This window comes from Drosophila montana, unplaced genomic scaffold (genome assembly GCF_035044405.1).
Source record: "Drosophila montana isolate Dmon_TW-CO22-7 unplaced genomic scaffold, ASM3504440v1 contig_3841_1, whole genome shotgun sequence".
Classification (NCBI taxonomy): Eukaryota; Metazoa; Arthropoda; class Insecta; order Diptera; family Drosophilidae; genus Drosophila; species Drosophila montana.
In genome coordinates this window covers 2,217-146,395 of record NW_026998713.1, presented here as the reverse complement: position 1 = coordinate 146,395, position 144,179 = coordinate 2,217, and the positions used below count along the sequence as shown (strand labels likewise).

Genomic DNA, 144,179 nt, shown 5'->3' with positions numbered 1-144,179 from the left:
TTGCTCAAGATATCTTAAAAAACAACAATATTTTCCATACAACAATTTAATTTTCGACCGATCGTTCCTATGGCAGCTATAAGATATAGTGGTCAGATCTTGATAGTATTTTGCATATATATGAGGAGCATGATAAAACTAATAAATGCCGAGTTTGGTCTGATATCGTGAGAAACAAAAAAATTTTCCATACAACAACTTAATTTTCGACCGATCGTTCCTATGGCAGCTATATGATATACGGGTCCGATCTTAATAGGATTTTCATATATATGAGGTGCATAGTAAAACTAATAAATGCCGAGCTTGATCAAGATATCTTGATTAACAAAAATATTTTTTTACAAGAACCTACTTTTCCATCGATCGTTCCTATGGCAGCTATATGATATAGTGGCCCGATCAAGCTGGTTTTGACATATGTACTGCGTGCAACAAAATGAGGCACTTTTGCAAAGTTTCATAAAGATAGCTTTAAAACTAAGAGACTAGTTCGCATAGAAACTGACAGACGGACTGCCGGACATGGCTATATCGACTCGGCTGTTGATACTGATCATCAATATACTTATTTACTTTATGGGGTCGGATATGTCTCCTTCTATGAGTTACACATTTCACGACAAAATTATAATACAAGTGTATAAAAAAAATTGTTCCCTTGGAAGGGTTCGACCTCGCAACTAAGCGCACCACTTGCCGCCACCTCTCCTCAAGAGCCACACCAACACAGAAAACAATCCAATCGCAAATGCAATGCTGTTGATAGTATTCAAAGCAGACGCGCATGAATGTGTGTATGTACATGTATGTAGATAGAAATTCTTGAAATTTGCGCTAGCTGCTGCTAACACGTGCGCATATAACTTTCGTGTTTGTTAACCGATCTTAATGAAATTTTCGACAGAACATCTTATTGTAGGTATAAAATGAAAGATACTTGATATATATATATACTATTCTAGAAGCTACATGTCAAGTTTGGTGACTCTAGCACATATTATTTACCGAAATTGTTCAAAAAACGATCTGAGCAGGGACTAGGAGGACCTACAGCTAAAATTTCAAGTCTCAAGCTCTTATAAGTTCTGAGATCCTTGCGTTCATACATACGGACAGACGGAGGGACGGACAGACAGACGGACATGGCTAAATCGACTCGGCTATTGATGCTGATCAAGAATATATATACTTAATGGGGTCGAAGATGCTTCCTTCTGCCTGTTACATACATTTGCACAAATACATTATACCCTCTTTTTCCATTTTCAATGGGTTCAGGGTATAATAAACAAACCATAATTGGTTTTAATAAAATATATAAAAATAAATATTAATAAGTTATAAAATTAACAAAATAACTAATTTTAATTATAAAACGAGAAAGAAGGGCTATCTTCGGCACGCCGAAGTTTTAATATCCTTGCAGACCAATCCTTTTCATAATGCTCATGGTGCTTTGTCCGTATCTAAGAAGCACAGGGAGAATAGATAATGCCGAGAATGGTTAAAATATCTTAATAAACAAAAAAGTTTTCCATACAACAACTAATTTTCGACCGATCGTTCCTATCGCAGCTATATGATATAGTAGTCCGATTTCAATAAGATTTTGCATACTTGGAGGGAGCATTGTAAAGCTAATAGATGCCGAGTTTGGTCAAGATATCTTGATAAACAACAAACGTTTCCAATTAATAACTTAATCTTCGACCGATCGTTCCTATTGCAGCTATATGATAAAGTGGTCCGATCTTAATAGGATTTTGCATATATATGAGGAGTATAGTAAAACTAATAAATGCCAAGTTTGGTCAAGATATCTTGAAAAACAAAAATGTTTTCATATAAGAACCTACTTTTCGACCGATCGTTCCTATGGCAGCTATATGATATAGTAACCCGATGTTGATAGGATTTTTATATATATGAGGAGCGTAGTAAAAATATTAAATGCTGAGTCTGGTCAAGAAATCTTGAAAAACAAAAACTTTTCGATACAACAACTTAATTTTCGACCGATCGTTCCTATGGCAGCTATATGCTAAAGTGGTCCGATCTTAATAGGATTTTGCATATATATGAGGAGTATAGTAAAACTTATAAATACCAAGCTGCATTTGTCGTGAAAAGAAGAGGGTTCAGGGTATCACCTAGTCGGGAGCTCCCGACTAGAACCTCATACTTGTTTGTATATTATTTTGATGTCTTAATTTGAAGTCAGATTTGTGTTGAGTTAGTCTTGTTTTTAGCTTGGATTTTGTTGTGCCGATGTACACGCTGTTGCAAATGTTGTTATTATCCCCGCCACATGGTATTTGTAAATGACATTACTTTTGTCCATCATTGGTATTTTCGCCTTTCGATTATTAAAGAATTTTGTAACGTATTTGTGGGCTTGTGGGTTACTTTTATTTCTTGTCTGTTATAGCAGTCTGAGTTTATGAGTCGTTCCGATAATAGTGGTACATATGGTAGAGATTTGTATATTTTTGAAAATTCTGTTGGCTCTTGTGTTCTGATATGTTGTCTTTTAAATAATGTTCTAATTATATTCTCGGAGAAGTCATTTATGGTTAATAGTTTTTTAATTTCGTGTTCAATTTCTTTAATATTGCTTTAATATTGCGTCCGATATGTTTTTCCTTCTTCTCATACAGCTTAATGCTGTATTTATAATCAAACTTTTTGGGTAGTTAGAGTTGAAGTTAAGTATTCGTCCAGAGGCTATGGGTTCCATATACCACTTAATTTTGAGTGAGTTATCCAGTCTGTTTACCAAAGTGTCTAAGAATGGTAGCTTCCCGTCTTGTTTTAGTTCCACTGTGAGTTTGATGTGTTTGTGAAACGACATTAATTCTTTTGGAATGTTAGGTACTTTTGTTTTGTCCGTAACAGCAAAAAGGTCGTCTACATATTTTGTCAGAACTTTTGGTTTTGTTATCAATTTATCAGTAATATTGTCGAAAAGTTCTTCCATTATTATGTCAGCTATTACTGGAGAGGCCGGTGATCCTATTGGCATTGCTTTTAATTGTATGTATATTCTGTCTTCATATTTATAATACCTGATTCTTTGAATACAGAATTTAACTACTATATCCATAAACAATTGTTTAGGTGTAGTTGTGTGCTCCTCTATTTTGGTCCATTTTCGTGTTATTGTGTCCAGTACCAATTCTATTGGTATGCTGGGAAACAGGGATACTACGTCAAAAGATACTAATATTTCGTCTTCCCCGATAGTGGCGTTGTTTACTCTGCCTTTGAACTCTAACGAATTCTTAATGTAATATTTGGAGTCCGTTGTCAAGCTTCTTAATATTATACCCTGAAACCATTAAATATGGGTAAAAAGGGTATAATGTTTTTGTGCAAATGTATGTAACAGGCAGAAGGAAGCATCTCCGACCCCATAAAGTATATATATTCTTGATCAGCATCAATAGCTGAATCGATCTAGCCATGTCCGTGTGTCCGTCCGTCCGTATAACGCAAGGATATTAGAACCTATACGAGCTAGAGACTTTAAATTTTAGCCGTAGGTCCTCCTAGAACCCGCGCAGATCGAGTTTTTCCGATATTCGATAACTTGCCCCGTTTCCAAGTAATCGATAAAAATCCATATCGAAATCCTGTTTTTTGAACAATTTTGATAAATAATATAAACTAGAGTCACCAAACTTGACATGTAGCTTCTAGAATAGTATATATATATCAAGTATCTTTCATTTTATACCTATCGCCACCTCCCCGCTACCACCAGAAAGCTATAAATCAAGTTAATTATCCAGCTTGTATTGCCCATCAATGTAAGCCACAATTTATATGCAATTGACTTTTTGAGAATACACAAATATGCAAAATTTTATTTACATCGGACAGTAGTCCGATAGTAGTAGTAGTCAGCTATCATATAGCTGCTATAGGAACGATCGGTCGAAAATTATGTTGTTGTATGGAAAACTATTTTGTTTTTCAAGAAAAGGGCCACATTCTCCTCCATCGATCGGTGATTTTATTAGAAAATTGTGTATTCTAACTAGGCTTTTAGCATTTAATTTTTATAATGTATGTATAATGTATTGAATAATTAGGAAGACATTCGTTTTGTTGACCATTAATAAAATAAAATTAAAAAAAGAAATCTTAATCATACTCGGTATTAACTATGTGCTTCTTAGATACGGTCAAATCACTATTAGGCGTGCCGAAGATAGCCTTTCTTTCTCGTTTTAATTGTTTACGTAATTGTTTTAATTTTATTTAATGTATCTTAATGTTAATAGTTTTTTGTTTTTGCGTAAGTGCCCTGAAGACGGTTGCCGAAGTGCAGCCGAAATATATTGGTTAAATTCAAACAAATAGCGTTTTTCATTTTGTCTTGAATAAAGAAATAAAAAAAAAATAAAACAACCCCGGACCTCGAGCCAGCCAAACAAACAATTATAACATGGAAAGGTCGCCAAATACATCAGTTTTTAAACTTATTTATTTTTTATAAAAATGTAATTTATAGCTTATCGCATAAAATATTAAAATTATAAATTATTAAATTAAAAAATTTTTAAAATAAATTTATAATTTTTAAATTAAATTTATTTCTGGGAAAACTAGATACCTTTAAAAACGAATAACATTTCATTTCTAATATGATATTAAAAATAATTTTATTACATTAACTTTTATATTATATTAAGACTTTTAAAATCGAGAAAAATATATTTAAATATTTTTTATTTAATTAACGCTGATACACAAGGTACAATAAATTAAATTTTCTTTTATTATAAAAATTTTTCAAAATATTTCAATTTTCTTTTACAATACTACTAAACTATTATTAAAATTATTTTTTCGATAAACTATATTAAAGTTTTTTTTAAACCCTTGCAGAGGGTATTATAATTTTGTCGTGAAATGTGTAACGCATAGAAAAAGACATCTCCGACCCCATAAAGTATATATATCCATGATCAGTATCAACAGCCGAGTCGATATAGCCATGTCCGTCTGTCCGGCTGACCGTCAGTCCGTCTGCCTATTTCTATGCGAACTAAAGCTATCTTTATGAAACTTTGCAGAAGTGCCTCTTTCTGTTGCACGCAGTACATATGTCAAAACTATCGGACCACTATATCATATAGCTGCCATAGGAACAATCGGTCTAAAAATTAAGTTGTATGGATTTTTTTTTGTTTTTCAAGATATCTTGACCTTGCTATTTATTAGTTTTACTAAGCTCCTTATATTTAAGCAAAATCCTACCAACATCGCACCATATAGCTGCCAAAGGAACGATCGGTCGAAAATTAAGTTGTATGGAAAATGATGTTGTATTTAAAGGTATGTTGACCAAACTCGGCATTTATTAATTTTACTACGCTCCCTCCATTTATGCAAAATCTTTTTGACATCGGTCTAGTACATCATATATCTGCCATAAGAACGATCGGTCGAAAATTAGTTTTGGTATGGAAAACTTTTTGTTTTTCAAGATATCTTAACCATTCTCGGCATTACCTATTCTCCCTGTGCTTCTTAGATACGGGCAAAGCATCATGAGCATTATGAAAAGGTTGGTCGGCAAGGGTATCAAATCGCTCATATTTTTATTTAAAACTAATAAAATTAATAAATAAAATCGAATCAATTTATATTAATTTGCGCAAAAATCTTTTCAATGTTAATAAAATGCTTTACTAAATAAGCTTTAAATTGTCATTCTAGATACACTTTCCAGTACATCTACTATGTTACGACTTATCTTACCTTAATAATTAGAGCGACGGGCGATGTGTATATATTTTAGAGCTAAAATCAAATTATGTCTCTTAATAATTTTACTACCTAATCCACCTTCAAAAATATTTTCATAATTTTATACCTTTAAATAAATTTTTTGTAACCCATTATTACTTAAATATAAGCTACATCTTGATCTAATAAAAATTTTAATAAAAATTATTGTATATTATTAATCTTATAAAATATTCTGATAACGACGGTAAATAAATTGATTACAAATTTAAGTAAGGTCCATCAAGGATTATAGATCACAAAACAGGTTCCTCTGGATAGAATTAAATATTGCCACATTTTTTCATTTTCAAGAACTTATCTATTACTTTTTAAGTATTAATATTTATATTTAAAAAAAAAGAGTATCTAATCCTAGTTTTTAATTTAGATTTTCAAGCTTTAATTATTTATTGTATAAAAATTTGAAATTTATAATTTTACTTAATATATTTAGTTATTTTTAATGTTAACCAATTTAACTTTCACTAAAAAATTCAATTGTATCATTGGTACAACCGCGACCGCTGGCACCAATTTAATCTATACTTTTTATACCCTTGCAGAGGGTATTATAATTTTGTCGTGAAATGTGTAACGCATAGAAGGAGACATCTCCGACCCCATAAAGTATATATATTCTTGATCAGTATCAACAGCCGAGTTGATATAGCCATGTCCGTCTGTCCGTCTGTCCGTCTGTCTGTTTCTATGCGAACTAGTCTCTCAGTTTTAAAGCTATCTTTATGAAACTTTGCAGAAGTCCCTCTTTCTGTTGCACGCAGCAACCAGCTGGATCGGACCACTATATCATATAGCTGCCATAGGAACGATCGGTCGAAAAGTAGGTTCTTGTATGAAAAACATTTTTGTTTATAAAGTTATCTTTACTAAACTTGGTATTTATTAGTTTTACTACGTTCCCCATATATATGCAAAATCCTATTAAGATCGGACAACTATATCATATAGCTGCCATAGGAACGATCGGTCGAAAATTAAGTTTTTGTATGGAAAATTTTTATGTTTTTCAAGATATCTTGACCAAACTCGGTACTTATTAGTTTTACTTAGCTCCCCATATATATGCAAAATTCTATTCAGATCGGGCAGCCATATCATATAGCTGCCATAGGAACAATCGGTCGAAAATTAAGTTTTTGTATGGAAAATTTTTATGTTTTTCAAGATATCTTGACCAAACTCGGTACTTATTAGTTTTACTACGCTCCCCATATATATGCAAAATCCTATTAAGATCGGACAACTATATCATATAGCTGCCATAGGAAAGATCGGTCGAAAATTAAGTTTTTGTATGGAAAATTTTTATGTGTTTCAAGATATCTTGATCAAACTCGGTATTTATTAGTTTTACTACGCTCCCCATATATATGCAAAATCCTATTAAGATCGGACAACTATATCATATAGCTGCCATAGGAACGATCGGTCGAAAATTATGCTGTTGTATGGAATTTTTGTTTGTTTTTCAAGATATCTTGACCAAACTCGGCATTTATTAGTTTTACTATGCTCCCTCCACTTATGCAAAATCTTATTCACATCGGACAACTATATCATATAGCTGCTATAGGAACGATCGGTCGAAAATTAAGTTTTTGTATGGAAAATTTTTATGTTTTTCAAGATATCTTGACCAAACTCGGTACTTATTAGTTTTACTAAGCTCCCCATATATATGCAAAATTCTATTCAGATCGGGCAACTATATCATATAGCTGCCATAGGAACAATCGGTCGAAAATTAAGTTTTTGTATGGAACATTTTTATGTTTTTCAAGATATCTTGACCAAACTCGGTACTTATTAGTTTTACTAAGCTCCCCATATATATGCAAAATTCTATTCAGATCGGGCAACTATATCATATAGCTGCCATAGGAACAATCGGTCGAAAATTAAGTTTTTGTGTGGAAAATTTTTATGTTTTTCAAGATATCTTGACCAAACTCGGTACTTATTAGTTTTACTACGCTCCATATATATGGAGAGGGCGAAGGATTCAAGCAGTATGGGGTGGATCATCAGGGCACTGATGCACCAGGCTGGCTATGGTCCGGAGCGAGAATAAGCGAGAATATACGACGACGCAGCCCCAGAGTATAAATTGTATGTGCGGAGACAAGAATCATACAATTAGCGGTCGAGTATGAGGGTATAAAACAGCAGGGTCAACAGTATACCCCGGATTCACGATCTCGATTAGGTAATAGCATGAGCACGTATCTAGGCGAGGGGCAAGGACGGGCGACAACAGGCTTAAACAACCCATTCAGGGTAGCTTCATCGCCAGTATTACCGGTGCCAAGGGAAGAGCCCGTTAACCGAATAATCGGCCAAGAAACCGGGGGAACAGCCAGGAGACGCCCGATATGTTTTCGATGCGGGCAAGAGGGGCATTTTAGGAGAGACTGTCCCAACCCGCAGGTAGTCTTTTGTGCGCAATGCGGAACCAGGGGGGTGAGCAGCCAGGAATGCTGTAGACGACCGGCTCAGGGAAACGGACAGAGGCACCATCCGGACCGGGAGCGGATGGAAAGCGATGTCAGCGGAGCCCGGAGGCAGTAGATGTTTTGCGAGTCGAGGGGGGTCGTGTCGTCGCGACGATCAAGATCGGTGAAGAGGACTACGCGGTGACAATCGACACCGGCGCCACTCGATAGTTCATCAGTAGTGCCTGCGCGGCAAAGGTAGCGAAGGACGTGGAAATTAGGGAAGTACAAACGAGGATACGGCTGGCGGACGGGTCAAGATTAGATGTCGCGCGGATGCTGCACGCGGGATTAAGTTTATCGGGGCGTACAATAAGCGTGCCGCTACTAATCATGACGCCGATGCTAGACCAAGTGATCCTAGATATGGACTTTCTGCGAGCGATAGGTACGACGATTCGTTGCGGGGACAGCGAGATGACGCTAGGGACGCCGGAGAGACGGGAAATTAGATAAGGGGCGACTGGCTGCCCTGTGGAGCCGATCCCGGAGGCAAGGTTAGGGATTCGGCAGGGGGTGGCAGTCCGTCCCGCGGAGAGAATCCCGGAGGCACGATCGAATGATCGAGGTATGTCCAGGGTGCCAGTGAAGGTGCGGTCGGACGATAAAGAGGTGTCCAGGGTGCCAGTGAAGGTGCGGTCGGACGATAAAGAGGTGTCCAGGGTGCCAGTGAAGGCGCGGTCGGATGATAGAGGTAAGTCCAGGGTGCCAGCGGAGGTACGGTCGGACAGCGAGGTGTCTAGAGCGCCAGGAAAGGATCAGAAGCAGAACCGTAAAGAGGACCCGACAGGGCGTAGGGAAAAAGGGCAGATGACTACGGAAGTCAGCAGAGGTGTGGATTCGGGAGCCACGGGTAGAACAGCACCTAAGAGCGTGAAGCTGGGGAGGGTAAATGGTTCCAACGGGCAGGAGAATCAACCTCACGCCTCGGAAGAAATCGTTCTAGCGGGAAAACTAGTCGCAGGGGAAAATACGGCCGCGGGAGCTAGTCACGAGGCTAGCAGAGGTGAAGGGTCTGGAGAGGGGAGTCCCAACGGGGAGGACTGGCCGGCAGATCTGGAGCCGAGTCTGCGGGAGCTTCTACAGATGGAATTGGCGCGATTCGAGGGGTTGAAAGGCGTGTCCCACATAGCTAGCCATCGGATCGTAATGAAGGACAACGAGCCCATCAAACAGAGGTACTACCCGAGGAACCCAGCGATGCAACAAGTCATCGACAGGCAAGTGGAGGAATTGCTCCGGACGGGAGCCATCGAGCCGTCCCGAAGCCCTTACAGTGCGCCGATCGTGCTGGTGAAAAAGAAGACAGGGGAATGGCGAATGTGCATTGACTATAGGCAGCTCAATGCACATTCGATCCTGGACGCACACCCAGCACCAGAAAACTAGTCGCAGGGGAAAATACGGCCGCGGGAGCTAGTCACGAGGCTTGCAGTGGTGATGGGTCTGGAGAGGGGAGTCCCAACGGGGAGAACTGGCCGGCAGATCTGGAGCCGAGTCTGCGGGAGATTCTACAGACGGAATTGGCGCGTTTCGAGGGGTTGAAAGGCGTGTCCCACATAGCTAGCCATCGGATCGTAATGAAGGACAACGAGCCCATCAAGCAGAGGTACTACCCGAGGAACCCAGCGATGCAACAAGTCATCGACAGGCAAGTGGAGGAATTGCTCCGGACGGGAGCCGTCGAGCCGTCCCGAAGCCCTTACAGTGCGCCGATCGTGCTGGTGAAAAAGAAGACAGGGGAATGGCGAATGTGCATTGACTAAAGGCAGCTCAATGCACATTCGATCCCGGACGCACACCCAGTACCCCGGATAAACCACATTTTAGAGCGCCTACGGCACGCGCGCTACATATCGACGCTGGATCTAAAGCATAGATACTGGCAGATCCCCATGGAGGAAGGGAGCAGGCATTATACCGCGTTCACAGTTCCAGGACGGGGAAGGTGATGCCCTTTGGTCTGCACTCGGCCTGCTATATTTAGGACACGTAGTGAGCGGCGAAGGAATACGGACGGACCCCTCAAAGGTGCTCGCGATCTAGAGGCTGACGGCCCCATCGAGCTGCAAGGAGCTGCGTCAGTGCCTTGGGATGGCATCGTGGTATCGACGCTTCGTCTCCAATTTTGCGTCGGTGGTGCAGCCGATGACCGCTCTCTTGAAGAAGGGAAAGGTATGGTCGTGGGGCGTGGAACAGCAGGATGCGCTGGAGCAACTCAAGGAGCGACTCACAACCGCGCCGATCCTCGCTTGCCCGGATTTCAGCAAGAAATTCGTGCTGCAAACGGATGCGAGCGATTACGGTCTCGGCGCCGTCCTGACACAGACCATCGACGAGGAGGAGCGGGTTAATCCGTAAGTTGAGATGTTACTTGGAGGGGTCCAGGTTCGACGTCATTTCCGACCACATGGCACTTAAATGGCTCAACTCCATAGAGAGTCCATCTGGAAGGATAGCTGGATGGGCCTTAGAGTTGCAGCAGTTCCAGTTCGACGTGCAGTACCGACGGGGGAAGTTGAACGTGGTGGCCGACGCACTGTCCCGGCAGCCCCTGGAGGCATGTCGTCAGGCCGTGGAGGAGCAGCACCCATGTGGATGGACCGCGTGTATGCTGGAGAGACTCGCCAAGGACCCCGCAAAGTATCCGGACTATGCTGTCGAGAACGGCCAACTCTATCGCCACCTGGGACACAGAGCCGACGACGAGGACTACGTGCCATGGAAATTGTGCATCGCCAGTAACCAGAGGCAGAGAGTCCTGCAGGAGTGCCACAATGCCCCGACGGCAGGGCATCAAGGGGTGAGGAAGACGATATCCCGACTAGCACAGAGGTACTACTGGCCAGGGATGTTTCGGGACGCCGCACGACATGTGAGGTGTTGCGAAGTGTGTCAGAAGTTAAAGGTGGAACAGGTGAGACCGGCAGGACGAATGCTGACGCGCCAGGTGACGGAACCATGGGGCTGCTACCACGCTCGAAGCACGGCAACACCATGTTGCTTGCAACACGATGCGTTTAGCAAGTGGGTGGAACTGGTCCCTTTGAGGCGAGCGACGGCGGAACATTTACAGAGGGCGTTCCAAGAACGGATACTTTGCCGATTCGGAGTCCCCCGAAAATTTGTGTGCGACAACGGAGTGCAGTTTACAAGCCGAACATTCAAGGCCTTCTTGACTTCGATCGGCGTAGAGGTACAACACACGGCGCCATACTGCCCCCAGGAGAACCCTACCGAGCGGACGAACCGGACGGTCAAGACGATGATCGCCCAGTTCATCGAAGGAAACCAGAGCTCGTGGGACGAGGTCCTACCTGAGATAGCTTTGGCGGTGAATACAAGTGTGGCGGACTCGACCGGATTTTCTCCCGCTTTCTTGGTACAGGGTCGCGAACCTCGTCTCCCAGCCGCTTTATACGACGAGGTTACGCCTGGGCCCGCCACTGTTCAGCAAACGCCAGGAGAAAGGGCCCAGCGTCTGAGGGAGGTGTTCGACATCGTCCGTCATAACTTGCAGCGTGCTTCCCAGGACCAGGGAAGACATTACAATCTGCGACGACGGGAATGGCGGACAAAAGTGGACGAGCAGGTGTGGCTACGCCAACACCAGTTGTCAAAGGCTGCCGACGGATTCGCGGCAAAACTAGCGCCGAAGTTCGACGGCCCTTTCGGGTCGTGAAGTTCGTGTCGCCCAATATCGTGCGTTTGGCGCGCGATGGCGAACGGAAGAGGCGTGTAGCGAACATTGCCCTGCTGAAGGCCTATCATGGACCACCTGAAAATGACTACAACGAGGCCGAAGGGTCAGGTGACGACTGACCAGGCGAAAGATAGTTTAAGAGAGAAAATTTGTAATGACCCGTAGGTTTAACTAGCTATAAGATAAGTCGTGATAAGCTGCACCAGAGGGTGGTATTAGGATAATAGACAGGCCGTGGTTGACGTTAAGGGGGGGAGAACGAAATGTAAGAGGCTTCCGCGCATACGCCGAAACCGTTTTTGCGTACGCGACGGTAACGCTTCGTTCAGGGTGACCATCACCGATGCCCACAAGGTGATAATCACCCGCCGTCAACAAAGGGGGGGGGGGGGGGGTGTAACGCGGAGTCACAATGAGGCCCGCGTCCGAAGATATAAACATAATCATAGGTTAAGAGGACAGGAATATGAAGAAATCAAATGTCACAACCATATGCTAAGAATAATAATAATAATATTGTAACCATAGGTTAAGAGTAAAAGATGAAGTCAGTTATCGGTTAAGAGTATGCTTACTAAATTAAGAGAGTCCGACTGCAAGCACAATCGAATCACTTGCAACTCTGTTGATATTATTAGGAGTAAAAGAGAGCCAAGCTTAGAGAGAGGATTTTCGCCGCAGGGCAAAAAGGGCGAAAAGAGGGTCGTGAGCTGCTGCCGCCGATCAGCAACTTGACTTTGGAACCGGCAAGCGTGAGTATCGGACGTGCATACGTGACGAAGGACAGAGTTTAGGGACCGCGAGTTAGCTGCCAGGTTAGGTAGGAACAGCATAGAATTGACGGTGCAGCAAGGCTAGGAAAGTTAATAAACAAATAAAACGGCAGTGAACGTACATAGAATAAAACAGTGTTTGCGTTGTCTGTGTAGAAATTGTGCATTTGTAGGCTTTCGTTTTGCAGAGGAGCGATCCCAGCAGCACCCATCACGCAGGCCGACTCTAACCTAACCGCAGCGGAGCGATCCCGGCGGCTTCCCTTTTTCCCTAACAGAATTAGTAACCACTCTGTGGCGGAGTCATCCCTACGGCTCCATACCCCCCTTTTCAGCTTCGCGTCTCGGCAAACTACAAATTTCTTGTAGAGTGGACCTGGGTAAGACTGATTCATCACCCCGGCCAAGAAGCTATTTTACAACTTAAATTAATCATTAACGAAGCATGTCCAGACACGTGGTGGAAGTTTAAGTCTTTATGTTAGCAACGCCGCAGCTGCGTGTTAAGTGGACGTAATGATTGAAACGGGTCTAATAAGTGTGAAAGGGCTAAGTAATTGAAATAGAAACTTAATCCGAAATATTGTTTATGTTTTAAATAAGAATTGCTTTGAGGGCTGGGTGATAACTCCTCCCTTTCTTAAAAAGAATCGTCCCCGATTCTTAATGATTTCTTTTTAAAGATTCAATTTGATCGTTTAATTGATTTAATATGTTAAGCTCTGTTTCTGGGGTTTGAGTTTAATGGTAAATTTGATTACTTGACGATTTTAATTTTAATATTTTGAGGGATTTAAGTTTATTAAAGGGCAACGTTTAAGAAGCTTTATCATAATAAAACTAAATATTAGTACAAATAAAAAAAAGTTATTTTTGAATGATTACTTTCTAATTTCAAAACAATTTTTGATAATATATTTTCTAATTGAAGTTCAGTTTTATTAGTGAGTTGATACTCACTAACTAAGTAGTTTGTGAATTTATTGTGTTTTACATAATTAAGGATTTTTACTTTTACATTGGTGTAGGTAATGTTGTTTTTGGTTACTATGGTTTTAAAAGTAACAAGATAAATGTCTGCAAGCCAGGGTTCGTTAACACAATTTTTGCCTGACACTAAAATAGCGCCGTCTGTTATAATTTCTATTGGTTTATTTTTTTCAGATATTTTTATACAACTTGTAAATTTTTTATTAAGGAGGTTTACAAAACAATTTGTGTCAAAATTAATGTGAGCGAAACTATTATAAATTTCTCTTTTAAAATTTTCGATGAGATAAAACGTGCTATTACAATTTGCAATTTTGTCGTTTACAAAAATTTACCATCTGTCGGGGATATGGCTTTAGCGTGGTATAACTTACAATTATAATTAATAGTAGGGTATTTTATAAAAACTATGATGAAGCCTTGAGATATGTCTAATAGATCGATTAGAGTAATATTTAGTTATTCGTGATTGAATATATTTAGCATGTCTTGTTTATTTAAAATTTTTGGGTTTAATATTCTGGTTTTGGAAACTGTGGTGGTATCCAGCAGATTCTGTAGGTCAAGTGACAAAAACTAAAGTCGATATTTTTTCAAAAGTAATTCCTGATTAAGTTTAATATCTCTTAAAAGATTTGTGATTTTAGTGACTTCTTTGAAAATTGCAGAATTGATTTGATTTTGCTTATTATTGTTTTGAACAAGTTCACTGATTTTAGTTTGAATAGTTATCATGTCATCATGGTCTGGTGTTCCTGTGATCCATTTAAAAATGGTACCTAGTTCGTTGATACTACGTTTGGCAATTTTGTTAGGTGTAAGTTGAGAAAGGAGTGTTTTGATTAAATTCAATTCCATGGTTACTTCCCAATCAATGGTATTGTTTTCGTTTTTAAAGAATTCTAATTCTTTTTCAAAAATATCGTTATAAAAACTTAGATTCGCAACGTGAAAAACCTCTCCGTATGCTTCGTAAAAAAAAAGATTATCTGTATCCTCAAGTAGGACATAGTCATCATTTGAATAATTAATAATATCTGAACCGCAAAACGGCAATAAAACAGATAAAATATATAAAATGTGCATTCTAAAAATACATAAAAGTCATAAAATAGGTTAGAATTTGATATTATCTTAATGAAAAATACGATCCCTATTGTTTATTTTAACTTTATTTCCTAAGTCTTCTTTAACTACTTGTTTTTTGAATCTAGGTTGTAATTTGTTTCGTTCGCCATGTTTTTTCTCATAAATTATTTCACGTACTTGGTAATTTTTTGGTGACCTCTTTTCGTTATGATATTCTAACATTTTTACTTGGGATGATTTTAGTTTATCTGACAAGTTTTTGTTGGGTTGGTTTTTGTTGGGTTGTTGATTGAATTGTATTGTTATATTCTTTAACTGACTTCGGAATGATCCATTATATTGTATTCTTCTTGAATACAACGAGAAATTTCGATTATTGTTGAATGAACACTTTCTACTTGACCGTTGCTTAAACTGTGTCTGGGATCTGCGTAATAAATCGTTGTACCTGACCGAGACATTGATTTAAATTGTGCTGATGAAAACGTAGGTTCGTTGTCCATCATTATGGATTTAACAAAAGGAAAAGTTTGGATAAGTTCCAACACTTTGTTTGCAATATCTGATTTGTTATTGATTTCCTTTATAACTAAAAATTTAGAATATGCGTGTATGCACGTCATGAATGTTAATTTTTGAGCATAAAAGATGTCAATATGTAATTGTTCACCTTCTCTTTCCGGAATAGGAGCTTTGGAAAAAGGAATTTGCTTCGGGTTTCTGTTATATTTGTTTTTGTTACAAATTTCGCAATAGCGTATGTGTTGCTTAAGAGTTTTGTATAATGTTGGCCAATAATAGTACTTAATAATTTGCTTAAGATTTTCATTCAAAACCTCTATGTGCACGAGCATGTGTTTCTTCTATTATAATTTCTTGGTCGTTTTCAATGTCTAGGACAAACTTTCTTGTAAATAAAAATTTATTGGTAAAAGTGTTTTTAGTGTGTTTTGAATTTCATATAGGTCTTCAAGACTGCAATAAATTCCTGTAGTTACGTTTGGTTGAAGAAATTCTTTAAGTATGACTATTAGGTTTTGTACTGTGTCGTATTCTATAATATGTCTTGTTTTGTTGAATACTTCATATTTTTCGTAAATTGTTATGTTGTTTTTGGAGACAAGTAATTGTTGTTTAAATTGTTTCAATGGTTTGTGAGTTTCTTCAAGTACGTTTTTATAACTACTGTCGGCTGAATGGATAGTTTCATTGTCGGACGACGGAAACGAGATTATCTTCATTGAAAATGTGATTGATCATTACCCTTGATAACGCGTCAGCGAAGACGTCTATAAAAGCATGCCATCTTTTCATTTTTGAATTAGGATATCGTGCAGAAAGTGCTTGATGGTCTGATTGGATTTCTATATTTTTAACACCATACAGGTAATTACTAAGGTGCCCATACTATGGCGTATAGTTCCCTTTCGCTTGGGGCGTAATTTCTTTCTGCTTTATTTAAGGTTTTTGAAACAAAGTTGATTGGTTTGTTTTCCTGTGAAAGGATGGCGCCTATGGCGATGTCGGAAGCGTCCGTGGTGAGAACGAACTTTTTTGTATAGTCTGGTTGAGTTAGTTCAATTTTTGCAATTAAGTGTGATTTTAGATTTTCAAAAGCAGAGATAGCTTCTTCGTCCAAAAATATTTCTGTTTTTTTAGACATATGTTTTGAAACCATACCATTATGTCCCTGTAACAGTTTAATAAGTGGTTTTGCTATAGCCGCGTAGTCTTTTACAAACTTTCTGTAATAGCCTGTTATCCAAGAAAATCTCGAAATTCCCTTAAATTATCCGGAGGTGGGTATTTCATAATCGATTCTATTTTTTTAGGGTCGGTTTAAATAATATTATATGATACAATGTATCATAAAAATTCTATTTCTTTTCTAAAGAATTTTGATTTTTCCAAAGAAATTTTTGATGTTTCCTATTTAAAGATCTCAATGATTTCTTGTAAGTCATCAAAATGTTGTATCGGATTATCTGAAAAACTATAATATCGTCCATATAAATGTGACAAGTTTTTCCGATTTTTTCACGCAATATATTGTCCATTGCTCTCTGAAATATACTTGGTGCGTTCGCAAGCGCAAATGGCAAGCGAAGGAATTCGTATTTTCCATTGTTAATGGAAAAAGCTGTTTTTCTATGTCTTCTTCTTTCATGAGAATCTGATGAAATCCAGTTTCTAGATCGATTGTTGAAAAGAGTTGCGCTTCGCCTAGGTTAGACAAGATGACTGAAGGATCGGGCATTGGCTACCTATCGGGGATTGTATCGTTATTTAGTTTTTTGAAATCAATTACTAATCGTTTTTTTTTGTGTTCCATCTTCATTAAAACCCCTTTTTCCTACTACTAATGCCGTGGCATTATAAGGACTTCTACTGGGCCTTTTTATATTTTCATTTAAAATCCTATTTATTTCCTGACTAAAAAAATTGTTAGCTGAATGAGGATATGGATATTGTTTACTATAAATCATTATTATCTCTCCTCTAATATCTGTTCTAAAAGGGAGACATGTTTGAATCTGAGAATGCTTAGTTTCTATTTGTTGAGCGACTTGTTGCTCAAGGATATTCAAATCATCCATTTCATTAATGGAATGATTTATTTTGCATAAAGAAGAACTTGTCGTAGAGAATACCGAGGTTAGCGTCAACTTTAATTTTTCTGATTCGGGGGTTATCAGCGTCACTTAAAGACGATGATTCTGTATCGGATACATTAAATAAGGAAAATGATTGACATTTTCCGTTTTGAAAGTCCAAATAAGAGGCAACGTTATAGTCTTCGTTAGAACTATTTAAATTGCCAACCGTTTCTTGTACATATCTTACGCAATTAATTTTTTCCGTTTTGTTATTATGAATTAGAGTTCCATTTGATAAGTCGATTACTGCTTTAATATCCTTCAGTAGATTATAGCTGCGTCTAGATTTTGCGTTATAATACTGTACCCGTTTACAGTTTTTATTCTTTTTTTTATACCCTGAACCCATTAAAAATGGGTGAACAGAGTATATTGTTTATGTGCAAATGTATGCAACAGGCAGAAGGAAGCATCTCCGACCCCATAAAGTATATATATTCTTGATCAGCATCAATAGCCGAGTCGATCTAGCCACGTCCGTCTGTCTGTCTGTCTGTCCGTCCGTCCGTATGTATGAACGCAAGGATATCAGAACCTAGAGCTAGGGACTTGAAATTTTAGCTGTAGGTCCTCCTAATACCCGCGCAGATCGAGTTTGTTTCCGATATTAGATACCTGGCCCCGTTTCCAAGTAATCGATAAAAATCGATATAGAAATCCTATTTTTTGAGCAATTTCGGCAAATAATATGAGCTAAGTCACCAAACTTGACATGTAGCTTCTAGAATACTATATATATATATATCAAGTATATTTCATTTTTTACCTATCGCCACCTCCCCGCTACCACCAGTTAATTATCCAACTTATATTGCCCATCAATTTAAGCATTAATTTATATGCAATTGAATTTTTGAGAATACACAAATATTCTTTATTCTATTCTACAATAAGATGTACTGTCGAAAATTTCATTAAGATCGGTTAAGAAACACAAAAGTTATGTGCGCACGTGTTAGCAGCATAGCTGCTGCGCAAATTCCAAGAATTTCTGTATACATGTACACACACACACACATTCATGCGTGTTTGCTTTGAATTCTATCAACAGTATTGCAATTGCGATTGTATTGTTTTCTGTGCTGCTAATTTAATTGGTTTCTTATTAAAGTTCAATTATTGGTGCGGCCCTTGAGTAGAGGCAGCGGTAAGTGGTGCGGTTAGTTGCGAGCTCGAACCCTGCCAAGGGAACAATTTTTTTTTTTTTTTTCATTTTTCTTTATTACTACTAAATCAAACGAGCGCGTAGCGCGAGCTGCATTTGGTGTTGGAAGAAGAGGGTTCAGGGTATCCCCTAGTCGGGAGCTCCCGACTAGATCCTCTTACTTGTTATAACTAATTCTTCTGCATCATCATATATACCCTCTTTTATGTAACATGCGGTAGCACCGGTGTTAATATTTTTAATTTTTTATTTATTGTTTTGTCTATTCTAAAAATGAAAGGGAGTTCTCCCCCTCTTCCTCTAAAAAATGGTCTTCCTCAAGGTTTTTAATACGCATGAGCTTGTTAGGTTGCTGAACCAAAGGGGATACGGATAAGGTGTATTTTGTAGTTGTATGGATTTGTCTACATCCATGGGCTCCGGTGGATGTTGAGGAGTCTAGTTGCTTTGCGCAAAATTTTGGTTTTGTGGAACTTGATTGAACCTTAAGTGATTGTCAAACCTTTTATTAGTTTGGTTTGGGGTTTCAGCTCTCTTTTGCTGATTTTTTTGCCCTGGGTTTGGATTGTTACATTGTTGGGTGTTGGTAAAGTGATTGTAAGCGAAGTTTGGTAATTCGCTTCGAGTTCCTGAGCTTTTGCCAAAGCATTAGGCAAATTCTCTGGTTTAAGGGAAAACAAAACTTCTGATAAAGAGCCGTTGAGGCCTGTGATAAAAATTCTTAAGGCGTTGTCCCTATTCTTCTTATTCATTTCAGTGATGATGCTGGCTTTATCGCCATATGTCATAATCGGTTTGTTTATCAAAAGGGTTAATTTTTTATTAACTAAATTGTAGTACACGGGAACAGTTAGGTTACCCTGTCATAAAATACTCAATTCCAGTTCTATTATGTAGATTGGCCGTCTATTACTGTAGGCGAAATCCAATCTTGCAAGTATAGCTTCAAAGTTAAGAACTGTACCGTGATTGGTCAAGGTATCATTAGCTTTACCTGTTATTTTGTTTCTTACGATTGTTAAAACTCCTATATACTTTCTGCTTCCTTCTTTATACATACGCATGGCGCAGCAAGCTGCTTCGCGCCAGCTAACATATGCATTAAAACTGCCCGAGAATTCTGGTATAGATTTGATGACATCGAATGATTCATCGCAACGAATTAAGTCATTAATTTCAGTTATTTTAAATTCTTGTTCATTGTTGGCGGAGAGAGTAATTTGCAGTTTCAATTCTGCAATTTGCCCTTGAAGTGCTCTAGTCTGAGTCGCTATCAACTGAGCTGCCAAATCAGCTGTCAAGTTATTGTTAGCCATTTTTAAATTTTGAAAACCTTCAATTAAACTTTCTAATTGATTATCCAGTTTTTAACAATTATTATTCAGACGAAGGCTCTGTTATATAAAATTTACTTCTTTTTACTACAATTTAAGTTTGTTTATAGAATAAAAATAAAAATTATTCTGATGGCTCACGTAGAAATTCTTTTTTTATCGGTGATTATGAAGTCGTCCAAGTCTTCCTTCGTTCCTTCTGGTTTTAGGGTCAAGACTTCCTTCCTTCCTTCTGGGTTTAGGTTTTTCTTTTTACATTTTTCTCATTTGGAGATCTCAGGTTGATGAATTTTTCATAATCGGTCACAACGAAATGTTTTTATTGTGGGAGGCTAGAAGCTTCCAATTTACTTGAATCCAAAATTAGAACTAAAGTACAATTATGAACTTATGCTGCAAGTCAGCTATGTTTATGATAAAGCTTATTTTCTTAAAGCTCAAAAGCTCGCGGTGATCTTATGTTGCAAGTCAGCTATGTTTATGCTAAAGCTTCTTTCCTTAAAGTTCAAAAGCTCGCGAGGGCGGCTTCCGTAAGCTAAAAGCTTGGAGTTATGTTTACATTAGGAATTGCGCACGAGAAGCTGGGTCTTTAGCTTACGTTTAGGAAATGCGCATGAGAATCTGAATCTTTAGTTTACGTTATGAATTGCGCATGAGAATCTAGATATTTACGTTAAGTGGTTGCGGTGTTATGTTTATGTTAGAGCCGAGAGTCTGGATCTTTATGTTAGCAAAGCCGCAGCTGCGCGTTAAGTGGACGTAATGATTGAAACGGGTTTAATAAGTTTGAAAGGGCTAAGTAATTGGAATAGGAACTTATTCCGAAATATTGTTTATGTTTTAAATAAGAATTGCTTTGCGGGCTGGATGATAATTTGTATATTGTCTGGATTGTAATGGATTCCTTATAAACATAATAGCTTCCTTGACAAGTTCTGTCATGTTCTTAATTCGTGGGTTCATCTTATTATACCCTGAACCCATTGAAAATAGTTAAAAAGGGTATAATGCATTTGTGCAAATGTATGTAACAGGCAGAAGGAAGCATCTCCGACCCCATATATTCCTGATCAGCATCAACAGTCCGTCTGTCTGTCCGTCCGTCCGCAGGGATCTCAGAACCTATAAGAGCTAAAGAATTGAAATTTTTGCTGTAGGTCCTCCTAGTCAATGCGCAGATAGAGTTTGTTTTTGCTATTCGATAACTTGTAACCCGTTGCCAAGTAATCGATAAAAGTCGATATCGAAATGCTGTTTTTTAGGCAATTTCGGCAAATAATTTTAGCTAGAGTCACCAAACTTGACATGTAGCTTCTAGAATAGTATATATATATCTTTCATTTTATACCTATCGCTACCTCGCCGCTACCACCACAAAAATAAATCAAGTAAATAAACCAATTTACATATTTACCAGTATAGGCCACAATTTAAATGCAATTGTCATTTTGAGAATGCACAAACATTTAAATTTTTATTTTTCTATATTACTACTAAAGCAAACGAGCGCGTAGCGCGATCTGCATTTGGTGTTGGAAGAAGTGGGTTCAGGGTATCCCCTACTCGGGAGCTCCCGACTAGAACCTCTTACTTGTTCTTATTGGTTTTTTGGTTGTAAATAGTTCCTTATTTATATAAACTAGTTTGCTTCCGCTATGCAGCATTTCAAAAAATGGGTCCATGTCGTAAAACACACTGTCTCTACCTCGCCCATTGGATCTAGATAAATTGCTGAGGAGCAATTCATTTTTTCTATTTTTCTTCTCCTTCCCTTTACAGGGTTGTGTTTGATACTTGGCAGAACAGCCTGAGTATCATCATTATCATTAATACTAACTTTGAGATTTCAAGTCTCTAAGAGCTTCTTCTGTATGCCTGTATGTCAATAAGCGGGCACACTTTGGTAACTGGTCTTGTGGAAAATCCATCCTGTAATTTTACCTTTACTACTCTGATGTTATTGTCTTTTCCCTATGTACTTCTTCTACTTGGCCCAAGGGCTATCTTGCTGGATGACAGTTTTCTTCTTTCATTATTATTATTTGTTCCTTTTGCAAAACCCATTAAAAATGGGAAAAAAGGGTAGAATGTATTTGTGCAAATGTATGTAACAGGCAGAAGGAAGCATCTCCGAACATTATTCTTGATCAGCATCAATAGCCGAGTCGATCTAGCCATGTCCGTCTATCTGTTCGTCCGTAAGTATGAACGCAAGGATCTCAGAACCTATAAGAGCTAGCGACTTGAAATTTTAGCTGTAGGTCCTCCTAGTGCCCGCGCAGACCGAGATTCCGAGTCCGATATTCGATAACTTCCCACATTTCGAAGTAATCGATAAAAATCGATCTAGAAATCCAGTTTTTTGAGCAATTTTGGTAAATAATGAGAGCAAGAGTCACCAAACTTGACATGCAGCTTCTAGAATAGTATATATATATTAAGTATATTTCTTTTTTTAGCTATCACAACCTTCCTGTTACTTCCACATAGCTATATATCAAGTTAAATCACAAATTTGTCTCGCCCACCAACATAATTTAAATGCAATTGACTTTTTGATAATACACGAATATTATCTAGTACAATATGATGTATTGTAGGAAGAAAACATGTCTTGGCTAGCCTCGAGTTTGGGGCAGCAAGCGCAATTGCAAGAATTTCAATATCCTTTTTTGAATTCTATCAACAGCATTAAAATTGCGATTGTATTGTTTTCTGTGTTGCTATTATAATTGGTTTTTTTTTTTTCATTAAGACTTATTTATTGGTGTGGCTGTAGGTGTGGTTGTAATGCGGTCTGCCTACTAGGGAAACAGTTCTTTTTTATTTTTAATTTATTTTTATTACTACTAAAGCAAACGAGCGCATAGCGCGAGCTGCATTTGGTGTTGGTAGAAGAGGGTTCAGGGTATCTCCTAGTCGGGAACTCCCGACTAGAACCTCAAACTTGTTTCCACTTACTTCGTTGTTGTAGGGTATACAAATAATCTTCTTTCCATTTTGACCAAAACTCTTTCTTCATTCTTTGAATCGCTTTTCATCTATATACGTTGCCTTTTCTATTCTGTGTTGCTGATTCTATACAGTCTAAGGTTGGTCTTCCAATTAGAAAATGACCTGGTGTCAACACTTCGTTATCGTCAACGTCTTCTCCGTATGTGTGCAAGGGTCGTGAATATAATACTACTTCAATTTGACACAATATTGTTGATATTTCTTCGTATGTTCGTATGTTACTCTTTTTAGGTGATATTTCACTGACTTGACTTCGGTCTCCCTAATACCTCTGAAGTGAGGTCTTGCCGGCGGGATAAAATGCAACTAGATTTTTTCATTTTCTAGTATAGGGGCAATCTTATCGTTTCTTTGGATTGCTTTTAGGAAACCTTGATCTGACTTCCTTGACCCACCTACTAAATTAGTTCCATTGTCGGAGTTTATGTGTAATGCGCACATATCCGCGTCTTGCTACAAATCTTCTTAGTGCTGCTGAAAACGCATCTGATGTTAAATCACTAACTACTTCTAGGTGAATTGCTTTTGTAACCATGCATACGAATAGTGCTATATACCCTTTATATGTTTTCTGTCCCCGAGTTTTTGAGCATCTGATGTTATATGGTCCTGCATAGTCTACTCCTGTATCTAAGAACGGGAAGGATTCCGTTATCCTATATTTCGGGAGATTTCCCATTATTTGTTCTACTGTGTGTTGCCTGTACATCTAACACACTCTTTCAGATATTTCTTTAAGGAGTTTCTTAATCCGACTATCCAGTATTTTCTTTGGATATGATTAGATCATTAGGTTATTTCCTCCATGTAACGTCTCCTTATGTGGCTTTCTTATTATTAGAGAAGCCATGTGACTTTTGTCTAAAATAATTGAATATTTAACATTTAAATTTTGAAGTCTACCTCCGACTCTTAATATCCCATTTTGATCTTAAAATGGGCTTAAACCATTGAATTTTTTTTATTTTTTTTTAATTTTATTTTTTTTTTTATGTAAGCACTTTTTGTCTGTGATGAATTTATTTGTTTGTTCTTGCTTAAGTAACATTATATTTGCTTTTCTAAGTTCCTTAACTGTTAGATGGGATGGAAACGCTTCTTTTGTGATTTTGATTGCAATAAATCTTATTATATGACCTACTATTCTTTCTAATTTTTGTAAGCAGGATTACTTTTGCATTAAATTTGGTATAATGCTACTTCCGAAGTTTAATAATATTGTATTGATTGTTAACATATCTTCGGCCGTCTGTTCTTTTGGCCCATTTTCTTTAGGTTTTGATAGCCATTCGGGCTTAATTGTTTAATTTACTTGGACAAATTCCACTTGAGACTACATCCGCTGGATTATCGTCTGATTTTACATGACCCCAATTTATATTTCTATATTTTATCTATTCAGTTCATTTGCCCACATACTACCCACCCAACTCCACCAACATCGCCCACCCATCTGCAGGGAAACGCGGCAATAATATAGACAAGATAAACAATAGATACAGAAAATAGAAAACCGAAACAAGTTTTTAAATTGTAAAAACATGGCGAAATAACAAAAGACATCAAATGGTGCATAAGGACTCTTTTTCCTTACAAACCATTTATTAAATAAAAAATAAACAAAAAAAAGTTATTTTTCTTATGATTTTTTTCATCTTTGTACTATTTTTTATCCACGCTAATGTAATTGTAGATTGACTCCACGCATATTGCGTTTGTTATTGACTCATTTACTCTTTTAATTATTTTGCTAACAGATGTGCTGCCCATAATTCTAATTTCGGTACGGTTTTTGTATTTTTTATTGAGTTTACCTTACTTTTGCTGGCATTTATCGTGGCTGAATTACCTATTTTAACCACATTTACCACTGCTGTGTATGCTTTCTCTGATGCATCCGCGAATCCATACAGCTGTACTTCAAGCTTCATGCTTGTCTGTAACCATCTTGGGATTCTTATGTCTTCTAATAATGTTAATTTTTTTCTTAGTTTGTCAACCCAATCCTTATTATTTATCAACCATAATTTTTGCATGAATATTTTCCTACAACTGTAACCGGGGATAGCGAATCTAATGGAACATAAATCTTTGCAAGCGTGTATATAATTTGACTTTTGTTTATGTTTCCTGAGCCCTCACAATTGACCTTAATTTTGAATTCGTCTTTCAAAGGTTCCCTGTGTAGTCCCAATATTTTAATAGGCTCATTTTCTTCAATAGCTATTACTTTATTTTCCTCAGTATTTTTTACATTTTCTATAACCTCTGGTTTATTTACAATCCATTGACTTAAATTAAAACCAACTTCCGCTAGCTCCAAAGAAATTTCTTTTATTTTCTTTTGGCAGTCTTGTATGGAGTCTGCTTCTGACATCAGATCATCCATTAAAAAGTCATTTCTGATTGTTTCCCCAATGGTTTGACTTTTACAATCATTTGCTATCTCCACCAGCACTCTTGTTGCTAAGTATGGGGCAGACGCGGTACCGTATGTACCGTTGTGAATTCGTAGTTTTTAATCTGTTGAATTGTTGATCCTTTATGTCAACATTAAACTGCCGATACATTTTTTCGATACACGCAGAGACGGCAAACTGACACTTGCTCCATTTTAAAACTACGTCGAATATATATATTTTTGGACCAGAACCCAGAGGTCCCACCCACATTATATCACTTAAACTTTTGTTGTTCGTGGTTTTTGGGGATGCATTGAAAACTACTCTTAACTTTGGTGTGAGACTAGAGTCTCTTAACACTGCCTGATGCGGTAGATAATACTTCCCATTTTCGTTAGACTCGACTTAGGTCCATATACTCTTTTAAGAAATTGGTGTATCTTTGCTTCAGCTGTTTATTTCTTTTGAATTTTTTTCTAAGTTTAGCAACCGTGCCATCGCTTGTGGTCTTGATTCTCCTAACTCTTTTTCTTCCTTAATCGGAATGGTAACTGTATACCTTCCATCTGATTCTTTTCTTTTTGTATCAATAAAATTTTGCTCGCAGATTTTTGTTTCTGCATCTTCTGTATCCTCATCCTATATCCCAAAATCTCTCCAAGTCATTAACCTCAATGGATATCGCGACTATTTTTTTCATTCCTTCTGATTTCGTGTACCCAGACACTATCCACCCGAGTTCTGTGTTCTGGCAGAGAAGCCCGTCGATTTTTACTACTCACATTTTTTTAAATGTGAGTATACAGGTCAGTTCCGGTAACAATATATACTCTACCTAGTTTGTTAAGTTGCGGATCAGCTAATCTATAGCTTTTCCATTTATTTTTATTAATATTTATTGATTTTATTGGTAGCGCTTTCATCAGTTTTGGGAACACTTTTGCATCTACTGTAAGCGGCTCCTTATTAGGGTCTATAGTACTCACACATACTTTAACCTACTATTTTGATACACTAGACTCTGTTAAGGATACTCCAATAATTTTTGTGCTTGCCCTCCATCTAGGTTATTTTAGTATCTGAACTGATACAGATATAAATGTAGTTTGCGACCCACTATCAAATAATGCCTGCAATTTATCGTATTCCCCAGTAGCTGACTTAACTTGACAATTGCTGTGGCTAATAGCGCTTGCCTTTCAGCCACGCATGTGTTCACTTTTTCTCTTCTTTCAAAATGAAACATTGTGTGGTGGGATTTGTTGCATTTTGCACATAAAATTTCACTCGTGCACCTCATGGTACTTGAATATTTTAAGCGGTTTTTCTCTTTCTACTGGGCCTATGTATTTAAATTTAAGGATAACGCACATTGCCCTGCTACCTTGCGAACTGGGCAATTTTTCGAAAAGTCCTTATTGACTTTCGGTTTTCTCTCCTCGTCCTTCAATAAGCATAGAGCACTCAACCTTTGCTCTGAATACTCTATTACGTCGGACAATTTTTGAACTTCTTTTGTTCTTTTCACATGATTATCATATGGTTGCAAAGTTTCTCTATTAAACTTGTGAATAATCATGTGTGCAAAAATTGCATCAACGTCTTCTGATAACACCGTTTCTAATTTTATTAAATGTATTGATTCATTAAGTGAAGCAATATTTTATAGTTAAAGGTATTCAACTAGAGTTTGAACTCGTTCCCCTCTCAACCGAGTGAGCTACTCGATATCGCCTCATACATTACCACTTTAATAACCTTTGCCGTTTCTCAAAAAAAGAACTGAAATAAATAGTGGCACATACATTAAAACGAGCATAGCATTAAAACGATCGCAGTTGCATCTCTATAAATAAAATTCAAGTAAGTAAGCGTAAAAAGTATATTCGGTAGTGTCCGATTAGGAGATTCATTCGTAGTGGAAAACTCGTTTTTTTCAATTTTGGAAAACGGAAAGAGGTATCAAAGAATTAAAATACATGTCAAATTTTATAATGTTATTTCTTAAAACCATACATTATGAATTTCGATCGATTGGTTGGAAACGGAGGAAGTTATCGATTATTTGAAAAATTCATCTTTCACGGAACTAGAAGATCAAATTTTCGAAATTTGAAGCCTATAGGTTTTATAGTTTCTGAGATGGACGCGATCGCACAGACGAACATAACTGGATTGACCCAGCTCATCGCCCTGATCAAGAATAAATATAGTCTATGGAGTCAGAGCTGCTACCATCAACCAGTTACATGCATAGCAAACTCTTTTTTAAATATCTTTATATATATGTCGAAGAATGTATGTATGTACCGAAGGGAGAAATAAGTAGTAATTGTAATAAGAGTAATAAGAATAAAGAAGAGAAGAACAACAGTTATTGTAGTCTTGTGTGGTGAATTCGAATCACTGAGAGTCGGTGAGAGAGAGAGAGAGCGACTCTTACTCTCCCTAGCTGAGTGTGGCCCGTGCATAGTGTTGTTGGGGTGCGTGCAGTTCTTTGTCAGCTGATTCGTTTAAGGACACAAAAAAAGCGTTGCAAGAAGGAAAAGCGGTTACCGCTGTTTTTCGTTGGTAATCGTTGCGTTGCGAGGCAAAGAATTGATGTACACAGACGAAAGTAAATGGTCTGGGCGAACGGACGTGATTGCGCAATGCGAAAATTAGAAAAGAGGAACAAATGACAAATGCTGGCGTGAAATGTTTGAACAACAAAATATAAATTTCATGGAGTTTTTGCGTCGCCGTGGCTTTCTCAGATATTCAATTCAAGGAGTTATTTGCCCAAAGATTTGTGGGCGTAGAAACGATCACGGCTACTTTCATGAAACTGCTAAGCGGGCGGTCAAGGAGTGGAGAATGCATGTCAGCGTATGGTAGCAGACTCGTCACTTCGTTAATGACAAAGATGAAAAATATGGATCTGGAGGAAATAGCCCTATCGGTTGCTCTCGCGCATGCTTCACAAATAGACAACAGGCTGAAGAAGTTAGTATGTACAACAAATATCAAGTCAAGAAGCGAGTTGCAGCGTGCACTATGGGTCCCGAAAAAAAGAAGCAGAAGTTCTCACACATCACTTGTCCCTATTGCGGAAGGGAAGGGCATAAAATTGCTGACTGCCGTCAGAAAAAAGATCGTGAGTTCAAATCATCAGGCGTCGGACAGTCTGGAGGCTCTTGGATGCGACCAAAAGCAAAAGTCGAATGTAACTTGCTATAAGTGTGGAAAGGTCGGACATATTTCTATTGTGTGCCCTTCGACTGCTCAGAACACAGTGAAGCGTGTGGAAATGTGCTCGGTAATGGAATAAATGGAATAAACATTCATGATTTTGTCTTGGAAATACTATTTCATGTAGTTATGGACAAATATTTGAAATATGATGTAATGATGGGCAGCGAAATTTTAAGTCAAGGTTATGGAGTGAACATAGACCAACAAAAGTTTAGCAATTATAAGGTAAAACTGATTAATGTTGTAACTGAATCAAAAACTTTTGAAGATTGTGTTAACGAAAATGACGAATTATATAGAACTGACAGCGTCCGTTTAATAAATGTTTTGAAACCATACATGAAGCATTTCATCCATGGGGTACCAAAAAGTCGCGTTAATACTGGCCAGTTGGAAGTTCGTCTAATTGATCCAAACAAAACAGTACAAAGACGCCCATAGAGGCTAAGCATTGATGAAAAGGAAACTGCTAGTTGTAAGATAAATGAATTGTTGGCGGCAAACGTTAATCAGCCTAGCTGTTCACCATTTGCGAGTCCGATTTTGTTGGTCAGAAAGAAAAATTAAACCAATCGCCTATGTGTTGATTATATAGAATTAAATGCCAATACAGTCTCCGAAAGGTATCCACTGCTTCTAATTTCTGACCAAATTGCCAGACTGCGTAGGGCGAGGTATTTCTCTTGTCTGGACATGGCTAGTGGATTCTACCAAAGACGAATTCACCCAGAATCTATCGAACGTACAGCGTTTGTTACACCAGAGGGGCAGTCCGAGTTCTTGTCAATGCCATTTGGCCTAAAGAACGCTCTGTCAGTGCTTCAGGGTCCCCTTGCGTACTCATATGTTGTTGTTTACATAGACGATGTATTCATTATCGCCGAAACCAAGGATGAGGCAATTTCAAGATTGCAAAAAGTAATTGAAACCCTAATTAAAGCTGGATTTTCATTTAATTTCGAGAAATGTACATTTCTAAAGTCAAAAATAGAATATTTGGGGTAAGAAGTAGAGTCGGGTGAACTTAGACCTAATCTACGAAAAATTCAGGCATTAGTCGGATTGCCACCACCGCAAACAATAACACAGCTGAGGCAATTCATAGGTCTGGCATCCTACTTTAGACAGTTCGTGCCAAAGTTTTCTGAAACGTTGAAGCCTCTGTACTGCCTTACGTCTAAAGATAATAATAGCTTTGATTGGAAAGAAAGCCATGAAGTGGTGAGACAGAAGATAATTTTTGCGCTGACTCATAGTCCGGCATTAACAATTTTTGATCCACAATATCCAGTAGAGCTACACACAGATGCAAGCTCAGTCGGTTATGGTGCGATACTCTTGCATAAAATAAAAGACAAAAACCATGTAATTGAGTATTACAGCAAATGCACAACCCCAGCTGAGTCGAGGTATAATTTATATCTTTTGGAAATTTTGGCAGTTGTCAACGCAGTAAAATTTTTCAACATTATTTAAAGGGTATTAAATTTACAGTGTTCACAGACTGTAACTCCTTAAAGGCAAGTCAACAAAAGATCGAGTTGGATGACAAGGTAAATCGATGGTGGTTGTACTTGCAGTCTTTTGAGTTTGATATTGTGTATAGGTAGGGAAAATGCATGGCGCACGTAGATTTCTTTTCTCGAAACCTAATTTCAGAGAAGCCCCAGCTCGTAAATAAAACCAATGAAAAATAAGTAAACTTAACTGAACTTGGTGACACCTGGCTTATAACTGAACAACAACGAGATCCCGAAATATCAGCTTTAATATTTAAATTACAAAACAACGAAATTAACGAAAATATTGCAAATACATATGAAATGAGAATAGGCTTGCTTTATCGTAAAATTCAACGAAATGGTAGAACCCGATGGTTACCAGTAGTTCAGAGGGCATATAGATGGGCCCGAAAAGACCCTCGATAAGGTGGATAGTTTCTATTGGTTTCAAGGTAACCGTCATACACTGAAAATAGATACCGAAAATTGTATAGAATCAGTTAAAGCAGTTATATCTCTGTTCGGTGTGCCAACCCGTATTATAGCTGATCAGGGCCAATGTTTTGTGGGGTCTGGATTTAACGAATTTTGTTCTGCACATAATATTGAATCGCATTTGATCGCCACAGGAACTAGTCGCGCGAATGGGCAGGTTGAGCGTGTGATGTGCACACTCAAAAGTTTGCTAACAGCTGTAGAGACAGGTCAACGTTCATGGCAAGAGGCATTAAAAGAGGTTCAATTGATGAACATTTATTAGATCTAAGAGCACAAGCTAAAAATAACATGATAACGAATGCGCATTATGACAAAGAAAGAAGCGAATAAAACAAAGCAAAAAGGGTGGTGATTATGTTCTGCTCAAGTGTGGAGAGAGGATTCAAACCAAATTAGATCCTAAATTTAAAGGACCGTTTGTAATAACGGAACTATTGGATGGAGATCGATATGGTTTGAAGTCATTAAACAGTAAACGCACTTTTAAATGCTCACATGAATGTTTGAGAGCGTTACCGGTCGAGACAGATTCTGCAAAAATGGATTAAGGTATGATGATCTATGGCGTTGAAACAGACGCAAACGGTAGTAAGAGTGAGTAAATATTGTGGCATTGAAATAAACGCATAAGCTTGTTTTATCGAGAGTACAAAGTGAACCATCATGAGAGAAGCCATTCTGAGAAACATATTCATCCATTTTACATTTTTTGGCTAAACTTAAATTTCGAGCGCTGTTTGTGAAACAGAAACTTGAGCAGTGCATGTCAACGTGACTTGCTAAATTCATACACGAGGTCGTGTAAGCGTCAGGATTGGCCATGTCAAAGAATGTATGTATGTACCGAAGGGAGAAATAAGTAGTAATTGTAATAAGAATAAAAAGAATAAAGAAGAGAAGAACAACAGTTATCGTAGTCTTGTGTGGTGAATTCGAATCACTGAGAGTCGGTGAGAGAAAGAGAGAAATAAGTAGTAATTGTAATAAGAATAAAGAAGAGAAGAACAACAGTTATCGTAGTCTTGTGTGGTGAATTTAAATCACTGAGAGTCAGTGAGAGAGAGAGAGAGAGAGCGTCTCTTACTCTCCCACGCTGAGTGTGGCCCGTACATAGTGTTGTTGGTGTGCGTGCAGTTCTTTGTCAGCTGATTCGTTTAAGGACACAAAAAAAGCGTTGCAAGAAGGAAAAGCGGTTACCGCTGGTTTTCTTTGCGTTGCAAGAAGCAAAAAAGGTTACCGCTGGTTTTCGTTGGTAATCGTTGCGTTGCAAGGCAAAGAATTGATGTACACAGACGAAAGTAAATGGTCTGGGCGAACGGACGAGATTGCGCAATGCGAAAATTAGAAAAGAGGAACAAATGCCACCAACAAAGATGCCGGGACACGCTGTTCGAGGTGAAAATCCAATGGATTCACCGGTCAATCCGACATATATATTCGTAAGAGAAATTTTGCGTCTACCGCTCTTGAATGGAAAACGTGAGTGGATGAACGAAAGTTATTTTTCGGCTTCAAGATTCTATCCACATTATTTCATAGACTTCATATTTTCAAATATAGATGTAAAAATTGTAAAATATAAAATTAGACCATGTAGTAAATATTAGCATGTACGATTCTACTGTGATATAGCATTAAGTGTCCCACTGTAAATATAACTGTAATCACATCGAAAGCTTCGCTCACATTCGAAACATTCGATAATCTTACTCTCGCTCTGGCACTAGCTTAAGAAAAATGAGATCGATGTTGCAATCAAAAGATCTGCGATGACATTCTAAAAGGGACGCGCACAAGAAACGGTTGCATTTCATTTGCATCAGGCCCTTCCTACAAATTCAGAAGTGGTAACAGAATTAAACCTACAAAATCGTTCGAATAAATTAAAACATATCAATATTAGTAATCAAATAACTCGATTACGATCGATCACGTGTGAATATTGGCAATCTAAGCCTGTCCGACCTAAAAATGTGATGCGAAAAACTGGGTTTGCCAGCTACAGGCACCAAAGCTGCTTTATTGGTTCAGCTGAATGCTGCATTACCGTCAACAAGTGCTCCAAACCTCCATTTGGACATGCTAGACTCCAACGAAGAACTGATCGATTGGTGTAAACTAAGCACCAATAACAACGGCAACGGTTCTTGCGGCGCTCAGACAGGCAACAACAACAACAGCTCTTGCGACGAAGAGGCGGCCAGCAAAAACGGCTCCTCCATTTCGGCAGAAATTGGCGGCAATGACGTCAGGAACAGCGGAATAGGAAATGAGGAAATGGAATGGAGGAAATGGTGGGAACGCTCAATATAACATTGAAGTTGCCAATGTTGAGCCAAACATTGATAGTGGCAACACTGTTAATGAAAACGTAAGCAATGCACCTAACAGAAATGTTTAGAAACAAACTTACGAAGAAATGGGCGTCTGATGTGGAAAGTGATGAGTGCTAAAACATTAATCTGCGTAACCACGTCTGGACTAGACCTTAATTATGAGAAAGAATTTGTTTCAGAATATAATGGTGAAACAACATTGGTGCTAGTGAAAAATATTCGAAATGTTTTCCAAGTGTCTGATGACGTCATGCGTATACTAATATGTGCTCGCCTCAAGGGTAAAGCAAACATTTGGCTGCTGTCTCGTCCAACACCTATCTCTGGAAACATCGATAACATTTGGATGCAGTTAAGGATCATCTTTGGCACCATAGAGAACGTCCTTGAAAAACGCTGCAAATTTGAAAGCCGAAAATGGAAACTTGCTGAAAAATTTGCAGTGTATTATTTTGATTGAGTAACCCTGGCAAACAAACTGAAAATGGGAATCGACGAAATGGTACAATACTTGATTGATGCAATATTCGGTACGCAGCTAAAAAATCAGGCTAAATTACAGCGCTTTACTGCGCCATCCGAAGTTCTGGATGCCTTCCAAGACATTGATCAGCCGCGAGCTCAACTTGGGAAGCCCCAAATAAAAAATATGCTGACGACAACGCGTGGAACCCCGGAACAGAAAGTCAACAAGTGTTTCAATTGTCATAGACATAGACAATTGGACATCTGTCGGCAGACTGTAGACTTTGCTTGTGGCAAACTTGGACATCTGACTAAAGAGTGCTCACTATACAAAAAGAACAAGGCGACCGACGAATTTGTACGATATTAGATGTAAGTTTTCTTGATAAAAATAATATTCAGGTTACATCCTCCATAGAGTGCCTAATAGATTCTGGTAGACCAATCACCTTATTAAGAGAATCAACTGTTCCAAAAGTAGTTAAAGCAAATAATGACAATTTAAATTTATTTTATTATGGAATAAATGGAAGTAAATTAAATATAATTGGAAAAGTATGTTGTGTAATCAAAACTTTAAATAAACATGTAAAAGTTGAATTGTTGTGAACGATGAATCTACAAGGAAGAGATTTTCTATTTCTAAGTAATTTGAAAATAATTGAAGTCGCAGAAGTTATAATCAAAAACGTTAAGCCAACGGTAATGCATAAAGAAAGGTACAACGAAAATAAAAAAATTAAGATATGATTAAAAAAACAGTAGAGAACAAAGTAGTGGAAAAAGTAGAGAATTGGGTAGTGAAAAAAGTAGAGAAGAAAGGAGTGGAAAAAGCAGAATGCAATACAGTAAACATAAAAAAGAACGAAGTGGATAAAAAGGAACAACGAGCAACGAACAATTTGAAAAACCAATGGCAATAAACGTGATATGCACAGACAAAGAAAGATACAAAGTAGGAAATGAAATATGTCAAAATAGTTTGAAAAGGAGGAAACCTGAGAGATCTGCGGAGCCCAAATTAAAACAATCAATGAAAATTACTATTGAAAAAGAAAACCGTTATGCAGAAAATATAGAAGTACAGAAAGTACTAGACGAAAACCTAACTCGAGGATACATACCAAGTGAGTCAGAGTATGTATCACCTATTGTTTTTGTAAAAAATAAAACAGGAGAGCTGTAGACTATCGTCTTCTTAACAAGGTAACAGTGAAAGATAATTACCCAATTCCACTGATAGATGATCAACTAAAAATATTAGCGAATAAAAAATTGGTTTTAAAGTTAGATTTAAAAAATGGTTTTTACCATGATTTTATGGACAAAGAATCGGTAAAGTACACATCATTTACTACCCCGCTAGGACAATTTGAATATCTTAGAATGCCATTTGCATTGACGAATGCACCGTGAACGTTTCAAAGATATATTATCAAAATATTTGCAGAAATGGTGAGGACAGGAAAAGTTGTGATTATGATTGCTACAAAAGATTTAAATGTGCATTTAGAAATGCTCAGAGGTTTTTAAACGTGTAGTGGACAACAAATTTTAACTTAGACTCGATAAGTGTGAATTTTTGCAGTCTTCAGTTGATTATTTAGGTTCTACTGTCACTGGAAATGGCATAAAAGCTAATGAAGCTGGATCAGAAGCAATTCGATCTATTCCCATACCTACAAAAGTCCATGAAGTTCAATGTTTTATCGTCCTATGCTCACACTTTAGGAGATTTATGCAAGATTTTTCACTAATTGCAAAGCCATTGTATGATCTAACAAAGAAAGACAAAAAGTTCGAGCTTAAAGAAGTTTAACTACTAGATGCTTTCAATGCACCAAAAAATAAGTTAATAGAAGCACCAATATATGACCCTAGAGATAAAACGGAATTACAATGCGATGCAAGTTCACTAGGCTACGGGGCGATTCTGTTACAAAGGAAGAAGGATGTTTTCTACTTTTCAAAACGAACAACAGAAGTAGAGTCAAGATACCATAGCTTCGAATTAGGGTATTTCATCGCAATCATAAATGCACTCAAAAGATTTTGAGAATTGAAATACTTTAATATCTTAAAGTATGCCAAGGAAAAGATGAAAAAATAATAAAGTTTAAAGAAATATTTACAGAACAAGAAAGTGAACACTATAAAATGCGCAATGGTGTAAAATTTAAAAAGAAGAACGATATACTAGTATTTTGTGTTGCCGAATCTATGGAAGAAAATGTTTTATATAAATACCATGACGAAATGGGTCATGTAGGAGTTGACAAAGTAACTGATCTGATTAATAAACGCTATTGGTTTCCCAATAAAAGGAAAAATGTAGAAGCTCAAGAAAAAAACTGTCTTAAGTGTATAGCCTTTTCTAACAAGTCCGGTAAAACTGAAGGTTTCCTACATTCCATACCAAAGGAAACTAACCCTTTTGAAATAAATCGCATTGATCACTATGGCCCAGTCAATAGCAAAAACTCGAAAAAGAAACATATACTAATAAACGCATGCACTACAGTCTTTAGCTTATATCACTAACCAAATAACATATAGACTGGATAAACCGTACTTTTGTTGGTGACATTCGTTTTTTTTGCGGCTGGTCCAAACTCGCCTTCGTTTTTGTTCGGGTTCGAGACATGCCCGCATGCTCTCACAGCAAGAGAGTAAGAATACATATGGCCTGTGTCGTGGAACGGCAACGCTGTCTTTTTACTCGCTCACTCTACAAAAAACTGCTTTGGCTTACTCTCATCCATATGATTTGTGCGATAGAACGGCATCGCTGTTTTTTATCTCGCTCCCACTACAGGAAACTGCTTTGGCTTACTCTCAGGGCTCTTTCAATTTGTCTATGTACCGTTTAAATGTTTGTGTGTGTATGTGCCCGCACAAGCAAAAATGCCCACAAATTCAATTTTTCTCAAAAGTCGGTGGCATTTCTTCCCTTTCGAGGGGACGAGTAATATGAAATAATGAAAGGTTTTGCCCCGTCGATGCGAAATTCTTTCATTTTAGCTCGTTCTTGTTCGAAAGGGTACCTAAGCGTTGGCATGTGTGCATTCAAAAGTTTTTGGACTTGCTATTCACGCATACTTGCATATTTTGTATATGAATAGAAGCATTTATGCGCATGTGTGCCTGTTGGTCCCTGCCTGCCTGTCCGATGCAAATTTGACAATATTTTTGGATATCTGATTTTCGAGCTCTGCGCACACACACAGAGACACAAATGTGTGTGAATGAGCTGATCATGGGCGCAAAATTTAAAAATATCATTTTTGGCCCGCGGTTGTCGCGCACCCTTTTTTTTATGATTTTGGGTTTGAATTGATGAATGAATGTTGACCCCTGCAGCAGCCCGTTGGGTGGAAAGGGTAAACTTTTGGAAAGCACCTGTACCTGCATATGTAGGTCAAGTGACTGATAACTTAACTAATTTTAGGAAGATTGTGTAAAAACTAAAATCTTTAAGATATTCGCATATACCAAATACAAAAAAGGAGCATTTATATATTTATAGTATAATTAATTTTATTGTCTAAAAATATTTAGCTTCTTCATATATGAATTTGATCTTCAGGTAATGAGGGGTCAACATTCATTCATCAATTCAAACCCAAAATCATAAAAAAAAGGGTGCGCGACAACCGCGGGCCAAAAATAATATTTTTAAATTTGGCGCCCATGATCAGCCCATTCACACACATTTGTGTCTCTGTGTGTGTGCGCAGAGCTCGAAATTCAGATATCCAAAAATATTGTCAAATTTGCATCGGACACGCAGGCAGGGACCAACAGGCACACATGCGCATAAATGCTTCTATTCATATACAAAATACGCAAGTATGCGTGAATAGCAAGTCCAATAATTTTTAAATGCACACATGCCAACGCTTAGGTACCCTTTCGAAGAAGAACGAGCTAAAATGAAAGAATTTCGCATCGGCGGGGCAAAACCTTTCATTATTTCATATTACTCGTCCCCTCAAAAGGGAAGAAATGCCACCGACTTTTGAGAAAAATTGAATTTGTGGGCATTTTTGCTTGTGCGGGCACATACATACACAAACATTTAAACGGTACATAGACAAATTGAAAGAGCACTGAGAGTAAGCCAAAGCAGTTTCTTGTAGTGGGAGCGAGATAAAAAACAGCGATGCCGTTCTATCGCACAAATCATATGGATGAGAGTAAGCCAAAGCAGTTTCTTGTAGAGTGAGCGAGTAAAAAGACAGCGTTGCCGTTCCACGACACAGGCCATATGTATTCTTACTCTCTTGCTGTGAGAGCATGCGGGCAAGTCTCGAACCCGAACAAAAACGAAGGCGAGTTTGGACCAGCCGCAAAAAAAGCGAATGTCACCAACAAAAGTACGGTTTGTCCAGTCTATATGTTATTTGGTTAGTGCTTATATGCTACAAAAACAACTAGTTCAAAAGAAGCAATTGAAGAATTAAAAGATTATTTCAAAGCATATAGTAGGCCAAAAAATAGAGGAAAATAACATTTGCCATACAAAATTAGCCGCAGCCTCACCACAAGCCAATGGACAAGTGGAAAGAGTGAACAGAGATCTAGGCCCAACGATGGCAAAACTAATAAATGTAGAGAATAGTGAACCATGGCATAAGGTGTTAGACAAAGTAGAACACTCCATGAATAACACAAAGAATCGAAGTATCAATGAGTACCCCGGCGTTATGTTTATTGTATGGTTAGTGGTACTATAGATCCTAATAAGGAGCCTCTTACAGTAGATGCAAAAGTGTTCCCAAAACTGATGAAAGCGCTACCAATAAAATCAATAAATATTGATAAAACTAAATAGAAAAGCTTTTGATTAGCTGATCCGCAACTTAACAAACTAGGTAGAGTATATAAAGCTATCAGCACTGACCTGTTTACTCACATTTAAAACAAATGTGAGTAGTAAAAATCGACGGGCTTCTCGGCCAAAACACAGAATTCGGGTGGATAGTGTCTGGGTACACGAAATCAGAAGAAAAGGAAAAAATAGTAGCGTCAGAAACAGAAATCTGCGAGAAAAATTTTATTGGAACAACAAGAAAAGAATCGGATGGAAGGAATACAGTTACCATTCCGTTTAAGGAAGAAAAAGAGTTAGGAGAATCAAGACCACAAGCGATGGAACGGTTGCTAAACTTAAATAAAAAATTCAAAGGAAACAGACAGCTGAAGCAAAGTTACAGCAATTTCTTAAAAGAGTATATGGACCTAGGACATATGGTCGAGTCCAACGAAAATGGGAAGAATTATCTACCGATCAGGCAGCACTTTAAGAGACTCTAGTCTCACAACAAAGTTGAGTGTATAGTTCGATGCATCCGCAAAAACCAAGTTCAAATGATATAATGTGAATGAGACCTCTGGGTTCTAGTCTAAAAAGATATTTTCGACGTCGTGTTAAAATGGCGCAAGTGATAGTTTGCCGTCTCTGCAGATATGATTGGAATCCCAACCTTAGATAGTATAGAATCAGAACCATAGAATATAAAAGGCAACGTAGATAGATGAAAACTGATTCAAGAATGAAGAAAGAGTTTTGGTCAAAATGGAAAGAAGCTTATTTGTATACCCTACAACAACGAAGTAAGTGGAAACTAGTAAGAGGTTCTAGTCGGGAGTTCCCGAGTTATGGGATACCCTGAACCCTCTTCTTCCGACTCCAAAATGTAGCTCGCGCTATGCGCTCGTTTGCTTAAGTAGTAATACAAATACATTTAAAATAAAAAAAAATTGTTTCCTCAGCAGGCTTCGAGCTTGCAACAGACCGCATTGCTTTCCGCCGCAGTAGAGGCGGCGAAAAAAAATTGTTTTCACGGTAGGTTTCGAGCTCGCAACAGACCGAACTACTTGCCGCCGCCTACACTTAACAGCCACACCAATAAATAAGTCTTTATGAGAAAAAAAAGAATTAAATTAAGTAGCAGTGCAGAAAACAAAACAATCGCAATTGCAATGCTGTTGATAGAATTCAAAGAAGAATATAGAAATTCTTGCAATTTGCGCTTGCTGCCCCAAACTTGAGGCTAGCCAAAACATGTTTTCTTTCTACAATACATCTTATTGTACTAGAGAATATGCGTCTATTATCAAAAGTTCAATTGTATTTATATTGTGGCATACATTGGTGGGCGGCATAAATTGGTTAATTTACTAGATTTATAGCCATGTGGAAGTAGAGGGGAGTTGGTCATAGCTAAAAAAAAAATTTACTTGATATATATATACTATTTTAGAAGCTACATGTCAAGTTTGGTGACTCTAGCTCTCATTATTTACCAAAATTACTCAAAAAACAGGAGTTCTATATCAATTTTTATCGATTACTTTGAAATGAGGCGAGTTATCGAATATCGGAAACAATCTCGGTCTGCGCGGGCACTAGGAGGACCTACAGCTAAAATTTCAATCTCTTGCTCTTATAGGTTCTGAGATCCTTGCGTTCTTACGGACGGACAGACGGACGGACAGATAGACGGACATGGCTATTGATGCTGATCAAGAATATATATACTTTATGGGGTCGGAGATGCTTCCTTCTGCCTGTTACATACATTTGCACAAATACATTCTACCCTTTTTTCCCATTTTTAATGGGTTTTGCAAAAGGAACAAATAATAATAATGAAAGAAGAAAACTGTCATCCAGCAAGATAGCCCTTGGGCCAAGTAGAAGAAGTACATAGGGAAAAGACAATAAAATCAGCGTAGTAAAGGTAAAATTACAGGATGGATTTTCCACAAGACCAGTTACCAAAGTGTGCCCGCTTATTGACATACAGGCACATGAAAATGAACAGGAAAATAATAAGGATGGAAGGAGAAGCTCTAAAAGACTTAAAATCTCAAAGTTAGTATTAATGATATTGACGATACTCAGGCTGTTCTGCCAAGGATTAAACACAACCCCGTTAAGGAAAGGAGAAAGAAACTCGGCAATAGAAAAAATGAATAGCTCCTCAGCAATATATCTAGATCCAATGGGCTAGGTAGAGATAGTATTATCCTCTTGGGATCTGGTTATATTTTACGACATGGACCCATATTTTGAGATGCCGCATAGAGGTAGCAAACTAGTACAAAAACTGAGAGTTACCTGTGATAAACTCCATGGGTTTGGGTATGAATGCAATTTAATACTCAATAACACGAAAAGACAAGTTGCGGAATTAGAAGAAAATAACGAACTATTTACAACCAAGAAACCAATAAGAAAAATGCGCTCCGTACATTTATGCAAATTCTTATTTACATCGGACCACTATATCATATAGCTGCCATAGGAACGATCGGTCGAAAAGTAGGTTCTGGCATGGAAAACTTTTTTGTTTTTCAAGAGATCTTAACCATACTCGGCATTAACTATTTTCCCTTCGCTTCTTAGATACGAGCAAACCACTATAGCATTAAGAAAAGGTTGGATCTGCAGGGGTATTAAATCTTCGGCATGCCGAGGTTATCGCTTCTTTTTCGTTAAAAATTATTTCCAACCCGATTGGATGGTAAACAATTGGCGGGGAACATTGTCAAAGCCTTTGAGAGGGAACTATAGTAATTTTGGGCTTCCTAACTTAAATGGTTTGGGCTATGCGTTGATCATCAATCAGTCGGTCAGTTAGTCAGGACAGTTATATATATAGAGAAGTAAGTAGTTTATAATACTAATTTAATTTTTAATCTAATATTAGTCTATGAACCGGAAAGAAATTGCATACAATTTTCTGCCGAGCCAACCTGCGGTTCGTTGTAAGGACCAATAATCTTGTTTGCAAACTTTGTGCCGGATATTTATTGTGTGGCCTTGATTGCACGCAAATCGTTCAGCTGACATTCGTATCGTCCTCAGCGTGTCTTGTCAAAGTAAATTTCGTAGATCTTTTGTGCTTTCTGAATGTGTGCTCTGGCATGCTGTCGCATTTGGTAGCGTTCACTTTGTAGATATCGTATTAGCTAATCTGACAGAATTTTCAGTAATTATACCTCAGCTTCTTTACGCATATTACATCAAATAGATCCTAAAGTGGTGAAAATTTGTAATGTGTATGTGTACTATCTTGATGGCTCGGCTCTATGACTCTTTATATTTGTCCATTTCACTTTCAAACGCCAGAAGTGTTCTAAATGTTTTCAATTTTGAGCTTTTTGCAGAATTTTTCAAACAATTTGACGTAAAAGCTGTTCTTCTGTCGCTTCCTATAATTGTGACCTAGCCTTTTAATCAATTTAGAACCTCATCTCATGACTTTGTTGGAAATTTCCACACAAATTTAGAGAATTTATTAAAAACGGCAAATATGTATTTAAAGTTCTTACATGTGGTATCTAGCGAGCACAAATAATAGGGTTGTACAATGTTGAGAGGTTTGTTTCCTTTGAAAATGCATTTTTTTTGCGCGAATCCCAATGCAATGTACTGCATCCCACCTACCGCCCAACCGACCGAGGAGCGCAGTCATGTTACGTACAACACGAGTCGCAGAGTAAAAAAACGAATACAAACTCTGACTATATGCTAAGAAGATCTGCTCGCTAAATAGTTTAGAATAGATGACTTTATACGAGGAAGAGAAAACTCTGAGGAGAATACTCTATAATGCTTCTTATAATCATCACAGAACACCCTGAATGGTTCATGCATGGCATAGTTAGATGAATTGAAGCGATAAAGGTATATCATTACATGTTAGTCTAGAAAGGACAGAGAAGTTTTGTTGGCTAGTCAACCCAGAAGAGTCGATTTAACCCGTAATTAACTAATGAAAAAAATATACCACCAAGGATAGATCTACGATTAATTAAAAAAGGAAGATTAATAATCAGAAGTCAACTGGAGTATGATGGTAACCGCACACGAGAATCCCAGTTTAAACAACGAGGAGCAAACAACAAAAATTATTTCTGTTTGACTTGGTGAATTAAATTTTTTGACGACCAGACACATGAGGCATACTCTGGAATAGATCATACCTGAGATATAATAAGGTTCAATCATCTTTGACCCTCGCTTGATGCAACCCAAACTCGCCTAGATCATTAACTTCACTACTGGTACTGTTACCACGCTCAAGCGGTAAGATACCATTTGAGGAAGGATTTGTCGTGGGTATGGCCAACGTTGGGCGTTCGTTATTAGCCGGCTACGTGGGTCAATGTGGGTAATGCGCACGCAGATTACTCGTAATTATTTTGTCCATTTCTTTACAATAATCTGCGTGGTCATGATGCATTTTTCATTATCGGCAGTGTAGATATCTTTTCTTGTTATGTTGTATTCGATATAATCGGCCGCGGCGATGTCGCCAGTATCAACTGGGCCGTTGATCCAGAGATGTAGCTGTGCATATGGGCAGCAACGGTGACCACTTTTGAGTATATGCGTGTGCCGAAATTCGACACCGATCATGTTGTTGCCCAAATATATAGCAAGGAGCTCGATTTTGTCAGCGTGTTGTGCGCAGACGCACCCAGTCAAGTTTCCGGACCCTCGAACAAAAACGTTAAAGAAAAGAAAATAATATTCCCGTGTTCGAAGCACATATAACATTTAATTTAAAAATCATTAAAATTCACGAGCAACCATAAAATTTGAACATGTATAGAAGCAACCAGGCAGTCGTACAAAACTCAAAAAAGGTAGAACCAGTACCGCACAAACACAAATAAAATATAAAAATATATTAAACGCAAAAACAAAAAAATTAAAAATACAAAAATTTACACGGCAAAACTTTAACCGCCAAAGAGGAAAAAACAAATCTAAACGGCCCAAAGAAAAGAATTTAAGGCGAACGAGGTCCACGCCGAAGGACGCCGAAGGATTAAATAATTTACTAACTGTAGAGGAATGGACCAAGAGCTATTGCCACGGCAAGTTACATAAAATCTCAATTATTCAACGCATGCACGAACGGTACTCACCTATACATATGTACACAAAATGTACCTTTTTTGCCCTTATCAACCCAAAGAGCACTTTAGGCAGAGTAAGGTAGAATAAACGATTCAACATATTTATTTCACCACTTATATAATATTTTTGACATACATGAGTATTTACTTATTTAAGAGGGTAGTTTGTTCCCCATTGGTGCAAATACAAAGATTAAACTTATATTTATTCGTTTTGTTCTGGTGGCCTTTGGCCACCTCTTCTGGCAGTGTTATTTTGCCCGTTTCAGTTTTGTGGTATACCCTGTATATGAAATGTTCTGTAAAGAGAAGTAAGAAATATTAATATTGTCAATAATTATAAGATGCAAAGAAAAATATCCGATAAATTGTCTGTTGACGGGGAGAGAAGGCCATGACTGCCGACACAGGCTGATGTAGGCCAACAAGTGGCCAAAATAAGAGAGGCGAGATGAGGTGCTCGTCTCAGGTAGGGCAGGTATGCCTGTTTCCGTAGCCGGGACTCGATCTGGAGGAGTCAAGTGGGTTAACAATGCCTTTTATTATATTATATTGGATTCTCACCTTTGTTGTTTTCAATTATTTGCTGTTCCAGCTGTTTATGTTGTTCATTCATTGGTAGTTCCACCTGTTAGATGTTGATCAATTTTGTAGTTCGTTTTGCTATAGTGTTGTGTAGTTCCGTTTGCTATAGATGTTCAAAGGTAGCTCGTTGATATCGATTGTGCCGACTGCGGGCCAGGGATAGAGAACCGATGAGCCAGCCGGGGCGAAGGGAAAAAGCAGTTCCGTAACAGTTTCAATAAAAAGTAATTACCTCGCATTTGGAACAGTTTTAATTTAACAGGCCAACTTGACAAGGCATCAATGTCGGCTGGTAAAAGATTACATGATGCCATATCTTTATATGCAAGGCACAACTTTACATAATCGAGGAAAGGTCATTAATGAAAAGAGTTAAGAGTAGCGTGCCAAGATGACTACCTAGGGAAACACCAGAAATCACCTGAATACGTTTACAAAACGAATTTCTGAAAATAACCTTTTGGGTTACTGAGGTCCAGTTTTAATAGTGACCGTTTTAAGTTTTAAGCAGTAAGGATCTACTTAAATGTAGATCACAAGAGGGATCACCTTCAGAGCATGGTGTGTATACCGGCCTGATTATGTTAAGGTCGCGGTATAGCTAACTTGAAAAATAATAGAATTTGAGATGCAAACTGATGGGGATAAGGCTGATTTTAATATACCCAGTGGAGCAGTAGGAAGTTTGAAAAAAAATTGCGAACAGACCGGCAATGGCTGGAACTTTATTCGCGTTCTCTTCAGCAAACTTAAATGAAGATGACAAAATGGATGTCTTACGTTTAAAGTTAACAAAGTTGTAAACGGTAATCCTTATAACATATGGAATTTTGCGTAGAAAAGGCTGACCTGGCAACTGCATAACGCACACTAGAGGCTTGAGCAACATAGGTGTGACAGTGCAGACACTATCAGCTGTGGCCTCTAAAAAAAGCTGGTAGTCCGGACTACAAGCCTTCTACCGGTCGCTGTTAATTTAATTGTTGCTGTCGCTCAGTAGGATACCACGACTGCAGAATATATAAATATATCAAAGCGCAAGCTGAAAAAAGGCGTAAGAGTGCGAAAGAGTAATTTGTTTATAGATTATCGCTTGCTCACGAAATCTTGCACAAGACAGGCGAAGTGCAGCTAAACATAAACAACAACAAGCAAAAATGCACAGAACACAAATTTAAGAAATGACAAAATTAAAATATTTTACTACCACAAGCATGCACTCGCGATAAAACAAAAATAAACCAAGATGGCGAACATATTGAATGATGATTTTTAATTAGAGATGTTAAAACGCCGATGTTTAAAATTGGAGAGCAAAACGGAGAGCATAAAAATCACGTCTGTTCGCTTCAAAAAGGAGAACATGGCATTTTAGGTATATTTTAACTTAAATGGCTTAAATATGGTCATTACTCAAATATTTTGGATAAAGCATCCAAATGATCATTTTGTGTTGCGCTGCCAAGATTCGGACATGAATCTCTGACGACACAGTTATTACCGGAAGGGACCTAAGCTATCAACGTGCTTTCAATTTGATGTCTGCTTGATTTTCATTAGCCACTCGATGAAATATCTTGGGACTTCTTTCCTCGTGCTTTCTTTTTGAATGCTATACAGTCTGTAATTAATTTGAATTCTGAACCCATCCTAATGATGTAGCCTGCTGCATTTACTTCTAAATAGTAGCTGTGCAACTTCTTTTCCAGCGGGGGTGTTATCTTGCTCCAGCCCACAACCTGATGCTATTTACCATTGGGTTGTTATAAAAGTGCTACCCAAAACAAAAGACAATATAAAAACTAAGATGAGTAACGCCATAAAACAAAATGCTATTATACAGCTTGATTTTTTGAAAATTTAGCACGAAAACGAAATCAGAATCTTTGCGCTCTCAGCCGAAAGAGCGAAAAGCTAACAAGTTCCCGACTAGGGGATACCCTGAACCCTCTTCTACCAACACCAAATGCAGCTCGAGCTACGCGCTCGTGTGTCTCAGCAGTAAATAAAATAAACCGCCTCTACCCAACAGCCACACCAATAATTGAATCATATTGAGAAAAAAACGGATTAAAATAGCAGCATAGAAAACAACTCAACCGCAATTGCAATTCTGTTGATAGAATTCAATAAAGACGCGCATGAATGTGTGTGTGTATATGTATACAAAAATTCTTGAAATTGCGCTTACTGCCCCAGACTCGTGGCCAGCCAAAACAAGTTTTCTTTAATAACTTCTGTGTTTCTTAAAAGATCTTATTGTGCTATAGAACATTTGTATGTTCTCAAATTGTAAAATGCATTAAAATTCTGGGTCAAATTGGTGGGCAAAATAAGTTGGTTTATTATCTCGATTTAAAGCTATTTGGTTGTAGCGGGAGGGGGCGATAGGTATAAAATTAAAGATACTTGATATATATACACTATTCTAGAAGCTACATGTCAAGTTTGGTGACTCTAGCTCTTATTATTTACCAAAATTGTTCAAAAAACAAGATTTCGATATCGATGTTTATCGATTACGTGGAAACGGGGCAAGTTATCGAATATCAAACAAACGATCTGCGCGGGTACTACAGCTAAAATTTCAAGTCTCTAGCTCTTATAGGTTCTGATATCCTTGCGTTCATACATACGGACGGACGGACGGACAGACAGATGTACATGGCTAGATCGACTCGGCTGTTGATGCTGATCAAGAATATATATACTTTATGGGGTCGGAGATGCTTCCTTCTGCCTGTTACATACATTTGCACACATATATTATACCCTCTTTACCCATTTTCAAAGGGTTCAGGTATAAATAGCAGCACTGAAAACCAACAATCGCAATTGCAATGCTGTTGATAGAATTCAAAGCAGACGCACAAAGCTTCCGCTGATACGTGCTCAACCAAAACATATATTTTTTGCTTTTCTTAACCGATCTTAATGAAGTTTTCGACAGTACATATTATGGTCCCATAGAATATTTGTGTATTCGCAAAATGTCTATTGCATTTAAATTGTGTCTCAAATTGGTGGGCAATACAAGTTAGATTATTAACTTGATTTATAGCTATTAGGTCATAGCGGGGAGGTGGTGATAGCTATAAAATGAAAGATACTTGATATATATATACTATTATAAAAGTTACATGTCCAGTTTGGTGACTATAGCTCTTATTATTTACCAAAATTGCTCAAAAAACAGAATTTCGATATCGATTTTTATCGATTACGTGGAAACGGGGCAAGTTATCGAATATCGGAAACAAAATCGATCTGCGCGGGCACTTGGAGGACCTACAGCTAAAATTTCAAGTCACTAGCTCTTATAGGTTCTGAGATCCTTGGGTTCATACGGACGCACGGACGGACAGACAGACGGACATGGCTAGATCCTCTATAAATTAAGTAAGTAAACCAATTTATGCTGCTCGCCAATATAAGGCACAATATAAATTAAATTGTCATTTTGAGAATACACGAATATTTTACAGTACAAGAAGATCTATTGCTAAAAATTTCATCAAGATCGGTTAAGAAACACGATAGAAAATGTGTTTTGGCTGCCCACGTGTTTGCGGCAGCAAATTGCTAGCTTTTCTGGATGTACACACATTGGTGTGGCTCTTGGGAAGAGACGGCGGCAAGTAGTGCGGTCTGTTGTGAGTTCGAACCCTACCGAGGAAAACATTCTTTATATTTTTGGCTGTTGTGGCTGCTGAGTAGAGGCGGCAGCAAATAATGCGGTCTGTTGCGAGTTCGAACCCTGTCAAGGGAACTTTTTTATTTTAAATTTGCATTTGGTGTTGGAATAAGAGGGTTCAGGGTATCCCCTAGCTCTCGACCAGAACCTCTTACTTGTTTTTTGTTTCACAAGATACATTTTAACAATTCCTTTTTTTTTTAATTATTTTTTTCTCGAGTTATATCGTACAACGTCATCGCTCGAATTAGCTAATTTACTCTATTTGTTTTTTTTTTGAACTCATTTATTTCTTAATTGGGGAAAAAAATAATAAATAATTTAATTTAAAGAAATTATTTAAATATCTTAAATAACCTCAGTACACAACATGCACATTTAGGCTAGATCATGGTCAGCGCTAGAAAACTAATAAAATTTCTTCCTTTACCAGCCAAAGCCAGAGCAGGGAATAACAACACATATATTCATATTTTGATGTAGTTATGCATGCATAATTCACACATACATACATAGGTGCTTGCACGCCATTGGCTGAGACAAGAACTTCTCTCGAGCATCCAAAAAGAAAAGTAAAATCAATCTACGTGTACTATTTTCTAACCATTGTTATTGCACAAGCTTCATTCTGTGATAAAATTATTTCACTTTTATATTTTCCTGTAAAATTTAGCATTAGTATCTAGGGTAATGTATCATTTAAAAAAAGCATGCATTTCATGGATAAAGCAAAAGTACTTTGCGTCGCTCGTAAGATCAAAACTTTTTCGCTCAATGTACTTAGAAAACGAAGCGACGCAAAGCACCATCGACCAGCTTTGCAAGGCAGGCTGGCGACTAACTTCGTTGCTCGTGTCTGATCGAACAGCAGTCGGCTGGCATGTCGTGAGAAGTCATAAAATCCAGATAGGTAGCAAGGCTAGAAATTTTGAGTCGCATTCAAATGTATAGGCGTTACTCATCTTAGTGTTTATATTGTCTTTGTCAAAACTGTCTTTGGATGGGTCAGCATGAAGTCAAATCCAACAATTTCGCTTAAAAATGTTCAAAAATAGTTCGTCTGTGAATCACTTTCGTCTATGCTGAGTCTGTAAGTGTAATTTTTCTTTTGTGCAAAGACCACTTAGCTTTCTACATTTGAACATGATGATCGTATTATACCCTGCTGCACCCACTCGTTAACTTGCTTTCGTCCAACTATAGCGCTGAGAATCGACTTGAGCTCTTTTGAAACATAATATCATTGTAGTTTGGTAAAATTGTTAATTTAATCGGGCAGTTTTCTCGGATTTCGAATGGCTTGTAACTTTCCATCATCTTTAAAAGTGCATTTTTGAGTTTCGGATTTATGTATATGCTATTTTATCATTTTGACTCACCACGTTGAACATCTTGCCTCTAATTGAATCTCAAATAATTATTTTATTCCCATTGATCAAGAATGTAGATACCTCCGAGCACGACGATTCCACACTGTCAAATATCGAAAAATTTAACCAATTAATTTCTAGCTTGTCTGATGAGGCATTAGAAACGGTAAAGGCATTTCAAATCATAGACTGCAATTATGAAAGAGCATTATCATGTTTAAAGGTTGTCTACGACAATAAATGCCTTATATTTTTTGACACGATTTCTCAAATCTATGGAACTCCTCACAAGACCAAACCTTCAGCCTCAAGTCGTAGAAGCCTCATAGATACCATATCGGTCTATTATTCGTCTCTGCAGTCTCTAGGCGATCACAAAGATATTGCATGTTAATTCACTTGGCAATGTCAAAAGTAGACCAAGAAATATAATCTCAATTCAAAGAACAGTTTGACTGTGTTAGTCTGCCATCTTAGACAGATTGCACTGCTAAATTGAATCGGAGATATCAACATTTAACTGCCAAAGACTCAAGTAGAAGCAAAACAAAACCAAGGCAAAGGCGATCAGAAGGCAGTTGCTAAATGCAGCTGTTGTTCAGGCACTGATCATAGTCTTGCAAATGGTCAATCGATTAACCTGTTTATCAACGCTTTGGGTTTGTGAAGCAATATAACTTGTTCATTAACTGTTTAAAACAGGGCCATGCAGTACAAAAGGTATGAGAGTGAGAATTTGCAATCACTACCCTCTAGTTCCGCCACAGCTGCTCCACAGGAACAGGCTTATGTAAGTCATCTTTTTAGTGCCTAACAAGTAATCTTAGCCACAGCTGTACTAAGGTTAATAGATAGATTTGGGCACTTCCAGCACGCAAGAGCACTTTTAAAATCTGGATCTCAAATTAACTTTATGTCAGAGGACTTTTCACAACTCTTACGTCAACGTCGTGAAGATGCGTCATTCAACATTGTCACTGTGGGAAAGTAGTTTCGAAGTTATTCACAGCCAAGTCTCGTGTGGTCCCGCTTAAAATAAAATCGATTCCACGATTGGAATTATGCGCTGCTCAACAACGCTGTTGGCAAACATTGTAGTCACAAGTCGCTTCTCTCTTTTAGGAATATGACGTGGAGAGCATTCATTTTTGGTCAGACTCTCAAGTCACTCTTTACTAGCTTAAAAGAGACCACGGTTGCCACAGCTGTACTAAGGTTAAAAGATAGATTTGGGCACTTCCAGCACGCAAGAGCACTTTAAAAATCTGGATCTGAAATTAACTTTATGTCAGAGGACTTAGCACAACTCTTACGTCTACGTTGTGAAGATGCGTCACTCAACATTGTCACTGTGGGAAAGTAGTTTCGAAATTATTCACAGCCAAGTCTCGTGCGGCCCCCTTAAAATAAAATCGATTCCACGACTGGAATTATGCGCTGCTCAACGACGCTGTTGGCAAACATTGTAGTCTCAAGTCGGTTCTCTCTTTTAAGAATATGAGGTGGAGAGCATTCATTTTTGGTCAGACTCTCAAGTCACTCTTTGCTAGCTTAAAAGAGACTCGTGGTTCATTAGCAATTTTCGTGGACAACAAAGTTGCAGACATACGAGAACTTTATGTTGGTGTTCGCTGGCGTTATATGCCGTCAGATGCAAATCCAGCTAAAATTGTTTCTAGGGGCACAGATGTGGACGATTTGGTTTGCTCTGGTTTAATAGTCTTGAATTTTTTTTACAAGTTACAATTTGAAATATCGCTGGAAATGCAATCATTTGAGAACAAGAAGTCAGTGTCAGTTCAATCTGTCGCGTTAGAGAAGTCTAATGAAATCTTGACGCTAATCTAAATTGGTGCGTATCATCGCATACATTAACCGTTTTCTTCAAGCGAAACGACTCGCCTTTCTATAAATTGTGCAAGGGGTGCAAATGTCTGAGCATGGTCAAGAATTGGTCCAATGACATGAAATTGTAGAAAATGAAACCAATCTCAAAATTATTCGCGTTAGTGGAAGATGGCTAAATGCATCCATCCCATATGATTCTAACTTTCCCATATTGTTGTCTTAAAAATCTAATTTTGTCGAGTTATTTATTCGAAACATTCACCTAAGGAATTACAATGGCTCGGTCAAAATTATGGTAGCTATTTAACGACAGCAAATCTGGCTTATTAATGCTCAAGCAGCATGCAATAAAATTGTTAAGGGATGCGGGCACTACTACCGGTACAATCCATATCTGCAATTTACCAGCTGGTCGACTGCGTGAAGCTCGCCCTTTCTTAGCTTGTGGCGTAGATTTCTGTGGCCGAGATTCGAGGGAGAGCCTCAATCAAATGTTATTTAGCCGTGTTTATTTGTTTGTTTTGCGTCTAAGGCGGTTCACCTGGAACTTGTTGCAGATCTTTCCACTGACTGTTTTCTCTCTGTATTCAAAAGGTTCATCGGCAGATGAGGTCTTCCTCAGAAGGTATACAGCGACAACGCCACCAACTTCGTGGGAGCTGCGAACGTCCTTATGGATCTCCAGGTACCATTCAACGGGGAGAAGCATCGAGTACAGGCATTCGCAGCCGAGCGAGTCGTCGAATGAATGTTCATTCCACCGAGGGCGCCCCATTTCGGAGGGCTGAAGGAGGCCACCGGGAAGAATCGTCTGGTACGAGGAGTTGGCAACGCCAGATTAACACTAGACGAGCTCAGCACGCACCTGGTAAAAGTCGAGGGTCTACTCAACTCGCGCCCTATTGCGTCCCCACGCAACGACCCAGGGAGGCCCTGACACCTGGCCACCTTCTAATTGGGCAGCCTCTTCCGATGCCGCTAAAATCCGGGCTAGACGAAGCCAACAGCAAGGCGAGCTTCACGTATTTGAAGCGGTCGCGAATGCTGTTGGCGCTCAAGCATCAGTTTTGGCGGTCTTGGTCCAGCGACCAGCTGATCACTCCGCAGCAGCGCACTCAATGGTCCAAGGACGTGTCCAACTTGGAAACAGGATGCCTCGGTTTGGTACACGAGGACAATACACCACCTCAAAAGTGGACCACCAATGGATAATAAATCAATTAAATATCTAAGAATACCACAAATGTCATCTTGCAAAATGGGTCACACAACCAGCACACCACACGTAAATAACAGAAGCTATTATTTTATCTGTTTGGTCAAATAACCAACAAATAAACAACAAGCCAAGAGCAGAAGACGACAATCATAATTACAGCCTAAGAGCAAATAATGTTTGCGCCCTCTTTGTAAGCTGCTGCCCACTCTCTTTATCGCAATCTAGGCCCAAGTAGTTCGAGTTGGCTGCCTAGAAACAATATAATATCTATATATAAAACTGTTTGTCCTGACCGACTGACTGACTGACTGACTGACTGACTGACTGACTGATTGGTGATCAACGCGCAGCCCAAACCGTAAGAGCTAGGAAGCTGAAATTTTCACTGTAGCTACCTTATGTGATGTAGGTGCACGTTATGACGGGGTTTCGGGAAATTCCACCCGCAAGTGTAGAAAAATCGTGAAAAACGTTTGTATGTAACTTTTTTGTTTACCATCCGATCGGCCTTATCAAACTTATTTTCAAAGATCTTTGCTCAAATTCATTTGAGGGGTGTTTCACACTTCTACATAAGAACTTAATAAATACGTATTTCAGCGATTTGGGAAATTCCACCCGCAACAGTGGTAAATTGGCGGAAAACGGTTGTATGAAAGTTTTTTGTTTACCATCCGATCGGACCCAAACTTATTTTCAAAGATCTTTGTTCAAATTCATTTAATGGGTGTTTCACACTTTTCGAAAAATCCGTTCCTCCTTGGTGGAAATGGAGGACAAAGATTTGGTGGGTGACGTTTCGCGCTCAAATTCATTTCCAGTGATCTATATGAAAAATCATTTGAGACGTGTTTCTAACTTTTCGCAGAATTCAAACTTCTTCGGGGGGAATGCGATTTAAAGATTTTTTGGGCGGCGTTTTAAGTTGTGTCCGATTTGCTTCAAACTTATTTTTAAAGCTCTTCATAAGAACTTAATAAGTACGTATTTCAGCGATTTGGAAAATTCCACCCGTAACAGTGGTAAATTGGCGGAAAAAGGTTGTATGAAAGTTTTTTGTTTACCATCCGATCTGCCCCAAATTCATATTTAAAGATCTATGTTTAAATTCATTTAAGGGGTGTTTCACACTTTTTGAAAAATCCATTCCTCCTTGGTGGAAATGGAGGTCAAAGATTTGGTGGGTGACGTTTCGCACTCAAATTCATTTCCAGTGATCTATATGAAAAATCATTTGAGACGTGTTTCACACTTTTCGCAGAATTCAAACTTCTTCGGGGGGGAATGCGATTTAAAGATTTTTTGGGTGAAGTTTTAAGTTGTGTCCGATTTGCTTCAAACTTATTTTCAAAGCTCTACATAAGAACTTAATAAATACGTATTTCAGCGATTTGGGAAATTCCACCCGCAACAGTGGTAAATTGGCGGAAAACGGTTGTATGAAAGTTTTTTGTTTACCATCCGATCGGACCCAAACTTATTTTCAAAGATCTTTGTTCAAATTCATTTAAGGGGTGTTTCACACTTTTCGAAAAATCCGTTCCTCCTTGGTGGAAATGGAGGTCAAAGATTTAGGGGGTGACGTTTCGCGCTCAAATTCATTTCCACAGATCTATAAGAAAAATCATTTCAGACGTGTTTCACACTTTTCGCAGAATCCAAACTTTTTCGGGTGGAATGCGATTTAAAGATTTTTTGTGCGAAGTTTTAAATTGTGTCCGATTTGCTTCAAACTTATTTTCAAAGCTCTACATAAGAATGAAATGAATACGTGTTTCAGCGATTTGGGAAATTCCACTCGCAACAGTGGTAAATTGGCGGAAAACGTTTGTATGAAAGTTATTCGATTACCGTCCGATCAGTTTCTAAATCATTTCAAATTTGTTTGAGAACATTGATTTTATAACATTCGTACCACGGGCAAGGCCGGGTTATACCCGCTAGTTAGTTATAATTATAAATTCAAATAAGTGCCCTGCGCGATAAAATAAAGACAATTGAAAGACAATTAAAGACAATTATAAAATTACCTATATGTCAGAGGACTTAGCCCAACTCTTACGTCTACGTCGTGAAGATGCGTCATTGAAAACTGTCACAGTGGGAACCACTGCATCGAGCATCAAACACAAAGTCCATTCGTCGGTTCAATCCTGTTTAAATTCTCAAGTTTGGCCACCATATTGCGCGTTGTTTTCGATGCGCCAAGCAAGACGTCAACGCCAATCTCACTAAACTATACTTTGACGGTAGGTCCAACTATTCAGAGGGAGGTTTATTTAACCCTTGCACGCTTGCGGTTGCATAAATATGCTTTGACAGCCGTCATCTCAAAAATCTATTGACAGCTCTAATTCGCTAAGGAGGATCGGAAGATTCTGTTGATTATGTGAGGGCAATATAAATCAGAAAGCTTACAGACATTGCAACTCATCACTGTGACTTATGGCACTGCTTCCTCTTTCTTTCTGACCATACGTTGCCTTATTGAATTAGCAGAACTTTACGCAGAATCTCACCCAATTGCTTCTCATGTTATTAAAAACGATTTTTATGTGGATGATATGCTAACAGGAACGAATAGTTAAGAGGAGCTCGAGATTATTCGCAAACAATTTAGAGCTGTTTTAAAACGTGGGGGTTTCAAGCCAAATGGGCCACAAGCCACAAAAGTTTGCTGAAAGGAAATAGTGATCGTTTGGCACCCGTTAAAACTCTTGGAATGAAGTGGAGTCCTAAAACTGATACATTCAATTATTCTCTGGATGATTCATAGAATTCGTTAAAGCCAACCAAGTGCAATATTCACTCAGTTGAAACTCACATGTTTGACCTTTTAGGATTGTTGTGTCCTTTGATTACTAGAGAAAAAACTTTGCTTCAAGGTTTGTGACGGATGAAGTTTGATTGGGTCGGAGCTATTCCCATAAGTCTACACACAACGTGGTTAAATTTAAACAAAACTTATTGGAATTACATACAATTTCCATTCCTCGGTATGTTTTCTAATCCAGATATAAGAACGTACAGTTTCATGGATTTGCGGATGCCTATAGCCATGCCTATATATTCATATTTGGTCATACTCTCAAGTCACTCTTTACTAGCTTAAAAGAGACTCGTGGTTCATTAGCAACTTTCGTGGACAACAGAGTTGCAGACATACAAGAACTTTCTGTTGGTGTTCGCTGGCGTTATATGCCGTCAGATGCAAATCCAGATAAAATTGTTTCTAGGGGCACAGATGTGGACGATTTGGTTTGCTCTGGTTTAATAGTCTTGAATTTTTTTTACAAGTTATAATTTGAAATATCGCTGGAAATGCAATCATTTGAGAACAAGAAGTCAGTGGCAGTTCAATCTGTCGCGTTAGAGAAGTCTAATGAAATCTTGAAGCTAATCTAAATTGGTGCGTATCATCGCATACATTAACCGTTTTCTTCAAGCGAAACGACTCGCCTTTCTATAAATTGTGCAAGGGGTGCAAATGTCTGAGCATGGTCACGAATTGGTCCAATGACATGAAATTGTAGAAAATGAAACCAATCTCAAAATCATTCGCGTTAGTGGAAGATGGCTAAATGCATCCATCCCATATGATTCTAACTTTCCCATATTGTTGTCTTAAAAATCTAATTTTGTCGAGTTATTTATTCGAAACATTCACCTAAGGAATTACAATGGCTCGGTCAAAATTATGGTAGCTTTTTAACGACAGCAAATCTGGCTTATTAATGCTCAAGCAGCATGCAATAAAATTGTTAAGGGATGCGGGCACTACTACCGGTACAATCCATATCTGCAATTTACCAGCTGGTCGACTGCGTGAAGCTCGCCCTTTCTTAGCTTGTGGCGTAGATTTCTGTGGCCGAGATTCAGGGAGAGCCTCAATCAAATGTTATTTAGCCGTGTTTATTTGTTTGTTTTGCGTCTAAGGCGGTTCACCTGGAACTTGTTGCAGATCTTTCCACTGACTGTTTTCTCTCTGTATTCAAAAGGTTCATCGGCAGATGAGGTCTTCCTCAGAAGGTATACAGCGACAACGCCACCAACTTCGTGGGAGCTGCGAACGTCCTTATGGATCTCCAGGTACCATTCAACGGGGAGAAGCATCGAGTACAGGCATTCGCAGCCGAGCGAGTCGTCGAATGAATGTTCATTCCACCGAGGGCGCCCCATTTCGGAGGGCTGAAGGAGGCCACACTAGATGAGCTCAGCACGCACCTGGTAAAAGTCGAGGGTCTACTCAACTCGCGCCCTATTGCTTCCCCACGCAACGACCCAGGGAGGCCCTGACTCCTGGCCACCTTCTAATTGGGCAGCCTCTTCTTCCGCTGCCGCTAAAATCCGGGCTAGACGAAGCCAACAGCAAGGCGAGCTTCGCGTACTTGAAGCGGTCGCGAATGCTGTTGGCGCTCAAGCATCAGTTTTGGCGGTCTTGGTCCAGCGACTATCTGTTCACTCTGCAGCAGCGCACACAATGGTCCAAGGACGTGCCCAACTTTGGTACTTACACGATGACAACAAACCATCTCAAAAATGGACCACAAATGGATAATAAATAAATTCAATATCTAAAATACCACAAATGTCATCTTGCAAAATGTGTCACACAGCCACAAGTAAATACAAAAGCTCTTAATTTATCTGTGTGGTCAAGTAACCAACAGAGACAACACCAACGGCTGTTTTCGAGCTGTAAGCTGCTGCTCACTCTCTTTCGTTGGCCCTTTACCTTCTGCATTGATGCCCGCTGCCCATCGCTCTGAGCGGCAGGCATTCTTTTTGAGTTCCACTTCGTTCGTTTTACATATCGTTATTTAGTTTTTAGTTTGATCGCAACCTAGGCCCAAGTTTTTCGAGTTGGCTGCCAAGTAACAATATTATTAATTATAGATTCTAATAAGTGCCCTGCGCGGCAAAATAAATACAATTGAACAATATATAAAGTTATTTGAATTTTGCTGCACTTAAGTAGTTAGAATTAATTAGTTGCAAAAAGGCTTCCAACTAAACATTTTGGATGCCCCGACGTGATTTTGTTCTTCCTTATTTACTTTTACTTTATGTGTACATTTACAAGCGCAAGTCTTTCTATAACTGCTAAACGCCTCAACATAAAATGTATTATTTTAAACAAGTGACTCTACAACAGATACTTGCGCATCTGTATACAGTTCTTTGTTATTCATAAGCGCTCGAACGAACACTTGTGCGCGCAGACTGGAAACATCAACTAATCAAGTGGCGGCTGGAACCCAGACTACTGACTTTATAATAAAGATTCAGAATTTAAGCGATCGACTCAATAGATTGTCCTCTGAACTTAATTGCGTGCGACTTCGTGATGTTGATGACTATGAGCTGCAAGATTACATAAGCATGGCATCTGACTTGCAGGCGAAATTTAAAACAATATATGACAGCTTGTTAGATGTGAGTCATGTCAGCATTAAAGTGGATCTTCAGTAAAGTTTTGATTCAACTATTAGGCGGCTACGGGTGTCCCTTCAACGCGAGCGCGGAAAGCAAAGCAAGGTACAGCAAATTCCGTATTGTTCCACTTTCAATTCAGCCGCAGCTGATAATTCGCGATCTACCTTTGTTGTTCCAAACCACTCTCGATTGTCTCAACTTAAATTGTCGGAGTTTAGTGGAGCCTACTCAGAATAGGCTGATTTTTCGAACATGTTCACTTCTTCAACTCCAACATCTACGGTCATGCCTCAAAGGAACAGTACTGGATACAGTCCACTTATTGGAAATGTCAAACGCTAATTATGCTGCAGCTTTTGAACTGCTTGATAAGCGTTATAATAAAAAGGGTCTTATTTTTCAGGCACATATCGCTGAGATTTTGGTTTTAAGAAAGGCAGATAAGGGTGCGACGACACAACTGCGTGAATTCTCAGATAAGGTCGACTCTCATCTACATGCACTAAAATAGATGGGCAGTGTGGAACAGATCCCCGGTTGCATCATAGTACACACGTTACTGCAAAAACTAGATAGCGCTACGCAAGCCAGCTGGGAGGATGAACAACAGTACTAGAAGACTAACAGTGACTAACAGTGGAACGAGTGTATGTGTATTTTCTGACATTCCAGGCCATTCGATTTACAAATTTTCCCAGTTTACAAATTTGTCTCCCTCGCTGCACCTTCACGAAGCCAAGATGCTTGCCATGTGCCTAAATTGTTTGCATAGGGGACATCAGTTGAGAGTCTGTGGGTCTAGCGCTTGCAGAGATTGTGGAAGCAAGCATCGTAGCCGGTTGCATCTTGGCAACCCAAGCAGCCAATTCGCTGCTTCTAGCTCACACAATGCTCAAGATACTCAAACTTCTTCCTCATCCTAAAACATCTTGGCGGCAACATTAGTGCCCTGCCGTGCGTTGCTCGACTCTGGGTCGCAGTTGCACATTTATACCTCTCGTCTACCTCTGTTAGCCTTTCCATCTTGAATTATTAATTCTCGACTATCACTTCCACTTCTTGGGTACAGTGCCATCTTCGCCTTACATTGAGCCTGATCTAAGACAACTTAACTTTAATCGGCTTAACTATTGACAGTGCGTCACATATCTCCAACAAGCATTTTGCGCCCGTTGGCGCAAAGAATATTTAACGCTTCTTCAACAGTGCACCAAATAGCGCACTTCTCTGCCAGGACTCTCCATTAACGATATCGTCCTTGTAAAGGACGAGAATTTACCGCGTCCGAAGTGGCGACTAGCTAGAGTGCTAGAGCTGATCTCGGAATCCGATGGGGTGACCAGAGTCGCTGAGCGACTATATATCGTTATATAGTTTTTAATTTGCAAAGTCTTGCAACTACTATTTAAGTGCACTGTTAATCGTTGCTCTTGTCGTTTGCTCATATTTAGCAGCGACAAACCTCTCCTGTCATCACTTTAAGCTTTAGCTGTTTTCGAGCTCTGGCACTGGTTGGAAGCGATAAAATAAAAGGGAGAGGAGTTTGCTTTTGTTTTCGTTGCAATATGACATCTTCAGCAGGAAATAACCTTGGTGAAACAGTGACAAATTTGATATTTTTTCCGTGAAATACCTCACGGATTTTACATTTACGGTTTAACGTTTGAGCTGTATGAGCATGTATGAACGATTCTGTTTAACAATGTTTATTAAATCAAAGACATTCGATTTTTGGTGTTCAACTACAATATTAATTCACTAATCAACTGCTTATCCACTGAATGACTTCATATACAAATTAAATATTAAGGGGCTGGTAGGTACCGATAAAATTTCTTATAAAATAAATTAGCCTTACTGCTTGAATTGGTGTCGTATATTGGCTAGCAGCATCCGTAACTTTTGTTGCCGTTCAATGTCCGCAAAAGTCGATTACGGTGCATCACTGCACTCAACCTTTGCGTGCTTGATTAGCGAACCGCTGTTGCTGGCTAGTCGTAATTACCTTCATGAAAGCCAAATTGTCTTATTGATCTCGAGTTGTCTGGCGTTTTTTGTAAAATCTTAAATCTGAGAGGCCTAGCAACATACCGAAAAGATAGTAGCGGGCAATCCAGATAATCTATTATATCCCGTTTCGCACATTCTCTATTCCCAGTATTTGTAAGTAACAGAGTTGACTTCGACTGGACAGCAGATTTGTTCACGTAACTCTTTAAGTTATGGTATAAAGAACCATTCAGCAAAACCGCTTTATCGAAGGTAAGTCGAAACATACCGTGACTCGTTCCTGGGCCGAGTGGTACAATGAGCTGCATTTTAAGGGCGTTAAGGGTACTTGATTAAAAAATGTTATTTAATAGAACCTTGAGTTGGGAAACTTCCATCAAGTCACTAATGGTTATGATCGTAGACCACTCACTGGTTATGTTTTGTTGGTCATTGAGTTCTAATATTGCTTAGTTTATAATCTTTGTGGGTGTTCCGAAATCAATGTTCTATTACTTGACAGCAATGTTTGGAATAAGTGCTCTGTATTTATATGGGGCTTTTTTTTTTTAATATTTTATAAAAACGTTTACTGCGTCTGTTAGTTTATTCAACTGTTCTTGTATTGTTTTTATATTAATGTTTATCGGTCTATTTTCAAAATCAATCAAGCATTTCTAATCCTTCAAAGTCATTAAAGATTTTTTCTTCTGGCGTGTCGATTGTGGTTATTTATTGTTGCAAGGGGCATTTTCATGTGTCTTATATCCGATTGGGGAAAATAATTCCTTAATTTTCCTGTTTGCTTGTCATTTTCGCGTACATTTTAAAGTCGGGTGCTTTAAATATCGAAATTCTTGCGTCAAGCTCTGGGGAGATGAATGGATTATGTCGATAAGTAATATTTCCTTTTTTTTTCCAAAATACAAATATATACTAAGATTATGTACCTGCTGAAAAGTTTAGAATAGATAACTTTATTAGAGGAAGAGAAGACTCCGATCAGAATACTATATAATGCTTGTTATAATCATCCTAGAGAACCATGAACGGTTCATGCAAGGCATAGTTATAATTACGTGTTTGTCTAGAAGGGATATAGAAGTTTAATTTTCTAATCAACGCAGAAGAGTCGATTACGCCCATAATTAACTTATGAATAAATATGACAGCAAACATAGATCTGCGATTAATTAAAGAAGAAATATTAATCATCAGAAGTCTACTGGCGTGTCCAGTTTAAACGAGGATCCCAGTTTAAAACACAAAGTGAAAACAACAAAAATCTTTTCTGAAAAATTCAATTTTGCCTTGATGAATAGAATATTGTGGCGACCAGATACATGAGGCATACTCTAGTATAGGTCGTACCAAAGATATACATATAAAGGGCCTTTGTCGTGTACATGTCATCTCCTTTGATCATCGCTTGATGAAACCAGGCAGAGTCGAAATCCTTACTGAAATCAGTTTAGATAATGTCAGTCTGCATTCTTTTCTTAAAATCATCAATTACTAGTGAAGTAAACTCAATAAGGTAAATGGTTGTAGATCTGAGCTTCACAAACACATGCTGGGATGGTGAAATAATAGAACTACAAAAATGTTGCAGTTGATAAGTTATGATTCTATCAAAAGCTTTAGGTATAACGGATAATTTGGAAATACCTCTATAGTTTTCGACATCGGACTTACCATTTTTTATGGATAGGGATAATGTATGATTGTTTCCAAGTGGACGGAAAAGATGAAGAGCTTACAGCCAGTTCAAAAAGTTTTAAGACAAATTTACATAGTGCTGCAGTACAGTACCTAGGCACACAGGCGGAATGCATGTAACGGAACGAGTGTTTCTCCGGTTACCTGTTGTTGTGGGTGACGATCATATTTCGCCCTCTGACAAATTTTGCAATTTGGTTCTTCTGAATCGTCAATGTTTTATCGTGATAATGAAACAATAACAACAACAACAGCACCACATTGAAAGCCAAAACACATGAACGACTTTATAGAGGAAAACGAGCAAAGGGACGCACCGACAATCCAAGAATATTTGGAGGTGTGTACAAACGCGGGGCCCCGCCCACTCACAATAGCTGAGTACAGGGCAAGACAAGAGAAAAAGACTATCCAGAAAAAGAAGACGAAGCGTGGCGGCCGAACCAAGCGGCTGCTACAGCAAAGACGTCTGGAGCTGGATTTATTAAATACGCACACAGATGAAGAAGAACGACAATGCTGCAAAGAGCGTATAGAAAACCTTAATAAGCAACTTCGCTCAAAAAGAGAGGCTGCAGAAATTCGAATGACTCATTTTGCCATTATAATAAGTCCTCTCTCTCAAATTGAACCACCCAAAAGGTGCAACTTAAAAAAACTAATCACAACTAAATTTTTCACGTCTCTGGCGCTGAGTATTTAACCCAGCTGCAATGACAAAAATCAAAATAAAATATCAACAAGTTTTTCGCAAAACAAAAGCTTTTTCGAAATTTATTTAAAAAAAAAAAATATATATATATATATATATATATATATATATAAACTACAAAATTAAATCACCTATAATAAATTAACGTCCTTTTTTTTTTGTTCTAGATGGCTTGACGTTATTTTATTATAGGTGATTTAATTTTGTAGTTTTTTCCGGCACCATTGATTTAAAGTAAAATGACTGTGCCATTTCTTTTGGCCTTGTCGTTCACCGCTGACCAAATCAAACTCCCTGCTGTACATTTGGGCTGCATAATTGTGCCGAATTTCGTCACACGCATACATTTACGAGGCGGGCACCGTTGCTGCCCATCTGCAGAGCTGCATTTTTTTGGGTCAACGGCCCACTGGCATATCCAAGGGCAGGCGATCCGCTCTCCCTATAATATCTTTAGGAGCGAATCGGGCATCCAATAGCAATCGCCCATTTTGGCGCCGAGGATCGCAATCCCGGCGTTGCCACTCTTGCTGTGTCCCCGGCTTTTACACCAGCACGACCGGCGCGGTGTACGGGCTCCGGGCGGCTCGATGGCTCCCGTCCGGAGCAATTCCTCCACCTGCTCGTCGATGACTTGCTGCGTCGACGGGTTCCTTGGGTAGTACCTCTACTTAATGGGCTCGTTGTCCTTCATGACGATGCGATTGCCGGCTATATGAGACACTTCCTTCAGCCCCTCGAACCGTGCCAACTCCGACTCCGGAAGCACTGGCAGATTTGTCTCCAGGTCTGCTGGCTAGACGTCCTCACTGTTCGGACTCCCTTCTCCAGACCCTTCGCCCCCACTAGCCTCGACGTTAACTCCAGCATCTGGGTTTTCCTCTGGACACCCCTTGCTTGTCCGGCTGCGCCTCCGGGATTCTCTCTGCGGGACAGACGGTCGTCCCCTGCCGAATCCCTAATCCCTCCGGGAGCGCCTCCGCAGACCGACCAGTCACTCCTTCCCGAATTCCCGGTCTCTCCAATGTTCCCAGCGTCATCTCGCTGTCTCCACAGCGTATTCTCGTGCCTATCGCACTGAGGCAATCCTTGCCTAGGATCACCTGATCTAGCATCGACGCCATTATTAGCAGAGGCACACAGATCGTGCGACCCACTAGGCTGATCTCCGCGTTCACCATCCGTGCCACATATAGCCCCGATCCGTCCGCTAGCCGTATCCTAGTCCGTACCTCCCTAATCTCCCCGTTCTTGACCGTCGCGACAGCACGACCTTTCTCGACTCGCAAAATGTCCATTGATTCCGGGCTCCGCTAGTGCCCACAGAAAACCACCTGAGAGTTGGGGCATTCCCTTCTGAAATGGCCCTCTTGCCCACATCGATAGCATACTGAGCGTCGCCTGGCCGTTACTCCCAATTCTTGATCGATCATCCTGTTGGAGGCCTCTTCTCGTTGCCTTATGCCTTCATACTCGACGGCTAATTGTATGAGCTTTGATAGGGATGAGAATTCTTGTCTTCGCACATACAATTTATATTCCGGGACAGCGTTGTCGTAGATCCTACTCAGTTCCCTCTCAGAGCTGTAGCCAGTATGATGCATTAGCGCCCTCATGTCTACCACATACTGCTTAAACCCGTCACCGTCTCGTTGACGGCGGACCCGGATCTCATTTTTTAGCAGTTCGCAGTACCGCGGGGGCAAAAAGAACTCTAGAAATCCCTCCTTAAACTCAGCTCACGACACGTCCCATAGCCCACTCGTCATGAACCAGCGAGCGGCCTCGCCGACCATGACCTCGTTCATCGCCCTTGATAACCTATTTACGTCGATATCATAAGACAGGGCGCGATCCTCGATGGCTTCCACGAAGGACAATGGATCTGCCGGCCCATCGAACCGTTCTCACTTGCTCGGGTACAATACAATGTCCCCGCATCTCCATTGGTAGGTGGGTCGGCATTAGCGGGACGCCCTCGGTGACACGAGACGTTCCCGATTCATTTTCATTTTCTCGCCCGCATAACGGGCCCTGTAGCTCGGGGTCGGTGGAACCTAAAGCAGGCCGGGGTGTTCAGACGTGGTCCGGAATCGAATTCTGATTTCGACCGTCTATCCCATTCAACGGGATCGGGTTCGGGCTAGACCTTTTGCTCTGGAGTGGGTGTATTTGGCCTCCAACCCGGCTAGCCGAGCCCATATTTTGGCCGAGTGCCAACCCCCCGAAACGAAGCTTGCTAACCGGTGACGCAAGTCTTCGATCCACCCTAGGTCGCTTAGCCCGAGCTCGCGAGTGATCGCCTCCAACTCCTCCAATCGCCGCAGATGGATCCATCGTACGCTCACACCCGTATTCTGACAATCACCCGTATCCATCCTTTTGTCTATAATTATACCCTAAACCCATTAAAAATGTATAAACAGGGTATATTGTATTTGTACAAATGTATGTAACGGGCAGAAGGAAGCATCTCTGACCCCATAAAGTATATATATCTAGCCATGGCCGTCTGTCTGTCTGTTCGTCCGTCCGTATGTATGAACGCAAGGATATCAGAACCTACAAGAGCTAAGGACTTGAAATTTTGGCTGTAGGTCCTCCTAGTGCCCGCGCAGACTTGACATGTAACTTCAAAAATAGTATATATATATCAAGTATCTTTCATTTTTTACCTATCGCCACCTCCCCACTACCACCGAAAAGCTATAAATCAAGTTAATTATCCAACTTGTATTCCCCATCAATTTAGGCCACAATTTATGTGCAATTGAATTTTTGAGAATACACAAATCTTCTTTATTCTATTCTACAATTAGATGTACTGTCGAAAATTTCATTAAGATCGGTTAAGAAACACAAAAGTTATGTGCGCACGTGTTAGCAGCATAGCTGCTGCGCAAATTCCAAGAATTTCTGTATACATGTACACACACACACACATTCATGCGTGTTTGCTTTGAATTCTATCAACAGCATTGCAATTGCGATTGTATTGTTTTCTGTGCTGCTGTTTTAATTAATTTTTTTCTCATTAAAGCTCAATTATTGGTGTGGCCCTTGAGTAGAGACAGCGGCAAGTGGTGCGGTTAGTTGCGAGTTCGAACCCTGCCAAGAGAAAATTTTTTTTTCTTATTTTCATTTTTCTTTATTACTACTAAATTAAACGAGCGCGTAGCTCGAGCTGCAAGAAGAGGGTTCAGGGTATCCCCTAGTCGGGAGCTCCCGACTAGAACCTCTTACTTGTTTTTTATTTGTATCCTTATCGGTTCTCTTCTTTGGTACCTGAGTTTCCTTTCCTTCCTTTTAGGTTGTGTTTGTTGTCTCTTTTATTGGATAAATATTTCACATTGCTTTTTATTTCCGTATTTTTTTTATAAAACTTGTTTGTCTTTATTGCTCGTCTTGTTTTCCATGTATTAATTTTTTTCCATTTATTTAAAGTTATATTTATTCTGAATTTGTTTTATTCGATTTTATTTTTAATTATTAATTCTGATATTATTTTCAGTTATTTTATTTTTAATTATTTTATTAGGTTATATTTTTAATTGTTTTATTTTTATATTATATTATTTCATTTTGATATTATTTTTAATTATTTTATTTCGATATTTTTTTAATTATTTTATTGGGACTCAGTTCCCTGTCTAGTTATTTCCGTCGAGTCTCAAACCCAATAAAAAAAATCAAATCGCACTTTATTTGACCACCTTAGAAAAATTGACGCTGCGTATTGTCCTCGCACTACTGTACCTTTTTGCCGCACCCGTCCACTCTTTTATCGTGGTATATTTGTTATATTTTGCACGCTAAGTCTTTCCATTCCGTGCTGCACTTCACTCAAGCGTTTGTTTCCCGAACAAGTGAACGCACCGAAAAAAATTATAAAAAAAACTCCAACGCATTCGTCTCGTCCCCATACACTTGTGGTTTGCCTTCCTTTATCTTCACAGTTTTTTTTAGAAACAAAATCAGTATTCACCACAAGAATGTTAATGTTAAGTCTATCTGAAGCCGTTTTACTTTGCACTTTTCCCGTCGCGCTCACTCACAGCGCAATTTCGACGCGTTCCGAACGATTTGCCCCACGGTGGAATTGGGCTGCTATGCTGTTGGCACACTCTCTGCCGACTCTCGACACACGGTTGTGCGTGTGCGCGTGTATTGGTGAGTAGCGCACGTTCTGCAGTAAAACTCAATCTAACCAAGTCCACACTACCTCCGCTTTTTAGAAAATGGCTTATACCTGTTGGCAGTTGCGAATGATCACAATATCAAAATGGCCAGAAGCATACATTTGGTGTTGGTGGCTGCTAATATTTAACAAAAGGGTACGGTACGGCTAACATTCAATGTTGATAATTTGATAACTTGGTATATAGAAATATTGGCAGTAGATGCTAGGCGGTCGGGATCGTGCAATATTACACGCACAATCAGGAGGGACATACATACATGGGTTTTAGGTAATTCCGGGTATGCACTGGAAACATTCCTAATGACAGCATGCGTATAACTATATAACATACAATATGCTATCGCTCGAAAGATGGAATATATAGAACGCACAATCAATTTATCGAGACGTTTAGGATGTTTGCCAATAGCTGTAAATTACGAACTTGAGTTTGCAGGCCAAATTATTCATATCACCTGCATTCTGCACAACCGTTGAAGGAAAAAATTAATTGCGCCCGGACAGCACAGCACAGACGAAAAGGTGATATCATTTTTTTTGCTCTTACTTGGTTGCTTTATTCAAGCTTTATTTTCAGCAACACAATGTAGGCATATTCTTGCAGTTCATACTTGATATAGAGGATCCCTTTTAGTTCTTCATTTTCTAGAGAGAAGAGGAGAGACCAATTAACCGGTATGATTTGAGTCGGTCCAAACGACGATTCCCTTATTTGGGGATAATTACGACTTTGATTTTCCTCCATGATCAGCCTGCTCAATACAAGCTTCTTAGTTATATCGACCAGCTGCGGAGGCATCCCGAAGTCAGCGCATCAACGTAACCGGCTGTGGTTACTATTGCGTTTTGACCATATGATGTCGATGACATCCACCTTAGTCGTTATGTGTTATGTCTATGTCCAATTACATGGATATCTGGAACGCTAACGGAGTTATTGGCAAGTCCCTGGAAGTCGAGCATCTCCGTCAGAACCACGATATTGATATCCCTCTTTTGCCGATATAAACATCCTGTTATTTGAGAAAATCTCGTAGGCTATAGCTAGAGCTAGAGTCATCAAATTTTACATATATCTTCTTGAATAGTAGTAGTTGTAGTTGTCTTTCATTTTATGGCTATCGCCCAATCCCCTACCACCCCATAGCTATAAATCAAATAAATAAACCAATTTGTATTGGCAACCTGTTTAAATCACAACTTAAATGCAATTGTTTTTTGGGAATACAAGAATATTGTTTAGTACAATATGATTTACTGTTGAAAATTTCATCAAGATCGGTTAAGAAACAAAAAAGTTATTAAAGAAAACGTGTTTTGGCTGGCCACGTGTTTGGGCAGCTAGCGCAAATTGCAAGAATTTCTGTATACATATTGAATTTTATCAACAGCATTTTAATTGCGATTGTATTGTTTTCTGTGCTGCATGTACGTGTTGCTATTTTAATTCGCTTCTGTTGAGGGGAGGCATCCCAATCAACGCACAGAAAAAGGTTGGAGTAGATAAAACGTCTGTTCTTTTTCGTAGTTTATTCGCAAGAGAACAAGATTAACATAAAGCTTCTGATATTAGCAGCTGTATTCAGATATAAACAGATAATATTTCAATACCCTTTCTCAAAACAAGCATGTTTACATGCCTATTTTAAACATAAACTCTTAACAAGTTTATTATACTTATGCTTTGTCAGATTTTTGGTCAAAACTTCAGCTATCATTAAATCTGTTGACACATATTTCAGGTTAATGTGCCCTTCCTTAACAATATCTTGTACAAAATGATATCTTATATCTATATGGTTTGTTCTCCCATGAAGAACAGGATTTCTAGCGAGTTGTTGTGCACCCAAATTATCGCAACATATGGAAGTTGGCGGGCTTGTATCGCCACATCCTATCTCCACAATGAGTCGTCGCAATGCTACTGCCTCCTTGCATTCGGTAGATAATGCAATATATTCGGACTCTGTGCTACTGAGTGCAATACTTTTCTGTTAGCTAGGAAAAACACATATCCATCATTCGACCAACGGTCCGTCCTGTCACCACCCCAGTCGGCGTCCACGTAGCCCACAAGAGCCTGCTGGCGCTCTTTGTAGTCCAGCTTCCAGTTACATGTGGATGCCAAATACCTCAGAACATGTTTAACACGTGCCATATGTTCGCTGTGTGGTTCCCTGTTGTCACTGAGTGCAAAATATCCGGCCTAGTCGATAACGCCCGCCACATCAGGTCGCCAATAAGTAATTGGTATGTCTGCGCATCCACTTTGCGACACTCCCCGCTACCACCGAAAAGCTATAAATCAAGTTAATTATCAAACTTGTATTCCCCATCAATTTAGGCCACAATTTATATGCAATTGAATTTTTGAGAATACACAAATACTGTCGAAAATTTCATTAAGATCGGTTAAGAAACACAAAAGTTATGTGCGCACGTGTTAGAAGCATAGCTGCTGCGCAAATTCCAAGAATTTCTGGATATATGTACACACACACACATTCATGCGTGTTTGCTTTAAATTCTATTAACAGCATTGCAATTGCGATTGTATTGTTTTCTGTGCTGCTATTTTAATTATTTTTTTCTCATTTAAGCTCAATTATTGGTGTGGCCCTTCAGTAGAGGCAGCGGCAAGTGGTGCGGTTTAGTTGCGAGCTCGAACCCTGCCAAAGGAAAAATTTTTTTTCTTATTTTCATTTTTCTTTATTACTACTAAATCAAACGAGCGCGTAGCTCGAGCTGCAAGAAGAGGGTTTAGGGTATCCCCTAGTCGGGAGCTCCCGACTAGAACCTCTTACTTGTTTTTTATTTGTACCCTTATCGGTCCTCTTCTTTGGTACCTGAGTTTCCTTTCCTTCCTTTTAGGTTGTGTTTGTTGTCTCTTTTATTGGATAAATATTTCACATTGCTTTTTATTTCCGTATTTATTTTATAAAACTTGTTTGTCTTTATTGCTCGTCTTGTTTTCCATGTATTAATTTTTTTCCATTTATTTAAAGTTATATTTATTCTGAATTTGTTTTATTCGATTTTATTTTTAATTATTAATTCTGATATTATTTTTAGTTATTTTATTTTTTAATTATTTTATTAGGTTATATTTTTAATTGTTTTATTTTTATATTATATTATTTCATTTTGATATTATTTTTAATTATTTTATTTCGATATTTTTTTAATTATTTTATTGGGACTCAGTTCCCTGTCTAGTTATTTCCGTCGAGTCTCAAACCCAATAAAAAAAATCAAATCGCACTTTATTTGACCACCTTAGAAAAATTGACGCTGCGTATTGTCCTCGCACTACTGTACCTTTTTGCCGCACCCGTCCACTCTTTTATCGTGGTATATTTGTTATATTTTGCACGCTAAGTCTTTCCATTCCGTGCTGCACTTCACTCAAGCGTTTGTTTCCCGAACAAGTGAACGCACCGAAAAAAATTATAAAAAAAACTCCAACGCATTCGTCTCGTCCCCATACACTTGTGGTTTGCCTTCCTTTATCTTCACAGTTTTTTTTAGAAACAAAATCAGTATTCACCACAAGAATGTTAATGTTAAGTCTATCTGAAGCCGTTTTACTTTGCACTTTTCCCGTCGCGCTCACTCACAGCGCAATTTCGACGCGTTCCGAACGATTTGCCCCACGGTGGAATTGGGCTGCTATGCTGTTGGCACACTCTCTGCCGACTCTCGACACACGGTTGTGCGTGTGCGCGTGTATTGGTGAGTAGCGCACGTTCTGCAGTAAAACTCAATCTAACCAAGTCCACACTACCTCCGCTTTTTAGAAAATGGCTTATACCTGTTGGCAGTTGCGAATGATCACAATATCAAAATGGCCAGAAGCATACATTTGGTGTTGGTGGCTGCTAATATTTAACAAAAGGGTACGGTACGGCTAACATTCAATGTTGATAATTTGATAACTTGGTATATAGAAATATTGGCAGTAGATGCTAGGCGGTCGGGATCGTGCAATATTACACGCACAATCAGGAGGGACATACATACATGGGTTTTAGGTAATTCCGGGTATGCACTGGAAACATTCCTAATGACAGCATGCGTATAACTATATAACATACAATATGCTATCGCTCGAAAGATGGAATATATAGAACGCACAATCAATTTATCGAGACGTTTAGGATGTTTGCCAATAGCTGTAAATTACGAACTTGAGTTTGCAGGCCAAATTATTCATATCACCTGCATTCTGCACAACCGTTGAAGGAAAAAATTAATTGCGCCCGGACAGCACAGCACAGACGAAAAGGTGATATCATTTTTTTTGCTCTTACTTGGTTGCTTTATTCAAGCTTTATTTTCAGCAACACAATGTAGGCATATTCTTGCAGTTCATACTTGATATAGAGGATCCCTTTTAGTTCTTCATTTTCTAGAGAGAAGAGGAGAGACCAATTAACCGGTATGATTTGAGTCGGTCCAAACGACGATTCCCTTATTTGGGGATAATTACGACTTTGATTTTCCTCCATGATCAGCCTGCTCAATACAAGCTTCTTAGTTATATCGACCAGCTGCGGAGGCATCCCGAAGTCAGCGCATCAACGTAACCGGCTGTGGTTACTATTGCGTTTTGACCATATGATGTCGATGACATCCACCTTAGTCGTTATGTGTTATGTCTATGTCCAATTACATGGATATCTGGAACGCTAACGGAGTTATTGGCAAGTCCCTGGAAGTCGAGCATCTCCGTCAGAACCACGATATTGATATCCCTCTTTTGCCGATATAAACATCCTGTTATTTGAGAAAATCTCGTAGGCTATAGCTAGAGCTAGAGTCATCAAATTTTACATATATCTTCTTGAATAGTAGTAGTTGTAGTTGTCTTTCATTTTATGGCTATCGCCCAATCCCCTACCACCCCATAGCTATAAATCAAATAAATAAACCAATTTGTATTGGCAACCTGTTTAAATCACAACTTAAATGCAATTGTTTTTTGGGAATACAAGAATATTGTTTAGTACAATATGATTTACTGTTGAAAATTTCATCAAGATCGGTTAAGAAACAAAAAAGTTATTAAAGAAAACGTGTTTTGGCTGGCCACGTGTTTGGGCAGCTAGCGCAAATTGCAAGAATTTCTGTATACATATTGAATTTTATCAACAGCATTTTAATTGCGATTGTATTGTTTTCTGTGCTGCATGTACGTGTTGCTATTTTAATTCGCTTCTGTTGAGGGGAGGCATCCCAATCAACGCACAGAAAAAGGTTGGAGTAGATAAAACGTCTGTTCTTTTTCGTAGTTTATTCGCAAGAGAACAAGATTAACATAAAGCTTCTGATATTAGCAGCTGTATTCAGATATAAACAGATAATATTTCAATACCCTTTCTCAAAACAAGCATGTTTACATGCCTATTTTAAACATAAACTCTTAACAAGTTTATTATACTTATGCTTTGTCAGATTTTTGGTCAAAACTTCAGCTATCATTAAATCTGTTGACACATATTTCAGGTTAATGTGCCCTTCCTTAACAATATCTTGTACAAAATGATATCTTATATCTATATGGTTTGTTCTCCCATGAAGAACAGGATTTCTAGCGAGTTGTTGTGCACCCAAATTATCGCAACATATGGAAGTTGGCGGGCTTGTATCGCCACATCCTATCTCCACAATGAGTCGTCGCAATGCTACTGCCTCCTTGCATTCGGTAGATAATGCAATATATTCGGACTCTGTGCTACTGAGTGCAATACTTTTCTGTTAGCTAGGAAAAACACATATCCATCATTCGACCAACGGTCCGTCCTGTCACCACCCCAGTCGGCGTCCACGTAGCCCACAAGAGCCTGCTGGCGCTCTTTGTAGTCCAGCTTCCAGTTACATGTGGATGCCAAATACCTCAGAACATGTTTAACACGTGCCATATGTTCGCTGTGTGGTTCCCTGTTGTCACTGAGTGCAAAATATCCGGCCTAGTCGATAACGCCCGCCACATCAGGTCGCCAATAAGTAATTGGTATGTCTGCGCATCCACTTTGCGACACTCCCCGCTACCACCGAAAAGCTATAAATCAAGTTAATTATCAAACTTGTATTCCCCATCAATTTAGGCCACAATTTATATGCAATTGAATTTTTGAGAATACACAAATACTGTCGAAAATTTCATTAAGATCGGTTAAGAAACACAAAAGTTATGTGCGCACGTGTTAGAAGCATAGCTGCTGCGCAAATTCCAAGAATTTCTGGATATATGTACACACACACACATTCATGCGTGTTTGCTTTAAATTCTATTAACAGCATTGCAATTGCGATTGTATTGTTTTCTGTGCTGCTATTTTAATTATTTTTTTCTCATTTAAGCTCAATTATTGGTGTGGCCCTTCAGTAGAGGCAGCGGCAAGTGGTGCGGTTTAGTTGCGAGCTCGAACCCTGCCAAAGGAAAAATTTTTTTTCTTATTTTCATTTTTCTTTATTACTACTAAATCAAACGAGCGCGTAGCTCGAGCTGCAAGAAGAGGGTTTAGGGTATCCCCTAGTCGGGAGCTCCCGACTAGAACCTCTTACTTGTTTTTTATTTGTACCCTTATCGGTCCTCTTCTTTGGTACCTGAGTTTCCTTTCCTTCCTTTTAGGTTGTGTTTGTTGTCTCTTTTATTGGATAAATATTTCACATTGCTTTTTATTTCCGTATTTATTTTATAAAACTTGTTTGTCTTTATTGCTCGTCTTGTTTTCCATGTATTAATTTTTTTCCATTTATTTAAAGTTATATTTATTCTGAATTTGTTTTATTCGATTTTATTTTTAATTATTAATTCTGATATTATTTTTAGTTATTTTATTTTTTAATTATTTTATTAGGTTATATTTTTAATTGTTTTATTTTTATATTATATTATTTCATTTTGATATTATTTTTAATTATTTTAATTTTAATTATTTTATTTGAATATTATTTTCAATTATTTTATTTTTAATTATTTTGCTTCGATATTATTTTTAATTATTTTATTTCGATATTATTTTTAATTATTTTATTGGGACTCAGTTCCCTGTCTAGTTATTTCCGTCGAGTCTCAAACCCAATAAAAAAAATCAAATCGCACTTTATTTGACCACCTTAGAAAAATAGACGCTGCGTATTGTCCTCGCACTACTGTACCTTTTTGCCGCACTCGTCCACTCTTTTATCGTGGTATATTTGTTATATTTTGCACGCTAAGTCTTTCCATTCCGTGCTGCACTTCACTCAAGCGTTTGTTTCCCGAACAAGTGAACGCACCGAAAAAAATTATAAAAAAAACTCCAACGCACTCGTCTCGTCCCCATACACTTGTGGTTTTAACTTTTCACTCTTGTTATCGTTGCCTTCCTTTATCTTCACAGTTTTTTTTAGAAACAAAATCAGTATTCACCACAAGAATGCTAATGTTAAGTCTATCCGAAGCCGTTTTATCACTTTGCACTTTTGCCGTCGCGCTCACTCACAGCGCAATTTCGACGCGTTCCGAACGATTTGCCACACGGTGGAATTGGGCTGCTATGCTGTTGGCACACTCTCTGCCGACTCTCGACACACGGTTGTGCGTGTGCGCGTGTATTGGTGAGTAGCGCGCTTCGCTCGCCCAGCGAGAACATTTTTTGTTTCTGTCAGCTATTTTCGGGTCTCTGCTTTCCTATCCGTCCGCCTGTTGTCGCGCCGCTTGCCTAACTGCACGTGTGCATCGGTCGCCGAAACCCCAGTTGGACTCTGCTGCTTGTAAAGTAGTTGTGCACTTGTAAAGTAGTGTTTCTAGACGGGGTTGTAAATCTCAATCTAACCAAGTCCACACTACCTCCGCTTTTTAGAAAATGGCTTATACCTGTTGGCAGTTGCGAATGATTACAATATCAAAATGGCCAGAAGCATACATTTGGTCTTGGCGGCCGCTATTATTTAACAAAAGGGTACGGTACGGCTAACATTCAATGTTGATAATTTGATAACTTGGTATATAGAAATATTGGCAGTAGATGCTAGGCGGTCGGGATCGTGCAATATTACACGCACAATCAGGAGGGACATACATACATGGGTTTTAGGTAATTCCGGGTATGCACTGGAAACATTCCTAATGACAGCATGCGTATAACTATATAACATACAATATGCTATCGCTCGAAAGATGGAATATATAGAACGCACAATCAATTTATCGAGACGTTTAGGATGTTTGCCAATAGCGGTAAATTACGAACTTGAGTTTGCAGGCCAAATTATTCATATCACCTGCATTCTGCACAACCGTTGAAGGAAAAAATTAACTGCGCCCGGACAGCACAGCACAGACGAAAAGTTGATATCATTTTTTTTGCTCTTACTTGGTTGCTTTATTCAAGCTTTATTTTCAGCAACACAATGTAGGCATATTCTTGCAGTTCATACTTGATATAGAGGATCCCTTTTAGTTCTTCATTTTCTAGAGAGAAGAGGAGAGACTAATTAACCGGTATGATTTGAGTCGGTCCAAAGGACGATTCCCTTATTTGGGGATAATTACGACTTTGATTTTCCTCCATGATCAGCCTGCTCAATACAAGCTTCTTAGTTATATCGACCAGCTGCGGAGGCATCCCGAAGTCAGCGCATCAACGTAACCGGCTGTGGTTACTATTGAGTTTTGACCATATGATGTCGATGACATCCACCTTAGTCGTTATGTGTTATGTCTATGTCCAATTACATGGATATCTGGAACGCTAACGGAGTTATTGGCAAGTCCCTGGAAGTCGATATCGATATCCCTCTTTTGCCGATATTGACATCCTGTTATTTGAGAAAATCTCGTAGGCTATAGCTAGAGCTAGAGTCACCAAATTTTACATATATCTTCTTGAATAGTAGTAGTTGTAGTTGTCTTTCATTTTATGGCTATCGCCCAATCCCCTACCACCCCATAGCTATAAATCAAATAAATAAACCAATTTGTATTGGCAACCTGTTTAAATCACAACTTAAATGCAATTGTCTTTTTGGGAATACTAAACAATATGATTTACTGTTGAAAATTTCATCAAGATCGGTTAGGAAACAAAAAAGTTATTAAAGAAAACGTGTTTTGGCTGGCCACGTGTTTGGGCAGCTAGCGCAAATTGCAAGAATTTCTGTATACATATTGAATTTTATCAACAGCATTTTAATTGCGATTGTATTGTTTTCTGTGCTGCATGTACGTGTTGCTATTTTAGTTCGCTTCTGTTGAGGGGAGGCATCCCAATCAACGCACAGAAAAAGGTTGGAGTAGATAAAACGTCTGTTCTTTTTCGTAGTTTATTCGCAAGAGAACAAGATTAACATAAAGCTTCTGATATTAGCAGCTGTATTCAGATATAAACAGATAATATTTCAATACCCTTCCTCAAAACAAGCATGTTTACATGTCTATTTTAAACATAAACTCTTAACAAGTTTATTATACTTATGCTTTGTCAGATTTTTGGTCAAAACTTCAGCTATCATTAAATCTGTTGACACATATTTCAGGTTAATGTGCCCTTCCTTAACAATATCTTGTACAAAATGATATCTTATATCTATATGGTTTGTTCTCCCATGAAGAACAGGATTTCTAGCGAGTTGTTGTGCACCCAAATTATCGCAACATATGGAAGTTGGCGGGCTTGTATCGCCACATCCTATCTCCACAATGAGTCGTCGCAATGCTACTGCCTCCTTGCATTCGGTAGATAATGCAATATATTCGGACTCTGTGCTACTGAGTGCAATACTTTTCTGTTAGCTAGGAAAAACTCATATCCATCATTCGACCAACGGTCCGTCCTGTCACCACCCCAGTCGGCGTCCACGTAGCCCACAAGAGCCTGCTGGCGCCCTTTGTAGTCCAGCTTCCAGTTACATGTTGATGCCAAATAACTCAGAACATGTTTAACACGTGCCATTTGTTCGCTGTGTGGTTCCCTGTTGTCACTGAGTGCAAAATATCCGGCCTAGTCGATAACGCCAGCCACATTAGGTCGCCAATAAGTAATTGGTATGTCTGCGCATACACTTTGCGACACTCCCCGCTACCACCGAAAAGCTATAAATCAAGTTAATTATCCAACTTGTATTCCCCATCAATTTAGGCCACAATTTATATGCAATTGAATTTTTGAGAATACACAAATATTCTTTATTCTATTCTACAATTAGATGTACTGTCGAAAATTTCATTAAGATCGGTTAAGAAACACAAAAGTTATGTGCGCACGTGTTAGCAGCATAGCTGCTGCGCAAATTCCAAGAATTTCTGTATACATGTACACACACACACACATTCATGCGTGTTTGCTTTAAATTCTATCAACAGCATTGCAATTGCGATTGTATTGTTTTCTGTGCTGCTATTTTAATTATTTTTTTTCTCATTTAAGCTCAATTATTGGTGTGGCCCTTGAGTAGAGGCAGCGGCAAGTGGTGCGGTTTAGTTGCGAGCTCGAACCCTGCCAAAGGAAAAATTTTTTTTCTTATTTTCATTTTTCTTTATTACTACTAAATCAAACGAGCGCGTAGCTCGAGCTGCAAGAAGAAGGTTTAGGGTATCCCCTAGTCGGGAGCTCCCGACTAGAACCTCTTACTTGTTTTTTATTTGTACCCTTATCGGTCTTCTTCTTTGGTACCTGAGTTTCCTTTCCTTCCTTTTAAGTTGTGTTTGTTGTCTCTTTTATTGGATAAATATTTCACATTGCTTTTTATTTCCGTATTTATTTTATAAAACTTGTTTGTCTTTATTGCTCGTCTTGTTTTCCATGTATTAATTTTTTTCCATTTATTTAAAGTTATATTTATTCTGAATTTGTTTTATTCAATTTTATTTTTAATTGTTAATTCTGATATTATTTTTAGTTATTTTATTTTTAACTATTTTATTAGGTTATATTTTTAATTGTTTTATTTTTATATTATATTATTTCATTTTGATATTATTTTTAATTATTTTAATTTTAATTATTTTATTTGAATATTATTTTCAATTATTTTATTTTTAATTATTTTGCTTCGATATTATTTTTAATTATTTTATTTCGATATTATTTTTAATTATTTTATTGGGACTCAGTTCCCTATCTAGTTATTTCCGTCGAGTCTCAAACCAAATAAAAAAAATCAAATCGCACTTTATTTGACCACCTTAGAAAAATTGACGCTGCGTATTGTCCTCGCACTACTGTACCTTTTTGCCGCACTCGTCCACTCTTTTATCGTGGTTTTTTTGTTATATTTTGCACGCTAAGTCTTTCCATTCCGTGCTGCACTTCACTCAAGCGTTTGTTTCCCGAACAAGTGAACGCACCGAAAAAAATTATAAAAAAAACTCCAACGCACTCGTCTCGTCCCCATACACTTGTGGTTTTAACTTTTCACTCTTGTTATCGTTGCCTTCCTTTATCTTCACAGTTTTTTTTAGAAACGAAATCAGTATTCACCACAAGAATGCTAATGTTAAGTCTATCCGAAGCCGTTTTATCACTTTGCACTTTTCCCGTCGCGCTCACTCACAGCGCAATTTCGACGCGTTCCGAACGATTTGCCCCACGGTGGAATTGGGCTGCTATGCTGTTGGCACACTCTCTGCCGACTCTCGACACACGGTTGTGCGTGTGCGCGTGTATTGGTGAGTAGCGCTCGTTCTGCTCACGCTAGCGCGCTTCGCTCGCCCAGCGAGAACATTTTTTGTTTCTGTCAGCTATTTTCGGGACTCTGCTTTGCTATCCGTCCGCCTGTTGTCGCGCCGCTTGCCTAACTGCACGTGTGCATCGGTCGCCGACACCCCAGTTGGACTCTGCTGCTTGTAAAGTAGTTGTGCACTTGTAAAGTAGTGTTTCTAGACAGGGTTGTAAAACTCAATCTAACCAAGTCCACACTACCTCCGCTTTTTAGAAAATGGCTTATACCTGTTGGCAGTTGCGAATGATTACAATATCAAAATGGCCAGAAGCATACATTTGGTCTTGGCGGCCGCTATTATTTAACAAAAGGGTACGGTACGGCTAACATTCAATGTTGATAATTTGATAACTTGGTATATAGAAATATTGGCAGTAGATGCTAGGCGGTCGGGATCGTGCAATATTACACGCACAATCAGGAGGGACATACATACATGGGTTTTAGGTAATTCCGGGTATGCACTGGAAACATTCCTAATGACAGCATGCGTATAACTATATAACATACAATATGCTATCGCTCGAAAGATGGAATATATAGAACGCACAATCAATTTATCGAGACGTTTAGGATGTTTGACAATAGCTGTAAATTACGAACTTGAGTTTGCAGGCCAAATTATTCATATCACCTGCATTCTGCACAACCGTTGAAGGAAAAAATTAACTGCGCCCGGACAGCACAGCACAGACGAAAAGTTGATATCATTTTTTTTGCTCTTACTTGGTTGCTTTATTCAAGCTTTATTTTCAGCAACACAATGTAGGCATATTCTTGCAGTTCATACTTGATATAGAGGATCCCTTTTAGTTCTTCATTTTCTAGAGAGAAGAGGAGAGACTAATTAACCGGTATGATTTGAGTCGGTCCAAAGGACGATTCCCTTATTTGGGGATAATTACGACTTTGATTTTCCTCCATGATCAGCCTGCTCAATACAAGCTTCTTAGTTATATCGACCAGCTGCGGAGGCATCCCGAAGTCAGCGCATCAACGTAACCGGCTGTGGTTACTATTGAGTTTTGACCATATGATGTCGATGACATCCACCTTAGTCGTTATGTGTTATGTCTATGTCCAATTACATGGATATCTGGAACGCTAACGGAGTTATTGGCAAGTCCCTGGAAGTCGATATCGATATCCCTCTTTTGCCGATATTGACATCCTGTTATTTGAGAAAATCTCGTAGGCTATAGCTAGAAAATTCATTAAGATCGGTTAAGAAACACAAAAGTTATGTGCGCACGTGTTAGCAGCATAGCTGCTGCGCAAATTCCAAGAATTTCTGTATACATGTACACACACACACACATTCATGCGTGTTTGCTTTAAATTCTATCAACAGCATTGCAATTGCGATTGTATTGTTTTCTGTGCTGCTATTTTAATTATTTTTTTTCTCATTTAAGCTCAATTATTGGTGTGGCCCTTGAGTAGAGGCAGCGGCAAGTGGTGCGGTTTAGTTGCGAGCTCGAACCCTGCCAAAGGAAAAATTTTTTTTCTTATTTTCATTTTTCTTTATTACTACTAAATCAAACGAGCGCGTAGCTCGAGCTGCAAGAAGAAGGTTTAGGGTATCCCCTAGTCGGGAGCTCCCGACTAGAACCTCTTACTTGTTTTTTATTTGTACCCTTATCGGTCTTCTTCTTTGGTACCTGAGTTTCCTTTCCTTCCTTTTAAGTTGTGTTTGTTGTCTCTTTTATTGGATAAATATTTCACATTGCTTTTTATTTCCGTATTTATTTTATAAAACTTGTTTGTCTTTATTGCTCGTCTTGTTTTCCATGTATTAATTTTTTTCCATTTATTTAAAGTTATATTTATTCTGAATTTGTTTTATTCAATTTTATTTTTAATTGTTAATTCTGATATTATTTTTAGTTATTTTATTTTTAACTATTTTATTAGGTTATATTTTTAATTGTTTTATTTTTATATTATATTATTTCATTTTGATATTATTTTTAATTATTTTAATTTTAATTATTTTATTTGAATATTATTTTCAATTATTTTATTTTTAATTATTTTGCTTCGATATTATTTTTAATTATTTTATTTCGATATTATTTTTAATTATTTTATTGGGACTCAGTTCCCTATCTAGTTATTTCCGTCGAGTCTCAAACCAAATAAAAAAAATCAAATCAAAAAAAAAAAAAAAAAAAAAAAAAAAAAAAAAAAAAAAAAAAAAAAAAAAAAAAAAAAAAAAAAAAAAAAAAAAAAAAAAAAAAAAAAAAAAAAAAAAAGGGTCGATAACGCCAGCCACATTAGGTCGCCAATAAGTAATTGGTATGTCTGCGCATCCACTTTGCGACACTCATAACTTTTGCACACAATTTCGTATCTTGCCTCCAATGGCGTGGCGGTTGATCTGCTGTTTTCCATGCCGTCTGACATAAGGTGATTTCACCCAACTCTCCTTCCCGTTGGACATCCATGCCTAGGAACACCTGCAAGGGTCCCTTGTCCACGAATTCAAAAGATTCTGATATCTTTGCCTTCATGCTATACAGATCGTTTATTTAAATATGCTATAATAAGGACAAGACTGTCCTTCTTATTCTGGGAGGTACAAATCCAATTTGTCGCAGAACTCCATCGAGCATGCTGTTCCACTCCCTTCCTGCTTGTTTCAGCCCATAGATTGCCTTCTTCAGTTATAGGACCTTGTTTGCGTGATCATTATCAGTGAAGCCCAATGGTTGTTTTAAGTAAATGATGTCTGCCAGGTCACTATCTAGGTATGCTGTGCACACGTCCATTTGGTGCGTATGCAGCTTAAGCTCAGCAGTCCGTATTTCTGTGCACATCCCTTCGCTACAAGCCGTGCCCCATATAGCTCTACTTGACCATCTACTCCTTGTTTGATGTTGAAAACCAATTTATAGCCAATTGCACGTTGATCTTTGGCAATGCCTCAATTTGCCACGTTTTATTCAACATCAGAGAGTCGGACTCTCTGTTCATTGCTTCACGCCACAGTGCAGCTTCGGAGCAACTGATGGCCTCCTAGTAGGATGTAGGAATTGGTATGACGCGGCCTTCTACAGCTCCAAGAATATTATATTGCTCATTGGGTCGTCCACGCTTTCCAGTGCGAATTATTTTGGGCATACCTGGTCTAAACGTGGTTCCTTGTCTGCACTGACGCAATTTTCGATACTACCGTCATTTTTTTTTACGACGTTGACTTCGACGTCTGAGCCATTGTCATTATTTATACCGACGTTGGCTTCGTCGTCTGAGCCACTGCCATTATTTAAGCTGCCGTTGGCTACGTCGTGTGAGCCATCCCTGTCGATCTCTGCGCTCGGTTAACCCTCAGTTTTCTTTGCACACGTTGGCAAATCAAAGGTAACGGTTCCAGTATCGCCTTGTTCATTGCTCATCGAACAGCACATCCCTCTCCCGACACTTGTCCAGTGCTCGGAATATACAGACGATATCGTTTTGAATTTATCGCATATCCGACCATACGGTGTTCGTGTCCGTTGGCACTGAATTTGCTTAGCCCATTCCATGCTTCCATGGGCGTCATATTTGTAAGCGCACTCCTAGGTGATCGGTTCCGCAAATAAACAGCTGTATATATCGCCTCTGCCCATAAAGACTCCTTTAAGCCAGATTGTTGCTGCGAATACACTTTATCCGTCTACCAGTCTGTTTTTCCACCAAATGCTTTAATTCAACAAACTTTGACAATACTTCATCTTTCCCTTTTAGAAAATATATAAGGATGCGCCGAGACTCATCATCGATAAATGATAGAAAATATCGGTTGCCGCCAAGTGATTTGGTCTCAAATGGTCCGCACACAACAGAATGAACAAGTTCCAAAAGTTTACCCGCTCTGTTTTCCGTTGAATGAGGAAATGATTGTACGAGTATTTTGCCCAGCATACACCTTTGATGAAACATCAGCTCCTTCCACACATGCCGCAGCAAAACAATAGTTAGTTTTACCTTTTAAAGTGTATAAATTTCCCACCTTCTTGACAATCAAAATGCACTCGCCATCCTGAATAATTTTTACATGCTTGTTGCTGAAGCACATACAGTATATTGTTCAAAACAATTGTGTAGCGATCTGTTTGTAACTTAACCTCGCCTTTTCCCTCTGTAGTTCAAAAGCTGTCTCCTGCCAAGCCGATCATCTCTGTATGTGTTTCAATCTTGATAAAAATTGCCCGATTACAACACATGTAACTTGAAGCGCCACAACTAAGCACCACTTCCTTCTGTGTTTCTTCTTTGATCGTCCTTTTCTTCTTTTCCGTTTGTGCACTTATGCTTCGACACTCTACTTTTATGAGGCCTCGCTTTCCGCAATTAAAGCATATGATTTTTTTTGTATGTGTCTTTTTTGCACTGCTTTTCACGTTAACTGAAAAAGCATGCGTTTCTCCATTTGTTCTGTCAGTATTTTATCTTCTCTCCCTCTTTCTTTACTTTGGTATACAGAATTTCAAATTCTGGCAACATATCGCGCGTTTCAATGGCGACAACAAAGTTTTCGTAACCTTTTGGTAGACTAGAAAGAAGGATAATGAACTTTCAGCTTGTCTGGCAGTGAAGTTTATGCCCACCGACGCCAGCTGATCCAAGATCTAACAAAATGCGTTCAAATGACTATACACATTTTGACCGTCTTGCAAATTTAACAGCATTTTGTATAAAGATACTGTCTGGCTACGCGGCCATAATAGCTGGAACGACCTCGCCACTGATAAGAGCAGCATCGTATTCTTATCTTATAATAGTTGCTCTGCGAAGCAACTGCTTAAATTTCGCTCTTAAGACTATTTGCATTAAGCTGGCGCTCTTCGCTGTAACGATCATTTATTGCCCTAGCATTACCTTTTGCGAAGGCCTCGATACTGTGCGTCGACTTAGTTAAGTTTGTTCGCTTCGTGAACATCGGCCACTTGCATTTCTCAAAATTATAAATAATCATTTCTCGCTTCGCTGCAATCAGAACGTACCAATTCGGGTTCGCTTGCCTTTAAAACTCTTTGTAAACTCTAAAAATAGTAAGCACAGACCACTTCGGGTCTGCCTGCTTTCGTAACTTATAACAAATACACAACCAAATTGAAACACAAGAAAAAAAATAAGTTTAATTATTTCTATTAGTGAAAGCTATTGAAAAAGCTCGAGAGCGCAACATTTTGGTGACCCCGACATGATTTTTACCTGTACGGTTCTATCAACGCTTCTAAAGGCAACAGACAATAAAGCCTCTAGTGCAGTGCTCTCTGCAAACAGGGTGACTTTTCTGAACCGCAAAGCCATTTTAATTTATGACAGTTCGCAAACACTTCAAAATGCTCTAACTAATTCGACACTTAGAGCAATTGATGAGTGCGGTCTTAGTGTTAGGCTGAAGCAAATCGAGCGGCTTCAGGCCTCATTTGATATTACTCACACTAGCCTCGAAGAGCTAGACTTGGATGAAATTGGTAGCCAATTGCGTGAGGACTTCGAAAAGCTGCAGCATCTTCGATCGTACCTTAGGGATTCAGCGATGGACGCAATTCGATCATTGGAAATAACAAACGATAATTATGCCAAAGCACTTAATTTATTGGAGAAAAGGTTTAATAATAGACGTTTGGTTTTTCAGGCACACATATTTGAGATATTGGGGCTCAAGAGGGTGGCAGGTTGATTGGCCGTGGCGATAAGGGAGTTGTCCGACCAATTCAACGCACACATTCGCGCATTAAAGAGCTTGGGCAACACCGAACAGATCGCTGGATGCATCATTGTGCAGATTATCCTACAAAAGCTGGACCCAACATCACAAACCAAGTGGGAAGAAAGGCAAGAGGATTCGACCTTCGTCAACTTATTACCATCGTGGGAGCATATGGCTACGTATCTGGAGCAGAGATGCCGAACAATGGAAACCGTAAATTTTGCTATGGCAAGCTATGCCCATCAGGTGGGAAAAACTAGAGCAATTAACACAAGTAGATCGTCATTTATCGCCACTAACCACGACGCCACTGTCTGCGTTTATTGTGATAGCCCTGGTCATGGCATATATAATTGTTCCCGATTTGGAAACTTGTCCCCTGCATTATGGCTTAGGGAGGCAAAACGACTTGCATTGTGCTTGAATTGTCTTAAGAAAGGCCATCAATTGCGATCATGCAGCTCTGGATTCTGTCGGACCTGCGGGGCGAAGCATCATTCCCTGCTGCATTTAAATAATTCTGGTTTTCCGTCTGGTCAGCTGACTGCGCCTGCTGATTCTTCGTCAATTGCCCACGCCTCTTTCGCTAAGTCGTCGCCATCTACCTTAACCTCTCTTGTTGCCCAATATTTCAATAGTGATGTTGTCCTCTTGGCTACTGCTATGGTGTTCGTTAAAAATCGATCTGGCACTTTGATACCTTGTCGTGCCCTTTTGGATTCCGGCTCTCAGCTTCACCTTATAACGTCTCGCCTTGCTCAACAGCTTCAGTTAAAGAATCACAAGTCCTCAGCCATTGTCTCTGGTCTAGGAGATTCGCGTTTTGACACAAAAGGAAATACGGCCACTATGACGATACAGTCTCGAGTATCTGAGTACTCAACATGCCTCACAACCCTGGTAGCGCCTACCATAACTGATAGTCAACCGAATTTCACAATCATTTTGCTAACATAAAACTTACAGATCCGTCTTTCTTTAAACCACAACGCGTGGACTTGAGCTTGTCATTGTCGGCCAGATAAAGCTTCTCCCAGGGCTACCATGTCTTCAGAAAACAAGGCTTAGTTGGGAAGTCTCTGGAGGCGGACCGCTTGGAAACTACACCTACCACTTCAAGGGAAGAAACTAATTGTGAAGAACATTTCGTAAGGACTCATACTCGATGGCCTAGTGGCCGATATTCGGTTCGTTTACCCTTCAAGTAAAGTGTAGAACGTCTTGGGAAGTCATACCAACATCTTTAAAGAAGATAGTTCAACGACAAAGTGGCGAGTCGCTTTGGACGGCTCAGCAGCTACCTCGTTAGGATATTCATTAAATGAACTATTGATGACTGCTCCTGTTATTCAGAGCTCGTTGTTTCACATCTTTCTACGCTTACGTAATTTTCCGGTTGCCCTAACAGGAGATATTGAAAAAATGTATCGCTGTGTACGCGTTACAGCACCGGACGATTTTCTCCAATGCATTCTGTGGCGAGACTCGCCAAAACAGGATGTAAAGTTTTTTATACTGGATACAGTTACTTACGGAACAAAGCCAGCTTAATTTCTCTCTGTCCGTGCTATGCATCAGCTTTCTATGGATGAGGAAATGAACTTTCCAATTGGATCTCGAATTTTCCCGCGTGACTTCTACGTTGATGACCCCATTTCAGGGGTGACTCACTTCAAGAAGCAAAGGAAATTCTTAGTCAGACGGCTGGGATCTTGGCAAGTGGGGGCTTCAAATAATGCTGCGGTATTGGAAGGGATACCCGAAGAGGACAGAGAGTCTTTTCTAAAGTTTCATGAATGAAGCGACATCACCAAAACTCGCTTGGGACTCAGCGTCGGAACGGTTGCTGTTTACTCTCTGGTCCATTCAGCAGAAATCCAAACCATCTAAAAGATCAATTCTCTCGCCTGTAGCTCGCTTGTATGACCCGCTTGGACTTATAGGACCGGTAACCGATAAGGCTTAAATCTTTTTGAAGCAGATCTGGAAGGAGAAGCTTGATTAAGACGATAGCTTGCCATAATCACCAGCAACAGCTTGGCATGATGTTTGCTGCAATTTTGAGAAAGCACAGTTTCTTCAATTTCCTCGTCTACAGCCAGTTGTCAGCTGTTGTGTCCCAAATCGCGTTTAGCTCCTCTGAAAACAATCACAGTTCCAAAGCTAGAGCTCTGTGGAGCCGTCTTATTATCTAATCTCATGCGTGAGATATCCATCTTTGATGGAAAATTCTACTGCTGGTCGGATTCTTCTCTATGCCTTTCCTGGATAAAGACCGAGCCCTGAAAGCTTCATGTGTTTGTAGCTAATCGTGTCGCAGCAGTTCAAGAGTGTACTAATGGCATGGAATGGCGCTACGTACCTACTTCACTCAATCCGGCAGATATACTCTCGAGAGGATCTACACCCACTGAAATAAATCAATCTTCACTGTGGTTCAACGGCCCAGAATTTCTATTTGGAAACAGATTGGACTAGCCTGGATCTTACCATCCAGTTGTATCGCATCTCTTAACCCTTTTTTGGATGAGTTTGGAATTTCTAGAGTTGATGAAAAATTCTCCACTGGATTTCGAAACTCGACATTCAATAATTCTCCCGCGGCACCATCCCATAACAGATTCACTCATCACAAGGTTTTACAATCGGGACTTACACGCTGGTCCACGGGCACTTATGGCTCATATTCGGTTGCAGTATTGGCCGATTGGTGGTAGGAAGACCGTATCCAAGGTGGTTGGAAAATGTGTGAGATGCTTTCGTGCCAAGCCTCGATTAGTAGAGCATATAATGTCGGATCTTCCCATAGAATGTTTGACTGTTTTTTGAGCCTTTGAAGTCTCTGGCGTTGACTATTATGGACCATATTTCTATACGAAAAAAAGCTCCAGTCAAATGTTACATGGCTATCTTCATCCGCTTCGCGGCTAAAGCAGTTCACCTGGAGCTGGTGAAGGATCTGTCGACGGCTTTATTCTTGAATGCGCTCAAGAAGTATATACCGACTCGAGGCATGCCCTCTCAGATATGGTCGGATAACGCTACCAACTTTGTCGGCGCCAAGAACGAGCTTCTGGAACTCAAGCGTCTATTCATCAGTCGCAATCATATTGCCACAGTGCACAACTTTTGCATGGCTGACTCCATTGATTGGATTGGTTTATTCCCCCTCGTTCGCCGCATTTTGACGGCTTTTGGGAAGCAGCAGTAAAGACAACGAAGCATCATTTTCATCGAGCTGTTGGCTCTTGTGTTCTCAACTTCGACAGTTCTCAACAGTCTGCCACATGGCATCGATAATTAACTCCAGGCCATTGTTTTGTCTTCCAAAAGTTCCAGCAGACCTAGATGTGCTCACTCCAGCTCATTTCTTGATTGGTGGAAACAGCTTATCGTTCGTTGAGCCTGATGTGACGCACCTTTAATTCAATCGTCTAGATGGTTGGCAACGCGTAAAATACCTCCAACAACTGCTTTGGTCCCTCTGGCGTGAAGAATGGCATACTCCGAAACTAGGCCCATGCGTCAACGACCTGGTCCTCGTCAAGGATGAAAATCTGCCGCCTCTAAGGTGACCACTGGCGAGAATCACGGAGCTAATCGTGGGAAAGGATGGAGTCGCTCGCGTAGCCATCTTGCGCACCGCAATAGGAGAATAAGAAGAGCTGCAAACAAGCTATGCCTACTGCACATCAAGGACTCAGTTGAAAGCCCAAGTCTTCCAACGGGGGGAGAATGTCTGGCTACGCAACCAAAATAGCTGGAGCGACCTCGCCACTGATAAGAGCAGCATCGTACTCTTATCTTAAAATACTTTGTCTGCGAAGCAACTGCTTAAACTTCGCTGTTAAGATTATTTACATTAAGCTGGCGCTCTTCGCTGTAACGGTCATTAATTGCCCTAGCATTACCGGTTGCGAAGGCCTCGATGCTGTGCGTCGAATTCGTTAAGTTCGTTCGCTTCGTGCATTTGGTACACATCGGCCACTTACATTTTTCAAAATTATAAATAATAAATTGTCGCTTCGCTGCAATCAAATTCGATTTCGCTTGCCTTTGAAGCTCTTTGTAAACTCTAAACATGAATATCTTATAACAAATACACAAACAAATTGAAACACAAGAAATAAAATAAGTTTAATTATTTCTGTTAGTGAAAGCTATTGAAAAAGCTCGATAGCGCAACAGATACCTTACGAACCGGTTCCGTTGGCTGATGCACCGCCCTCAGCTTTATCCAAACTGCAAATTATGTCTCAAAATTCGTTATATAGCCCAATGGCGATTGCTTGACGTTTAAAGTAATTATAGCCTGGGCCTTGCTATCTTTGCCGCGCCAATTGACTCCTTCACCAGCATCTTCCTCCTTGAGACCACCCGATGCCAAGTCCCACAGCTCTGCGTGCACCAGAACCCTGCGCATTTGTACAGCCCAAGAATCGTAATTCTTGTCTTCGAGTTTGTCTTTTTGATGTAGAGAACCCATTATATGCACCACTTGACAACTGTCTGCGAGTTAATTTTCTCGTGAGGATTCCTCTAGCTCATTAACTAGAATTTAATTTTTCCCTATAACCTCATAACCTGTTGAGGGGAGGCATGCCAATCTACGCACAGAAAAAGGATGGAGTAGATAAAAAGACGTATGTTCTGTTTCGTAGTTTAATCGCAAGAGAACAAGATTAACACAAAACTTCTGATATTAAGAGCTGTATTCAGATATCGATTCATCGATAATTATTATGACATTGTTGCACTGATACAGATAATATTTTAAAAGATTCTTTTGCATTAGCAAATAATTGTTGGTTTAGCTGTTGAGTCGAAGCGGGCTAGAGCCACAAAATTTGACATATTGCTTCTTGAATAGTAAATATCATATAAATATATATCAAGTATCTTTTTATATTGAATTCCATCAACATCATAGCAATTACGATTGTATTGTTTTTTGTGCTGCGTGCATGTGCTAGCATTTTAATTCGCATTTTATACCCTGAACTTATTGAAAATTGGTAAAACGGGTATAATGTATTTGTGCAAATGTATGAAACAGGCAGATGGATGCTTTTCCAACCCCATAAAGTATATATATTCTTGATCAGCATCAACAACCGAGTCCATCTAGCCATGTCCGTCTGTCTGTCCATCTGTCCGTATGTATAAACGCAAGGATCTCGGAACCTATAAGAGTTTGTTTCCGATAATCGATAGTCCGTTACCAAGCAATCGATCAAAATCGATATCGAATTCCTGTTTTTTAAGCAAATTGGGTAAATAATAAAAGCTAGAGTCACCAAACTTGACATGTAGCTTCTAAAATAGTATACATATATCAAGTTTCTTTCATTTCATAGCTATCACCACCTCCCCACTACTATCTGATAGCTATAAATCAAGTAAAAACACCAATTTATGCTGTCCACCAACATAAGCCACAATTAAATGCAATTGACTTTTTGAGAATGCACAAATATTCTATAACACAATAAGATGTACTGATGTTGGTTAAGAAAAACTATTATTAAAGAAAACGTGTTTTGACTTTCCTTGTATCAGCGGTATTAAGCGCAAATTCCAAGAATTTCTGTATACATGTACACACACATATTCATGTACGTCTGCTTTCAATTCTATCAACAGCATTGAAATTGCGATTGTATTGTTTTCTGTGCTGATATTTTAATTCGTTTTTTACTTATCAAGTAGTGCAAGTAGTGCGGTATGTTGCGAGTTCGAACCCTGCCAATGGAACTTATTTTTTAATTTATCTTTATTAGGGTATTCCCTAGTCGGGTACTCTCGACTAGAGCCTCTTACTTGTTCTTATTTGTAAGGTTTGTAGAGTCATATTAAGTCATCCTTTTGAATATTATTTAATTAAAAAGGCAGGAAGTTCCAAGATAGTTTAGCCACCATCCGCATTTTAGGAAATAGTTTATACCTGTTGACAGTTGCGAATGATCCCGATTTCAAAATTGGCAGCAGCACAGATTTCATGTTGGTAATAGAAGTTTCCGGGACTCTTTCTAGCTGCCATTTATTATGTTTGTTGAGTCACATCATATCAACATTTTCAAAAGCACTTTTTTTTCAAAATTAAGAATACATTAAATTAAGAAATTAGATTTTTACAGAAAATTCTAAAATCCTGATCCCTTTGAGCTTGTGGATGGTACTTTTAAGCTAGTCGTAAAAAAATTAATACGCTTGCTGAAATTCAATGTTGATAAGTTTTTCAAACTTGGTATATTAGAAATATTGGCAGTAGATACTAAATTGAACATTTACTATATATTTCAAAAATCACTTCCAAAACGCGATCGAGACATTCATATATTTGTTTTGACCGAAACAAAAATATACTTGCTTTAAGTAAACAGTAAGCGCAAATTTTTGTTGCACACGGACAAAAATATTTATCATCTGAGAAGAAGGAAACCAATATTTTACTTGTACTTTAGCTTAATACTTACAAGTATTAATATATTTCAGAAGACAGCTTTTTTTGTTTTGAACGTTATTTATGTTTGATTTTTGGTTTTAATTTCACATTGCTCGGTAATAAATCTGAACAAATACGATTGGGGTTAGTTTTATTTCTTTGAACTATCAGCTGGAAACGGATTTGTTGCACGTTTTACGGCGTCCCCGTAAATTCTCTACTAATTAGAGGAGTCATATACATAGCTAAAAGGTTGTATAGTTAGCAGTGCACACATTAACTTATTACTTAGACTAAAAGGATCGATAGGTCATTTTGATAAGATCCAATGCGCTCTCCGAGTTTTTTTTTCGAGATACGCTCGGAGAGATCGGGAAGGGAGCATAACGGTCAAATGTGTGCCAGTTAAATTCTAGTATGCTCATGGCATTCAAAGTTTCGTTATCCCAGATAAATCATATTGAAGCGACAATGGTGGAGTCGGATATTGGTTACGGCACTAAGAACAAAAATTTAACATCTGAGTTTCATGGAAGAATGTTCAGGATATTCTATAGTTGAACACTTCTGACTAACGCACTCTACCATATTTCATAATTTTATTTACATATTTTCAATTATTAGGCGTCACGTAAAATAGTAATCATTGAACTCGATGGGAAGGCAGTGAGAACATGTCCGATGTGGCAATATCAAAATCACTCATCAAAGCCATGGACTATCAGTCCATCCCAATGCATGGTTTGAATCTACGGAATGATCGACGTTAGTGGAGGTGTTCGTGAACAGATGACAAAATTTTCACTTTATTTTGCGATGATCATGTTCGCAAGAATACTCTTAATTGGTTGCTTTATTACTTTCCGCAACACAATGTAGGCATATTTTCTGCAGCTTATACTTGATATGGATGACCCCTTATTGTTCTATCTTCAAGAGAAAAGAGGAGAGACAAATTAACCGGTAGGGTTTGAGTTGGTCCAAAGGACTATACCCTTATTTGGTGATAATTTGGCCTGATGAAGACAGGCTTTTCAGTTATATCGACGAGCTGCAGGCAGCACGAAGTCAGCGCATGAACATAACCGGCTGTGGTTGATTATTTGCTATTGCGTTGTGACCACATGTTGTCGATAATGATATCCGTAAAGACATTCGACCTTAGAGATGATGCAGTGTAGTGATATCGCCTATTTTTCCGCGTCGTTGCGCCCGCTCTATAATTCTGAATCTTACAAAATTATCTGGAAAGCCAACGGCAAGTCGCAAGTCCCTGGAGGTAAATTTCCGTCAGGGCCAGGATATTTATAACATTTTTTTTGCCCGAAAATCACTTTAAGCTCCTTCTCTGAACTCCTCTATACACTGAACTTTGGAAGCCCTTCTATTATCCGACTTATGGAGGAGGACGTAGTGTAAATTCAAATTTCCAACTTTTGTCGATTTCTGTATCTATTGAAACGAGCCCTGGTCGTCTTGGTGCATAGATAAGGAACCATAGTGCCGATCTCCTATAGGCCACCTTTTCAAAGGTTTTGGAAAGAATTCTTCTATCTCGTTTTCTGGCAGTGGACCCATTTGACTACGCACTACCACTTTGGGATCCGAGGACGCCATAATGCGGATGAGAGAAGCTTCATAGTGTTGTAAGCCGCATCCTCAGCACCTTCGAGGGCACGAAGGCGGATACGGACATATGTACGAATAAGTACCACAATACATCAATAGTAGAGTGTATGTAGCCATGTCGGACTCTTTGTCTGTCCGAAATAAATATTCTTCAACAGTATTAATAGTCCTCGATCTGGCTGTCTGTCCGTCCGTCCAACTGTCCGTGTAGCCGTATGTATTAAAGCGTCGATCTCAGAACGTATAGGTACTAGAGACTTGTTTCCGAAAATCTATAACTTGCCCCGTTTCCAACCAATCTATTAAAATCATTATCGAAATACTGTTTATTTGAAAATATTTTAGGTTTTCAAAACTAAGGTCATAAAATTTAACATTTAGCTTCTAGAACACTATCTCAAGTATCTTTCATTTTAAAGCTATCGCCACCCTTAGCTATAAATCAAATAAATAAATCAACTGCAACACTTTTAGTGACAGAATCTTTTTAAGAATATACAAATATTTACAGCGCAGTAGATATACTGCTGAACATTTCATTAAGACCGTTTAAGAAATACAGTATTTATTAAAGAAAACGTGTGCAGCTATCGTAAATTGCAAGAACTTCTATTTACATGTACACACATATTCATGTTGCCATTATATTGTATTCTAAGCTGTGTGAGTGGGCATCCATTTAAATTGTTTTTTTTTTTCGTTGAACGTATAAGAGCTAGAGACTTGCAATTTTAACTGTAGGTCCTCTAAGGGTCCGTTCCGTACGAGTTTGTTTCCGATAATTGATGACTTGGCCGATCTCAAAGCAATCGATTAAAATCGAATTCAAAATAATTTTTTTTAGCAAATCTCTTAAGTTTCAGGAGCTAGAGGCATCAAATTTGATATGTAGCTCGGGTTAAACACAGTAACTTATGACAATGCGCCCGCCCCGTTTGTGGCAATACTGTGTTTAACAAAGCTTAGTGAGATGAGCGAGTCATCACACCCTAAAGCTACTGACGGCATTAGGCTTTTATGTCGATGATTTACTAACTGAGGCTGCATGCGCAGAATGAAGATGCTTTTTAATTCAAAGTAGACAATTCATTAATGGGTCTCAGAGCGACAAATCGGAACATTCTCTCGGTGATATCGTGACTATTTGAGCCGCTTGGACTGTTAATAATCTTGTTAATAAACACAAAAAAAAAAAAAATAATAATAATCTTTGTCATTGAATAGCAAATCTCTACCGATTGAAAGGACGGTTCTTTGGTCTGATTCTGAAGTCACGTTTCATTAGATGCGGTCACATCCTTCGTCTTTAGCAACATATGTGTCGAATCGAGTGGCTGAAACCTAAGAATAGACAGAAAAAGCTGAATGGCGCCATGTACCTACAAAGCAAAACTCAGCAGATATCGTTTCAAGTGTGTGCGATATTGATGAGTTACTTGCGTCGATGTGGTTCGATGGGCCTTCATTTTTTAATTAACCAGGAGAATCCTGGCAGGTTAAGCAGCATCTGTTGACAGATAAGATGCGTACCTTAGAAGTCCGCAAAACAACTTTGGCAGCTATGGTAGACCGACCAGATATCTTGGAAACTATCGATAGTTTCTCATCGCAAGCCAGGCTGCTGAGAGTGATTGCTTATGTGTTCCGCTATATGAAAAATTTTAAAATCGATAAGTACAATTTGAAAGTATCCCTACGGCGTTCGAAAGGAAAGCAGCTTTTGAGAACATAGTCAAAATGATTTAACAAGTTGAATTCGAAGATGACATAGGTAGAGTTCGAAAAGGCACGCGTGAGGGTCATAGCCTGCAGCGTCGCAATCCGTTAATATATAAGTATAATGATCTTGGTGCTCTATTTCGTATGATGCCAAGTTTCCTCTACTTCTGAATAAAAGCTCGCAATTCGTTAGAAACTTTATTAGATACCAGCATTTGACGAATTGTCATGCTGACCAAGAGCACTCGTGAGTCTTCTTCGGGAGAGACTTGTCTAATTAACGCTCAAGAGGTCTGTCGTCGGACAGTGACATCATGCATCCGTTACTTTAAATGCAAACCTCGTCTGGTAACACAAATTATTGGAAATTTACCAGCAGATCGATTCCAAGCGCTCCTCCCTATTTATATCTATGGCGTCGATTTTTGTGGCCCAATTAGCACGACCTTTCGAAAGTGGTTCACTTTGAACTAGTATCTGACTTATCCACTAAAATATTTTTAAAAGGAGTCCCACAGACCGTCCACTGCGACAACGTGACTATCTTTTTCGGAACAAGTCGCCTGTTTCGGGAGTTGTGACCTCGAATCGAGGAAGAGGCGGATGCAATTCGCGAAACCGTATCAAAAAGCGTTTATACCGCCAAGAGCTTCACACTGCGGATGTGGATGGCAGGAGTGAAGTCTTCAAAGAACCTAAATTACGAACGGTAAGCAGCCTGTTGCTAACGGCCGAAGAGCTGCGGACGACTTTTGTCGCGTGGAGGCCGTTCTCAGGCCCCTGGAAACAATACGCGAGGACCCAAGCAATGGGGAGACTCTAACACCAGGCCACCGACTGGTGGGAGGCCCATTGAATGCTCGACCGGAAGAGGGAATACCGGACCAGCAGGGTCTTTCCTGGTTAAATCGATAGCGAGCTGTCTCGTTGCTCAAGCAACAGTTTTGGCGGCGATGTTCAAAAGGAGTATATTTTCGGACTCCAAGGGCGGACCAAGTAGCCCCATCGGCTGCCAAAAGTCGTCGTGGGCAGCTGGTGGTCGTCGCCGACGACAATCTGGCCGATCCGTAAATTGGCACGACTGCCCTTCTAATAAAGCCCCCAAGCGCTTCATGGTGGCCGGTGTTCGCACAGAACTGCGAGGGTAATAATACAATGGATACATATTTTTAAGTCTAATGTAAGTTAGGTTTAGGACGGACCGAGAGCGCTCTGGAAGCGAATTCGCCTCGCTTCGCCGCCGTAGCTTAATTTAGGCTTAAGAAGTTTATAGTCAGTTGTCAAATTATAACTAAACCGATTAGTCAAAGCGCACAAAATTTCAAGTCTTTTAAATCCACTAGTTTTTATTCATTATTATATAAACTCATAATTTTTCAAAGGGTATTTAAAAATTAATTCAAATTTATCGATTTATGCACATGTTAGTTTGGAATTGAAAATCTTGAAGTCGAAAAAAACTTTCGTTCCTTAAGCCTTTTATCTTCATGAATGGAAACATCTAAGAGCGTAGGATTTTGGAAAAACGTTTCAAATAAATTTTCAAAAATATATTTGAAAATGAGTAAAAATCCAAAAAAGGTGCCAAACTGTTATGATATACTTCTTTGTTTATCAATCAATCGGCGTTAAACAAATTTTGATAGATCTTCGTTTAAAATAATTTGGGGGTGTTTCTAACTTTTAGGAAAATCCATTTCTCAATGGTATAGAGGGTGAGTCAAAGATTTGGTGAGTGAAGTTTCGCATTCAAATTAATTTCCAAGGATCTTTTGAAAATCCATATGATACATGTATCGAATTTTTCACAGCATCTAAACTTTCACGAATCAAAGATATTTTGAGGGAAGTATTTATTTTAGCCCTATTGGCTTCAACCATTTTTGTAAAGCTCAATATAACAACTTAAAGAATATGTGTTTTAGCGATTTTTACAAATTCCACTCGCAGCTGTGGTAAATTGGAGGAAAACGGTTGTATGAAAGTATTTTGTTTTGTGAAAATTTTTTGATACGCTCTTTACAAAATTCCCCACTCTTGCATGGAATTGCATGTCAAAGTTATAATGATTACAACATTTTTCTTTGGCATCAGCTTTAGATTTTGAAATATCAATAAATAATTTAACTTTAGACGTTGAGTTCGAAATAGTATGGATGAGAACTGATAAGTTGTATTACTAACCATACAGCATAAAGATGGGACAACTAGATCAAATGTTGGTAGCCATTGATTTTCATTAGTTCTGGTCCCACGTCGACTTCGTTTTTGTTCGGGTCCGAGACTCGCTCTCTGGCTCAGAGAATAAGAGTCATATGCTTTTTGTGATAGAACGGTAATAAAAAACTGGCTAGCGTCAGACGCGTGCCAATAATTACATTTTTTTTTGCGCCCATGATCTGCTCACTTACTCACATTTGTATATGTGTACGTAGAGCTAGAGATTCAAGAAATCCCAAATACTTCAAGTCTTGGCAAATTAGCATCGGATAGGCTGGCAAGCAACATGCACACCAACGCACAAATACTTGTATCCATATAATACTTTAGTAATTATGCGAGCATGGCCGGCCCAATAAATTTCCATGCACACATGCCAATGCCTAAGTACCCTTATCAACGTGGCAATCCCTTTGATCAAGAGAGGAGAAATGGAACCGAAAATTGTCAGGAATTTGTGCGCATTATTGCTTGGGCGAAGACTTACACACACACATACATTTAAAAGATTTTTATTGTTTCGGAATTGGGTAATTCCCTTTGGGTTTGCTGGGTGTAGTCCCATCCCTGGCGCGCAGTCCGCACAATCGATATCAATAAGCTACAACATCTGTAGCAAAACAGACCTACACAACACTATCGCAAAACGAACTACAAAATCAATAAACATCAAACAGCCGGAATTGCTAACAAATGAAAAACATAAACGGCTGTGACAACAATAAATGTAAACAACAAAGAGACGCTAATTTAAATTAATAGAAAAAAAAAATGCTGATCCACTTTACCTTTCCAGATCGGGTCCCAGTTCCGGACCCAGCGTAAGACGATCGCCCTCTCTCGCCACCCTCATTTTGGCTACCTGTTGACCTTCGTAAGCCTGTGTCGCCCGTCATGCCCCGCTCCCCATCATCAGTTAATTAGCCGGGCATTGTTTTCCTTCAGTATATGCGTGTAATTGTTTGCATTTCCCTTTAATTATATACAATTAAAATTACTTATCTTCTTCTATCTGAACCGATAATTTCCACTCTACTTTTTATAATTTCATGCAAGTGGACATCTCTCTCCCACTTCAACAGGTGCGTATAATTAGTTGCCCTATCTTAAAGTTATCGATTATTAATATTATTTCCTATTTAATTTATAGGAGGTACATGTACAGGGCATACGACAACACAGGAATAGGGCGAAAGAACACTGCCAGAAGCTGAGGCCAAAAGCCACCACAACAACACGGATACATGTGCGTCCAAATTTTCTCTTTGCGCCAATGGGGAGCAAAATACCCAAATAAATAATTATATATATATAGGTGCCAGAATAATTATATACGTGGCGTGCGAATGTTCTAAATCGCATAATCTACCTTACCCTGCCTAAAGAGCTCTCTGGGGTTGGTAAAGGGCGATGGGGAAAGAATGTATTTTGTGTATATATAAGTATGTAAGTGTGTACTGCTCGTGCCTGCATTTAATAATCAAGATTGCATATTACTGACCGCGGCAATAGATCTTGGGCCGCTTCCCTTCGTATTATGTACTAACGTAGAAGCAAAAAAAAAGGTAACTTAGATATAATAAATTATTTTCTGCGTTGCAGGTCAGGAGAAAAAAAAATAACACCTGCATCGGACAACTATCCAGATTCTCTGGACGCTGCCTTTAGTTGGGGGCACAAGACGGTCTTGGAACGGACTCACTCTGCTGGACAAATCTCGCTGTCGGAGTGTCGCCTTTGCCGCTCGCCTCCTCGTCTCTGCTGTTACGCCAGGCCCGGGAAATTTTTGGAGGGCCTGGCTGGCGTCCTTCGGCGTGGGACTTAATCGTCTAAGGCCCTTTTCTTTAGGCAGTTTCGAAATTTTCTTAATTGTCTTAGGCGGTTTAAATTTGGCATGTACATTTTTTTTTTGTATTTTTAATTTTTGTGTTCGCACTTAATTTAACCTATATGTTTATATTTTACAACATGGCATCTTTTATACATGTAGAAAAATTTTGATGTATGTTTAAGTGTCGCATGTATGTTTAAATTTTAAATTTCTGTACCTCGGCACAACTCATTTATTTATTTATTTTTATTGGGCAAAAAAAAAAACTTCCACTGGTGCATTTGCGCAAAGCCCAACCATCGTGCACCGCCACTCAAAATAGACTCCCCATGCAACATCACCCTAGGATTCCCAAAGACACAATGTAGCAGACGGGAACATTGGGAACAATGGGTTCGAACTCTGATCTCCTGCCTCTGTCTTCACCCAACCTGGCCGACCTATCCCTTTCCATAAGCTGAGCTGCGCCCAACGTGAGGCACAGCATGACCTCGATCAACACACGTATATCGTTTGCATGAAACACTCCTAGGGGCTTCCATTGCAAGTCTTCAAGTGAGTATGAGTTGTTTCCTACTCGACGCCCTACTCTGGCCTTTAGGCCTAGAAAATTGGCGTTAACATCCTTCCAGAAATTGCTCAGTACGAAGTTGCGTCTGTAAACTTCTTGGCCTGGTTCCGCCTGGAACACTCGGGCTCGGGCATTATACTGCCGACGACTTCGTTCGTAAGCCTGGTGTAGCTGGCTTTTAACTCGCTGTTTAATAATGTTTACTTTGTCTGCTGGGTGCAAATGAGAAATCTCAAGATCACCCAGAGTCCCCAACCTACGAGCCAATTTGTAGCATGCCCTCTTTAGGAAGATGTGATGTCCGATAACGGCAAAGAATGGAGTCACCCCTGTCACCGTGTGTATGGCATTGCGTATAAATACTTCTATTTCTGGAAGGTAGAGGTCCCACTCGCGGTGATCTTGCTCTAGATACGCCTGGATCGCCGACAACACGGTACGATTAACTCGCTCGCTTGCATTGCTCTGTGGCGCGTAGCCTGCAGTGCGCATATGCGAGATGCCGAAAGAGGCGATCATGTTCCGGAAAGTACCTGATGTGAATTCTCGTCCGTTGTAAGAGTGAATGACCTCGGGTACCCCAAACTTATAGAAAACCTCACTGACCACAAACTTCACTACGTTAAGACCCGTAGCCTCTCGCATCGCTTTCAAGAACGTTAATTTTGAAAAATGGTCGACTACTACGAAGATCCAAGCTGCCCTTGCCTCGAACGTGGGTACTTTCCCAGAAAGTCGATATACAGTTTTTGGAATGGTCACTCGGTCACTATCTCTTTTCCTAGACCCACTTGCATGCGAAAGTTCGGTTCCTTGATTTCCTTGCAGGTCACGCACTGACTTACCCAATCCTTTACTTGACTAGCCATGACGGGCCAGTAAAACTGCTGACTTAAGGTCTCGAGTGTTTTTGCGACACCCCCAGGATCAGCAGTCTCATCTACATGAGCCTTCGCTATTAAGCCGGCTGTCAAAGAGCTTGACACCAACAGCTTCCACACGGTGCCTTCTAAATCGTCTTCTAGGTGGACGAACCCCCTCAACTTTCAAGTCTGGTAGTTTGTTCTGATTCGAGCGCACCTGTTTGAGAAACGCCTGATAATTCGCTGACTCGAACTCGGGGGTCTCAAATTCGAGAAGACCTTTTGGAACCTTGCCCACTGCTTCGACAGTGCACGATAGAGTGTCGGCTACCACGTTTTCACTGCCTTTACGGTGCTAGATGGTAATGTCGTAGCCTTGCAGCTGCAATTACCAACGAGCTAGTCTCCCGCTTAGGTCCTTCATGGACATCAGCCATTTTAAGCTGGCGTGGTCAGTGGTGCATGTAAAAGGCATCTCTTCTATGTACAGTGTGAACTTTTTTATTGCCAATATCGACGCTAAGCACACCTTTTCTGTGACGGAATAGTTCCGTGGGTGTTTATTCAACTTGGCCGAAAAGAAAACTATGGGTCACTCCTGATTATCGGTGTCTTTTTAGAAGAACACCGCTCCCACGCCGAACTGAGACGCATCGCACTTCTTTGAGCGACCGAGGCACGGGGATTCGTTTGATAGCTATAACCCGTTCGGGGTCCATGCGAAGCGTGCCACCACCCATAATAAATTCAAGATATTTTAATGCCTTGAAGCAAAATATGGGTTTGAGCAGTCCGATAGAAGCCGATGGCTTTCACGGTCAAATTGTTAAGCTTGCATGCATCAAGGCACAACCGGGTTTTACCCGGTCTTTGCACTACAGCTGTGCAGTTTCTCCATGGGCTGTTGCAAACATGGATTGGTTTTTTTCGGGTTATTTAAGTTTTTGTTTGTCCGGGATTTAGGTAAGAGATGGATGAAAAATTAATACGTTACGTGTGATGCTAAAAACTTGAACAGGGCGGAATATATAATCTTTTATCAATAAAAAATTCAATAATTAAAATCTTAAGGATGCTAGTTATTAAACATGTATTATTTATAATTTGAGGAAACATCAGTCACCAAATATGAGAATTTTGTTTTTGTTTTCTTTTTTATATAACGCGAATCCCGATGCAATGTACTGCATCCCACCTCCCGCCCAACCGACCGAGAGGCGCAGTCGTGTAACGTACGACACGAGTTGCAAAGTAAACAAGTAAGAAGTTCTAGTCGGGAGCCCCCGACTAGGGGATACCCTGAACCCTCTTATTTTAACACCAACGTGCTCGTCCGCTTTAGTAGTAATAAAGATAAACTAAAAAAAAAAGTTCCTTGTGCTGGGTTCGAACTCTCAACTGACCGCATTACTTGCTGCCGCCTCTACCCAACAACCACTCCAAATATTAATTTTTAATGAGAAAAAAACGAATTAAAATAGCAGCACAATAAACAATACAATCGCAATTGCAATTGATAGAATTCAAAGCAGACGCACATGAATGTGTGTGTGTACATGAATACAGAAATTCTTGGAATTTTCTTTAATAATTGTGTTTCTTAACCGATATCAGTACATCTAATTGAGTTATAGAATATTTGTGTATTCTTAAAAAGTCAACTGTTCATGCAAGGCATAATTAGCAAATTTGAAGCGATAGGGGCTTAAAATGACGTGTTAGTCTAGTAGGGATAGAGAAATTTAATTGGCTAGTCAACACAGAAGAGTCAATTTCACCGGTAATTAATTTATGGATAAATATTACACCCAGCATGGTTCTACGATTAGTTAAGGAAGAAAGGTTAATCATCAGAATGGAGTATGACGGTAACCGCACACGAGGATCCCAATTTAAACCACTAAGGGCAAACAACGTATTCAATTCTGTCTTGATGGATAGAGTACTGTGGTGACCAGATACATGAGGCATACTCAAGTATTGGTCGTACCAAAGATATATAAAGGGTTTTTGTCGTGTACGGATTGTCAAACTCCTTCGACCATCGCTTGATGAAACCCAAAACAATTCTGACCTTATTGACCACGGTCTTAGCATGAGAGTCGAATTTAAGTTTATGATTAAGGATGACAACTAGATCATAAACTTGATTAGAAGTACTGTTAACACGCTAGAGTGGTAAGCTATCAAGGATGTAAGAACCCAATTGGGGAGGGCTTCTATAGAAAGTCACTACCACACAAAATCAGAAACGCATCAATGTCAGCTTGTAAGAAATAACATGATGCCATATCTTTATATGCCATATCTTTAAAGGCATAACTTCACATCGTCAGCATACATTAGTACTCGAGAGTGATACAGTATCGAGGGAAGGTCATTGATGAAAAGAGTAAAGAGTAGCGGGCCAAGATGACTACCTTGAGGAACACCGGAAGTCACCTGAATTCGTTTAGAAAACGAATTTCTGAAAAGAGCCTTTTGCGTTCTGTTACGCAAATACTCTGAAGTCCAGTTCAAGCGATTGACTGGGAAGCCGAGGAGGCATAATTTATGAAGCAGCAAGGAGTGGTTGACAGAGTCGAAAGCCTTACTGAAATCAGTGTAGATGACGTCAGTCTGCATTCCTTTATTAAACCTATCAATTCCTAGTGAAGTAAACTCAAGAAGGTTAGTGGTTGTAGATCTGCGCTTCACGAACCCATGCAGGGCAGGTGAAATAATATAACTACATAAATGTTGCAGTTGAGATGTTATGATTCTCTCAAAAGCTTTAGGTATAGCGGATAATTTGGAACTACCTCTATAGTTTTCGACATCGGACTTACTCCCTGTCTTATGGAGAGGGATATTGTATGATTCCTTCCAAATTTTTGGAATAGATTAAATGTGACAATTCAAAAAGTTTAAACACAGGTTAACATAATGCTACAGCACAGTACCTGAGCACACAAGCAGGAACACTATCAGGGTCCGGTGAGTGAACCGGCTTGTTTGTGTTAAGGTCGCTGAGAAGCGAACTTTCCGTAATAATGGCTGTAAGATGCAGTTTGACCTTTGTAACTGATAAGGATAAGGCTGATTTATGTTATACCTAGAGGAAAAGTTAAGATTATGAGAAAATTGGAGGCGACAACGGCGAAGGTAATCCATATAGCAAATGGAATTTTGAATAGAAAAATTTGATCGGGCAACTACATAACAGGAGAAATCAAAGTGATTTCCCGATTTCTTAAACTTTTAATATAAGTTCACTTGAAAACCAGGGAGGCCTATCAGGCCTGTGCACAACACTGTCGAACGAAGATTTGTTCCTTGAATTGCGCACACGATTAACCTGCAGTAAGGAAATTTCATGAAGACCATCAATAAATTCGTTTGACGAAGACGGCAACAGAAAGTTTGAGTTTGATGGCGATGACCAATCGACGTCCGGGAGATTAAAGTCCCCAAGAACTACTAAAAGGTCCCAACCAGAAAGTAGAGAGATAGATTTAATAGCATTAAGATATGTTTGATAAATGGACAAGATAGATAGGAATGGTATATATATTTTTTTATTTTTTTTTTTTTTTTTTTGATACATTTTATTTATTTACACTGTGTCTTAAGACAATAAGTAAATTTTGTTAGCTATTATTAAAATTAACAGGAATAGAAAGTTTCCAGCGAAACCTAATATTATATTTTACATATTTTGTATGTTAGGTTGAAGTTGTACTTATTTAATTTATCAATCTGGGAGATAAAGAATATGCACTCTTTTAAGTCTTCTTATTGCTAGACTTTATCTGTTAGATTTAAGGCTAGGTTATTTTGGTGGTTGTGAAGTCTATCAATGTATTTTGTACTGATCTTATTTATTTCTTCTTTTACATAAGGAATTTTTTAGTCTTTGTGTATGTTTGCATTAGAGACGTAGATATTCCGATATTTAGATTTACTTGAATAACTTGTTTACTAGTTACATGATCATATTAAATAAATTATTAGTCAGCTCAAATTCTTTTTCTAGAAGTTGCTCTATTCTGTTAAGAGAGTCATTTGTATTATTTCCTGCAGAAACTTGAGCATAGGTTTGATTATTGTTGGATTCTTGGGTTGAGGCTGATTTATTGGGCGGGGCAAAGCTTTGTGATGTTCCGTAGACGTTTTTATTCTCGCAGGTATTGTTTCTAAGGCTTTTTCGATCAGTTACCGAAATTTTCGACAGAAGTTCCTGATAAATTATACACCCTTTGTAGCTAGCGGCATGATCTTCGAGCAGTTGGCACATTTTGCTGGTAATTCTTTGTCTTTCGAGCAAGTATTACTTGGATGTCTAAGAGAGCATTTTACACACCTGAAAAGTTTGGAGCAATAAGATTTTGTGTGCCCATATTCTTGGCAACGATAGCATTGCACTATATCATTGTTTTTACGAGGTGGCTCTATATTGACAACAGCGTTACCAATGTGTTTAAGATTATATATATTCACATTCTTTTTGTCAGGCTCAATATCTAGAAAAAACAAATTTAATGGCTCTTTGGTTACGCGGCTTTTAATATGTTGATATCGTCTTCAATTATCATTTCCAGTGTTTCCTTTCCATCATCTTCGTTCCCATTCGTATCCGGTATGCTGTTGCTTAAAATAGCAAATCGGTTAGAGCTGGTGCTCGGTGTAGTCCAGAGCAGGTTAGTTTTCTTGCCACTGGAAGTAAAGTTTGGTTTGCTCGCTTATTTGGATTTGGTTTTTTTTTCTGCCAGGGCCAGACCGTTAGGTCTTCGTTGTTGTCACTCATGGTGACAACTACAGAGTGTCAACAGTTTATTGATGCTTATCAGCAGTCAATGGTTTGTTGTTGCGTCTCAGCGAGAGAGCAGGTGCTTATACGAATATAACAAAGCAGAATAGATAAATTAAGCGAAGCTTCTGCGCAAAATTAGGCACGTCTAAGCTCAACGAGTGATCTGTATCAACTCGGTTGGTATATATGAACATGAAATAAAGATAGAAAAACTTCCAAATACAACTCTTACAGCCACCAACTCAATCTCTGAGATGGGAAGTTCAATGAGTTCCGACGAAAGAGCAATGAGTATTCCTCCTCCGATACGGGAAGCTTGATCACATCTGTGAGTGGTGTATTTAGAGGTAAAAATGTAAGATTCTGAGATGTCCGGCTTTAGCCAAGTCTCAGTAAAAGCGATAATTTGAAAATTTAAAGCAAGAGAAACTAAATACAGGCTTACGAGTTTAGATTTAAGACCTCTAACATTCTAATAGGCAAGCTCGAAAGAAGAAATTATTTTTTTGACGCAGCAACTAAAGTTGATGCGCCACTAGAAACAGGTGGTAATAAAATCGGAGTCCGTTTTTTCTTATTGTCCTTATATTCTTTAATTATTAAGTGTTCCGGCCAAAACTCTTTACAAGAAATGTTAGTAACTTTTAAGGGATGCGATATCCCTTCCATAGGCCAACTTAAGTTTCTCCATCGTTATACCTGGGGCTTGAATTTTTGCCTGTATACAAGCTTTAAAATCATCTGATGAGAAGTGAGGGGCAAGCCTAGAAACAAAAATATGTCTCTTCGGAGGAACACCCACTAGAGGCTTAGGCGCCACAGTTAGGACAGTGGGAACACTATTAGCTGTGGTACCTAAAACAGCCGGTATTCCGGACGACGAGCCTTCTAGTGGCTTCTATAAATTTAATTTTTGCTGTCGCCCTTTCGGAACTTCTACGACAGCGGACGACACGGATAATTCGACTGGGTTTTCTCGTGCCGATGTTGCGCATTTCGGGACAGAACCAGTGTCCACAGCAGACCTCACAGCTACCGGTGCAAGAAACGAGATGAGCCGCTGTGTAATCGTCATAGTAGGCTGCTGAATTGCAGATGGAGGCTGAAGGGTATTAGGCAACGGCAAATCACAAGGAGTGGGCTTTTTAGGCCCTGGAGACGCATCCAACAGTTTTAGGCTACTAAATTGGGTATCCAGGGCTGTCAGCTGATCGTTTAGTTTTCGACGCATAAACGCCCGCATTTCACCATCAATCTCCCTACACGAGTCGCAACTATATTGCAAACCATTTCGTTTGGCAATAGCTTCCCCCACTAGGCTAGTGTAACCCGCACATTTAGAATGCACGACAATATCACATAGCCAACAAGGTATGGATTGACTTGGCTTAATTTGCATTTGGCAAGTTTTTTTAAAGCAGACAATTTTATGGTCCATTATTATGGGTCTCTACTGTAATAACGCAGCCAAATGTTAGAAGAGAGTTATTTAGATTACTAGCGTTTAAAACACCAACAAGCGGCAGAAAGTAGAAAAAGGTCAAAGCACAAGTTGAAAATAGGTGAGAGAGCGCGAGAGTGCGAACGAATAGTCTATTTATAGATTGCTTGCTTGCTCACGAAATCTTGCACACCAAGAGAGGCGATGTGCAGTTAAACATAAACAACAAACAACAACAATAACTTACCACCAGAGCTAATAGTGCAAGCACACAAAAAAAAATGCATAAGAACACAAATATAAAAGTAACAATATTTATATGATAAAATGCACAGACCACAAGCATGCACTCGCGATAAAATAAACAAATAAACCGAGAAGGAAAACAGAATAATGGAAATATTTTAAATATAAATATTAAAACGCCGGGGTTTTATTAAAATCAAAACAAAAACAATGTTACAAAATTATATGTGGCCTATTGTTTCCTTAGTTCCGAAGATAACATACGTTTCTTTTTCTTTGTTATCATTTCTGTTCGTGCTGGTACTATTAGTCTACAAATCTATTACAGTTGTTGCACGATGTATCGATATGTCGTAATAATCGAACTCTACTGTAATCTCAGAATTTTTGTGGCATCCCTATTTATAGTTACATTTTCCAAGCTGAAATGAAAATTGAGATAGAACTGTATTTCGAATAGTTAAAGAAATTAACAATGGTTTCTATGCAATTCGTGTTGCAACCACTTCCGGGAAACGATGAACAATTCATTGAGAGGTAATAATACTATAAATATGTAAAATTGACTTCATACATATAAGTATGTACTTATTATTGATCATCTGCACATGTTTAACACATGTATGCATATCAATTTAACTTAATAATGCATAAGTATATTATAACTATATGTATGTTTCTTTACATCCATAAGTACATGTATGAATATTTTAGGGCTTGCAAGAATTTCTTGTAATGTATTAAATGGTAAAGTTGTAAGTACCTCATATATTTGTATATAAACATGCTTATACATATGTACATACATAAGCATGAGTTTACATTGTAGGCAACAGTGATATATTTAAGTCCACATAGGAACGTACAAAATATGAAGACGTACTTCTTCTAAATTGTTACATTATTGTATTTTTTAACGCATAGGTATTCGTTCTCATGTGTATTTGCATATATCATAGCACTTGCACAAGCAACATGCATAATAAATTCTGTATATGTGCAGATAGATATCCAGGTGTAATTTACTTTATATTTTGATCATATTTTCGGGTGGGTCTCCATTATCAACTGCAATGCCAAATTCAATGCCAGCTTACGAATTTGGTTGGGCTTACAATATTGTTTTTTGGTTGTGTTTATTTTTTATATTTTAATTCTAATATTTATATAAATTAAATGTTGTTACCAGCAAACATAAATATAATAAAATATATTTATAAAATTAAAACTTCACATTTGTTTGGTTAAGAATATATATTAAGGACATGATTTTGATGGTTTTTAAACAAATTTTTATGCATTTTTAATTTAGAATACGAGAAGTCTCTGATAAAGTAAACCGCTTCGGTTCTGGAACTCATAGAATATTTGAACAATTGAAAATACCAGTCAGGGAGGTGGTAATTGGACCTAATCATATTGGAGTACTTCTGGAAGATGGAAAAGCGTTCCGGGTCGCCTTCTCTATCAATACTGAAAAGCTTGATTTGACTAAATCTGACAATAAGTGGTATGTTATATCATCCATGTGAATTTATGATAATGATTATGCTTGTTCAAAGTGCTCCATCTGGTGGAGTTGCAGCAACAAATGCTCCAAAGGCACCATCATCTTCTCGGCCTATGGCTCGCTCACGAGCACGACTTCTGCGAGCAACAGGTAGGACCAGTTCAAGTGGACAAGGTTCCGGATCTAGAAGTACAGGTGTAATAATTGGAGGTAACTCCTCTAATCGACCCCTAGTAACAGTGCCAGCCACCTATGTGCCTGAGGAGCTTATATCTCAAGCAGAAGTGGTATTACAAGGCAAGAGTAGGAATCTGATTATAAGAGAACTTCAGGTGTGTACGAAACTTAAATCTATTTTAAAATTCCCCGTTTGCCTAAACAATTTAAATTGTAGCGCACAAATCTTGATGTGAACTTAGCTGTGAATAATTTGCTTTCTCGAGATGATGAAGAGGCAGAAGATACAGAAGAGGGTGGAGACAACTATGTTCCAGAAGACCTGATTTCACTTTTGGACAATGGTTTTTCCGGTGACAATAATAGCGTCATTATCGATCCATCAGACGGACTTTTCTCAGAGGAAATATTTAGTAATTATTCGAGCATTAGAAAGTAAGTTCTATCGATAATACATATTTGCAAGTATTTTGGTTACCTGCAATCGGCAATCTATTGTACTTAACATGTCGTCAATACCATAAGTCGTAAAACAAAAACAAATTAGAAACATATATTAGCTTTAATAACTATAAACATGCTATGAATAACTCTTTCTCTAGTCTACTTTTCGATCGGATTCGTAGCGAACGAAACAACGCAAGCTCGAGTAGTGCAGATAATAATCAGTCTAATCGAACATCGGCATCTTCCACCGGTGTTATAGCAGGAAATGCTAGTCTTTCAGCTCAGATATCTTCGGCAAATGCTGATCGCGAAGCATTTAGTCGCTGGCGTGATCGTCAGTACTATGGCCCCCGCCGTTGGATTAGTAAAGACGAATACACGTGGGATAAAGATACTGGTTAGTACACTTATTGTTAAAAATGCAATATAAACGATAAAATAACAATACTTTTTTTTTAGATCCCAAAAAGAAAGAACCCTCTTCAATGCCCTCGCCAATATGGATATCAGAAGAATTGCAACCATGGCCTGACAAAGTTTTCATTCGATTTAAGACTATTGGAGCGTTGTATTCCGAATTTATTGCGCTCTCAGAAAATGGAGAGTTACATCAATGGCGCTGGTCAGACTTGGAGCCCTACAAATCAGATGTAAGTAAGGTTGAATACATCAATACCAATGACAAAATCTTCAGTACAAAATCGCAGTTTATCTTTACATGCTAATGTTTAAAATTCTATTACAAATTGGTATGAGAATTGTGTAAATCGCGACTGCAGCCTGACACTAATTGTTAATATGCGTATATGCAAGCAAGCTCGAATGGCATAGCGATGGTAATCATCTTTTTATACCCTGAACCCATCGAAAATGTGTAAAAAGGGTTAGAATGTATTTGTGCAAACGTATGTAACAGGCAGATTAAGCATCTCCGACCCCATAAAGTATATATATTCTCGATCAGCATCAATAGCCGAGTCGATCTAGCCATGTCCGTTCGTCTGTCAAACTGACAGTTAGCTTGTAGAATTGTATATATATATATATCAAGTATCTAATGTTGGATTTGACGACCTTTTCGTTTAATAATTATTTGTTTGGCTGGCTCGAGGTCCGGGGAGGTTGCCCTGAAGACGGTTGCCGAAGTGCAGCCGGAATATATTGGTTATATTCAAACAAAATTGTGTTTTCATTTGTCTTGAATAAAAAAGCCCCGGACCTCGAGCCAGATAAACAAATAATTATATCAAGTATCTTTCATTTTAAAACTATCGCCACCACCCTATATCTATAAATCAAGTAAATATTTTTTTTATATTTATTTATAATAAACCAATTTGTATTGGTCACCAATTTAGCCAAAATATAAATGCAATTGAATTTTTGAGAATGTACAAATATTATTTATTACAATAAGATCTACTGTTGAAAATTTCATCAAGATCGGTTAAGGAACACAGAAGTTATTAAAGAAAACGTGTGGTTATATATATACTGGCAGCCCACGTGTCAGCGGCAGCCAGCGCAAAACCCAAGAATTTCTGTATTCTATCAACAGCATTGCAATTGTTTTGTTTTCTGTGCTGTGCGTATGTGCTGCTATTTTGATAGGTTTTTTTTTTCAGTATCGATTTGTTGATGGTTTGGCTGTTGAGTAGAGGCGGCGGCAGGTAGTGTGGTCTGTTACGAGTTCGCATCCTATCCTATTATTTTTATTACTGCTAAAGTAAACGAGCGCGTAGCGCGAGCTGCATTTGATAAAAGAGGGTTCAGGGTATTTTTTTTTTTATTACTGCTGTTGGTAGAAGAGGGTTCAGTGTGGCCCCTAGTCAGAAACTCCCGCCTCTTGTTTAGTTCTTAATTCGATTGACTTATACTCATTGTCAAATATCTAGGTTAAATATAATTTTAGACGTACACAGGTCACCCATTTCCATTACAAATTGATTTGTATATTTTGAAATAAAATAATAACCGTGCCGGGAAATAACTAGATAGTTTTAAATGCTCGGTCAAATTTTAGGTTTTAGGCTTACATATGAAAAATTTATTTATTTTTTATTTAATTTTTCCCTTTTTCTATAGACGGACAATATTTATCATCCAAAGACCTTATCACTTAACATTGCTGAAAAAGTGGAGCTTATCTCAGCAAATTTTATAAGATGCTCTATAGTAACTGAGTCAAATCGAGTTGCCACTTGGATGGACGAACAACTGGGATATCTCGGAGCTAAATTAGAGCACACAGCTTCAGCTTTTAATGAATTCACCATGGACCCTATTGCAACAATACATGTTTGTTCGTTATACACAGCAGTTAGAACCGATAATAATAATATTTATTGGTGGGGAGTTCTTCCATTCGATCAACGCCGCTACCTATGGGATAAGTTTCGAACTAAAACCAAAAAACCATTTAAAATGGTTGTGGCTGATATTAACGTGGGATCACAAGTTGTTATGAAGAAGTGTCCTATTTACCAAACAGGATCGATTGGATTTACCTGTACCAATGGTGTACCCAAAGTTGGACAGTTATTAAACTCTGTGTGGGATTTTGCGGACGTATGTAGGATGAAAATCTTAAATGTCGGTTCAACTTTAGGATCCGATAAATGTCAGACTACGGGAACGATTGCTAATGATAAGGATATTTCTAAGACAGCACCTATACAAGCTACCAGTTCTAACAAGAGCGGACAAATAAGTTCGACAAGTAAAGAGTCAACTGATCGTATTGACATGCCTCCACCGCCTTCGCCGGCGTCTAGTACTTGTAGTGATACCGGTAGTGTTACTTCACACAAGCGCACTAAAAGAATGACTTCTAAAGAAGATGGCAACAGTTGCCAAGAGAGCAGAAAAGATGAGGAACTATGGCAACTTAAAGACGTTGTCTTCGTAGAGGACAAAGTGGGCCCGGTTGGAAAAGTTCTTAAGGTTGATGGGGACTATGTGGCAGTCCGATTTCCACCATTAAGCTGCGTCAGTGGCGCTACCGGTTTAACCAGTAAAGATGATGGAAAAGAGGATGACTGGCAGCAATGCCGTCTATTGCGACGCGAAGATGTCCAAGTCTATCGGACAGCAGTTTCCTCACGAGGGCCAGATTGGTTACAAAAACAACCGAAGAAAATAAATATTGGTACCGATCCAGCGAGCGCTCAGCTTCTTACAATAGCGGTAGATACCCGTGGTATTCATGTTATTAAAAAAGTGTTCGGGAAAATACATTATAGCCTTTATAACTTATACAACAGCAAGCAAGAACAAAACTGCCAATTTCCCACAGACTGTGCATCATTTATAGGCGCGTCTACTAATAACATTACAATGGCCTGCAATAATGACTGCAACGGTAACAGTAGTACGATTGTTCTTAGAGATGGCAATGGAGCACTTTATCCACTGGCTAAGGACTGTATCGGCTCAATAAAAGACCCTCAGTGGTTCGATTTGCCGCCTGTTAAATCTGTTACTATGGCCACAATATCGCTTCCGCCTTCAGTATCTTGCATTAATCTTAAGTCAAAAGTATGCATGACAGCACTGCTTTTTGAAACCCAAAAACTTATGCCACATATACTGCGATGTGATGTTAAAAACTGCATTGCTGTCTTGATGCGACTTGAAAAAGAAGACCGCAAAGATACAATTTCTGTTGTTGAAGAACGCTGCGATGGTAACCGGAACATATTTCATGCCTGTGTAGTAATGTGTGCTCCAACATCTAACAAGGACACACAACATTTATCAGACCTTACCAGCAGTAGCTCAGAAAAAAAAACTGCCACTTCTGGAGTTACAATGCCACGTGTAGGACCTTCCTTATCATATGGAAGCGCATTTGGAAATGGGAGCAATTTAAGCGAGAATTCTGGCTTCGCTACAGTCCCTGCTGGCATCAGTACATCTTCAACTTCTGCATCATTAAACAGGGAAACCCGAATTAGTCTTCGTGACATGATGCATCGACTCATTAATACAGAACAGGCAGAGCAGAATAGTCAATCAGCGACAAGTGCAGGGGAGGATCACGCTTATATTCCAATACCCTGGTCCCTTGAATCAGGAACGGTTAGCAACCTTAGCACAATCGGAGCTCAAAATGTAGCGGATATAGTTGACGAAGATGTTTTGAAAATATTGCCTTCGTCGTCTCAAAACATTAGTGTGTCAAACAGCAAAATGGGAACTCCAAATTATACATTCGACCTAATACAACGACGTGAACACGCCATTCTGATCCTTCAACATATGTGTGCCAGTGTTGCTATGCGACCTTACCTTTACCAGATGCTAAGCGCCAAGGATGGTCAAGGTCAAACCGCATTCATGCTAGCTGTTTCATGTCGCGCTTACGAAGCTGGTATAATAATACTAAATACAATTCTTAGTGTTTCTGATCATGATACGCATCTTAAGGAAGCAATGATTTTCCCCATTGGGTCGCCAGCTGATCAATCCCCTCTTCATGTTATCTGCTATAACGATACGTGCTCCTTCACTTGGACTGGTGCAGATCATATAAACCAAAACATATTTGAGTGTAAAACTTGCGGCTTAACTGGTTCCCTATGTTGCTGCACCGAATGCGCACGAGTCTGTCACAAGGGCCACGACTGCAAACTTAAACGCACGGCACCGACAGCTTACTGCGACTGCTGGGAGAAGTGCAAATGTAAAGCACTAATTGCAGGAAATCTAACTAAGCGGTTTGCATTACTCTGCAAACTTGTATCTTGCACTGATTTAGTCACAAAATTCAACTCAAAGGGTGAATCTATACTGCTATTTCTCATTCAGACTGTGGGTCGGCAGATAGTCGAGCAAAGGCAATACCGGTTCAATGTAAGAGTGCGTAATGTAGGTAACACGGGAAATGCAAATGGAAGCAATACAGTCATAACCAATCGGAAATCTTCATCTCTAGACATCGATAGTGACATGCCTGACCATGATCTCGAGCCACCTAAATTTGCCAGAAAAGCTCTAGAACGTCTTTTGATTGATTGGCAAGCGGTTCGTTCAATGATTATGAGCGGCGCAGAAAGAAATGAAGCTAATATAAATATACAAGGAAATGTTGGCGAGGGAGATAACTCTGAAAGTTTCAATGTTTTTATGCAATCTCAGCATGGTTCTACACTACTGGACAAGTTTACTCACAGCTTGATAGTAAAATGCACAAGCGACCATTTAGATACCTTGCTGCTGACTTTGGTGCGGGAGTTGCAAAATATTGTTGTTGTTGATCGATGTAAAGAAGCAGAGGTAGTAGCACGACGTTTTGTACGGTCTGTGGCGCGAGTGTTTGTAATTTTTAATTTGGAAAAACAACCAAACCCAGAGAAACGAAAGAGTCACACTTCATGCAACAAATATGTTCAAAGTTGTGTTAAGGTATTTCAGACGCTGCACAAAATCTCAATTGAGGAGTTGTGCGAGGTATCTGAGGCCTTGATAGCACCAGTAAGACTCGGTGTCGTGCGACCTACAGCTCCGTTTACAATGTCTTCATCAAATCTAGATGTAAGTTACTTATATTTCCCATGCCAATTTACCATTATATATGTCATTATATATTTTTTTTAGAATTCGGATGATTTGTTCAGCGTTGAGCCACTGGCACCTTCTAATGTTGAGTCAACTGCTGAGCAGATCGTAGTACATAACGTTAGCAATGTGCAAAATCCGAACTTTAATGTTCAGCAAAATTATGATGTGGTTGCTATGGACAGTGAGTACCTCAATATTTTAAATGTGAATTATATTCAAATTTAAAGAATTTAAATTTAGCGCTTAGAGATGCTTCTGAATCAGAAGAAATTACAAACCGTGAATCTAATTTGAGTAGTCATGATGATGATTTGATAGAGAACCAGCGGAATGAAGAAGGAATGCAGGATGATGAAAGTGATAACGATTTCACATTTAATGATGCAGAAACGGAATCTGATTCAGATGACAATCAAAGCAATCAAGATGCACAAAGAAGCGCTCAAACAGGTGCAACTGTTGGTTCGGAAACAGGTAATATAAAAGTTAATTCTTTGTTTATATTTTACTCTGTGCTCAGAAAAAAGAGTACGATGGATGTGGGGAACACTACCTTCCCCGCAAAGCACGGATGAAGTCTTAAAGGCGTTTGGGTCGTTTAAAGATCTGATAGATCAAAAAGGAATAAGGTCCCAATAGAATGGAAAACAGTTTTTCATAGAAAATATGTTTTTAGTGGCTCGACCAACAAGGCATACCAACAGTGAGCGAGTTTTTTGTATAGCATTTTTAGGAGCCTCCCACTTCTATCATCAGCAGGCTTTGCTACCCGACAAAGCGAGTCGACCAAGGCGATCTTGCATGTATTGTTTCCTGTTATGTATGAATGGCCACAAGCTCGAATTGTTTGACCAATCTAATCATTATTACGGAGGAGGGTATGTCCATATGACCATAGGACCATCTCCTAAAGATATTTGTGGCAGTTGTAAAAATACATCATATAGGCTGATTTCACTTAAAACACTTGGTTGTACTCCATGGCTTAGGTGTCTGTACGTCAGACTAGCAAGCGAGAAGTCGCTGATGCAACTTCAACAGCAATTATCAATTTTTATAGTTTTTCTTTTTTCGCATGAAACTGACCGAGGGGCGCAGTCGTATAACGTACGCCAAGAGTTGCGAAGAACAAAAACGAATACAAACTAAGTCTATAGACTAGGAATATCTATTATCTTAATAGTTCAGAATAGAAGACTTAATACGATGAAGAGCAGATTCCGTACAGAACACCTTTTAATGCTTATTGTAATCATCACAAAGAGCCCGGAACGGTTATTACAAGGCATATTAAGTTGGATAAATGCCCATTATTACGTAGCCGAGTTGATTTCGACCGTGTTTATTTTGTGAATAAGTATTACACCAAGCATAATTCTACGGTTGATTAAAGAGGGGAAATTATTCATCAGGATACTGTTGCAATAAAAGAATCCTAATTTGATGAACGATAGGCAAATAAAAAATAATTTTCTATACAGATTCAATTTTGTCTTTGTGAATTAAATATTGTGATGACCCGTCACATGGGACAAAGTCAAGAGGGTAGGACAAAAGGGTCATTGTTTTGCATGAATCGTTAAACTTATTGGACCATCGCTTGATAAGCTCCAAAACAATTCTGGCCTTATTGAAAACGGTCGAATTTAAGTTTTTCAAGAATGACACCCAGGTCATTAACTTCATTAATGATACTGTTAACACGTTCGTTCGGTAATCTTTCAAGTATGTAAGAAACCAGTCGGCGAGAGTTTCTATAGAAGATCATTACCTTGCATTTGGAACAATTTAGATTTAAAAATTAAACTTGTTACCAAAACTAAAAGCCATCAATGTCGGCTTATAATAAATTATATCATACCTTATTCTTATATGTAAGACACTAGTTTACATCGGCATACATTAGTATATCATCTAGGGAAGGTCATTGATTAAAAAATTGGAAAGTAGCAATGACATTTTTGTTTTGTTTCTGTTCATCTAGGCATGATAAAAATGACTGGTTTTAATACCTTGACCAAGCACATGAATTAGTAGATTAATGCCCAACTCCAAAGTCTTCAGGACGTCAATTTAACATAAAGATGCAATCAAGAAATCTGTCTAGGGTTACGCACAGGATTAGCCGGCGGTAAAGGAATTAAATTCCTAAAATTACCAAGTGATTTTTCATACCTACAAAGTCAATTTTGAAAACGAAAGAAAAGACTGAATAATCTGAAATTTCCGGTTTTCACCAAGTCTCATTAAAAGGGATAGTATCGAAATTGAAAGCAACGGAGGTATAAGACCACTTTCATTTTGATAGACAGAGATTTTTGTTTTTTGACGCTGCAACTAATTTAAGGTGCCACTAAATTGAAGTGGTAATAAAATCTGATTCCGATATTTTACCCTGAACCCAATAAAAATGGGTAAAAAGATAAAAATGTTGTTGTGCAAATGGAAGGAACAAGGAAGCATCTCCGATCCCATTAAGTGTATATATTCTCGATCAGCATCAAAAGCCGAGTTGATTAGTCATGTCCGTCTGTTTGTTCATCCGTCTGTCCGTATTTATGAACGCGTCGTACTAAATATCTTTAAGAGCTTGAGAAACGTTCGTCCTCCTAGTGCTTGCGCAGTACAAGATTATTATGATTTAGCTGTTGCTGCCGCTATGAATAGACTACACTCGGTGTACTATTCTTAAGAATCGGACGAGTGAAAAAGCACAAATAAGGAATGAAAGCGAATTTAAAATAAAAAATAAAAAGTGCAAAACAACAACAGTAATGTCTTCCCCATTTTTTCGATTTTCAGTATTTTGATTTTGGCAAGTTTTGTTAAAGTGGAGGGGACCAAACATCACGTATGTTCGCTTCAAGAAATACTGTTATTTTGCTATTGAAGTTTAACTTCGGTTTTCGGAGATGCTAGGGGTATTAAGACTCAAAAGTATTATTTTTATTTATTTTTAAAAAGAAAATTAAATGATTCTGCCCCTGTAGCCCACTACGCGACTCAATCGAAATTTTAGGGCTTGCCGAGGAATACATATTGTATTCTTGTTAACATTGTAGTTAACAAAAAAAAGAAACATTTACAAACAACATTTATATGTTAACTTCAATTCATTTCCCATTCCTTTTTTTTTGTACTATGAACCCATTGAAAAGGTATAAACAAAAAACAAAACAAAAAGGTATTGCCACCCAACCGAATAAATAAAGCAATTGGGACTACCCGCCAATTTAAGCTACAATTTTAATGCTGTTGTCTTTCAGAATATCCTAATGCGATGGCACAATAAGATCTACTGCTGAAAATTTGGTCAAGATCGGCTAAGAAACACATAAGTTATTAAAGAAATCGTGTTGTTATATTGGCAAGCCACGTGGCTACATGCGCAAAGCGCAAGAAATGCTGTATACATGTTTACTCTTCTAGAGGGTATTATAAATTTGTCATGAAATAACATAGAAGGAGACTAGTCCCTTAGTTTGAAAGCTATCGTCTTAAAATATTGCCTAGGTCCGTTTTTACTGTGGCAAGTAGTACTTATGTCGGAACCGGATCGGAATACTATATCATATAACTGTCATAGGGACGATCGGTCAAAAAGTAGGTTCCTGCATGGAAAACTTGTTTGTTTATTAAGATATCTTGACCGAACTCGGCATTTATTAGCATCACTATGTCTTATATCTTGTTATAAAGGTATGATTTTCAATATGCTCCCTACGAGCTTCACATACTATATCTACAAAGGGAGAAATGTGTACAAGGGTATTAAATCATTGGTGTGTCGAAGGGATCCTTACTTTCCCGTTTTATTTCTATTCAGAATTGCAATTTCGATTATGTTGTATGCAGTACTCTGTGTTTGGTTATTTCAATACTTTTTTTTAATAAGAGCCAATCCTTATGTTCTCTGTGAGATATGATGCCATAATGCGTAGCGCAAGATGCATTTTGTGTTGGTAGAAGGAGGTTCAGGGTATCCGCAAGTAGAATACTTTTGATTAGAGCACTCTTACTTGTTATGACTCTTAATATCAAAAATATAATTGATTTCAGAAGTGTGGAGTCTAAATATTTCAGTACTTCAGCAATCTTCGCTCAATTGCCCCTATTGAGCACTGTCCTTATATATATATAGGCAAATTATTTTAAACAAAAAAATCAACAATGGTCAAATAATTTTTTTTAGACATAGGAGTTCTTTTTCTGGAAGACGAATCTGGCGACTCCTCTGCTCAAGAGGAAGATGGTTCTGAAGATGGCGAATCGGACGATCAATCGGATGAATTTAGTTTCAGCGATCAGCAGCTTGAGCGCCGTAACATTAATCCTAACTCACGCAACGATCTCACCCCACAAACAATGCAATGGGCAATCAGAAGTCGCGACAATGCGCGATCTTCGGTTCGCGTCCCTACTGGTTCCAATTTAGTTTTTATTGATCCTATGGCGTTGCGCCGATCTACTGTGCCAGCCAGCACTGCGGTCAATACGCCATCTGCCGAGTCTCATACAATGGCGACTACCGCAAGCAATTTAGGTCGAGCTTTTGGTATAACAATTCGACAAATATCTGAACTTTTAGCAATTATGTCATACAATGTGACAAATGATATTGAAACCTCTTTAAAAATTCACATTGAGGAAGCTATTGCAGTGCAAGTGAGTATCACATTTGATAAATATACTCATAATGTATATTTAAATCATTTATATTGTGTAAAAGGCATTTGTTGAAAAAAGATTGAAACCAACTTGGGACTGGATGTTTACCGTGATGGACGGAACAGAGGCGCAGTTAAAATTCGGTGCATATTTGACAAACTATACAGATCCAAATCATCCGTTGCATCCCCTCAACCTTAGTGCACAAGCAGCAACAAGTCAAGCATCTACTTCGACTTCTACAACTGTGGGCGTGAATGTGATTGGTAAAGCCGAATGAAAATGGGAATGAAACATTATATTAATCTTATTCAAAAATTAGGTTCAAGTTCTCGACGAGATTTCTTTACATATTGTCTTTCATTAATGCGCGCTCACACATCGGAGCATAGAGATGCACTGCCGGTATTAGACATAACAGCGTTACGCCATATTTCGTACGTGCTTGATGCATTCGTATACTATATGCGTAATGATACTAGCTTTTACGATAAAAACGATTCTATTTCTGGACGAGTAAATAATTTATCGAACTTTGTCGAAACCGATGATACTGACGATGAATTATGTAACATTGGAGATTCTAATACCGAGAGACAGTGTCCTGCCAACTCGTCGTCCAACATAAATATTCGCAAATCCGCATTCTTCACCAGATCCGACTCAACTCTTAGTTTGGGCTGCTCTGCACCAGAAGGCTTCGATCTACCACTTGATATGGCTATGCCACTAGCTGACAAACCACACTTACTGCAACCAAATTCAAAGCGACAGGAGCTTTTTGCTAATCTTCCATTGAATGCAGTTACAACTGTAAAAAACAGCACAGTCAAAAGTAACATTTGCCATCAGGGAACTATTGACCAACCTCCTACAAGGTTAGGATTCTCGAATTTTTTGAAAACCGATGCTCCTGCAAATGCGATTGATGTAACTCAGCATACTACAGATCACGAAAATAATGTAGAGACGGTCGAAATGAATGACGTCAGCCGAGCATATAAAGTCGACGACACTGTAGATTCAAATATTTACGTTCAATTAAAGAAAAAACAGGGCTTGGATGACTTAAAACTACAGAAAGGAACCGAAGGTAAGTACTTTCTCTGACATTGAACAAAAAAAAAAGTTATGATCGATTGCCTATAATTAAGACGAGGAGATAGCTGCCAACAACTTGGCTCCTAGGATAGAACGGTAATTACTTCTATACGAGCATACTTAACCACAGTGTTAAAAACATAATAAATCTTTAAGTTATCCGACATTAAAAAATTCGTGCATATAAGAATTTAATTTTCGACAAACTTTGGTGCCAGCTATCTAATTTACAGAGACAATTCAGACCTCCGATTTAAGTACTGCATTTGCAATTTCATCAAGATTTCCTATAAGCTAAGAGATTAGTTTGCATTAAATCAAAAAAACGAACATGTCTATTTTTAAGTTTGTATGGCAGCTATTTGCCAATAAATCCGGCTATTTTTGGCATATTAAATACCCTGGTAGGCTTAGAAATTACGCAAAGCCAAAAGCTTCCATATACCAGAGTATAAATTTTTACATTTCAATACGTTACGTAAAGCCAAAAGCTTCCGTATATCGGAATGTAATTTTTTACCTATCATTCCCAAGGTTATATAATGGTCCCATCCGGACTATGCAAAGTTTCATTACAGTAGTTTAAAAACTGAGATACTAGGTGCCATAGAGATGATACTGTTATGGATTAAGAATGTTTATATATCATGAATTCAGAGGGTTCCCCTTAATTATTATATAAAGTAATGTACTAGTAAAAGTACTCTAGTGCGTTCTTGTAGGAAATTTCAAGTAACCAGTTCCACACTTTAAAAAATGTTATACTTGAATTATTTCTATATGGTTGGTGATTAATAATTAATTGAGTTTGATATTAACCCCTTCTGTTTTAATACTCCCTGAAAAAAATATACACACCAGTTGTAGTTTTTAGAAATATGCCCAGCAATGTTTGGTCATTGCTGGACCTTGCTTAGTCTTTATGTGCCTATTTTTATTTGCGGTATATTCGTTTTCACTGATTATATTATTGAACCATGCATTATAGAAATTATTCTCCAACAAATAAAACCATACAAAAAAATATAAGTAACATATAAAATTTTCCTTTAAAAAAACAGTGTATACATCAATTTTACAGCTATTATAACGGTCTTATCATATTCCGAGCGTCTCATTTAATTTTTATCCATATTTGTTGTCGTCTAGTTTTAATAATTTTTATACCTGGAACCCATTGATAATGGGTAAAAAGGATATGTTTTTCTGTATGTAACAGGCAGAAAGAAGCATATACATATATTCTTGATCAGCATCTATAGCCGAGTCAGTCTAGCCATGTTCGTCTGTCCGTTTGTATGCATGCACGCGTCAATAAAAGAGATAGAGGCTTCAAATTTTGAACGCAGGTCCTCCAAGTGCCAGTGCAGTAAGAGTTTGTTTCCGGTAATCGATAACTTTCCCCTTTTCCAAGTAATTGATAAAACATATTGAAATCCTATGTTGATCAAATTTCTTGGGTTTGAGGAGCTAGAGTCACCAAATTTGACATGTTGTTTATTAGCATACACAAATAAAATATCGGCAATTTTATGGCTAGCTATGCATAAAAAAAAAACAATTATTGTATTTTTTAAATAAAAGAATATTCTCTAGCACATTTAGATCTACTGCTGATATTTTCCTAAAGATCGGTTAAGAAGTTATTAAAGAATGTGCATCTAAGCATGCACACAAATCGAAGTGCAATTCCAATTGTATCCCTATACCGAGCTTTTAATATATTATGATTTTTAATATATTCCGTATATACTTCACCAAATTGTTTGTTTCCTTAACCAAGAAAATGTAATCTTCGAATATAGCTGTTTTAGCTTCTTTTTATAATATAAATTATAAATTTCTGAAATCTTAAATTAAATTTTTATTTGAATGGATAATCAACACGTTAAAGATCACATGGATACGGAGGATGTACAAATGATTGATGTTATGGCTGGAGCGAATACAGCGACGGATATTTTAATAACAACTCGACCAGAAGTTATTATTGCACCAAGCCAAAATCGCGTTGGTATTACAGATGACGTTGCGCCAATACAGAGCTCCTTATCAGTATCAGCAGTTCGTAGCGTTATTGTACGAGCTGGAACATCTACTCTTAAACTAGATTCGGATGACAGTAGTTTGCCCGAATGTAAAAATTCATCGGCTACTTCAATACAACTAAAATGTGATAATTGTCGCGAAAAGCTACCATCCCATGCAGCAGTGTTTCCAATTCGTGGCTCTTTGTTTTACAAGAGCAGTTCTTCGGAGCTGCCATCGTGGAACTTTCTGTTAAGTCGTTGGAAACTGGCTCTTGATCTATTCGGACGTGTTTTTATGGATGATGTAGGTATGGAACACGGATCTGTATTGCCAGAATTGAGAGGCTTTCCTGTTAAGGAAATGCGCTTTAGACGACATATGGAAAAACTCCGTAATGGACAACAGCGCGACTTGGTTCTTTGTAAACTTGAGCGAAATAGGGAAAGTTTAATTATCCAAACGTTTAAAGAATTAAATGCTCAGTTCGGAACCCAAAATCGACGAGCTCAGCCACCCATTACATTTAACAGAGTTAAGGTGACATTTAAAGACGAACCAGGTGAAGGATCAGGAGTGGCGCGCAGCTTTTATACTTCTATTTCGGAAGCGCTGTTAGCGAGTGCAAAAATGCCAAATCTCGATTCTGTACAAGTTGGAGGTACTCATAGTAAGTACGGGGTACCATTCTCGAGCATACTGCGCAGCAGAACCGTTGCCGCCTCAAGTCGTGATCCGCCCACACTGCAGAGGCGAGGAACTGGTAGTAAAATATTATGGCGCATAGCTCGGGAACGTAAGGCATTAAATGCCGAAGCCAGACCGTACAACCCATCTAGCAATGGAGGTAAACTAAAACCATTTACCATTTATATATAAGTTTAGTACCATATTTATTTGAATTTAATGTTAATATAGATAACACAGCGGCGGAGAGCTCGAACGACCATTTATCTGTCCACCTCCAACAACTTGGCGAGCGCCTCTATCCCAAGGTTAGTAAAATATTTTATAATATAAAAACAGAAATTATTAATTGATATGTCTAGATCCACTCGATAAACGCATCGCACGCATCGAAAATAACAGGCATGCTTCTTGAAATACCAACACCTCAACTTCTATCTGTCCTGTCTTCAGATGAGACTCTTAGGCAAAAAGTTAACGAAGCTGTTGACATAATAAATTTTAAGCAAAAGTCGGAAATAAACGTGCAAAGCCAACAGAAAAAACCGCCATCTGCGGCACTTGTTGAACCGATGGACGACGATAATGAGCCATTATTTTACGCTCCGGGTAAACGTGGCTTTTATACCTCACGACAAGGCCTTGCGTCTTTTGAACGAATTAATGCATTTAGAAATATTGGCAGGTTAGAACAAGATGATTGAGTGATACATGGATTCGAAATATCTTCTATTTTTGTGTTTTTTTTAGGCTAATTGGGCTGTGTCTATTGCAAAATGAATTGCTCCTGCTGTTCCTTCAAAGACATGTGTTAAAGTACATGCTTGGTCGAAAAATCAAATTTCATGACCTTGCCTTTTTCGATCCAGCGTCGTATGAATCATTTAGACAAATAATACAAAATGCCCAAACTAAAGAAGGAGATGAAACCATCAACCGAATGGAGCTTAGTTTTGTGTAAGTGTACTGAAACCTGTCCATAATATTATTATATTAACCCTATGATCTTGCTCTTCAGAATTGATTTGATGAAAGAACAAGGTTGTGGCAACCGTGAATTAATCCCTGGCGGACGCGATGTGCCAGACACGTCAAGTAACATATTCGAATATATATAGGCGTTACACTGAATATAGGCTCATTAAATCACAAGAGAAGGTCGAGTGCCTTTAGGTTAAGTTTACAAATTTTACATAAGTCTGGAAATCTTTAATATATAAATCCACAGGCTTTAAAAGACGGTGTTTTTGATGTCTTACCAGACAATTGCATGAACAGCTTGACCGCAGAAGATTTACGTTTACTCTTGAATGGTGTGGGTGATATCAACGTTTCAACACTGATTTCCTATACAACTTTTAATGACGAATCAAGTGAAGGTCCTGACAAACTTTTAAAATTTAAAAGATGGTTTTGGAGTATTGTAGAAAAAATGAATACGTTAGAAAGACAAGATTTGGTAAGTATTATTTAATTGACCTAAAATACTATTCCAAAGTTTTTGTTCTTTACAGGTATATTTTTGGACAGGATCTCCAGCTTTGCCAGCTTCGGAAGAAGGATTTCAGCCTCTACCATCTGTTACCATACGACCTGCAGATGACTCACATCTTCCTACTGCAAACACTTGTATATCTCGATTGTATATCCCTCTTTATTCCAGCAAATCAATTTTACGTAGTAAAATGCTGATGGCCATTAAATCCAAAAACTTTGGGTTCGTGTGAGCAAATGTTTACCAATCTTTGGTTTATGTTGATATTGACGTATATTTGCTTATTACGAACTTCTTGGTATTTGAGAAATTTCTAGATATTCCACAATTGTAACGAACCACATATGTATGTATAACCATTCCTTTAATTTGGAGCTGACTTTATAAATGTTGCAATAGTTCTGTTTTAAGATAACGTCTTTGAAGAGGCAATCATGAGGTCATTCCTTCCTTGATATAGTTCGAATGGATACAAAACATTAAGGAATTGTTAAAATGAACCAAGATTAAGATGTAGGAGTTAGGTCAAGTTTGCTTTTATTATTACATTTATTTGAATGTAGGAAATGTAATAAACTACAGTATATAAATATGTATATTAACCAGGGAATAAAAATATAATGGTAACCACCTATATAAACTCGAATGACTTATGAGTCTTTATTTAAGTGCGCATAAGAATATGTATAAAACTTCACTCAGACGGGGATGATAAACGCATCATTTCATGCCGTAGTAACTTGGTAAGGATCTCAGAGTTTATAAAATGCGGTAATGATTTGGCGACTGCAGAATTTTACAAGAATTTAAATACATTAGCGGACATTTCCCGCCCCTGCCCGTGTCCGTGCCAAATTTCCCGCCGTGGGAAACTACCTTAAGACCACGTTTAAAAAAAATATATTTGACATAGAATATGCATTTAAGCTTGACGTCAATCGAATGAAGAAGCAGAGCTTTGAGAATAAGTTTGAACTTCCATCGAAGAAAAAGACGATCGGACGAAACTGAAACTTTCTAGAAATCCATTTGTTCAACTTTCACCCAAGAGGAGGATTTTGGAAAACGTGTAAAACTCATTTTTAATAAATTATCATTAAGGTCCTTGGAAAGTAGTTTGAACTCGAAACTTCGGCCATTTTATCATTAACCTGCATTTTCCACCAGGAAGGGGTGCATTTATAAAATATTTGGAACAGTTCAAATAAATTTTTCCACAATATTACATACATGTTCATAAACGGTAAGATATGAAATTTCTAACGGCTTAATTAACAGTCGTTGCCCAACTCAAAAACCACAGTGTTTGCAAAGACAATATAAACAATAAGATGAGCCTCCCTGGCGTTTCACTCTTCAAAGGACACGCCAGCGGAATTGCTTTATGCTCTCCGAAAGCCTGATGAATAGGTGCTGAAGTCGCGGCTTGTTGATGCTGACACGAGCAACGAAGTCAGTTGCCAGCTTGCCTTCAGAAAAGCAGATCGATGGTCCTCTGCGTTGTTCCTTTTTCGAAGTACATTGAGCGATTAAGTTTCGTACTTACGATCGCCGCTTAGTACTTTTGCTTAATCCATAATATGCATGCTCTATATGAATGACATGTTACCTTACGTACTATTGCTAAATTCAAAAGGCAATTTAAGAAATAATAAATATTTATCACAGCGCACCTGGCGCAATATCTATCTTCATAAAATAGATCACGTAAATTGACTTCTTTTATATATATATAATAGTTAGGTATAATTAAAAATTAAGACTAACTTATTTCTAGAGCACTGGCTGCGGGGGCCTTCGGCTTGCTGCTATACTTATTTACATTTTTTATATACATACTAGCGGGTATAACCCGGCCTTGCCCGTGGCACGTATGTTATAAAATCAATGTTCTCAAACAAATTTGAAATGATTTTGAAACTAATCGGACGGTAAATAAATAACTTTCATACAAATGTTTTCCGCCAATTTACCACTGTTGCGAGTGGAATTTCCCAAATCGCTGAAATACGTATTTATTAAGTTCTTATGTAGAGCTGTGAAAATAAGTTTGAAGCAAATCGGACACAACTTTAAACTTCGCCCAAAAAATCTTTAAATCGCATTCCCCCCGAAGAAGTTTGAATTCTGCGAGAAGTGTGAAACACGTCTCAAATGATTTTTCTTATAGATCTTTGGAAACGAATTTGAGCGCGAAACGTCACCCACCAAATTTTTGACCTCCATTTCCACCAAGGAGGAACGTATTTTTCGAAAAGTGTGAAACACCCCTCAAATGAATTTGAACAAAGATCTTTGAAAATAAGTTTCAGGCTGATCGGATGGTAAACAAAAAAGTTACATACAAACGTTTTTCGCGATTTTTCCACACTTGCGGGTGGAATTTCCCGAAACCCCGTCTTAACGTGCACCTACATTACATAAGGTAACTACAGTGAAAATTTCAGCTTCCTAGCTCTTACGGTTTGGGCTGTGCGTTGATCACCAATCAGTCAGTCAGTCAGTCAGTCAGGACAAACAGTTTTATATATAGAGATTACACTTACATATTTACATATTTACATTGGGTTAGGTCATAGAAGGCGATACATGTTTGTTGTTTTAAGGAATTCAATTATTTTGGAGATATTGACATGCCTCCACCGCCTTCGCCGGCGTCTAGTACTTGTAGTGATACCGGTAGTGTTACTTCACACAAGCGCACTAAAAGAATGACTTCTAAAGAAGATGGAAACACTTGCCAAGAGAGCAGAAAAGATGAGGAACTATGGCAACTTAAAGACGTTGTCTTCGTAGAGGACAAAGTGGGCCCGGTTGGAAAAGTTCAATGATGTTACCAATGTTGTCAATGTTGTTACCAAAACTAAAAGCCATCAATGTCGGCTTATAATAAATTATATCATACCTTATTCTTATATGTAAGACACTAGTTTACATCGGCATACATTAGTATATCATCTAGGGAAGGTCATTGATTAAAAAATTGGAAAGTAGCAATGACATTTTTGTTTTGTTTCTGTTCATCTAGGCATGATAAAAATGACTGGTTTTAATACCTTGACCAAGCACATGAATTAGTAGATTAATGCCCAACTCCAAAGTCTTCAGGACGTCAATTTAACATAAAGATGCAATCAAGAAATCTGTCTAGGGTTACGCACAGGATTAGCCGGCGGTAAAGGAATTAAATTCCTAAAATTACCAAGTGATTTTTCATACCTACAAAGTCAATTTTGAAAACGAAAGAAAAGACTGAATAATCTGAAATTTCCGGTTTTCACCAAGTCTCATTAAAAGGGATAGTATCGAAATTGAAAGCAACGGAGGTATAAGACCACTTTCATTTTGATAGACAGAGATTTTTGTTTTTTGACGCTGCAACTAATTTAAGGTGCCACTAAATTGAAGTGGTAATAAAATCTGATTCCGATATTTTACCCTGAACCCAATAAAAATGGGTAAAAAGATAAAAATGTTGTTGTGCAAATGGAAGGAACAAGGAAGCATCTCCGATCCCATAAAGTGTATATATTCTCGATCAGCATCAAAAGCCGAGTTGATTAGTCATGTCCGTCTGTTTGTTCATCCGTTTGTCCGTATTTATGAACGCGTCGTACTAAATATCTTTAAGAGCTTGAGAAACGTTCGTCCTCCTAGTGCTTGCGCAGTACAAGATTATTATGATTTAGCTGTTGCTGCCGCTATGAATAGACTACACTCGGTGTACTATTCTTAAGAATCGGACGAGTGAAAAAGCACAAATGAGGAATGAAAGCGAATTTAAAATAAAAAATAAAAAGTGCAAAACAACAACAGTAATGTCTTCCCCATTTTTTCGATTTTCAGTATTTTGATTTTGGCAAGTTTTGTTAAAGTGGAGGGGACCAAACATCACGTATGTTCGCTTCAAGAAATACTGTTATTTTGCTATTGAAGTTTAACTTCGGTTTTCGGAGATGCTAGGGGTATTAAGACTCAAAAGTATTATTTTTATTTATTTTTAAAAAGAAAATTAAATGATTCTGCCCCTGTAGCCCACTACGCGACTCAATCGAAATTTTAGGGCTTGCCGAGGAATACATATTGTATTCTTGTTAACATTGTAGTTAACAAAAAAAAGAAACATTTACAAACAACATTTATATGTTAACTTCAATTCATTTCCCATTCCTTTTTTTTTGTACTATGAACCCATTGAAAAGGTATAAACAAAAAACAAAACAAAAAGGTATTGCCACCCAACCGAATAAATAAAGCAATTGGGACTACCCGCCAATTTAAGCTACAATTTTAATGCTGTTGTCTTTCAGAATATCCTAATGCGATGGCACAATAAGATCTACTGCTGAAAATTTGGTCAAGATCGGCTAAGAAACACATAAGTTATTAAAGAAATCGTGTTGTTATATTGGCAAGCCACGTGGCTACATGCGCAAAGCGCAAGAAATGCTGTATACATGTTTACTCTTCTAGAGGGTATTATAAATTTGTCATGAAATAACATAGAAGGAGACTAGTCCCTTAGTTTGAAAGCTATCGTCTTAAAATATTGCCTAGGTCCGTTTTTACTGTGGCAAGTAGTACTTATGTCGGAACCGGATCGGAATACTATATCATATAACTGTCATAGGGACGATCGGTCAAAAAGTAGGTTCCTGCATGGAAAACTTGTTTGTTTATTAAGATATCTTGACCGAACTCGGCATTTATTAGCATCACTATGTCTTATATCTTGTTATAAAGGTATGATTTTCAATATGCTCCCTACGAGCTTCACATACTATATCTACAAAAGGAGAAATGTGTACAAGGGTATTAAATCATTGGTGTGTCGAAGGGATCCTTACTTTCCCGTTTTATTTCTATTCAGAATTGCAATTTCGATTATGTTGTATGCAGTACTCTGTGTTTGGTTATTTCAATACTTTTTTTTAATAAGAGCCAATCCTTATGTTCTCTGTGAGATATGATGCCATAATGCGTAGCGCAAGATGCATTTTGTGTTGGTAGAAGGAGGTTCAGGGTATCCGCAAGTAGAATACTTTTGATTAGAGCACTCTTACTTGTTATGACTCTTAATATCAAAAATATAATTGATTTCAGAAGTGTGGAGTCTAAATATTTCAGTACTTCAGCAATCTTCGCTCAATTGCCCCTATTGAGCACTGTCCTTATATATATATAGGCAAATTATTTTAAACAAAAAAATCAACAATGGTCAAATAATTTTTTTTAGACATAGGAGTTCTTTTTCTGGAAGACGAATCTGGCGACTCCTCTGCTCAAGAGGAAGATGGTTCTGAAGATGGCGAATCGGACGATCAATCGGATGAATTTAGTTTCAGCGATCAGCAGCTTGAGCGCCGTAACATTAATCCTAACTCACGCAACGATCTCACCCCACAAACAATGCAATGGGCAATCAGAAGTCGCGACAATGCGCGATCTTCGGTTCGCGTCCCTACTGGTTCCAATTTAGTTTTTATTGATCCTATGGCGTTGCGCCGATCTACTGTGCCAGCCAGCACTGCGGTCAATACGCCATCTGCCGAGTCTCATACAATGGCGACTACCGCAAGCAATTTAGGTCGAGCTTTTGGTATAACAATTCGACAAATATCTGAACTTTTAGCAATTATGTCATACAATGTGACAAATGATATTGAAACCTCTTTAAAAATTCACATTGAGGAAGCTATTGCAGTGCAAGTGAGTATCACATTTGATAAATATACTCATAATGTATATTTAAATCATTTATATTGTGTAAAAGGCATTTGTTGAAAAAAGATTGAAACCAACTTGGGACTGGATGTTTACCGTGATGGACGGAACAGAGGCGCAGTTAAAATTCGGTGCATATTTGACAAACTATACAGATCCAAATCATCCGTTGCATCCCCTCAACCTTAGTGCACAAGCAGCAACAAGTCAAGCATCTACTTCGACTTCTACAACTGTGGGCGTGAATGTGATTGGTAAAGCCGAATGAAAATGGGAATGAAACATTATATTAATCTTATTCAAAAATTAGGTTCAAGTTCTCGACGAGATTTCTTTACATATTGTCTTTCATTAATGCGCGCTCACACATCGGAGCATAGAGATGCACTGCCGGTATTAGACATAACAGCGTTACGCCATATTTCGTACGTGCTTGATGCATTCGTATACTATATGCGTAATGATACTAGCTTTTACGATAAAAACGATTCTATTTCTGGACGAGTAAATAATTTATCGAACTTTGTCGAAACCGATGATACTGACGATGAATTATGTAACATTGGAGATTCTAATACCGAGAGACAGTGTCCTGCCAACTCGTCGTCCAACATAAATATTCGCAAATCCGCATTCTTCACCAGATCCGACTCAACTCTTAGTTTGGGCTGCTCTGCACCAGAAGGGTTCGATCTACCACTTGATATGGCTATGCCACTAGCTGACAAACCACACTTACTGCAACCAAATTCAAAGCGACAGGAGCTTTTTGCTAATCTTCCATTGAATGCAGTTACAACTGTAAAAAACAGCACAGTCAAAAGTAACATTTGCCATCAGGGAACTATTGACCAACCTCCTACAAGGTTAGGATTCTCGAATTTTTTGAAAACCGATGCTCCTGCAAATGCGATTGATGTAACTCAGCATACTACAGATCACGAAAATAATGTAGAGACGGTCGAAATGAATGACGTCAGCCGAGCATATAAAGTCGACGACACTGTAGATTCAAATATTTACGTTCAATTAAAGAAAAAACAGGGCTTGGATGACTTAAAACTACAGAAAGGAACCGAAGGTAAGTACTTTCTCTGACATTGAACAAAAAAAAAAGTTATGATCGATTGCCTATAATTAAGACGAGGAGATAGCTGCCAACAACTTGGCTCCTAGGATAGAACGGTAATTACTTCTATACGAGCATACTTAACCACAGTGTTAAAAACATAATAAATCTTTAAGTTATCCGACATTAAAAAATTCGTGCATATAAGAATTTAATTTTCGACAAACTTTGGTGCCAGCTATCTAATTTACAGAGACAATTCAGACCTCCGATTTAAGTACTGCATTTGCAATTTCATCAAGATTTCCTATAAGCTAAGAGATTAGTTTGCATTAAATCAAAAAAACGAACATGTCTATTTTTAAGTTTGTATGGCAGCTATTTGCCAATAAATCCGGCTATTTTTGGCATATTAAATACCCTGGTAGGCTTAGAAATTACGCAAAGCCAAAAGCTTCCATATACCAGAATGTAAATTTTTACATTTCAATACGTTACGTAAAGCCAAAAGCTTCCGTATATCGGAATGTAATTTTTTACCTATCATTCCCAAGGTTATATAATGGTCCCATCCGGACTATGCAAAGATTCATTACAGTAGTTTAAAAACTAAGATACTAGGTGGCATAGAGATGATACTGTTATGGATTAAGAATGTTTATATATCATGAATTCAGAGGGTTCCCCTTAATTATTATATAAAGTAATGTACTAGTAAAAGTACTCTAGTGCGTTCTTGTAGGAAATTTCAAGTAACCAGTTCCACACTTTAAAAAATGTTATACTTGAATTATTTCTATATGGTTGGTGATTAATAATTAATTGAGTTTGATATTAAGCCCCTTCTGTTTTAATACTCCCTGAAAAAAATATACACACCAGTTGTAGTTTTTAGAAATATGCCCAGCAATGTTTGGTCATTGCTGGACCTTGCTTAGTCTTTATGTGCCTATTTTTATTTGCGGTATATTCGTTTTCACTGATTATATTATTGAACCATGCATTATAGAAATTATTCTCCAACAAATAAAACCATACAAAAAAATATAAGTAACATATAAAATTTTCCTTTAAAAAAACAGTGTATACATCAATTTTACAGCTATTATAACGGTCTTATCATATTCCGAGCGTCTCATTTAAAATTTATCCATATTTGTTGTCGTCTAGTTTTAATAATTTTTATACCTGGAACCCATTGATAATGGGTAAAAAGGATATGTTTTTCTGTATGTAACAGGCAGAAAGAAGCATATACATATATTCTTGATCAGCATCTATAGCCGAGTCAGTCTAGCCATGTTCGTCTGTCCGTTTGAATGCATGCACGCGTCAATAAAAGAGATAGAGGCTTCAAATTTTGAACGCAGGTCCTCCAAGTGCCAGTGCAGTAAGAGTTTGTTTCCGGTAATCGATAACTTTCCCCTTTTCCAAGTAATTGATAAAATATATTGAAATCCTATGTTGATCAAATTTCTTGGGTTTAAGGAGCTAGAGTCACCAAATTTGACATGTTGTTTATTAGCATACACAAATAAAATATCGGCAATTTTATGGCTAGCTATGCATAAAAAAAAAAAATTATTGTATTTTTTAAATAAAAGAATATTCTCTAGCACATTTAGATCTACTGCTGATATTTTCCTAAAGATCGGTTAAGAAGTTATTAAAGAACACGTGGTGTTATAGTGGCAAGAAAGTTTGCGCAAACTGTAAGAATTTCTGTATACATGTGCATCTAAGCATGCACACAAATCGAAGTGCAATTCCAATTGTATCCTATACCGAGCTTTTAATATATTATGATTTTTAATATGTTCCGTATATACTTCACCAAACTGTTTGTTTCCTTAACCAAGAAAATTTAATCTTCGAATATAGCTGTTTTGGCTTCTTTTTATAATATAAATTATAGATTTCTGTAATATTAAATTAAATTTTTATTTGAATGGATAATCAACACGTTAAAGATCACATGGATACGGAGGATGTACAAATGATTGATGTTATGGCTGGAGCGAATACAGCGACGGATCTTTTAATAACAACTCGACCAGAAGTTATTATTGCACCAAGCCAAAATCGCGATGGTATTACAGATGACGTTGCGCCAATACAGAGCTCCTTATCAGTATCAGCAGTTCGTAGCGTTATTGTACGAGCTGGAACATCTACTCTTAAACTAGAATCGGATGACAGTAGTTTGCCCGAATGTAAAAATTCATCGGCTACTTCAATACAACTAAAATGTGATAATTGTCGCGAAAAGCTACCATCCCATGCAGCAGTGTTTCCAATTCGTGGCTCTTTGTTTTACAAGAGCAGTTCTTCGGAGCTGCCATCGTGGAACTTTCTGTTAAGTCGTTGGAAACTGGCTCTTGTTCTATTCGGACGTGTTTTTATGGATGATGTAGGTATGGAACACGGATCTGTATTGCCAGAATTGAGAGGCTTTCCTGTTAAGGAAATGCGCTTTAGACGACATATGGAAAAACTCCGTAATGGACAACAGCGCGACTTGGTTCTTTGTAAACTTGAGCGAAATAGGGAAAGTTTAATTATCCAAACGTTTAAAGAATTAAATGCTCAGTTCGGAACCCAAAATCGACGAGCTCAGCCACCCATTACATTTAACAGAGTTAAGGTGACATTTAAAGACGAACCAGGTGAAGGATCAGGAGTGGCGCGCAGCTTTTATACTTCTATTTCGGAAGCGCTGTTAGCGAGTGCAAAAATGACAAATCTCGATTCTGTACAAGTGGGAGGTACTCATAGTAAGTACGGGGTACCATTCTCGAGCATACTGCGCAGCAGAACCGTTGCCGCCTCAAGTCGTGATCCGCCCACACTGCAGAGGCGAGGAACTGGTAGTAAAATATTATGGCGCACAGCTCGGGAACGTAAGGCATTAAATGCCGAAGCCGAATGCCGTACAACCCATCTAGCAATGGAGGTAAACTAAAACCATTTACCATTTATATATAAGTTTAGTACCATATTTATTTGAATTTAATGTTAATATAGATAACACAGCGGCGGAGAGCTCGAACGACCATTTATCTGTCCACCTCCAACAACTTGGCGAGCGCCTCTATCCCAAGGTTAGTAAAATATTTTATAATCTAAAAACAGAAATTATTAATTGATATGTCTAGATCCACTCGATAAACGCATCGCACGCATCGAAAATAACAGGCATGCTTCTTGAAATACCAACACCTCAACTTCTATCTGTCCTGTCTTCAGATGAGACTCTTAGGCAAAAAGTTAACGAAGCTGTTGACATAATAAATTTTAAGCAAAAGTCGGAAATAAACGTGCAAAGCCAACAGAAAAAACCGCCATCTGCGGCACTTGTTGAACCGATGGACGACGATAATGAGCCATTATTTTACGCTCCGGGGAAACGTGGCTTTTATACCCCACGACAAGGGCTTGCGTCTTTTGAACGAATTAATGCATTTAGAAATATTGGCAGGTTAGAACAAGATGATTGAGTGATACATGGATTCGAAATATCTTCTATTTTTGTTTTTTTTTTAGGCTAATTGGGCTGTGTCTATTGCAAAATGAATTGCTCCCGCTGTTCCTTCAAAGACATGTGTTAAAGTACATGCTTGGTCGAAAAATCAAATTTCATGACCTTGCCTTTTTCGATCCAGCGTTGTATGAATCATTTAGACAAATAATAAAAAATGCCCAAACTAAAGAAGGAGATGAAACCATCAACCGAATGGAGCTTAGTTTTGTGTAGGTGTACTGAAACCTGTCCATAATATTATTATATTAACCCTATGATCATGCTCTTCAGAATTGATTTGATGAAAGAAGAAGGTTGTGGCAACCGTGAATTAATCCCTGGCGGACGCGATGTGCCAGTAACGTCAAGTAACATATTCGAATATATAAGGCGTTACACTGAATATAGGCTCATTAAATCACAAGAGAAGGCACTCGAGGTTAAGTTTACAAATTTTACATAAGTCTGGAAATCTTTAAAATATTTATCCACAATTGCATGAACAGCTTGACCGCAGAAGATTTACGTTTACTCTTGAATGGTGTGGGTGATATCAACGTTTCAACACTGATTTCCTATACAACTTTTAATGACGAATCAAGTGAAGGTCCTGACAAACTTTTAAAATTTAAAAGATGGTTTTGGAGTATTGTAGAAAAAATGAATACGTTAGAAAGACAAGATTTGGTAAGTATTATTTAATTGACCTAAAATACTATTCCAAAGTTTTTGTTCTTTACAGGTATATTTTTGGACAGGATCTCCAGCTTTGCCAGCTTCGGAAGAAGGATTTCAGCCTCTACCATCTGTTACCATACGACCTGCAGATGACTCACATCTTCCTACTGCAAACACTTGTATATCTCGATTGTATATCCCTCTTTATTCCAGCAAATCAATTTTACGTAGTAAAATGCTGATGGCCATTAAATCCAAAAACTTTGGGTTCGTGTGAGCAAATGTTTACCAATCTTTGGTTTATGTTGATATTGACGTATATTTGCTTATTACGAACTTCTTGGTATTTGAGAAATTTCTAGATATTCCACAATTGTAACGAACCACATATGTATGTATAACCATTCCTTTAATTTGGAGCTGACTTTATAAATGTTGCAATAGTTCTGTTTTAAGATAACGTCTTTGAAGAGGAAATCATGAGGTCATTCCTTCCTTGATATAGTTCGACTGGATACAAAACATTAAGGAATTGATAAAATGAACAAAGATTAAGAAGTGGGAGTTAGGTCAAGTTTGCTTTTATTTTTACATTTATTTGAATGTAGGAAATGTAATAAACTACAGTATATAAATATGTATATTAACCAGGGAATACAAATATAATGGTAACCACCTATATAAACTCGAATGATTTATGAGTCTTTATTTAAGTGCGCATAAGAATATGTATAAAACTTCACTCAGACGGGGATGATAAACGCATCATTTCATGCCGTAGTAACTTGGTAAGGATCTCAGAGTTTATAAAATGCGGTAATGATTTGGCGACTGCAGAATTTTACAAGAATTTAAATACATTAGCGGACATTTCCCGCCCCTGCCCGTGTCCGTGCCAAATTTCCCGCCGTGGGAAACTACCTTAAGACCACGTTTAAAAAAAATATATTTGACATAGAATATGCATTTAAGCTTGACGTCAATCGAATGAAGAAGCAGAGCTTTGAGAATAAGTTTGAACTTCCATCGAAGAAAAAGACGATCGGACGAAACTGAAACTTTCTAGAAATCCATTTGTTCAACTTTCACCCAAGAGGAGGATTTTGGAAAACGTGTAAAACTCATTTTTAATAAATTATCATTAAGGTCCTTGGAAAATAGTTTGAACTCGAAACTTCGGCCATTTTATCATTAACCTGCATTTTCCACCAGGAAGGGGTGCATTTATAAAATATTTGGAACAGTTCTAATAAATTTTTCCACAATATTACATACATGTTCATAAACGGTGAGATATGAAATTTCTAACGGCTTAATTAACAGTCGTTGCCCAACTCAAAAACCACAGTGTTTCCAAAGACAATATAAACAATAAGATGAGCCTCCCTGGCGTTTCACTCTTCAAACGACACGCCAGCGGAATTGCTTTATGCTCTCCGAAAGCCGAATGAATAGATGCTGAAGTCGCGGCTTGTTGATGCTGACACGAGCAACGAAGTCAGTTGCCAGCTTGCCTTCAGAAAAGCAGATCGATGGTCCTCTGCGTTGTTTCTTTTTCGAAGTACATTGAGCGATTAAGTTTCGTACTTAAGATCGCAACTTAGTACTTTTGCTTAATCCATAATATGCATGCTCTATATGAATGACATGTTACCTTACGTACTATTGCTAAATTCAAAAGGCAATTTAAGAAATAATAAATATTTATCACAGCGAACCTGGCGCAATATCTATCTTCATAAAATAGATCACGTAAATTGACTTCTTTTATATATATATAATAGTTAGGTATAATTAAAAATTAAGACGAACTTATTTCTAGAGCACTGGCTGCGGGGGCCTTCGGCTTGCTGCTATACTTATTTACATTTTTTATATACATATTACATATTTACATTGGGTTAGGTCATAGAAGGCGATACATGTTTGTTGTTTTAAGGAATTCAATTATTTTGGAGATATTTTCAGGGGTTGGGTTTTCGAGAAGCGATAGGGGGACCTGTTTCGGAATATTTGGTTTTTTAAGTATGAAGTTGCAGTGCAGTTGGTGAGGATATGTTTAATTGTCAGATCATTTGTTGTATGACAGTTTGGGCAGGGTATGATGTTGTCCGGGTTGTTGTAGTGTTGTTGTGTGAATCTTGTGTGTCCTAGTCTGAGTCTAACTATTTTAATTTGGTCGCTGCGTGTAATGTTTTTTTGATTTATATTTTTTAGGTAAAGGGTTGTGTTTGTTGGGTTTGTGTTTAGTTGTTTGTACCATCTGTTGCAGAGCTCTAAGTTTTGTTTGAGTTTATAAGTTAGCTCCTTCGCCAGAAATTTTGTTATGTCAGTAGTGTTGAAGTTGGGGGTATAGTGTAGGGGCATATTGTATGTGGATTTGGCTGTCGTGTCGGCTAGCTCGTTTCCTTCAATGCCACAGTGGCCAGGTATCCAAAGGAGTTTTATTCTAGGGGCAGTTTTTGTGAGGATGGATCTAATGGTTATGGGATATAAGTTGTTGTTGTTGATGTTTCGGACGGATTTTAAGGATGCGAGGGAGTCAGAACAAACTATGTAGTTGCCCGGTCTTTTTTGAATTATTTTTATTGCGTCTAGAATTGCTAGTGTTTCGGCTGAGAGGACTGATGAATGAATGCATCTTTTTAGGATTTCATTTTCGGTGGTGATGGCAAAAGTGGCTGTGCTATTTTGCAAAGAGCCATCTGTGTATATGAATGTATGGTTGTTGTATTTGTCTTTGAGTTCCAGAAATTGTTGTCTGTATACGGTTGGCGGTGTGTTGGATTTGCTAAATTTTTTTAGTGTAGTGTTGATAAGGGAGGGGGAAAATGTCCATTGGGGGGTGGTTGTTTTGTTAGGAAAAGGGAGGTAGGGAATGTTGTGTTGTTTGCATGAGAGGATGATTTTTTCTAGTGTTGACGTTAATTTGCTTCTTTTTTGGGTCCCGTATTGTTTAATGTATTTGTAAAGTGGTGAGTTTGAACTGTGTAGTAGTGTTTTGTATGTTTTAGATGTGATAAGGTCTCTTTTTTCTTCTATTGTGGGTACGTTTGCTTCAAAAAGCAGGTTGGGGATGGGGGTTGAGCGAAGTGCTCCCAGTGAAATGCGAATTGCGGCGTTAAATAAAGTTTTGAGTTTGTTGAGGGTTGATTTAGGTGCGTGGCCGTAGATAAAAAGTGCGTAGTTTATTTTTGAGATTAGGGTTGATTTAGTTATATTTAAAAGCGTGTGTGTGTTGCAGTTTAGTTTCGGGCTTCATAGGCATTTAATTATGTTAAGTTTGTTGTTTAAGGCCGGTTGAATTTGTTTTATGTGTGAGTCCCATCTGTATTTATTGTTTATTGTTAGTCCTAAGATTTTTAGGTTGGAGGCTGAGGGAATTGTGGTATTATTGCATGAAATGTTGCATGTGCAGTTCTGCTTTCGGCAAATGTGTAGGTGTTGGCATTTTTCTAGGGAAAGTGAGGCTCCTGAGTATGAACACCATTCGTGAATTTTTGAGAAAAGGCTGTTGAGGTTGTACGTTTGGTTTTTTTGTCTATTGAGGGGAATAATAAGGAAAAAGTCGACGGCATAGGCACTGAATTGTATTTCTTTTTGTAGGCTGATGATGTAAGCGAGTCTGTTGTAGGCAATTTAGAAAAGAATGACCGATATTGGCGATCCTTGGGGGATGCCGTTGTAGAGGGGATATGGGGAGCTAATGCTATTTTTTATTTTCAGTCTTATTTTTCTGTTTGACATAAAGTTTTTGACGAAGTTAATAATTTTAGGGCCAACTTTCCAGCTGATTAGCTGGTCGACTATAGTGTGCACTCCGACTCTGTCGAAGGCCTTTGAAAAGTCAAGGGCAATGACAGAAATGTGCTTTTTGGTTTTCAGCGACTTGGTTATCAGGTGGTCTGCAAGGAGCAGACCGTCTGAAACCGATTTGCCGTGTTTAAAACCCGATTGGTTGGGGTGGATGAGGTTTTTTTGGGTTACAAACCACCATAGGCGTTTGGCTATTATTTTTCTAAAGTTTTGGATAGGCAGCAGTTAAGTGAAATTGGTCTATAGTTGGTTATTATTGTTTTGTTTGAGTTGGGTTTTAGGATAGGTATGACTAGGCTGGTTTTGTAGGATTGCGGGATGAAGTTGTTGAAAATGGTATTAAATAGGTTTGTGATTCTGGTCATGGGGTAGGATATTCTATTAAGGCCAGGAGTGGTTCCTCTAAGGGAGTGTAGTGCAGCTAGGAGTTCTATTTGTGTAATATCAGATTCTATTGTCTGTGATGTCTCACTGGGAATGTAGTTGGTTTTGGTTGAAGTTTTCGTCTTTGGAGTGGTCTGACCAGTGTTGCGCAAAAAGTTGAGTTATGTGGGATGTGTCTGTCGTGAGTAGGTTGTTATTTGGATCTGTGATACTGTGTATGGTTTTTGTTGGATTAAGTCCGCAGAAACGTCTGATGTTTGACCAGATTTTGTCTGACGGGGTGTTGGGTGAAATTGTGGATGTGAAGTCTGTCATAGCTTTATTTTTTGATATTTTTAGCTCTCTCCGGAAGAGTGCATTAGCTCGTTTGTATTTAATGAGATTTTCTGTACTGTTAAAGTGTTTGAAGGTTTGCCAGGTTTTGAATTTATTTGTCCTAAGTTTGGTCAGGGTCTTATTCCACCATGGGGTGTTTTTGCTGTAGTGTTGTGGGGTTGTCTGAGGTATACTATGATGGGCTGATTGTAGGATTATTTTGTTGAGGATTGTCGCTTCTTTATTGATGTTTGTACTGTTAGGTATAAGTTCGCTTATATCATTGGTTAATTTTGAGAAAAGTTGCCAGTCTGCTTCTTTTGTTTTGAACAGGGGACGAGAAAAGTTTGTTGTTTGAGATTGCGGGAACAGGGAGATTAGGATTGGGAAGTGATCACTTCCATGGAGGTCTTCGAGTATTTTCCAGTTAGTGAGGGGGGTGAGTTGGGGACAGCATAACGAAAGGTCTATATGGGCGAGTGTGTTGTGAGTTGAGAAGTGGGTGGGTGAGCCGTCGTTAAGTATAGTGAGGTTGGCGTTTTGGATAAATTTGGATAGGATTCTGCCTCTTCTGTTGTCTTGATGTGATCCCCAGGAGTGGTGCCAGCTATTGAAGTCGCCTAGTATAATTTGGTTGGTGTTGGTATTGTGCGTTTCAAACTGGTCGCTTAAACATTTAAGTGAAAAAGTTTTGTTGGGAGGAATGTATGTTGAAAAGATTCTGATTTTTGTTTTGGACATGATCTCTATTCCAAGAGTTTCTAGGGGTCTAGGTTGGTTTAATTGAGTGTGTTGTACGGATTTGTGGACTAATATGGCTACTCCACCGAATCGGTTGGAGGCTGTATTTGTATAGATTTGGTAATTTATTGGGACGGGGATGGGGGTATTTGTGTTGTAATAATGGGTTTCTTGGAGGCAAATGACTTGTGGTGAGTATTTTTTTATTATAGTTGAGAGTTCACTGTAGTTGTTTGTGTAACCCTTGATGTTCCATTGAAGTATTATGAGTGACATTTTTGACATTTGGGTGTTATGGGTTTGGTTTAGGTTTAGGTTAAATTAAATTGAGTTTAGGTTATGAGTGTTATGGGTTTGGTTTGATTTAGGTTTAAGTTAAGGTTAAGTGTTAAATTAAATTAATTTTTTTTTTTTTTTTTTTTTTATATGTAATCGCTTTCGCTGTTGTTTGTGTATTTGTTTTTGTTTGAGGTTTTGGATTTGGTTTTAGTGTTTGGTTTGGTTGTTTTGAGGGTGGTAGAAAGATTGTTAGACTTATCTTTAGCATATAGTTTGATTTTTAGGTCTTCAGTGAGGTGTGATGTGTATGGCTTGTTTGTTGCTTTGGTGTGGTGGGTGATGTCGGTATCCATGTCTTCTGGTTCTGGTTCGATCAAGTTAGGTTGCTGTGCAGATGTTGGTGATGGTGCTGGTGGTGTTTTGGTTGATGATGTTGTGTAAGAGGCTGCATTGAGTCTGCTGTGAGCGTGCAGTGCAGCTGAGATGGTTTGGTGTGTTGTTTTAGTAAGGGGTGTGAGTTGGGTGATTGGCGATGTGTTTGTTGGCGTATGTGTATTTGGTTTATTTGGTGCTTGCGTGATGGTTGAGTGTTGTATTGTATTGGTATTGGAGTTTTTGCATAAGATGTTCTGACGTGTTGGCCGTGTCGGTTGTTATAGATGTTAAGTGCGGTTTTGTGGTCTGTTTTTTCTGTAATTTTTATAGCTGTTAGTTCTTGTTGTTTCAAGAATGCAGGGCATTTGCGGTCGAGGGGGCTGTGTTTGTGATCGATATCCGGATTGTTGTTGCAGTTAAGGCAATTTTATTCGTTTTTGCAAAGTTCGTTCTCATTTGTATGTTTTGCGTTTGAGCAGTTTATGCATGTTTCTATGCCTTTACATACTGGTGTTGGATGACCAAAACGGAGGCACTTTCTGCATCGTAGGGGTAAGGGGATGTACGGGCGCACTCGGACTGTTTCGTAGCCGATTCTTATTTTTTCTGGGAGATTCAAGGTTCCGAAAGTTATCATGATGAGTCCAGTTTCTATTAGCATAGTGTTGTTTTCATCAGAGTTTGTGTTTGTTGGTGGTTTTTTTTAAGATTTTTCTAACTTCTGTTACATGTTGTGTTTTTAGTTCCATGAGTATTTCATTTTCGGCTATGCCGCGCAATTCGTTGCAGTAAATGACTCCCTTTGTGGAATTTAGAGTTTTGTGTTCGGTGGCAGTGATTTCAATATTTGTCATTAGTTTTAGTCTTAGTAGTTTGATGGCTTGTAATTTGTTTTTTGTTTTGATTAAGAGTGAGCCGTCTTTTGTTTTCTTGCATGTTTCAACTTCCCCATCGCAAGCGAAGTCAATTGTTTTTTTGATAACGAACGGTGAAACGTTTTCAAAAGTGTTGTTGTCGTTTCGTTTTATTGTTATGTACTTGGGTTCGCCTAGGTTTGTGTTGTTGGATTTTAGTCCGTGTGTTCTTATGTCCGGTGGTTCGTGCATGTTTGTTATTGTTGGGCAAATGCCCGCGATAACTGTTGATGCTGTTTTTGTTGTTTTGTTTTTCGTTTGCGTTTAGTATTTGAAGTTTGTTGAACTTTGTGTTGGTTTTGGTTTGCTGTTTGTCGCGGTTTTAGGTTTTGCTGTAACACATCTTGTCTCTTCGGAGGTTGAAGTGGTACTGTTGACTTCTTTTATTTTTGCAAAGTGGGAGAAGTTCTCGTCTCAGCCAATAACATGCATGCAAGGTCTATCGCTTCCAAATAAATAAATTTTGTTAGTATTCTAGCGCTGACCATGACCTATCCCAAATTTGTATTTACATGTTGTGGTCTGAGGTTTGCTGGGTAACAAATCTGTATTCTTAAGTTGATAATATTCAGATAAATTCTATACATTTAATTATAAGCTATACTTTTATTTCCCAACTCATATAACGTCAAAGATTTGATTACAATAATAAATTAAAGATCTTTGTGAAAATTTATTCGAGGCATGTTTTACACTTCTCGTAAAACCCGCCACACTTGGATGATAAATGCGGGCTAAGGGGAAGTGTTAAGATTCGGTCTAACAGTTTTAAACTTATTATCAAATTACAGGTTAAAGCGTGAATAACTATTTTTCAAACTATTTTGTTTTAAGATATTGAGCAAACTCGTCATTTCTTAGCTTATTTTTAAGTTTCCCTTTTTTTTTTAAATTCTTATCAATATCGGCCTTGTTACGGGCAGCAATGCGATAAAAAAAATATATATATAGTTAAGTACCACACAAAACAAAATATATCAGATTCTTCTCATTATGCCTGACTGGACGAAGAAATACATGATAGAGCATTTGAATGTGTGTGCCTTTTGCCACCACAGGCACAAAGGGCACACAATTGAAGAAAAAATCTCTGGCTCGCGACAAATGCCGCGATCTACTTGTGCGCACATGCACACAACACAAACATATGTATGTTTGTAGATCTCGGGGTTTTTGAGAAGCTATGCAGGAAGAAGGAGATGCACACAAGTGCACAAAGCAATAAGTGTGAGCGAGGCGCACTCTGCACACGCATATACACATATGTATGTGTTTGGGCTGAAAAGATTTAATACTAACATACATATATTACGAAACAGCATCAGCCGCAGCAACGTTGTGCGCTGAGCGGGATGCGGCTTCATACTGAACGTTCGGCTGTCGAGGCCGGCGTTCGGCTGCCACTCTCAGCAGTCTTACTTTGTCTGGGCACACTAAAATGGTCGCGGTCACCCATGGGGCTCAGTCGTTGACGATTTATCGGTATCCGATTATTCCGACATTTGACAAGTCTATGCATTGTATGGTTAGTGGCGTGACTCTAGACATTTTTGAACGGAAGAGCGGTTTTTGTTGTTAGGAGCAAACAAAGTAAGAAATAAAAAGATCCAGAGTCAAGTGCAAGCCGGCCGCATACAAAATTAGTCTTAAATCATAGAAAAAGGCGAATTTTCACCAGAGGAGCGGATTGGCCACCACCTCTGGATGGTTTTTTTAAATAAATTTAAATCGTTCAAATTGAAGAAAGAATGGCGGTCGAATAATTAATATTAAATGATCATAATTTTATATTAATTTAATTATTATTATCATAATTATTTAATTTATTTATTATTAATTGTAAGAAGCGCTATTATTTATAGGTAGCAGCCACGCGCAGGCGGCCACGACATGCAATGATCAATTAATCATAATCTTCATTTATGATAGACTTAAATTAATTTATTCGTCCTAGGTGTTAGTGTCGTCAAGCCGTTTTCGCGTCTGCTCTACAAAGATGAATTATAAAAATTGTAAAATATGTTAAGTGCTAATTTATTAAATGTCTTTGTGTAAGTAAAAGTGAAATGTTCGAGTAAGGAGTTACGGTGGGTGAGATAAGTGTGTGAGGCGGGTGCCCGTCAGGATTTGGGAGTCGGCAGGTACATTTATCGCCAACTCATGGTGGGGAGGGCTCCGTTAGGGTGGACCTTAACAGCTGTCCACTGTATGCTGGTTTTCCGGTTGTCCGACAGAGTGTTTGAAAAGTAACCGAAATTCGTTAGTCCAAGTTTAAATATAAAATATTTTATTAACCGACTCTTCCCTTTATCGAGGTCTTACCCACCCCTGGTTTATCTCTGTCTAGCCGGCAAGTCGATGAAGGGAACCCGAACCACAAGTCGGACAGTAACAAATGGAGCCCAATTGGAAGTGAAATCGAGTACCTATATCTTCGTAAAGTCTGTCCATTGAAAGGCAGCTGTTTGGACCGCAGGGAGGATCCTAAAGCCTCACCTGTTGCTGCTGATTCACTGCTGCGCTGCTGTTTACGGCGCCGCCAAGGAAAACAAGAATAACAATTAGTTTTTTTCTGCATACAATTTCAATAAGAAAAAATTTTTTTAATTTACAGTTCATATCTGCCAGAACATAGGCTGTGGTCCAGGCAGGTGGCTTTTAAAATGCCACATGCAATCGTTGTCCAGCCTTTGTTTTAGCTTCTAACAATTCTATGTCAAAGCCAGGAGACAATCCAAAATAAATGTAGGAAAACGGAAATTAAAAGTATATATTTTACTTTAGTAGAAAAGACTTACCGATAAGCAGCCGCCTAAAACCAAACTTATCTCACCCATTCTTGTTATGTGCAAGTTCTGTAAAAATACAGAAGACAGAAATCGTTAGTAAGCGTTAAAATTAGTCGAAATAGTTAGGTATATGGAATTTGGTGATGCCGAAGGGGGAAAAGGAGAAACATACTTTGAACAGAAGGTTTAGGAGCGGGATAGAATATATAAGAGGGAGAGGGTCGGAATTTCTGACTCCGACAACGCGCTCCCAATCCCAAAGAATCCAAGCCCGATATCTATCCGAACTGGATAGCAGCTCATACTCGGAGGCCATGGATAACTCCGTGGAACCGCTGGATGCCAACAGAGATTGTGTCATGGGCGACAGCGAGGGACAGTCCACGTCAGCAGCAGCTCGAGAGCAACAGGGAGTGGCCACAATCCCCAGCGGCTATTAATTTAGCGTTGTGCCAGGCCCAAGAGACATACCGCAAAACCATGGCCATGAAATTCGCATTCTTACAGACGCAGATGAAGGAGGACATTCTTCAATTC

The 144,179-nt window shown here is 38.5% G+C and overlaps 2 protein-coding genes and 3 long non-coding RNA genes across 10 annotated transcripts; 3 read left to right on the top strand and 2 right to left on the bottom strand.

The window, feature by feature from the left end:
• Positions 1-43,722: 43,722 nt before the first annotated feature.
• On the bottom strand, positions 43,723-115,289 carry LOC135438065 (uncharacterized). 6 transcript variants are annotated; one of them, XR_010437824.1, is made up of 5 exons: positions 115,072-115,283; positions 114,921-114,973; positions 49,076-49,169; positions 43,982-44,148; positions 43,723-43,925 (listed from the first exon to the last, which is right to left on the bottom strand). It is a non-coding gene; the product is annotated as an uncharacterized LOC135438065 (long non-coding RNA). The 6 variants fall into 6 exon arrangements; XR_010437825.1 differs by lacking the exons at positions 43,723-43,925; positions 43,982-44,148 and adding an exon at positions 48,388-49,013 and having other exon boundaries at positions 115,072-115,280; XR_010437828.1 differs by lacking the exons at positions 43,723-43,925; positions 43,982-44,148; positions 49,076-49,169 and adding an exon at positions 105,520-105,785 and having other exon boundaries at positions 115,072-115,162; positions 115,218-115,289.
• hyd (E3 ubiquitin-protein ligase hyd) lies at positions 105,740-122,702 on the top strand. Its single transcript, XM_064696183.1, has 17 exons — positions 105,740-105,900; positions 106,676-106,873; positions 106,926-107,205; positions 107,268-107,485; positions 107,653-107,894; positions 107,957-108,147; positions 109,583-113,032; positions 113,096-113,240; positions 113,300-113,533; positions 117,252-117,724; positions 117,789-117,993; positions 118,050-118,820; positions 120,723-121,703; positions 121,775-121,851; positions 121,906-122,228; positions 122,294-122,500; positions 122,562-122,702. The coding sequence occupies exons 1-17, from the start codon at positions 105,839-105,841 to the stop codon at positions 122,659-122,661; spliced, it is 8,157 nt and encodes a 2,718-aa protein (XP_064552253.1). The 5' UTR covers positions 105,740-105,838; the 3' UTR covers positions 122,662-122,702.
• A 539-nt stretch (positions 122,703-123,241) lies between these two features.
• Positions 123,242-123,684, top strand: LOC135438066 (uncharacterized). The gene is made up of 2 exons (XR_010437829.1): positions 123,242-123,384; positions 123,450-123,684. It is a non-coding gene; the product is annotated as an uncharacterized LOC135438066 (long non-coding RNA).
• Positions 123,685-125,573: 1,889 nt separating this feature from the next.
• On the bottom strand, positions 125,574-126,298 carry LOC135438062 (uncharacterized). Its single transcript, XR_010437822.1, has 3 exons — positions 126,095-126,298; positions 125,944-125,996; positions 125,574-125,826 (listed from the first exon to the last, which is right to left on the bottom strand). It is a non-coding gene; the product is annotated as an uncharacterized LOC135438062 (long non-coding RNA).
• A 1,972-nt stretch (positions 126,299-128,270) lies between these two features.
• On the top strand, positions 128,271-134,720 carry LOC135438064 (E3 ubiquitin-protein ligase hyd-like; the record flags this gene model as incomplete). The annotated part of the gene is given in 11 exon segments (XM_064696185.1): positions 128,271-128,747; positions 128,812-129,016; positions 129,073-129,843; positions 131,802-132,757; positions 132,760-132,784; positions 132,856-132,932; positions 132,987-133,309; positions 133,375-133,581; positions 133,643-133,808; positions 133,811-134,038; positions 134,094-134,720. Coding segments are annotated over 11 exon segments (3,648 nt in total), but the record flags the coding sequence as incomplete, so codon positions are not given.
• Between the last annotated feature and the right edge of the window lie 9,459 nt (positions 134,721-144,179).

Bases quoted from the DNA above. Each gene is read 5' to 3' on its own strand.
- hyd (XM_064696183.1), top strand. From the start codon at position 105,839: ATGGTTTCTATGCAATTCGTGTTGCAACCACTTCCGGGAAACGATGAA. The intron at 117,994-118,049 runs GTAAAGCCGAAT...TTCAAAAATTAG, and splicing joins TGTGGGCGTGAATGTGATTG to GTTCAAGTTCTCGACGAGAT. The intron at 121,852-121,905 runs GTTAGTAAAATA...TGATATGTCTAG, and splicing joins GCGAGCGCCTCTATCCCAAG to ATCCACTCGATAAACGCATC.